The 144,179-nt window shown below is 40.3% G+C and overlaps 2 protein-coding genes, 1 long non-coding RNA gene and 2 pseudogenes across 3 annotated transcripts in view; all 5 read left to right on the plus strand.

Annotated features, from left to right (window-relative positions):
* The first annotated feature begins 2,054 nt into the window (after window positions 1-2,054).
* LOC118808669 lies at window positions 2,055-5,483 on the plus strand. Its single transcript, XR_005007296.1, has 3 exons — window positions 2,055-2,262; window positions 4,152-4,299; window positions 5,379-5,483. It is a non-coding gene; the product is annotated as an uncharacterized LOC118808669 (long non-coding RNA).
* Window positions 5,484-10,136: 4,653 nt separating this feature from the next.
* On the plus strand, window positions 10,137-37,152 carry LOC118807663 (annotated as a pseudogene).
* Window positions 37,153-42,329: 5,177 nt separating this feature from the next.
* Window positions 42,330-107,045, plus strand: LOC118807665 (choline transporter-like protein 2). Its single transcript, XM_036569696.1, is given in 24 exon segments — window positions 42,330-42,414; window positions 42,807-42,855; window positions 44,171-44,173; window positions 59,475-59,545; window positions 60,278-60,362; window positions 60,529-60,613; window positions 60,854-60,967; window positions 62,524-62,588; window positions 62,887-62,944; window positions 63,381-63,412; window positions 63,679-63,791; window positions 63,953-64,084; window positions 64,191-64,290; window positions 69,942-70,034; window positions 70,392-70,476; window positions 70,788-71,050; window positions 95,635-95,729; window positions 97,479-97,582; window positions 98,724-98,778; window positions 98,781-98,796; window positions 99,441-99,511; window positions 103,804-103,892; window positions 104,406-104,490; window positions 106,684-107,045. Coding segments are annotated over 24 exon segments (1,980 nt in total). The 5' UTR covers window positions 42,330-42,395; the 3' UTR covers window positions 106,782-107,045.
* Window positions 107,046-122,320: 15,275 nt separating this feature from the next.
* On the plus strand, window positions 122,321-125,088 carry LOC118807666 (annotated as a pseudogene).
* A 7,027-nt stretch (window positions 125,089-132,115) lies between these two features.
* The window catches only part of LOC118808667 (choline transporter-like protein 2), a 17,251-nt gene continuing 5,187 nt past the window's right edge, over window positions 132,116-144,179 (plus strand). Inside the window, exons 1-19 of the mRNA XM_036571520.1 lie at window positions 132,116-132,200; window positions 132,576-132,624; window positions 133,114-133,187; window positions 133,682-133,766; window positions 133,917-134,001; window positions 134,202-134,318; window positions 134,846-134,906; window positions 135,026-135,152; window positions 135,236-135,319; window positions 135,938-136,050; window positions 136,513-136,653; window positions 136,781-136,880; window positions 137,625-137,717; window positions 138,337-138,421; window positions 138,730-138,992; window positions 139,876-139,970; window positions 141,709-141,812; window positions 142,962-143,035; window positions 143,631-143,701. Coding sequence (XP_036427413.1) covers window positions 132,182-132,200; window positions 132,576-132,624; window positions 133,114-133,187; window positions 133,682-133,766; window positions 133,917-134,001; window positions 134,202-134,318; window positions 134,846-134,906; window positions 135,026-135,152; window positions 135,236-135,319; window positions 135,938-136,050; window positions 136,513-136,653; window positions 136,781-136,880; window positions 137,625-137,717; window positions 138,337-138,421; window positions 138,730-138,992; window positions 139,876-139,970; window positions 141,709-141,812; window positions 142,962-143,035; window positions 143,631-143,701 — 1,840 coding nt within the window. The 5' untranslated portion in view covers window positions 132,116-132,181. The remainder of the gene's footprint in view (window positions 132,201-132,575; window positions 132,625-133,113; window positions 133,188-133,681; window positions 133,767-133,916; window positions 134,002-134,201; window positions 134,319-134,845; window positions 134,907-135,025; window positions 135,153-135,235; window positions 135,320-135,937; window positions 136,051-136,512; window positions 136,654-136,780; window positions 136,881-137,624; window positions 137,718-138,336; window positions 138,422-138,729; window positions 138,993-139,875; window positions 139,971-141,708; window positions 141,813-142,961; window positions 143,036-143,630; window positions 143,702-144,179) is intronic.

The following is a 144,179-nucleotide window of genomic DNA, read 5'->3' on the forward strand; positions in this document are numbered from 1 at the left end:
CCTGGACCAGAAACCTGATCAATGCTACATCGCAGCTATGTGGCTGCCAGGGCTGGCTGCTTGGATGACACTGCACTGCAGATGTGGGACTGCCTGGACCGGTAGGGTTTGGCTGCATGAGCAGTGCTATTAATTCATAATAGATACTGAATGATTCATAGTAGACACTGAATAATTCATAGCAGATACTGTATAATTCATAGGGGATACTGTCCTGTTTATCTAAATTGTCAGAGGGAGAAATAAAGGAGAACGAGTTCAGCATTTCTGTTTCTTATCAATTCATACCATCAAGAATCTAGCAGAAGTTCAGAACCTTTTGGAACCAGTGGGCACAATTGTGTGAGGGAGATGGAGTTGGTGGTAAAGGTCAGCGTGAGTGCAGCGTCTGTTCAGTGGTGTTACTGGTACTTCAGTGAGGGACATATATATGTGCGGTGCATGCTGTTGTTATTCTGCCTAAACTAAACAATTAAATTGATGTGTTCTAGTTGTTTGCCACTGCAGCTGCCATGAAGAGGATGCCCACCCTACTGGTAACTTCTCAGCTGCTGCTACTGCTTGCTATGTTTATAAAGAATCTGCATAAATCAACAATAATCCTGTATTTCAGCATAATGGTACTATCCTTGCTGCAAGTGATTAACTCTTATTTGTTTTTGTTTTCAGGTGAGAAAAACAGCAAGCTGTATTGAATGCTAGATGGTCAGTCGTAAGGGACACATCACCTATAAGGGCATGCAGGCAACTTTATTGACGATTCTGTGTTTTACAGAAGCAGGATGCATGTGTGAGCTAGCAGTTTAATTGTTGTTCATGGAGAAAGTACACTGTAAAACAAAGTCCTAATTTTACAGGAAATAACCCTTAATTTTTTATTTTATTGTATACAAAATTCTGTAAAATGACAGACAACATCTGTAAATTAACAGCCCAACTGTTTTTTTAAGGATTCTGCCAATAATTACAAATTACAATTTTTTCTTGCTTTTTACAGAAAAATTACTGTATTATTTATAAGTATTTTTCTGTTGTTTTAAATACATGCAAATTTCTGGAAAATAACAACAATTATCTGTAATTAAATAAGTAGCACATTATATAAAGGTTTCTATAAATGTCCATACTAACAATTTAATGTTTTTTCTTCGTACTTTTACGGAATTTTATTAGTTTTAGATTTTGGTATAATTTAACATTCAAACTCTGTAATAGATACAAATTTAGCAGACATGTTTCATTACATCAAACATAATGCATAGTCTTTTTTTTAAAGAGTACAAAGCCACACTGTTTTCAAGGTTGCAACGTTCAGGCATGTCATGGTGAGTTTGAGCACATATATGCCAATCAATCTGACAAAAGTAAAATGAGTAATGCCAAAGTCAGAAAAACAAGGCAATGCAATAGTCCAGGCAGGAAGTAGTGGAAGCAGGAATGATAAGCCATAAGTGCTTCAGAGCAGCAACATGCTAAAAAGTTTCAACCACCAGACAGCAGTGAACTTTTTGACATATGTGATTTAGTGTGAACTTATTATCAGTTCCTGCTTGTTTACGGTAAAACTTGATTACCAGTGAGCACACTGCTGAAAAAACAGTGATCACTGCACAACAAAAGGCTAAGAGTGGGTTAATATTTATAAATTCTAATATATCTTAAAATTCATTCTATTCAATAATACTTTTGCTATTTTGCCTTAGTGAAGTTAAGTCGTCAACTTTACTTATATAGCACTTTAAACACAGTGCTTTACATGTTTTATTACTTTATATATGTATAAAGGTATTAATAAAACTTTAATAAAACTTTATCATACATTAATATTTTTTATTTATACACTGCAATGAAAATCTTATTTAAACAATTAGTTAAATATTAACGAAATACACACATTTCATTTCTTTATTTTTCTTTCTTTTCGAAGTCATATTTTCCTACTGTTGCTATGCTACCACGCTGTAACAATTGCTATTGGCTGTCTCACCGTGTTTCTTAGAGCATGATTGGCAAATCTGACTGTCATCCAGGAAACTGTCCAATCACAGCTGAGCGCGCCTTTCACCCGGTCAAATTTGAAAATCCGTCTGTTAGAGCAGGTGAGATGCTACCACTTCAGTCACTGGGTTACCTGGATTATTTTACATCTGCTTGTCAGATTCTGATGTTGAGCGAATTTGAGTTGTGGGATGTCAACAGAGAACCAAAAACTGGAATATGGACAGAGAAGAAGGTCAGACGGGATCTGTTTGGCAATATCAGGTAAGAAAACGTTCTCCCTGTTATTCTCCGTAACAGTCGAACGTAGCTAACGTTGGCTGTGTTTTGTGTTTATGCAGCCCAGTCTAAAAGTGAAGTTAGCCGGACAGCAGCTGCAGCTATGGCCTCTGTGTGGCATGAGCAAGACAGCTGGTGGTCTCTGTGACATTAAAAATATGGTCAAAATTAGTTTAATATCTACACCAACAGCCGAGGTCAGTGTCTGATGCTTATAACAGCTCATCTGTCCGCCTAACGGCTACGTGAATCACGAACGAGTGATGTTCATCGCCCCCAGGGTGCTGAACTTGAGGTCTGTTCGCATTTTCCGATATAAACAGCGTCTCTTTGGTTTTCGTTTAGTTCTCATCTGTTCAGTCTGTTGTTGTTGAGCGCAGGGTGAAAGCCATATACTGTTAATATTTGTCCTGAACCGAAAAGCGCCAGGTCACTTAGCTTGCGGCTAATTGAAGTAGTTAACCTACCTAGCTAACCTAGGTGTCTAGTCTAGTGCTGGATTCCTCAGAAGCAGATTCTCAACACGCCGAACCAGCACAGCACAGCACAGCACGGCGGATCGGAAAACTAACGAACATCCATCCCAAAACCACCGCAGCTTGGTCAGAGCACGGCAGTCTAAATCACGCTAACGCTACTCGTTTGAACCACAGCGATTCTACTGCTGTTTTTAATGTAATTTACGGTGAACAAACCCCTAAAACGCAGATGAACAGTAAAGTAGGTTAACTTCTGCAGATAAAGTGGAACTTACTGAATCAGGAACAAGCGTGAAAATGAAGCTTTTATGAAACCAATGAAAAGTAAAATTGACTAAAACATGCCAGTCTAGGCAACAGCATTGAGGTTGATTTACATCCGTCTAATTTCAATAAATTTCAATATTTAGTCTGCAAAAAGATTGACGTCAGGAGGGACTGCATCCTAAAAAGCCTGGTCATGTATTTGAACGAAGACCAGAACCTTTTTTTCAAGCAATATCTGGTCCATTTATTATAATACAATTTACATGTACGATTTGTCTCAAGATGTTAGGCATAACTAGATATTCAGGATATCTCAACATACCAGTGAAAATTACACCATGTGTTATTTACAGATTAGTGGTAAAATTGCTGCATGTCATGTAATTGGAGAGATAAATAATTTACCAAAAGATGCAATTTCACTAAATCTGTGAAATAACAGTGAAAGCGATGGTTTCATTAAGGTGGTGCTGTACAAACTTTAGAACTGACAAAATGATGTTATGATTCCAATCTAATGATTTAGCATTTATTCACTTATTGAGCTTTATTTATGGCCATGATTAGATATAACCAGGAGGAGTCTTTGATTTATTGATTTGATTCGACCCTGAATTTTGCAGGTAGAATACATGGTGTTGATACTGAAATAGCATCGCAAAGTTCATTCTTGGAAGAAAATCGATGTCTAGAGCCATAAATATGCATAAATATAAAAGTTTTCAGAGGGACTCAGACAAGGTTCCAGGACGTGATGAAAGTGTGCTTTAAAAATGATCATTTGATGGAGTGGCTGCATGTTCACCTTATTCCCATTGGAATTTGAGATGCTACTTCAACATCAGCAATATGCATTCTACCTGCAGTCGATTCAGAATGTAAATCTATCTAATGATGGATCACTTTAGGATCATTTTTGGCAATTATATCAGTAAGTTAGTACTTTAATATTCCTTTTATTATTGGTACAAAATGAAAAGCAGCTAACATTTGCTTTTGATTGAATTTGAGCTAATGATGGTGAATAGCTAAGCTAAAGTTGTGTTTTTCACAAGCCTTGAAAATGCAGACTTCTGCTTGTCCACTTCTCTGACCTGTCAGTGATTATGTGTTTGTATTTATGTTCAGGTCTGTCTTTGGTGATGCGGAGAAGGACATGTGAGTGAACAATGGGGGTTTACACAATTTGAAGAGATAGCAATGAGGATGATACTGAGCTATGGGACATATGGCCATTGTGATAGAGGTCAACAATCTTGGAAATGAACTCATCATGGTATTTGGACTCCTTTATGCCTTTGTTTTCAGCTTTCTGACAACTGAGTTTGTACAGAAGATCTTGATGAATTTTCACATGTGGTGGAAAGTAAGTTCCTTTGGATGGTCTGGCGTTACAGCTCAGGTTAAATGTTTACCAAAAAACTGCATTGAGTCTTTATGCTCATGTTGGTTTTTGAAACCCCTCAACATGATTGAGGTAGGACAGCGCCCACCATATTTATATTGCCTAATTTTCCTGTGTCATGTAGGGCTGAGAGCGCTTTGTTTTGGATTTGAGCTAATGGTGGAAAATAGCTAAGCTACTTACCACCATTAAGTTGTGTTTTTCAATAAAACTCAAAATTTTCTTGACACTAATTTTTATATAAACTGAATCTGTTGAATCAGTCAACAGTTAGTAAAATTTGCTTTCCTTGTCTTACATCATTAGAATGACAATTTAATATTTTGTCTGCTTAATTTGAATAATTGACAGGTTGTTCAAGTTGTGACTTGTGGTCCATTATGTCTTATGTACTTTTAAAGTGCTTTATTTATTTTTTGAGTGGGTAAAATAAATGTGAAACTTTGTCACTGCTTGAATGTTATTGTTGATGTCAATAAATGTAATCTCTACAGAACTTTTAGTACCTTTACTTTGTTGAAGGTGTTTGATCGCAGTAATTTAAACATCTGTTGAAGAACTTTTTTGTGGTATCACTTTATTGAATGTTTTTGATCACAATAATTTAGTAAACTGTAAAGTACAGTTTTTAACTGCATTCATTTTTGTGTTATCGCTTTAATGAAGGTGTTTTGATCATGATAATTTAGGAAAAATCTGTAAAATAACAGTTTTTTCTGCAAAACCTTTTGTGCTATCTTTATATTGGAGGTTTTTTTATCATAATAATATAGGAAAAATCTGTAAAATATTTTTTTTTCTGCAAATCCTTTATTGAAAATGTCCATAAAATTATTGTGTTTTGTACTTTTTTTTTTTTTAATAAGGATATTTTACTTTTTTTTTCGTTTGGCAGCCGCTGCTACCGGTCATTTGACCGTTTTTTTTACAATATTTTTTTTCTTTTACAGTGGATAGAAACCCTCCCAGTCAATAAGATATTGAAGGGAACCTCCCCTTCTTCTTGAGTCCAGCACCTGAAGGACAGCATACACAGGGCCACCCTCGGCCTCCAGAGGCGCAGGTGGGGCCCCGTCAGGCAAAGCCTCGTCCAGAGGACCCAGGACAACAGAGTTTGCTCCCATACCTCCTTACTCCGTTGCATCCATTCATCAACTGCGGGTATGTCAGAAGCTTGAGCAGTGCAGGGTGCAAGTGATGGCTGATCTCCTAAAATACACTGAAAAGGCGTTAAACCGGTAGAAGAACAAACCAAGGAATTCTGAACCAATTCTGCCCAAATGAGGTACTTGGACCAATCTGATGGGTTGTTTTGACAATACAATCTGAGAAATTTCCCCAAGTCTTGATTTATTTGTTCACACTGACCATTGGTCTGTAGGTAATAGCCAGAAGTCAGACTGACATTTACACCTATGTGTTCAAAGAAGCCCGACCAGACACGTGATGTAAATTGTGAGCCCCTGTCAGAAAGTATATCCTCAGGAATACCAAAATTTCTAAAGATGTGTGTGTGTATAGCTTCTGCTGTCTGAAAGGCAGTAGGGAGAGATTCGAAAGGTATGAATTTAACCCCTTTAGAGAAGCGATCTATGATCAGTTACAAAGCGATCTATAATCAGTTACAAAGTCGATAGTGATGTGTGACCATGGACGTTCAGGGACCAAAAGGGGCATCAGTTTACCAGCAGGTAATGTTTTAGGAGTCTTATTTTGTGCACATACTGAGCACGACGCTACAAATTTGTGTATATCCTGGCGAATGGTCTCCCACCAGTACCAGGTGGTTAGCAGTTGTTGAGTATGTGTCTCACCAGGGTGACCTGATGACAGAAAGGAATGAGCCCATGTGATAAGTTTATCGTGGAACTGGACAGGGACATAAGTCTTGGTAGTTGGACAATGTTGTGGTACCTGAATGTGTTCTAGTGCCTTTTCAATTTCTTCATCGACCTCCCAGCGTATGGTAGCTATGTTAACTGAAGGAGGAAGGATGGGTTTGGGCTCATATTCTCCCCTCTCTGCCTGCAACTCACCCTAAAGAAGTCTGGAAAGTGCGTCTGCCTTGGTGTTGCGGGAACCAGGTCGATAAGAGATAGTAAAACAAAAATGAAAGAAAAACAGTGACCATCATGCCTGTCTACGGTTTAAGCGTTTAGCGTTACGTACATATTCCAAATTCTTATGGTCTGTAAGCACGAGAAAAGAATGATTAGCACCCTCCAACCAATGTCTCCATTCTTCAAGAGCCAACTTAACTGCCAAAAGTTCCCTGTCACCGATGCCATAATTCTGTTCACTGGGTGTGAGCTTGTGTGAATAAAAAGCAATGGGAAATTGGACGGGTTTCCACTACGCTGTGACAGCGCCTACCCCAGTTTCATATGCCTCCACCTCTACCACGAATGGAAGAGATGGATCTGGATGCTTGAGTATGGGAGCTGTGGTGAATGCTAATTTGAGTTTTCGAAAGGCGTTTTCGCCGTTGGGATTCCAAACTAGCTTCTTAGCTGCACCCTTTAGGAGAGCAGTGAGAGGAGCAGCAATTCACAACTGCTTCCATCTTATGGTCATCCATGACTACCCTGGATTCGCTGATAACATAGCCTAAGAATGAGACCTTTCTCATGTGGAATTCGCATTTCTCTCCCTTCACATACAAGTGATTTTGGAGTAAACGTTGAAGTACCTGGCACACATGTAGGCGATAACAAATTTGCCTATCATGTCTCGGAGTACCTCGTTAATGAAAGACTGGAAGACTGAGAGGGCTATCGATAATCCGAAAGGCATAACAGTGTATTCATAGTGCCCCCTAGTGGTCAGGAATGCAGTCTTCCACTCATCTCCCTTTCTAACTCTGATCAAGTTATAAGCGCTTCTTAAATCTAGTTTGGTAAAAAACCTTGCACCACGCAATTGTTCCATGGCTACAGGAATTAAAGGCAGAGGATAAGGAAATTTCTTAGTTACCTCATTAAGCCCTCGATAATCAATACAGGGACGAAGACCCCCATCCTTCTTTTTCACGAAAAAGAACGCTGAAGCAACGGGAGAAGTAGAGTGCCTAATGAATCCCTGCTCTAAAGCCTCTTCTATGTAGTTTTCCATAGCCCTCTATTCTTCTTGTGTGAGTGGATAGATATGTGCTTTAGGGAGATTAGCTCCCTCTATCAGATCAATAGCACAATCACGACTGTAACTGAGTGGCCTTCTTCTTGCTAAAAACCTCAGCCAAGTCAGAGTATTCTGTGGGAATATGTACCTGGATATCATTTTTGGGGCTTTCAACGGATGTAGAACAAAGGCTAGTGGTAGGAAATTGAAGACAATGTGAATGACAGTAATCTGACCAAGATGTGATGCTCTTCTCTGACCAGGATATTTGTGGATTGTGTTTTTCTAACCACGGTAGCCCGAGAATGACAGAAAACTCCAAGAATCCAAGACAAAAAAACGGTATATGTTCAGAATGAATGGAACTAACATCTACTCTGACAGGTAGTGTAATGTGAGAAATAGTTCCAAGTCCAACAGGTTCCCCATCCAGTGTGGCGATCTTGAGTGGCTTGTCCAGGGGCTCGAGTGGAATCTGCAACTCCTGAACCAGCTCCGCATGGGTAAAGTTGCCCTCTGCTCCAGAATCAATTAACGCTGAAAAAACAGAAGAAATACCATGGCAGTATGTGGTTATAGGCATTACGAAAGACTTCTTAACCAACACCTCTGTGGAAGCACTCACCCACCACATTAGAACACATGAGAATCCTCCACACGCTTTCCCGGGGTCGGCGCCTGAAGTTTGTGCTGGCGAGCCCGAAAGTCACGTATAAAGTGACCAGCAGCGCCACAATACATGCACAAACTCCCTTTACGTCTTCGAAGTCTTTCCTCAGGAGACAGTCTGGAGAAATCGCACTGCATGGGTTCCGTAGAGTAATCGCTCCTTGGAGTTCTGGCTGGATCTCCAGAAGCGGGTGGGTTTTCTCGCTGATCAGGCATGCTGACCTGAGATGATGTTTTACGTGGATTTCGTTTTGTCAGGAGTTCGTTCAGACGTATGGCAAGTGTGATAAGCTTGTCTAAAGTCAGTTCGTCATCTCTGCATGCTAATTCTGTAACAATGTCTGAATTAAGTCCATTACGAAACGCTACAATGAGAGCTGGCTCTTTTCCAACCACTGCTGGCTGCAAGAGTCCAAAATTCTAATGCATAAGCTGCCGCTGAACGATTTTCCTGACGTATCTTGGCTAGAGACTCCCCACATGCTCTCCCCTCACGTGGATGGTCAAAAACAGTCCGGAATTCAATGCACAAAAACAAGGCTCGGTAATGCACAGGGATGTAACAATACTTCGCAAAGACAAAGCATGGTAAACCAACATTTATAGTCCTTGAAACGGGTGTAACAATCAATACTCAGGTGAGCGTAAACATTGGTAGGTGGATTGGTGAGAATTCCTGATCATGTGGCCTCCCACTGAATTCTGGGAGTTGGAGTGCTGGACGGAGTGCGGGATGTCGGTCTCCGCTACAGAAGGCATGACACATATACACAAAATATAGAGACAGGAGGGCCCTATGTAAGGGAAAAAAATCCTCTCTGCTATGTACAAATATATTTATATTAAACAAGAGATAATCTGTGAAGAATATATACATATTAAAGTGACTTAAGTGACTCAGTGTTATTGTTATTTAAAGTGTTATTGTCCATAGCAGTAATATGATATAATAATAATAATAATAATAATAATAATAATACTGACAAAGTGACTGAGTGAAATGATAGTTGGGGAAGGACCCACAGCTTCACAGCTTGTTCAGAAGCCTGACAGCCTGTGGGTAGAAACTGTTCATTAACCGGGTTGTTCTAGTCTGAATGCTGCGAAATCTCCTGCCTGATGGCAGGATAGTGAACATGCCGTGTGCTGTGTGATGCTGTCTGACCAGATCTTTTTGATTTTCCTGAGGCAGCGGGACTGATAGATGTCCTGTAAGGCTGGTAGTTTGTTGCCTATGATGGCTTCCACCGTCCTCACCACTCCTTTAAGGGCCATACGGTCACAAGCAGTGCAGCTGCTGTACCAGACAGTGATGCAGTGTGTTTACAACTCAGCATAGTGTGTATAACAAAACACAGTGTGTACAAATTAGCTGTGTACAACTCAGTAGAGTGTGTGTATACTGTGTGTAGAATTCAGCAGTGACTATTGATCTCAGCGCAGTTCCTATACTTCACTGTGTGTACGTGTGTGTGTGTGTGTGTGTGTGTGTGTGTATGTATGTAGGAGCTGCACTGATGTTTTCTGCTGTCTGCTCTTCATTCTGGCCCTCTATCTATCTATCTATCTATCTATCTATTTATCTCTTTAGTGTATTAGAGCTCTAAGCTACTGTGAGTGGGTGAAGAAGTGAATTGTGAAAGTGAATAAACAATACAATAATAAACACTAACTAGAAAAGTGCATTTCATGAAGAAAATGTAAAGTGACTCAAGCAGCTCCCAAGCGGTTGTTTCCAAATGGTTACTGTGGTTTTCCAAGTGGTTGCAAGGGTTCTGCTAAGTGGTTATAATAGTAGTGTTGTGCGTTGCTGTGCAATGAGCAATCACAAATTACGTATTTATATACCAATTTCTAATTATGGAGTATGTCATCCAATTATGCACAATTATATGTTCAGTACATAATTGCATTCATTATCAATAACAATTGCAATAATCAACGTGTCTATTTTACTCCCCTCTCCAGCCTGGACTCAGAGTAACTTGTGGAAGGTGATTTATCCCAAAGACAGTAGCGGGCAGCTCTGTGGTCAGATCGGGACCCCACTGGAGTGAGTGAAACACACTCACAGTCACTCACACACGATTTGATTGAGTGTGTGTGTAGATCTGTGTGGATAAATGTCCAGAGCGGTTGCTAGAGCTGGTGGAGGCTAAACGGGAGGCAAAGAGGACATGCAGTACTACTCACAGTTTTGTAAGGAGAAAGTGAACACTGCAAAGGTGAGTTAAACACACACACACTCTCACATATACATACTTTACTGAGAAAAAAGTACAGCAGGAGATATACCATTTAACACAGCTTACAGACAGGAAATGAGTGCAGTTGTGCAGGAGCAGAAAGTAGGATACAAATTCTCTTCTTTTGAAGTTCTTTTTCTTAGTGTAAGTGATTGTGGAACAAATAGGAATTCATTTTCACTAATTACAATCTATAGGCCACCAGGGTTGTATTCTAAGTTCTTATAGGAATTCTCAGACTTTCTATCAAGTTTAATAACATTTTCAAATAAAGTAATAATTGTCGGAGTTTTTAATACCCACTTTGACATACCTCAAGATACAAGTAAGGCATGTATATCTATCTTAGCCTCTGTAGGTTTCACTCAAAATATAAAGGAGCCCACTCATTATTGCAGTCACACTTTAGACTTAATTCTGACCTTTGGTATAATCATAGATAACTTAGCCATTCTCCCCAGAGCACAGCAGTCTCAAATCATTACCTAATCTTATATGAAATTCACTTTAGTGGTAATGTACGTTCATCACCATGTTATCGTGTTAAGCGGACTATAACTTCCTCCATAGCTGGTAGCTTTATCAGAAACATCCCACAATTATCAGCTTCTGTCAGCTGTCCATCTAATCCTACCGAATTAGATATTATGACCAGGTTCTTAGAGGATACTTTTTGATCTACTCTAGATAATGTGGCTCCATTAAAAAGTATAATAATAAGGCAGAAAAAGCTGCCCTATGGTATAAAGATCATACTCAAGCTTTAAAACAGACTGTCAGACAACTAGAGTGAAAATGGTGCCTGACTAAACTAGAAGCGCTCCAGTCCGCCTGGAGGGAGAGACTTATAGACTACAGAAGAGCACTTACTGCAGTACACTCAACATATCTCTCCTCTCTCATAGAAAACAATAAGAATAATCCTAGATTATTATTTAACAAAATTTCTAAAATAATTAAGAACCAAACAGTATGCCATTAGTCTATAGCAGAAATGAGTTTATTAATTTCTTTAGTGATAAAACTGAAAAAATCAGGCAGAAAATTCAGAATGCACAGTTAAACTCTACAAACTTGCTGCCTTATAATACCAGTCTAGATCTTGAGAATATTGTAACTACTGCAGAGAGGCTGGAATTGTTTACCTTACTTCAGCAAAATGAACTAGTTAAAATTGTTTCCTCCATGGAATCTTCTACTTGTATGTTAGATCCTATTCCTACAGGTTTACTTGAAGAAATTACCAAGCCTATTCTGTCAATAATAACATGCTTATGTTATATTGAGCTAATTGAGTTGTGTTGAGTTTCATTTAGTTGATAGTTATATTGAGTTACGTGGAGTTGTATTTATTTATTGAAATGTATAGAGCTGTGTTGAGTTGATTGAGTTCTGTTGTGTTTAGTTGACTGAGTTGTGTTTGATTGACCAAGTTGTGTTGTGTGTAGTTGACCGAGTTAAGTTGATTGAATTGTCTTTAGTTGATTGACTTGATTGAGTTGTGTTGAGTTGTTTGTGTTGTTTTTAGTTGACCAAGTTGTGATACTGAGGGGTATCCAAAATCAAGGTCAACCAGTCCAAAGTCAAAAGCCAGATCACAAAAAAGTAACCATGGGGGAAGTTTAAAAATACAAAAAAGAAGGACAAAACAGAAATCACAACAATACTGAGAGAGCAAGGCCAAAGGCAAGGATCGAAAACAAACAAGGCAGTGGTCATACACAGAAATGCAAACAAACAGACTGGAAGGTTTGGTAAGACTCTGTAAACAAAGGCAATACTTTGCAAAGGTCCTGTGCTAAAGCCCGGGCTTATATACTAAACAAACATGAAACAGGGAACAGGTGAGGTGAATCACTAATAAGGTGAAGCAAACTGGTGGAGAGTCACGTGAGAGAGATCTGAAGTCACGTGATCAGGTGAGGAGTTCTGGAAGATGGAGTCTGGAGACTAGGACCACTGGAATGGAGGAAAGCGTCACATAGTGTGTAATTGCTGAGAGTCTCACAGCAGGATTGTGTTGAGTTGAGTTTATTGTTCTGTCACACTGATGTTGTTGTTTGTTTTTTATTTACAGGTGGCTCCCGAAGTCCTGAAACGTGGAATGTGCCCGGAATGGATCATACCCAGCTGGCCATGTGAGTTATTCAGTTCTGCATCAGCGTCTGTGATCTGACCTGTTTATATGCCAGAGTCTGATGCTTTGTGCGTGCGTGCGTGCGTGCGTGTGTGTAGTTATACACAGGTGTGTGCCAGGCCTGAAAAAGAAGAAGGAGGGCGTAATTGTCATCGCTAACAAAACTACCTTCACTTCCGGAGATGTCAACTTGAATTCCACTGACCTGCTGGAAGCAACAAAGTCAGTGTTAAACTCTCAGCGAGAAGCTGAATAGTTTTTTTGTTTCTGCAGGAAGTCCGACATTGTTGTAGAAGCTCAGCCCAGCCATTACACACCAACTAACATCAGCCTCACACACTGCAAAACACTACATAACACTAAAAAAAACACTGCATACCACTGTACAACACTGCATGAAGCTCTAACACACTGTACAGCGTTGCACTGCAAAAAGTACATGGTACAATGCACCATTACACTGTACAACACTGCAAACACTGTATAAGAATTATACTTAGAAGTGTATGACACTATATAACACACTGTAGAACACTGTGTAACACTGCATAAAACTATATAATACACTGCAAAACACAATAAAGTGTTGTGTGGGGCTGCAGACAGATTCCTCCATCTACCTGCAGATCCAGCTGACCTGGCTGGCCTTCAGTGAGTTTGTTGCTAACAATAAATAGTAGGATAACTATTCATATTGTTTTTATTATGTATGGTGGTTAGCTTATCTTTCAATTTGTGTGTGTTTGTCTCTCAGTGATTATCCTGTGCATCGTTGAAGTGGTCATCTTCCTCCTCCTCATCTTCCTAAGGAAGAGAATCTTCATCGCCATCGCTCTCATTAAAGAGGCCAGTGAAGTATATTTTAAAAAGGACCCTTTGATAGAAGAAGGTAAAAACACTCTTTCAATAAGTTGAGGTGGTAGTATCTAGGAGTTCCCTGTGTGCTCTGTGTGTGCAGGGGTTAGGAATGTGAGTTGGGGGCCCTTGGTCTCTTAGGTTCAAATAGATGAGGTCATGTTAAAAAGAACCATATGCTCTGTCTCCTGTTTCAACAAGAACCATATATATATGCTGTTGGTCAGTCTGTTCGGGAGGGGACATTTAGAATTGGCACAGATCCTCTCTCAGGTACTCTATAGTGCTTGATATGATACTGTTTTACTATGTAATAAACCTTTTTACTGGCAACTCAGTGTCGGCGGAGTTTTTCTTCACAACATCTAACACCATCGCCACTAAATAAACAACAAGAATTTGGCGTCACGAACTTCGGAGGTGTTGTGGCTGGCTGCATCGCTGACAGCCTCAGTGCGCTGACTCCCGCTCCAGGCCGGCTATTCAGGTGAGCGCTGGGTTTTTTCGTTGAGGCTGTTGGATGTTTGCTGTCTAGCTGCACCGTAAAGACTGTGTGGGGGCGATGCTGTGTTGATGTTTGGAGTGCTTCTCCGTTCTAAATTGGGGTTTATTGCGTTGTGCACGCCGCACTAAAAGGGGGGAGTATAATAGTGAAAAGGAAAGCTGATGCAAAAGTGTAGAATAGCCTAATTAGTAACGATAAAGTGAGCTAATTAACACCATGCAAGATTAATGAAGGTTGGGCCCTTATCTTCTTAACGGTAAGACGTGTATATCGGTCACTGCGTGAAAGTTGGCTTAGAGAAATAGTCGGATCAGGTTAGAAAACAAAAAGGGGGAACGAGAAGTGAAAAGTAAAAGCCCAGGGCCCTGGGGAATTAGATTAAGGGGAAAATAGTTTACTGGGAAAAAAAAGAAGTTAAAGAAAATAGAGAAGAGATGTGAAGAGTTAAAAAGAATAGAAAGGATATGAGTGAAAAGAGGAATAAGAAAAGGGAAGAGAATAGAGATGATAAGAGTTAAAAGTGAAAAGGAGCCGCAGATTTGGACCAAAGCCCTCTGGGAGGCGGTTTTAGACGGGCCTAAAATCCTGGAAAATCACTAGGTGAATTTCTGGGTCAGTTCTAAGGAACTGGAGGTGTGGAAGGGGCTGCCCCTACCAGTGAGGAGTAAACTGGCAGAGGTGGTTGGTCTGAAATTGACCAACCATGGCCAGTGGAGGGGACCCTTAACCCAGATGTAATTAAAACAATGCAGGTGCTTGTGTCCACATATAAGGCAGATCAAAAGAAGGGTAAAAAGGGGGAAAAACGTAAAGAAAAGAGACAAATAGAGCTTGGTATTCTCCAGTTGTTTGAAAACGAGGGACAGAAAAGGATAAAAGCGGCCAAAGATAAGAGAGATAGAGGTGCAGAAGAAATAGGAGAAAATGTAAAGGAAAGAGAAAAATTAATGGCAGAAATTAAAGCACCTTTCTCACATATGGATCCAGTAAAGAGACCCCCACATTATGAGAAGGAGGTGAAGTTTAAGGAAATCTATCCCCAGCTCCCATTGATCAGCCAGGAAGGTGAATATCGCATCAGAGATGAGGATGACCGGATAATTGAAACAGGTCAAGCGGAAACAACTATAAAGATGTATCCAAGTTCCAAAAGTAAGAAGAAAATGACACGGTTGGAAACCAAGGGGGAACTGAGGATCAGGAGGATGGAATCGGGAGATGATGGCGATCAAAGTGACCTGGAAGGGATCATGGGTGGATATGACCCTGCAGTCAGGCGAATATTGATGAGAGCGGAACAGAGGGGAGATAAAACATGGAGGAAAGAGGACTTAGGAGATGATAGTTCTAACGAGAGCGAGGATGGAGACAGTGATGAAGACTCAGAGAGTGAGGGTCTTTTGTCTTCGAAAGGGTTTTTTCCAGCGGCATCTAGTACCAGAATAGGAGAGGATAAAAAGAGAGCTTTAAGAGAGGTTGAGAGAAGTATAGATCAATGCCTTTCGTACTTGGATAAATCCATTAAACCAGAAAGCCGAAAAGCACTGGAGAACCAATTAAAGGAGCTGCAAATTCAGAAGTAGAGCTGGGGCTACCGCTGTGCTACAGAGCACTGGTGGGAGTTTTTTTAATGTATGAGAAAGCATCGTCTGTCACAATGGGCTACCCAGTGACAATTCTTACCCATCTTAGTCTTAGAAATCTCTTGAATTATGGCAAATACACATTGACTATGTCTAGACTTAGAGACTATCATAGGCTCTTGGAGCAGGAAGATGTTACCCTAGCAAGGTGTGTCACAGTGAATCCAGCTGAGAATTTGCCAACTCCAGAGGATGGTGAACCACATGATTGTGTTCAAGAAGCAGAGAAATACTCAAAGCTTAGATCAGATTTGCAAGCCCTCCCATTGCGTGAGGCGGACTTGGAGTATTGGACTGATGGGTCCTGTTATCGTGTGGGAGATAAATTGAGTGCTGGTTATGCAGTAGTAAAAGCCCAAGGGACTGAATTTGTCATTGAGAAGGCTGGAGTAGTACCACAGCCTGCATCTGCACAGCTTGCTGAACTTGTGGGATTAACTGAAGCATGTTTATTAGCGGAAGGTAAGCGTGTGAATATATATTGTGAGTCCGCCTACGCTCAAAATGTGTGTCATTTATTTGGAGCGGTGTGGAAGAACCGAGGGTTTAAGAAAACGGATGGTTCTCCAATACAGCATCACCATCAGATAATGAAATTGTTGCAGGCTATGATGAAGCCTAAAGAAATAGCGATAGTTAAGTGTGCAGCACATAAAATGGATGTGTCGAAGGTCACACAAGGGAATAAAGCGGCTGATGAGGCTGCCAAAGCAGTTGCAGGAGCTGATAAAATGGGCAAAGTGTTTTTGGTCACTCATGAAGTAGACGTGGAAGACAAAATCACACTTAGGGATGTGATTTTAATGCAGGAAGCTGCTCCTGCAATGGATAAACAGTTGTGGCTAGACCGAGGTGCTACTCAAGATTCTACTGGTCTTTGGAGAAATCATGAGGGGCTGATAATAGCACCTCCAGACCTGTTAGGTCTGATGATTCAGGAGGCGCATGGGCTAGCTCATGTTGCAAGGGGGGAAGTCAGACGAAAGATTACAAAGGAGTATGGGTTTTGGGCACCATGCTTGCTTGAACAGATTGATTATGTTATAGGCAGATGTACTATCTGCTTGAAAAATAATGTGCGAAGGGGGGTGATGGTTCCTCCTGGTTACATTCCAACTCCGAGGGGTCCTATGCATGAGTTAGTTGTGGACTTTGTTGACATGATAAAACCAGTTGAAGGTAAGAGATACATGCTAGTTGTTGTGGACAGATTTTCGCGTTGGCCAGAAGCGTGCCCAACCAAGCGAAAAGACGTTCAGTCAGTTGCCAAGTTTCTGTGTAGAGAGGTCATAAGCAGGTGGGGACTTCCAGATCGGATATCCTCAGATAATGGGAAAGAGTTTGTGGATAAGACGATGAAATTGATTTTGCAAAAATTGGGAATTAAACAGCGTCTTGGTGCAGTCTATCATCCGCAAAGTCAAGGGATTTGTGAAAAAATGAATGGGGTTCTGAAAAATCGTATTGTTAAAATCTGCCAGCACACAGGTTTAAATTGGGTAGCGGCACTTCCGCTGGCGCTAATGGTGTGTCGCTCAAGTGAGCTGCGTGATTTGCATATGACACCTCATGAGTTGGTCACAGGAAGACGAATGCCAACGCCTTCTTTGCGTACAAGTGGAAAGGGTCCAAGCGTAGCCCTTTTGGAAGATGAAATGCGAGCGTACGTTAAATATATGGCTAATTTGCATAAAAGAATATATACGTACGTTTCTGACAGGCAAAGAAAAGAGGAAGCTCAGGAGAGGCTTGATGAGCAAAAGAGGAGCACAGTGCAACCTGGAGACAAGGTGTTCGTGAAGGTGTTTAGAAGGAAGTGGTATAACGAACGCCGTGAAGGACCATTTGAAGTTGTTCGCAGTACGGGAACGGCGGTCCAGGTTAAAGGGTCTCCAACGTGGTATCATTTATCGCATTGTGTTAAAGCGCCAAGGGAAGAGGCGCCACGCTTACAGGGAAGAGATGTTGAAGGCTCAAGAGAGCCAGGAGAAAATGGGGAAGAACATGCAGAAGAAGAAGAGATGCATACAGATCTCCAGAGTCAAAATCCAGAAGAGGAGGGTGTCCAGGTTGTTGACAACGTTGATGATTCTATGTACTTTTCTGATGATGCCAGAAATGACTCTGCAGTTAATGGACAGGAAAGAAGATTTGGTGACATTGATTTTCAACATGTCCCAGAAACAGCAGAGCCTATTTCAGTGGAGAGCGAAGCGCCAAAGGTTTCAAAGGACTGTGATTCCGCTGCAGGAGAAATCAGAGATTCAATTAGACGACGAAGTCCAAGACCAGTTCGGAAAAGGGTCAGACCAAAACGTTACGAGGACTAGGGCTGAAAAGACCTTAGGGAATTCTACTTTTTAGCATTGAAGGTTACTGAAGGTATAAATATGTCACAGTTACTCACGTTGGTGCCTCAAATGATTGCAACGACATCATCCCCTTTGAAGACAGTAGTCAGAACTAAGTTAGGAAGAGCGGTTTCTCTCCCCTGTAGATGTGGAAGATTTAATGTGGGTGGTAATAATCCTCCTATGTGGAAAAATAGTCGTGGTGAAGATGTGCTGTTAACAGGACCTGAAGTTGATATGGTGCCTCGTGATCAGAGGAAGTATCTGTTGTTTAATGACTGGAGGTGGTTAAAAGTTAGAGATGATTGTTCACTTTTAGTGCGTAATGTAACATGGGAAGATCAAGGGGAATACACATGTACTTATTTTGAGCCAGAGTTGAAATTTGTTCCATTTCAAAATGTGTGGAGAGAGGGTTATATAACGCGTAAGGTAGTGGTTGTGATAGAAGATTTGAGTTCTTCGGGAATTTTCAGGGTGGCTACAAGAGTCACCACAGCAACCACTCCAAGAGTGAATATTACATTGAGGAAGCTTACTACTTTAGCTCCGGAAACAACTAAGAATGTTAATACATCAATTCAGGCTGTTACTTTAGCTACGATTTTGAAGGGGATGAATGCTACTACAGAGAAGATGCCAATTTCTTCTTTTGTTACTGGGGGAAATAGTACAAGTGAGGTTGGGCTAAAGGCAACCTATGCTAATAAAACAGTGACAACATCTCTGTCACCTAGGAAAGTTGTAAATATAACACAGACACCTGGTATGACATTATTGAACTTTAAAGAAAGAGTAAATATAACTCAGAAACCTAAGCTAAAAATAGAGCTTAGTGCGAATAGTAGTAAGGAGATTTTGGAACCTAGAGAACAGAAGGTGAAAGAGTATGATGCAGATTCATCTGTGACAGCTCAGAGGACTATTTTAGACGAGGAAGAGGGGTTTTTTGATGTTGACTGGACACCAGAGGACATGACTAACCAGTATCGTGTATTACAGAAGAGAGAAACTAAGTGGAAGGCATATGGATTTGATTCTTCGGTGTTACAAATCGCAGACCCATGGGCAGGTAGGAACTTATGGTTCCAGCAGTTAACTCATTCTGTAAGATCGGTTAGGAAGCTGAATTGTCCATGTGTGGTGAAAGTTCCAACACCAGGCACATGGCCTTCAATTTTAGAGACGGTACCAGAACCATTAAGTGCTAAATGTCAATCATATGCATTATCGTGGCTGTTATATCAGCAGCAAGCAGCAGAAGATAAGGTGATGGCTCTGTCAGTGCATCTGTTTAGGCCTAAACATAATTGTTCTTGGTTGGGAGAGTTACCATATGTGAATTTACTTGATCAGCATGAAAATATGATAACAGCGGTCCCTGATCCGTTGGAAGTTAAATTTGTGGGGGCTAAAGACAGATGGTACTCATAAGGGGCCTGGAAAGTTTATGGGAATATCAGACTGTAACAACTATATTATGGACTTGGGTAAGCGTAAATATTAGGCTATGAATGACTTGTATAAAGTGACTTTTCAGGTACCACATCGCAAACTGAGTAGAATTTTGATGGTGCGGAACCAAAAGTTGCCAGGAAATGTAACTATAGGGAATTTTAAGGATATTTGGTGGGTTTGTGGTGATAAGGCATATATATTCCTACCGTATGGGTGGATAGGATGCTGTTATATGGCGATGTTGAAGCTGCCATATGAGGTTTTTACTGTCCAGAAGGGAAAAGTTTCTGATGAGGTTCAATCTGAGGCTATTTCAGGAAGTAGGAAGAAAAGGGAACTAGCACAATTTCATAATCTGGAGTCCTATCATTGGAGGATAAGCCTAGGAGAGAAGTGGGGTATAGGATTATTTCCATGGTATGGGGTGACATTTTTGGCAGATCACATTGATAATATTACCTACACCCTACAGGGTTTTGCAAATGAGACTATAAGAGGTTTTGAATACTTGTCAAATACTCAAAAGAGTCACAGACTGACATTGCTGAAACATGACATGGCTCTTGATTATCTTTTGGCCAAACAAGGGGGCCTATGTGTGGCTCTAAACTTAACTGGTGATGCTTGTTATACTTTGATTCCTGATAGTTCTGACAATATGACTAGTGTCATAGATGCATTGAAGCATATAAGGGATGCGTTTGGCCCATCGGAAGGAGCTGGATGGTCGGCAAATGCTTGGTTGCAGGAAAAATTAGGACCATTGGGAGCAGTGTTGGTTCAGATTATGGTAGCAGTTCTTATATCCTTGAGTGTGATGTTCTGTTGCTGTACATTGGTGTTAACTTTTGCGAAGGCAATGATATTGAGATGGGTTGGAGTTGTGATGCCTGAAGATCAGGTTCAGATGCCATTATTACATAGGACTGACACAGACGATGACGAAGAAGTGGTGATAGAAGGTGAACTGATGGAGAAATATCCATTTTGAATATCTATTCTTATTATAATCTTAACATTTATTTCTTTTACTATTTAGGGTATTTAGTAGTCTCTTACTATAGAGTGGGATGATAGCAGAGGGAAATGAAAAAGGGGATTTATAACTGAGAATAATGTGAAAGTATGATACTGTGCATTTCACATTTACTTATAAGGTGTTAACCCATATGTGATGTTTCAATTTGCATCTGTTGTTTTTGCAAAAGATACTGGTTGGTGGTTTTCTTTCTTTTCTTCAAGAACAATGCTGGGGGAAGACCACTGCAAGAGTGGCTGGATCTTTGGGGACCCTGATGTTCATGGACAATAAGATTGGACTGAAGGACTTTAAATAAGGACACAGTGATACGATGCCCAGAGTCAACACATCATTGACACTACACTGAGAGTCGACGCTGCTGAGGAGTTGTAGTGTGATACATTTTTATGTCTTCATATGTATTTGCATAGTATTGGATTTTGTTATGTCATATGGTAAGGGGTGATATTGATAGAGGACATTTATAAGAAAGTGATAATCATAGTAAGACATACTAGTTGGATTGAGTTGTTTATTGCATGAGTAGTCCTTAAATTTATAATAGGCTCTTTGTTTAATTGTTTGAAGACGGATGTTTTCTGTTATGGGGTAAGTACATTGGGACCTCAGATGTTTTTTTCTTTTTTCGGATGCTTAGGGATAGGGGTGTTAGGCAGGGAAAGGTCCATTGGAAGGTCCGATGGGTCGACCAGCCTGAATGTGGACATTGTTTTGATTTTATTTTCTGAGGTTTCCATATGTATTTGCTTAAGTCATATCCATATACAATTTGTCAGAATACCTCCTTTAAAGTGGTCTGGAATACTTTATGTGGTCGCCTAAGGCAGAGGGGCCGTGAGAGAATTTTTCCTGTCTAGATTGTTTGAGGGATATTTCAGGAATGATAAGCTGCCGGACAGGTTTTTTCGCTCTCACACTCCAGAAAGCTGTTGCATTGCTAAGGTTATGCTATAGGAAGAATTGTTATTTAGTTACAACTACAAATATGTATAAGCTACTTGTTTGTTTTTCGAGACTTTAAGGAAGTCTCGAAGGGGGGAAAATGAAGTATATTTTAAAAAGGACCCTTTGATAGAAGAAGGTAAAAACACTCTTTCAATAAGTTGAGGTGGTAGTATCTAGGAGTTCCCTGTGTGCTCTGTGTGTGCAGGGGTTAGGAATGTGAGTTGGGGGCCCTTGGTCTCTTAGGTTCAAATAGATGAGGTCATGTTAAAAAGAACCATATGCTCTGTCTCCTGTTTCAACAAGAACCATATATATATGCTGTTGGTCAGTCTGTTCGGGAGGGGACATTTAGAATTGGCACAGATCCTCTCTCAGGTACTCTATAGTGCTTGATATGATACTGTTTTACTATGTAATAAACCTTTTTACTGGCAACTCAGTGTCGGCGGAGTTTTTCTTCACAACATCTAACACCATCGCCACTAAATAAACAACACCAGCAAGTGAGCACAGAGCTTGTATCACCCCCTCACCCACACGCAGTGACAACAACAAAGTGTAGAAAATTATATCAGATTATGATATACTTGCGAAAGCTGCACACTGAGTGAGATTATAAAAAAGAGCTAATGTAACATTGCATGCTGGCTAACTCACCTAGCATGAACAGTAAAAACATAAAAGTGAACAAAATTATGTCAGATAATGATGTACATGAGAGTATAGTGCTACACACTGATCTATAGTGTTTAAGTGTATATAACTTCAACAGTGATAGTGGAGTGAACTGTGTAGCTTCAGTTAGCAGCGAGCTAACATTGCAGTTAGCAAGCTGGCTATTTTGCCTACTATAGTCGTAAAAACACAAGCGTTGAGATGATAATACAGTTTCAGGACTGACTGTGTATCATACAGTCTCTCATTATGTGTTTATTTATAGTCAGTGGTGATGAACTGCTTAAAGGTTTGTGCATAAACACAGCTAAAATAGCTTTTTCTCAGTTTTGGTGGTTCAGTCAGAGCCTGTGTCTGAAACTGGATCCCCTCGTCTCTAGTCAGTGCACTATTTTGGAGTTCCAGTATTTTTTTGGTGGTGTCTGAACACATGCAGAAGATCCAGTGCACTCAAACAGAGCACACAGTGCACCTCAATAAGTAGTGAACAACCGATGTGCCCTAGCAGATATGCGATACCCATAATGCACTGCATTGGTTGTTTTAAAGATTCACGAGCAACTTGCTAAACTTGGCTAAAACCAAACACTTCCTTTAGTTTTAGAAAGTATTTCACTCACAAAAAAACACACACAAAAATGACCTGTATGTTTCCTTTTTTCTACAGCAAACAGGTTTCAGGCAGTATGGACACTAACGTTACTGCTACTGAGCGCTGATTGGTTAGCATTACTGTACTGAGTGCTGATTGGTTGGCATTATTGCTACTAAGCATTGATTGGTTAGCATTACTGTACTGAGTGCTGATTGGTTGGCATTATTGCTACTAAGCATTGATTGGTTAGCATTACTGCTACTGGATGCTTATTAGTTAACATTACTGCTGCTGAGCACTTATTGGTTAGCATTACTGCTACTAAGTGCTGATTGGTTGCCATTACTGCATTCTGCTCAAAGGTCACTCCATTGAACTTCATTCATTGCGACAAATTCTATTGAAATTAATGTAATTTTGCTTGCAAAGTTCGCTGGCAAACACAAGTATGAGTGCACCTTAAACCCTATAATGTTCTCAACCATTTGGTAGAGCACATTTTGAGTCACTATACACGCCACAAAGTGCCATCTCAACCTTTTGGTAGACGTGAATATTTGAAAAAAAATTGTGGGGTCAAAAAACTAAAAAAAAACACCAATTGTTTTTATTCTTATCCAAACAAATAAAAATACAAAAATAAAACTCCATTGCTTTTTTCTTGGTGAGGACATTAAAGGGTTAAAGAGAATTTGGGTTTGAGAAAGATGTTAAATAAATTATTCTAATTATGTTTTATTATTTTTGTTTTATAAAAATGTATAAACTTGAACAACATGCAAATAACATTTTACGTGAAAGAGAACACACTGTACAGAATACACTGACAGATAATACATTTTTTTGCCAAAATCAGTGCACAATTCCTGTTTATTTGCTAAATGTAATTAGAAAAAAAGTATTTGCATAAGATTGCAAATAATGTTGCTGTCCAATGAAAAACATGTATCTCCATTTTTGGTGATTTTTACTGTTCTGCATCATTTGAGCTCAGCAGCTGTTCTTTACACTGTGGGAATTTCATTATGATTGGACCAACAGAAGCCCCAAAATTGCTTAGAATAAAAACTCTTTCCATCAAACTACATTGAAAGCAAAGAACATTTTGCCCTCTCCTGCAAAGTTACTATTTTGGAGATACTTGTTTTCCTTTAGACAGTGGCAATATGAATATTTTTTTTGTAAATTATAGTTGTGGTAGTTATACGCATGTTATAGTTGTGTTATTGTAATTATCACCCCATCTGTGTCATGTGATGTCATCGCTGTTCTACCCTCTGCTGACCTTTGCCCTTGTGTCTCTGGTGATCGTGTACTGGGCCGTCACCGCTGTGTATCTACATCAGAGCTACACACACTCTTATAGCACAACTGACTCACCACACAGATTCAATTTAACAATAAAAACAATAAAGGTTGGAGCGTGAGCCTGCTGCTGCTGCTGAAAAACATCCTGTAGGAAACCACTCAGGTGCCAGAATGTAACTGCTGCACCATTTAAGGTGGAACGAAAAATTTGTGGTTTCTGACACTGTGCATAGACCATAGAAACATTCAGCATAGCTAAAAACAGTAGCGGCAGCGCCTTGAAGCCTGAATTTCTGTTCTTTATTTTCATAATAATGTGATTAATGATGTCTCTCTCTCTCTCTCTCTCTCTCTCTCTCTCTTTCAGGTATCACACAGGACAAAATCAAACAGCTGATAAAAATAAATAAATAAAATATGTTGGGCTGCCATCCAGTCAGCTGCTTGTTGCAGTTATTTCAGTTATTATATGGTTGTTGTTATTTACAGGCTCTGTAATTTATCTAAATTTGTCTTTATTTTGATCCATGCAGTTCATAAAATATAATTGACCCCCGTGTTGTCTCTCTCTCCCAGTTGCTGAAAACAGAGTAGCTAAGTTCTTCCTGACCTGCCTGAAGTGCTGCTTCTGGTGTTTGGAGAAATGCATTAGGTTCCTTAACAGAAACGCCTACATCATGGTACGATTGTCTGTACTGACTGTTTGCGGTTCCTGTATTTTTTTTTTTCTTCTCTATCTGTACTTTTTGGATGACAGTACTTTTATGTTCACTTAAGTTCCTTTCTAATACATTTGCAACATAACTTTTTTATTTTTAAATAACCAATGGAGAGCAAAACGTTCTGCTTTTCACAACTTCCAAACCGAGGAAACTGTTAGCTTGCTAACTAAGCTAATCTTTTGGAATAACAAACACAACAGCTCTTTATTAATCCTAAATCTGTTGTTTATATCGCTGTTGTCGGACGAAAACCTTGTATTTCCAAAATGATAACTTTACAGGAGAAGGAAAAAACCTACTTTACTTTTAATGTAAGCCAATGGAACCAGACCTCTTCCAAGTCATTTTAGGTCATTTCTTTTAATCCATTCATCGTGATCTTAACATACAACGTAAAGGGTAATAACTGTTTTCAAATTATGTCAAAAACGTAAAAACATCCAAAATGGAGACACAAGGTTTTCTTCTGACAACATCGACATGTTTTACTTTAAGTGCTTGTTAGTTAGCTAATTTGGCCAGTGTCAGCTACCGTTCAAGCTAAGGTAATGGGGAACTCATTGATATCTTAGCATATTGGAACTTTAGCATAAAAATACTCAAGAACCTCAAAATAATTACCGTAGTTTTACTCCTATACTTCTCTTAAACCTATTTGTTCCTATTTATTCTTGAGTCATTTTCTTTATTAACACTTTTACTTTAAACACATTTATCACTAGGTAGCTTGATCTCACTATGATTTATCACTCCTTACAGACTGTTAGAAAGCTGTACATTATACTTTTACCATTAGAGAGTAAAAGTAAGTGTACTTGCACTTGCTATCTAAGCTAATGTTAGCCAGATAACTGTTGACCATTTAGAATAACAAGCAGAAAAGCTCTATTAAATCTAAATCTGAGGTTTGTTTTATTTTGAGTGCCTGTTAGCTAATTTAGCAAATGTCAGCTAATGTTCAAACTAGGCTAATGGGTTAGCTTATTATTACTGAAATCTTAGCATCTTAGTTAGAGCTTATTTGTGTGAGGAAAATGTTCCTTAAATAAGCTCACAGTGATTGTCAGAGTAGTTTTTACTCTTCTACTCTTTTTCTCTTAAATCTGTTTATTGTTCAGTCATTTATTAATAATTTTACTTGTATTGGAGTGAATGTATCAGTACAGTGGTGGCTAATCTTAGTTAAGTAGGATTTTTACAGTGCTCCTGTTTGAAAGCTGTGAAGTTAATTTTAGTATTGATGACTCTGCATCTCAGAATTAAAGGTTAATAATGATTTTTCACTCATTCTCTTTCCCAGATCGCCGTTTATGGTAAAAACTTCTGCACGTCTGCTAAGAATGCTTTCTTCCTCCTGATGAGGAACATTGTCCGGTGAGAGAAACTACACATCACACGGTGCTGTTACTCAGCCAGTATTAGACAGAGATAGTCGATTACAGAAGAATAATCAGCAGGAGTGATTGTACTTTGTTACCATACTGAATGTACTCTTACACAATTACACTTCTTAGAAAAAAATCAGACTTTTATACTCCGTACAAATTTGTTTAAACATTATAGACAAGCTTTAGTTTTTGCAAAATATACATATAATTTACAGGTTTAAGCAGATCCCTTAAACATTTCACATAAGATGAATACTTAAGATGGTTTTTGTAAGTGGCCATATTTTGCTAATGTATTATACCAGTTGAGTTACCACACAATTAATTTTCAAAAAGGTTAGTTAAGGTTAAAAAAATAAATCCTGCCTTACTTTTGACTAAAAAATTCAGCTTTTAATTGATTTTGAAACAGTATACACTTTTTCTCTACTTTAATTTATTTTAGTGTTTTTTGTGTTTAATTATCAGTAATTGAATAGTTACTGTAATAAAGTCAAAGTGAGCTTTATTGTCATTTTTTTGCTCATATCAGTTGTGTTGAGAAAGAAACTAAATTAAAATCTCCAGTACATGGTGCTACATTTAACACACAACAGCAGCAGACAGACAATAAATACAATAAACTCAAACTATTCAAACACTATACAATAAATTCTTCTCTAAATATTTACAAACTACAGCTATACAACTATACAGCCATTGAGCTCAGGACAATAGAGGAAACAGACCACAGTGTTGGTCCACAGCAACACTGACAGTTCTGTGTGTATATGTTTCTCAATGCACTGATAATTTGCAGTAGGTTTGCAACGCAATCACCAACATCAATAAAACTGCAGACAGTAAAGTGAGTGCAGAAGTGAAAGTGCAGCAGATAAAGTGAGTATTGGGGCTGAGGTAGCAGATCATTGCAACGTTTAAAGGTCCATCAGGTAGATCCGTTCAGCCGCCTGACCGCCTGCAGGAAGAAACTGTTTCTGAGTTTGGAGGACTTGCCCCGATGCTCCGTCGTCTTCTCCCAGATGGGAGTAATGTAAACAGTCCGTGTGATGGAAAGATCTTTTCCGTAATAAATTCCTGCTTTGTGTTTCAGGGTGGCCGTGCTGGACAAAGTGACAGACTTCCTGTTGTTTCTGGGAAAGCTGCTGATAGTGGGGATCGTGGGTGAGTGCCGAGAGCGGCTGAATAAAATATAGCAATAAAACTGAAAGCCGTTCCACACGAACTAAACCAAACCTCACAGAAAAGCAGGAATCTGCTGTTCACAAAACTGTTCACATAGTTTTTGTGTTGTCTCTGTTACACTTCACCTTTTTTTATACTTCAAATGTTTTTGCTTCATTGAAACACAACCAAAACAGTGAAATGCAGTGAACACACAAGACTGCATTTAAACATGCAGAAAATGAAACTAAGATTAATTACACTGATTTGACGTTGTTTAAAGTGCTGCACAGTGTAAAACAGTATAGCTGTAACTTTATTACACTGCAAGGTGGACTGTTTTGAATTCAAAATCTGTTGAAATGATGTCAGTACCTCAAAAAAAACGTGGGACAAGTGAGCAGACAAAAATACAGAAAAATGACAAAAAGAGGAAGAATAAAGTTGTAATGATTTCTGTTACGAGGAAAGGAACATGCTATTTCAGCACAAACCTTGGGTTTATTCACTGCTATGTGGCCACAGCTTGCCTTACATAAGGGATGTGATGCTAAGCTAAACCGTCAGCCCCCCTTGGACCCCACTTCTCTCCAGGAACTTAGCATAAACAGTCAGCTTAATTCCACCTTTACAGTAAAAGTCTATCCACTAAAAATAACCCAGAAAAAAACACTGTGGAAAACAAACCCAAATAACATGCACCCATTTTCTGAACTTGCTACAATATAAATCAGATAACAATAGTGTTGCGCATTGCAAAGCGCTGAAAAGCTGTGAGATGGGGATGCCAATTAGAATGGTACTAATTGCATGGCCAAATCATCACACCTGCCTTAAACGTGTTAGTGAAGTTGGCTTCCTGTTTAGCAGCTCCTTATTCAAATTTTCTGTTCCGCCCTGCTGCACCATTTAAGGGAGAGGGGAAAAAATGAAGAAGCTCATATGAGTTGACTCTCTTAAAGCTCAGAGTAGGGCGAGATGGTCAGCAACGTATCTGAACGAGTGGCCCAGGATGAGCTAGAAGAGACAGAAAGGTGAGGAGACATGTCAGCTGTCGAGTTCCTCTGTTTACAGTTTGTTATAAATTGTTTCTGCAGCTCTCACTGTGATCTCAGCGGTTCTCACCACATATTCACCCACAGTTTGGGTTTTCACTTCTGGCATGAGCATAAAAACAGCTTGTGCAGCTTGCAGGATGTTAATTAGTGTGATCTGATGATACATTTGCTGAAATAATTTAGAAAAGTAGTAACTTTGGATGTGTTTTCTCTCCTGTCAGGAATCTGTTCTTTCTTCTTCTTCACGGGGAAGATAAAGGCTGTGGAGGAAGCGACTCCGTCACTAAACTACTACTGGGTTCCCCTCCTGGTGAGATCAGACACTCACTGTTCACTAGCTTTAGCATTATACCACAATAATATAGGTTGCATTCAGATCAGCTTTCTATTATTATTATTATTATTATTATTATTATCAGATCTATGAAATTGTTTAGCATTAGTATTTATGACATACCACAATAATACAGACTAGTTTAGATCAGCTTTCCATTCTTATAATCTCATTATTATAAGCATTCAGATCAGGTTATTATTTGTAGTATTAAGAAAAGTGTGTCTCCATGTTGGTAGGTGAGCTGTAACTCTGTGCTCTCATAGGGCTTGTCTTATCACCATTACTGCAGATACAGCCCTGCAGGTGGATAAACACCAACAAAACAGACAAGAATGACCATGAAAAAAGATGAAAACAGGTGGACACTTTAGATACAGTGTCCAGCAAACACTATGAGGAGAAGATTAGCTTTATCTATGGACTGGATCCATATAATGTTAACCTCCATATCTCAAATATTCAGAGAATTCCAGTTCGTGAGATTTTACACAAACTACTTAACACTGACTTATGAGTACTCCAGAAAAAAACGTGTATTACTGCCTTTGCTGGGTCAATTATGGCTTTATTATCTCATAATAATCCATATCTGCCAAAAGTTTCCTGCCAAAATGGTGGCAGTGCGACTGCACAATGTCACTGGAATACTTTGAATTATGAGTATTAATGATATACCAAAATAATACAGGATTAGATCACTTCTCTGGGATTTTTTAGCATTAGCTTTATTGATATAGCCTAAGCTTAGTTCCTGCTGTGTTGTTGTGGTATACCAGGATATACTACTATGTTACTGAATCAGCTGTGTTTATCTTAGCGGGAGAAATATTAGCAGGTTGTTTCACTGCAGCGTGTGTTTGTCTCTCCAGACGGTGGTGTTTGGCACCTACCTCATCGCCCACGGCTTCTTCAGGGTCTGCGCTGTGTGTGGACACTCTGTTCCTGTGCTTCTGTGAGTGTTAAAGCTTTATTTATTCTGGAAGAGAAAACACAGCGCTCAGCTTGCAGAAATAAAAACTTCTGTCAGGAGAGATACAATATGCTAAAAACTGACCCAAACATTTAGGGACACCTCACCATCTTTTAAATGCTTTATCAGTGTTGACTGATTATTTAAGGTGAAAAAATTTAAAAATTAATGGTTAATGGAACTCTTGCCATTTCCACTGTCAGTGCCAGAACTTTCCATCACTGCTCCATAAAAAGCAGTGGAATATCCGGTTTGCCGTCGACTGCCAACATGCAAAGGTTCTAAAATAGGTGCAAATATTTAAATGTGTGATACTGTTTCCCTCTAAAGATCCCTGACTAGGCTTTAACTTGAGAATTTATTGTAAATCAGAAAAGAAAGCTTGACCATTTGGACTCAAAGCGCTTTGAAAAGCTACATGTGATGGGCATATGGTATATGACCGATAGAACACTGGAAGTGAATATATTCACAGCTGTGATACGGTCACAGTAAATCATCCCAGCTGTGATTTAATTCACTATAACTCACCTCATCCGGTATTCTGCTGCCTGTTTAACAACAGTTCCGTTGCCATTTTCCGAAAAAAAAGTAGTTTCAGCAGCTTTTAGTAAAATGACTATTGTAATTACTTTGCAGCTGGTGAAAGGTGCAGGTATGGTAAAGAAAAATGTGCTGATATCGGGTAGAACAACATTTAAAGCAGGAAGAACATTTTTCAACCAATCAGGTTGGGTGAGCGGAGCTAAGTATTAGGATTTGAACTGGTTTTATCCACCTTACTGTATGTGCTGATGCTTTATGCTTACTGTAACACTCCTGGCTGTTTTCTCCTCTTTTCACTTCCACGTTTCTGAAATGCTTGTAAGCTCTTTTCGACTGGCTTTGAGTCTAATCCTTTTCTGTTTCTCTCTTTTCTGCATCGTCTCGCTCTTCCCACCCTGCTGCGTCTCTGCCACCTCTCTGCTCTCACTATAAACCACTAACCCAATAACTGCACCAACCCAAACCCGCCGGACCGAAGGCGAGGACCTAGAGGAATGACGGCTCGTCTGAATGACCGTACTTCATGTCTCCTGAGCTGCATGAGATCCTGTCCACAAGCAAAGTAGAAGAGGTTGATTGTGCAGCGACGGAGCAGGAGAAGGTGGTGCTGCTGCTGGAGAACGGTGAAGTCCATCTGAAGCAGCAGGACGTTCTCAAACAGGAGAATGAAGAGGAGACGGCGCTGACGCAGGAACCACCGCAGGAGGAGGCCACAGCGCCTAATACCCTGGAAGTGCAGGAGGAGAAAGCTGAAGAACAGGAGGTACAGCAGGAAGCAGCGCTGCCGCTGGAGACTCCGCGAGAAATGGTGCATCAGAACGGCCCTCAGGAGGCTGAGGCGAAAGAGACGGAGGAACCAGAACAAGAACATCAGCAGCAGCAGGAGAAGCCACAGCCAGAGCTCCAGCAGCCAGCAGCTGAAGTGGAAGAAGCGAAGCCACAGGAGAACGGCCCTCAGGAGAGCGAGGCTCCACTAACACCTCAGGACTAACACTTATGCTAGCAGACTGCGCAGTCAGTCCAGTCTAGCAAAACAGAACCTCACAGCTAAAACCTGGTTTACTTCAAGTGATACTTTTGCAAAAAAATCTAGTTTACAACTAATGTAGTCAATCAGCCAAAATACATTTAGTTTTCCTTGAGGTTAGCACTGAAGCTACGAAGCTAACGTAGGTAACAAGTAATGGAACACCAGTTAGCATGGGTTGTCCAAATCATCATTTGTCCATTTTACAATACATCATACGTTTTCAGAAAGTCTTTTTGAAATGAACTCATGCTGTAAAAAAGCTCCACACAAGCCGTTATGCATCTGATCCTAGACCATGATGCATAGAAGTGCCTATACAGAATGAATCTATAGATTAGCTCAGTGTGAAATTGCTTAGTTTAATCAGAACTCAAAAAAGCAGACAATATGTAGAGAGAACTGCCTCTCAGTAATGTCTTTTGGGTCTGTCAGGCATTAGAGGGCGCCCCTGAGCAAGTCCAAAATGAATGGGTTTCTATGGAGCTTTTGTGCCAAATCACAGTTTTTAAATTCTTAATAATTTTTCATGTAGAAAAATGCACTAATCTGCTCAACACAGAACATCATACAGTCTTTCAGCACTGCTGCTATATTTTCAAATTCCACTTATAGGACTTTATGTACATTCATGATGTCAATGAGAGCAAACAGCTTCACTCAGCTTACCAACCAATCAGCACAAGTGGCAGTAACGCTAATCAATCAGTAGCATTAACGCTAACCAATTGGTAACTCTAACTAATCAGTAACATTAACGCTAACCAATCAGCAATCAGTAATATTAACACTAACCAATCAGTAACTCTAACCAATCAGCAATGAGTAGCAGTAATGCCAACCAATCAGCAATCTAACCAATCAGCACTCAGTAGCAGTAATGCCAACCAATAGCAGTCAGTAATGGCAACCAATCAGTAATGCTAACCAATCAGCAATCAGTAACCCTAACCAATCAGCACTCAGTAGTAGTAATGCTAACCAATCAGCACTCTGTAGCAGTAATGCTAAACAATCAGTGCTCAGTAGCAGTAATGCGAACCAATCAGCACTCAGTAGCAGTAATGTTAACCAATCAGCACTCAGTAGCAGTAATGCTAACCAGTCAGCACTCAGTAGCAGTAATGCTAACCGATCAGCGCTCAGTAGCAGTAACGCTAACCAATCAGCACTCAGTAGCAGTAATTCTATCCAGTTAGTACTCAGTAGCAGTAATTCTATCCAGTTAGTACTCAGTAGCAGTGATGTTAGCGTCCTGCTGCCCAAAACCTGTCGCCTGTAGAAAAACGGAAAGATACAGGTAAGTTTTCTATTAACTTTTTAGGACTGCCAACTCTTACGCATCTCACGCAGTTTGGTCTAATCTCACGTTCTCATGCCGCACTGCACATTTCTCACACATTTTTACAAAATGACCTGCAGATCTGGCAGCAACAGTTTACCTGAATGCAAATGAAAGAGATCGCTCTGACTAGTGAGTTACTGCTGGTCCATGTGTGTTGTAGATCAGTGGAGGCGGGGCTGGTTTCCATAGCAACGGGGAACCAGTGCGTGAACTGGCCGCAGAGCACTTGTGTTGGAGAACAGCGAAAACCTTCACTAAACACACACCAGACAGACGAGAACTGAAAGAATATAACCAACTGTACTGTAGGTGATGGACTCGTGCCTAATTATTATTGTGAATTATCGTCTAAGTCATTTCGGAGAATGCACTAATAAAGAGTTTAGTGTTGCGATGTTTACATTAAATAAAAACAGGCAAAAAAGAGAACCCTGGTTTACATGAGTACCAGCTATAGGGCCAAACCATGAAGTGAAATTATTTAATATAAAATGGTGAAAAATAAATCTAACAATGTGAGTAAAATTGATAGTTTTTATTTGCTATGTTAAAAATGGATCTTGCAGTACTACAGCAGGATTTATGAATGAATCTGAGAGTAATGAAAATAGTTGATGCCGTTGATGCACTTTAAGCTCACATGCGCAGAATTGTGTAGCGTCTTAATTTAGGAAAAAAGAAAGAGAGTTTCTGTGATCTGGCTGTGGTTGCTAGGCTAAACACGGAGATGCAACTATAGTAACGTGGAATGAGACACTTTTGAAATATGAGACTCTCTGGATGTTAATTTTGTTATAATATAATTACTTTATTAGAACTTCATTCTGGATATTTAATTATAATACTTAATTTTGTTAAAACTTAATTCTGGATGCTAATCTTAGTGTCAGATTTGAACAGACGTGTATCCAGCGAGAGCTTCACAGCTTCTGACAGCGTCCACTGTTTTGGTCTCACTGCTGTGTTTATGGTGAATATTCAGCCTTCTGTGTGATTTTGTGTGTGTGTGTGTGTGTTTCTGCAACTTTTTGATCGGCTGATGTGTTTCGTTGTTGCCTTCAGTCTGTTTCTACCTCTCTCTATCTCTCTCCTTTTTCTACCTTTGTATGTATGTCTCTCTCTCAGTGCTCAAATAAAACTTAGACTTACAGCCTGACAACACTGAGTCTCACTCTGAGCGACATTCAGCCCAGCGTTATTATAGGTCACTAAAACTAACAGTAAAAACAGTGAAAAATGTGCTCACAGAAACTAAATCAAAACTGTAACGTCCACTGCAAAACCTAAACTAAACAGAATTACTAATAATGAACTTTGTTTTTGTTTAGGAGTGTATATCTGTGTTTCATACTTTAGGAAAGCTGGAGTTCTGTCTACTGTTCATTTTTATTCTACTCTTATCAAATCCCTGCTATTTACATTTACATTTACAGCATTTAGCAGACGCTCTTATCCAGAGTGACTTCCAAAAAGTGCTTTGTCTATCCAGAGAAAGTATCTTTGCTAGTTACCAATAGGTTAGAGAGAAAGCCAGTCCTGAGCTCAGATACTGGTAGAATCAGGAAGTCATTATAGACACCTAGAGAAAAAGGAACAGAGTTAAACACAGAGCAGTGCAATACAATACATAAGTGCTGTACAATACATTACAATCAATACTTAATTCAGTGCTCATTTAAGTGCTGTATAAAGAGATGTGTCTTCAGTCTGCGTTTGAAGACAGCGAGAGACTCTGCTGTACAGACAGGCAGTGGGAGTTCGTTCCATCACCTGGGTGCCAGCACAGAGAACAGTCTTGATGCTTGCCTTCCACGCTCCTTGAAGGATTGCGGGTCAAGCCGAGCTGTACTCGAAGCTCGAAGGGCTCGTGGTACAGTTCGAGATTGTACCATTGCCATCGAGTGGGGAGGGGCTGGTCTATTTTTGGCTTTGTAGGCAAGCATTAGGGTTTTAAATATGATGCGTGCAGCTACAGGAAGCCAGTGAAGGGAGCGCAGCAGTGGAATGACGTGGCTGAACTTGGGGAGATTGAAGACGAGCCGTGCTGCTGCATTCTGGATGAGTTGCAGAGGCTTGATGGCCTGCATTGGAAGACCAGCCAAGAGCGAATTGGAGTAGTCAAGCCTTGAGATGACAAGAGACTGCACTAGCACCTGGGTGGCCTCTCGAGTGAGAAAGGGTCAGATCCTCCGGATGTTGTACAGGAGAAATCTGCATGACCGAGTTAGGTTCGCAATGTGAGTCGAGAACAATAACTGGCCATCCAGAACCACACCTAGACTTCTTGCCTCTACAGACGGGACAATCGGAGAGTTCTCAATTGAGATGGCAAGATCATGATGAGGACCTGTAGTTGCAGGGATGAATAGCAGCTCAGTCTTGCTAGGATTGAGCTTCAGGTGGTGAGCTGCCATCCATGAAGAGATGTCAGACAGACATTCCGAGATCCGACTGGAAACCTGTGTGTCAGAGGGCGAGAAAGAAAGCATTAGTTGAGTGTCATCAGCATAACAGTGATAAGAGATGTGATGATATTACATTGCCAAGAGAGCTAGTGTAAAGAGAAAAGAGAAGAGGACCTAGCACCAAGCCTTGTGGGACACCAGTGGAGAGCCTGCATGGAGAGGATGTGGACCCTCTCCATGTTACCTGATAAGAGCAACCCTCCAGATAGGACTTGAACCATTTCCACGCAGAGCCAGTGATTCCAAGGTTGGTGAGGACGTCCAGAAGGATTGTGTGGTTGATCGTCTTGAAAGCTGCTGAGAGGTCAAGAAGAATCAGGACAAATGACAGACTGGCTGATCTTGCTGACTGAAGCTTCTCGGTCACTGCTATAAGAGCAGTCTCTGTTGAGTGCGCCCGTTTGAAGCCAGACTGGTTGGGGTCCTGGAGCTGGTTCTGTGTGAGAAAGAAAGACAGTTGTTTATAGACTGCACGTTCAGGAATTTTTGAAAGGAAAGAAAGAAGTGATACCAGTCTGTAGTTGTTGACATCAGAGCTGTCAAGCGTGGGCTTCTTCAGGTTGGGAAGTACTCTTACAGTCTTCAAAGTTGATGGAATTTCACCTGATGACAAGGACGTGTTAATGAGAAAAGTGATGAAGGACAGTAGAACCTTGGAGATTGACTGGAACAATGCGGATGGAATGGAATCCAGTGGGCAGGTGGTTGGGTTACTGGATTTAATCAGTTGAAGGACAGCATCTGTGGAAAGAGAAGAAAAAAAGGTTAAGGGATTGAGAACGAGAGGAGGAGGTCTAGTGGAAGGAGTGGGGACAGAGGGAAAAGATTGGCGGATTCTATCAACCTTCTCCTCAAAGAATAATCACACCGTTCATTATAATACTGAAACTAAATATGAGCTAAACTACAATTATTACTACTAAAATTATTATTACTAAAATCGATTGACACTGAACTGAAAACAAAAACTAACTGAAAATAAAACTGAAACTAAACTGCAAACTAAAACTGAAACTAAACTGAAAACTAAAACTGAAAGTAAACTGCAAACTCAATCTGAAACTAAACTGAAAACTAAAATTAACTGAAACTAAACTGAAAACTAAAACTGAAAGTAAATTGAAAAAACTAAAACTGACAAACTAAACTAAAACGTAAAACTGAAACTAAACTGAAAACTAACTGAAAATAAACTGAAACTAAACTGAAAAACTAAAACTGACAAACTAACTAACTAACTGACATTTTATTTGGGAATGTCAGTTAGAATGTCAGAGTTTCATTCTGAATGTTCTACAGCTTTCTCAATCAGAATCTTCTTCAGTTCTCCTTATCGTTGTAACATTTCTACAGTTTTATTCACAGCTTCCCGCTGATGATCTGAAAGCTGTGAAGATGTTCAGGACGAGCAGATTATAGTCATTTATACATTAATGTAAATCCAGATTAAGTGTCTGTCTTAAAACATTCTGAACTGTAGTGTTTAATATAAAAGTGTGTGTTACTCTAAATGAGAGCAGTAGAAGAATTTATAATATAACAGATCAGCACTGATTCACAGAGAAGGTCCATTTCAGCAGGTTCTTCAATCAGGCTCTGATTAATCGTGAGAGCTCCTTTCGTAGTGAGTGAGTTAGAGGTTTACACTGTTACTTTTTACTGCTGAGCTGATTTTGGTTCTGATTTAATGGTTGTTCCCTCAGTGGAGGATCTAGAGCGCAACGATGGATCTGCAGAGAGGCCGTACTTCATGTCCCAGAACCTCCTCAACACGCTAAAGAAACCCAATGAGAAGGTCAAAACTGCCTGGACGACTGAATAAACCTCCAGAGAGAAGAGACAAAGGAGAAAAACAGGAGGAGAAAGTGGGAGAACTCAGCAATCAGAGATGGTTTTATTTGTATTAACAGTGTGGAATCCAGTCGGGTCACTTCACTGTTCATTCTGACCAGCCGTTTCAAACAGTGCAGAGTATAATGTGAGTTTTGGGCTGTTTCATTGTTACTGAGTGTTACATTTGTATTTTGAGGTTAAATTCTTTTGTGTATGTCTGTTCTGACTGTAAATTTGGTTTGTTTACCTTTTTCTCACATGTTGTTTGTGTTTTAATGTATGAAGTCCAGTCTTGAGTTTACCTTACAGCAGCCTCGCACCACTCAGTATTTCATATCAGTACGTATTGATAATCTATGTATATTGATAATCTGTAGGTTAGGAGTGATGGATCAGGCTGCTGAACTCAAGGTCAAATTAATAGAGAAACAGGAGATAATATTGACACTATTGATAAGTGCATAAAAGACAGCAGTTCTAAAAACATTGTAAACCTTTTTTTTAAATAATTAATGTTATTATTGTTGTAATTATTCTTTAAAATAAATAATGTTTGATTCGAGTGAAACGTGTGTTATTTCTGAAGCTGTTCGTTGATTGGCTGGTTTTGGGGAATGGGCGGTGCTTCGGTGCATCCACAAGGGAAGAGTTGCCAAGACAACAAACAAAAAAACACAGCAGTGAAGCCGGACTGCAGCTTAAAGATTATAAAGATCATGAAAAACCTAAAATATTTAATAATGCTGGCCACTTTCAGCTCGGATTCCTCCCTTCTTCAACCTGTCATCTTCTTCCCACCCCTCTTCTTTCATCCCCCTTTTTTCCTCCTCTCTTTATTTTCCTTTCTCTACATCCATCTTACTCTCTCTCCTTTTACTCCCTTTTTCATCCCCTCCATACCTGCCACCTCGATAAATCGTACCTCCTTGTTCCATGTTACCTACTTCACCAACCCAGTCCTTACCTGCTTCCTTTAACTATTCCTTTGCTAACGCTTGGCCCTCGATGCCTCCTACTATTTCTTCCAGCCTGCTCCCACGTCTCCTCTCGCCTCCACCTGTCAATCCTTAAGCTTCCAAGCTTGCCCTCTCTCCCATCTACTGGAACATAGTTTGACCTGCCTTCCCTTCTAGACAGCATCCATCAGTGCATTTTCTCAGCCTTCTGCCATGCACCTCCAACTATGGATGGGGAGGAATTGCACTTCTCTGCAGTAACCGCACGCCTACTTGCCGTGATGCTGTGACCATGTCCAGCGACTCATGGCAAACCTTAATGGCAGTCTGGCACACTTCATTTGTCGTGAAAGACAGTGGTCTGGTTGTCAAAATCATTCAGCCCTGCCTTCGGGCACAGATTGCCTCCACCCACTCTTACTGGCGCTACCAGAATCTGGAACCACATCCTTACCTCTTCAAGCATCATACACCCCCTCCTGCTACCCAGCGCTCTCATGTAGTCACCCGTTGTCTCTTCTTTCCAAACCTACAAGTGACCCCGTTGGTCACTCATAACACTGCAGCAGTGTACAGCCCACCAGTTCACCGGATGTCACCATGTCCTTGTATCACTTTGCATTCTACACTTCATCCATGGACCTGGACCCCCTTCATTATCTCTGTACCCCAATGCGCTAAACTTCAACTCCATCAGTCTCACTTTTAGTATTTTAACACAGCAGCTCTGTCTGATGCTTCACTATACTTCCGGATGCTGTTGCTTCTCAGGCCTCTCCTCTGCGACAGCTTGGCCAGGCATGACTGCCTCTCTTATTTCACTACTCCCACTCCCTCTCCACTGGGTCACCGTTGCATCATGCTGCAGAGGAAACCCCCCTCAATATGCTCCCCTTCCCTCTCAGACTGGTCCACCATCCATTTGTGAAGATGCTGTCTGTGTCCCTGGGACCCTGCTGCCCTTCCAGTCATTTCGGCCACACTTCCGCACACTGATTTGACTGCTCTCTCATCCCCAAGTTCTCAGTCCTTGGAATCTTGTCCATCCACCATCACTCTTTTTGAGGGCTTGAATTCCGAGCAGGTGACCCTCATCCACCGTCATAATTGAAATTGAAGCTTTAGCGCAAGTTCTACCAGGGAGACTCCAATGCCAGAACACACTTTAAGAAAATGCACATATCTAACTTTTCCATGTTTTCAAGAGAGTGCAAAGGGTCTAGAATATATTGATTATGTTAATTGTGACTAAACAGTGACCACCTTTCTGTGTGGAGTTTGCGTGTTCTCCCTGTATCTAAGTGATTTTCCTCTGGGTGCTCCTGTTTCCTCCCACAGTCCAAAGACATGCAGTCAGAACAACTAGAGATGCTAAAGTGGCCCTAGGTGTGAGTGTGTGTGTCTGTGTGCGTCTGCCCTGTGATGGACTGGTGGCCTGCCTTGTGGACTGTGTTTCCTGCTTTCTACCCAGTAAGCGCTGGGATAGGATGACGAGTGAGTCAATGAGTGACTAAACAGGTTATCCTAAATGTAACTAAACAACAAAGTCCTAAATTATATTCTTTGCAAATGAAATAGATGAAAAATAAAGTTATGGTCAAAGCTGGGTCTGTGTGTGTGTGTGTGTGTGTGTGCAGGCCGAGGTTCTTAAATGATGGCCTAGTGTCACTAAATAAATACAATTTATGCTTCTGGATGGGACTGAGCAGTGTTTCCCAAGCCTGGTTTAAACAGAGCGTAAGGCTTTCAGTTTTTCCTGTTTTCCAGCTTTCAGAAGCTGATAGAAGTGCTAAAAATGATCTCAACCCAGTGAATGCATTGTTAGCTCAGCCCTATCATAACAGCTATTGGCATTATCGCAGCAGATAAAAGTAAGGCTACTTAAAGTTTTTTTCATGAAACATTGCAATGAAAATGAACATCCCATGATTAAATAACAAAAATTAACCCCACATAGTCCAGTTAATGAAGAATTAGTTATTAAGTGTGAACATGCTGAACCAGTTACTGGCACATTCTGATTTTCTGCAGTTATCAGATTATTCAACACATGTAAACACACTCATTGTTCCTTTGTTTGCTTTAATTTTTTTTTTCATGATGCTTGACTCTCAAAAACAGTGCTGCTATGTGTCATTAGCAGTTACTGTTAGTAGAACTGACACAAATCTTTTTTCTTAGCCACAATAAATAAAAATGGACAAACAGACAGCAATTTAGCATCCCGATACTGGTTAGTGAGAAGCTATGGATGTGGCTTGTCCGCAGTTGCTACAGACGTGATTAAAGGGACTTAAAAGCATGTACATAGTTGTGACCTTTAGCTTTGAGCTGTGTATTTGTGCTTAATGGGTGATGATCTGCCTGCTGTGCCAGCTGATGGCACAAAAAGGCTCGTCAGCAAACCCCAGCTGGAAGATGGCAAGGTGAGGCTGGAGGCCAGAGTCAGTGTGGGAAGGCCTAGTGACAGAGTCGATGCAACAAGGCTTGACAGCAAGGCGTGTGCAGCGAGTCTAGAGACTAGAGGCAGTGTGCGTGACCAAGGGTGAGGTTCCAACAGACATGGGCAGCAGTCTTGGTGGTGCCTGTGGCATGGTGGGCGGTGGAGAAAGTGGAGAAGTATGCGCCACTGCTGTTGCCGCCACCCCCGGTAGCACGAGGAACGATGGCGCAAGCCTTGAGCAGAATCGGCATGCTGGGGAGGAGTATGCAGCGGTCAGTCTCTCTGCTCCGGTGCTTCTGGGAAAAAGGACGTGCCCCCAAGGGAGGACTGGCAGCACATGCAGCTGAGAGAGTGGACATTCTGTAACCCCGGTTGCACAGAGCCTGCGAGGGGGTGCATTGTGCTCCCACACACCTCAGGGACTCTACTCGCACTCTGGAGAGCAATGAAGTGGAGAGCAATGAAGTGTTCTACTACTGGCTGGCGTGAAGCCGTGGACATGTAGGAGGCCACACATACAGGCTTTTGGGAAGTGCCGCAGCCATGATAAGAGAGATTTAAAAACATGTAAATAGTTGTGACTTTTAGCTTGGAGCTGTGTAGATGCGTTTAATGGGCTATGTTGTGGTGGGCCGTGGGCTATTTAGTGAGGTAGTAGTGCCGTGCTGCTGCCTACTGCAGCTATTCAGCTATGGCTATTCAGCAAAATCTCCCATCTAAAGACACTAACACACTGAACCAGTTACAGGCACTATCTGATTTTCTGCAGTTGTCAGATTATTAAGTGTAAACATGCTTGAACCAGTTACTGAAACGATCTGATTTTCTGCAGTTGTCAGTTTATTAAGTATAAACACGCTGGCGGTTCTTACTGCTGCCGTGATTCAATACCCTTGCCTGAAGCGCTGTGTTTCCTGTGTCTTCTCACTCTACACTGACGCCACAGTACAAAATTACACATGTGGTTACTATAGGGGTGAAACTAAGCAGACAGGGCTGCCAGCTTTCACACATTCAGATCTCGTTCTCTCGCTCTCACACCACACTTGATAGTTCTCATGCATGTTTACATCTCTCCTCAAGACCTACCCACAGAGAGGATATAAGGAGCTGAGAGCTGCCATGTTGTAATGTTTCCAGGAATGCAGTCACATAGTTTAGTAATTGATTTCCTCTGTTTAAGATTAATTAAACACGATGTAAACTGGCCAGTCCTAATCTTGGGTAACACTTTCATAAGCATTCCCCTGACCAATCACAGGACTGACGTCTCTTGCCTCGCCCACACAGAACAGTTTCAGAGTCCGAGAAGCTTAGCGAGCTGAAGCCAACCCAGCAGAACCAAAAGCTACTGAGCTATGCCACCCGTCTGCCATGTCTGAATCTGATGTTTGTATGAACGCTGCCTGCTGAGGTTTCTGCCATTTTTTAAGGCAGTGTAGATCTATCTTTCATTGCCTTGTATATCCCATAATCCTCTGTGTTTGTGCAGATGAGTTTATAAAAAAAAAGGCAGAAAGCAACAGCACTGGCACAGTGGATACCACTGCCTTCTGAGGCACTGCGAGTGATTTAGTAGGTGTTAGATAGCCAGCTTGATGTTTATTTAATGAAAGTATGAAAATCGAGCACTATGATTACGTGATTGGTGACCATGTGAGAGAATTGAACTTTCTGATTATTATTGATTTACGAGATGGAAAAAAAATGACATAAATCCTTTTATGTTATTACAACACTTGTTAACTCTAAACCCAAATCTGAAGAAAGTTTTCTAAACTGATCAAAGTATGGACCTAAAAAAGGGGTTGGTTTATTTATTTATTTATTTATTTATTTATTTATTTAAATCAGTTGTTAAATTCAGTCTTTTTGTCATATGGGATTACTGATTTTCAACAAAACAATATAAAGTACAAATATGAGTGTAAATAAAACTGGAAACTTCATTTCAAATGATAGCCTTTCATACAAAATACAGCATTTCAGTGTACAAACGTTCTGTGTCATTTTTTTCTTTGTCAGACTAAATTTAGCTGTTGGACATGAAGTGTGTTCAACTTAAGCTTGAACACAAACATGCCATCACAAGCAGTTTCCTGTCAGATAGGAGGTGGTGAGGAAGTGTGTGAGTGTTCATGCAACAAGAAGAAATCAGTCCTCAGTGATGGCAAAGGAAAAATACGGTAAACAGCTTTAATTCATACTTTAACTCATTTTCCAAAAAGGTTAACTAAAACAGCCCATAATGCTAAAGCTGAGACTAGTGGAGACAACACAGTCATATTGATAAGGGAAGATGAATGTGGTGTTAATATCAGACATACAGGTCTGTATTGGATGTGTTGTTGTCTATATTGTCTCTATTGCAGTGAATTCAGTTCTGTGTATCTAGAACTGTTCACTCAGTGGGGTTCTACTCAATGATTTAAACAATCACTCAGTATCACTCAGACAGATCAGCTATCAGGCTGCATTAGAGCTCCCACTGCAATGTTTATACTGTATTGATCACTGTATTGATCAGATACTGACACATTAAGATGAATGAATTGAGGTTTGTTGTTTTTCTCTGCAGGAGACTCCCGGACATTTGACCCTAATTTTAAAGGGCCCATTCACAACAGGTGAGAGAGACTGTTATTCACTTCAATGACGCTGTTGTAACAGTTCATAATCTGTGCTTTAAGTCTACTGTAAGTGGTATTTTCCTGTTTGAACAACAGGATTTGTTGTCTGTTCAGTTTTAAGCTATTTCTATTTCAATTCCTATTCAAATCTAATTCTATATTAATTGAGTGAACTCTTTCTAATTCCATTGCTATTCAATTGCAGTTGTACTTTAATTCTAAGCTATTTCTAATTCAATTCTTATTCAATTTTAATTCTGTTTCAATTCTGTTCTAATTTAATTCTAAATCATTTGTAATTCAATTCTAATTCCATTGTAAAACAGCTCTAATTTGGTTATAATACTCCACCCTGAGCTCATGATGCTTTTAATTTAACACCAGCAACCACAGTTATTGGTTAGGATCCTCCAGATCAGCATTTCACACTAAAACAATGTTTACTGTTTTGTTTTTTTTTTTTATAAATGTTATTATACACCGACTGGCCACTGCAGTCAAGCTTGTATACAGGGAGGTAGACTTAATAAAGTGGCTGGTTGGTGTATTTTATTAACTGACTGATGTTTGAATGCTGTAAATTTAAACACTCTTGTGTTCAGTGCTGAGTTCAGCAGCTCATTTATTGTTAGGAATTTAAGTAGAGGCTCTTCTGAGTGACTGTGAAAATTAATGTTCAGTTAAAGAGAAGAACTGCACTGACCTTTATATGCTCACTCACACACACACACACACAAACTCAGTGTGAGCTGCAGGTCAGTTCCTCTCTCAGAGTCACAAAGACACACCAGCACCGTCACACCCAGTGCAGTGTGTACAGCTTAGCTCAATGTGTACAACTCAGGGTAGAGTATACAACTCAGTGCAGTGTGCATAACTCAGCGTAGTGTGTATAACTCAGCACAGTGTGTATAACTCATTGCATTGTGTATAACTGAGTGCAGTGTGTATAAGTAGTATATATCCTACACTGTTTTTCAAAGTGTGATTTATGACCCTGATTTATGACTCTGATTTACGACCCATATGATTTGTGGTTCTGTGATGGACAGATTGGACAGACATTTTAACAAGGGGCCCTCTCCCCACATCACCCATCCACCCCTCCCCATCACCTCCCTCATCACCCCCACCCCTCACCACACCTCACCCCAAAGATTTACGACTCCCTGTGCGACAGCCCGATTTATGACACCCCCTCTCTGTGACAGGTCAGTTTGAGGGACAGGTCTGTCATGGGTTGGGTGTTTTACGACACCCTCTCACCCCACACCCCCTACCACCAACATTTGTGTTGGGGGAGCATGGCGAGGGGGTTGGTGTGAGGTGTGAATGTTGAACCCTTTCATGTAGGTTTTCACTGTTTGTAGTTTGATTGTGGATTCTTAGCTATGTGTGTTGTGTATGTCTCCAGCGTGTTAAAAGCGCCAGAATGTCTAGACGGATTAAAAACAAAAGGGGGTTTTAGAGTAGCGTGTGGGGGGTTAAATCGTTGTTATCAGTGTCTCCAAAATGTGTTAAAAGTGTCAGAAAGTCTAGATCTTAAAAACACAATTCATTTTGAAACATTTATTTAGTTGTATTGAAACTATTTGCTTTGCTAGTTTTTTTCTTATTTTTCTTTTTGTTAATGATCGCTCTGGCCGTGTGTACAGTAATTCCTAGAAATAAGATTCCGGAGTGCGACCAGGTTGGTGTTTGTCCAAAGATCGTGTTGTCGGTTTTAACTATGAAAAAAAAAGCTGTTACACTATTTATTCTCACACCCGAAGAAATTGACTGGAAATATGAACGAGTGACTTTTTGGTCACACGACAATGTCCACACTGGGTAAAGATAGGAGAGTCACTCTTATGTGTATAGAATAAAATTCTAATTGTGCTTTTAAAGGCTACAATAAGGTTTTCAGTTACATACACAAGCAAACACAACAAACCACGCACAGAATCAACTGGAGATATTCTGAATTTTATTTTGGTTTTGTCAGTGGATGACGCTACAAGGTTTTTCCATAAGATTGATGATCTGTTCAGGGGTTTAGGTGCAATTAAAAAAGAAATACCCTTTTCGGAATTTAGCTTTGGAAACAAATATTAAGTTCCAGCAAGCCTGTGTGTGTGTGTGTGTGATAGAATTTTTTTTTTTACACTTTTAGACCTAATTGCAACTTTAAACTTTAAAAACTTCTAAGACCATATAGGTAAATAGTGTTTAACACACTTTTAGGCCTAATTTCAGCTTTAAAACATGTAAGACTGCATTGTGTTTGTGTGTGTCAGGTGGGCGGATCGGTTTGGGAGGGTGTGTCTCATATGACACCATCATTACGGCTACCCAACCAAACCAATCAAACACAAAGGTATTCAACAGGTCATAGTAAGGGGTGTGCCATGAGTAAATGGTGTATAAAAACGGCTCGCAAAGACCCTGCATTCACCCTAAATACCGTCAACGGCATTGTTGTGTGCGTGTGTGTTGTATTTCGGGAACAAGAAATGGACGCCAGTTTTCTTTGTAAGTATGTACCATGCTACAGACCTTTTGCCTAATTTTCCGTGTAAAGTAATAACTAAAAGACTGTTACAATTTGTATTTAACAGGAATGTTCTTGGTCTAGGTAACTCTGAGCTTGAAACAATCGAAGCCATCAGAAGTATTGAAGGTTTATCTCAACTGTTTGACGGTATGTCACTGTTTGTTTATAGCATTATTTACTTACTTATTTATTTATTTACAGCTCTTGATGTTCATTAAAAAATATTTCCTGCATTTCTACAGAACCTGATAGCGTATCGGCTTGTGAAAACCCCCTTGGTGAGGTAAAGTTTATGTTTTGATTTTTGATTTTGTAGCAAAATGATATGTTATACTAATTCAGACTATTTGTTTTCTGTAGTAGGTTTGAACCATTTGGTTGAGTCCGTTGGTCTCCTAACACCACCTGGATTCGACGCTGTACCCAACACCTCTGCGGCCTGCGATCCCCGCGCTTTGTTGACGTTTAAGCCTTGTTTAACAAGCAGTCCTGGGGGTCCGCCACAGAGTGGAAGGAGTCAAACAGCCGATGATAGCTCTGTTTCCCGCGAAAAACGTCCAAGGATATGTTTGAGCACTAACAACGGGTCAATTTCACGTGGGAAACGTCTTAGGCTTGATGATAGTTGCAAATCCATGGGTAAGAAAATACTAATTAAAGTGAACACTTTTTACAACGTTATTTTTAACATTAACAGTTGTGTGTAAATGTTTTTTCTTAAACTGTTTACAGATTTACGCACCGGTAACCATACTGCATGTGGTGATGTGGCGCGGACAGGAGCGGTTTCGGACGTTGACACTGTCGTCTGGACTGAGGAGCTTTTGAATACGTGGGACCAGAACAGTTTCACAGAAAAGCCGGATGAGGCCGAGGATACTGGACCAATTAATACTGGACTAAATCCAATATTGGAAGAAGTCAGAGACATTGATGGAGAGGGTTTAAAACCAAATCAGGAGCACGAACGTCGGGTAAGCGGCTCTTACCTTTCTAGCGGTGTTACTGAGTTTAAAACATTGCTGGGTCAGCTTTCTTTAAGAGATTACCAAAAATACAATTAAACAGCGTAGACAAGGTGCTATTGTACGTAGATTAAATAATATTGTTCAAAAACTAGCTGAAAATAATCGGGAATTAGTAAAAGAAAACTGTATACTGTTTGAACAGGTATCAAAGCACATACAGATTGTACAGGTTATGCATGAAGAACAAAATGCACATTTTAAATCTTTAACAGATGTAATATTTAAACTCAACAGGGTTTTACAGTTCAACAAAATTGTCTGTTGCAGGACCATCCAAGTAGTTATTGTGTGGCAATTGAAAATATTTTTGTTCTTTACACATACTTGTACCTATTAAACAAACCACATCATCAGCACGTCATAAATTATTGTTTAAATAATTATTAGTAAAAGAAAGAAACAAACAAAAATAATGGGATCTAAAAGGTGTCGGGAGTCAGACAACAATCCGCGTGTTAGCGACTTAAATGATGTTTGGGAGCAAATGTCTATTAGCGATCGATTGCAATGTTTAAATGATGAGTATGAGTCGGCTACTGGTATTAATCTGCAAAACACATACAATCAACACAACGCAAATGTTAATGATTATATCACACCTGATGATTTACAGACCACATTGGATAAATGGTTCTCAAATAAAAACGACGCAATACACAGCCCGCCAACAACATGCCGTAGATGCGACGATAATTATGGACATTCCATAGATTTTATGTGTAATACCGCCATAACCGATGCTTGGGAGCAGACATCTATTAGTGAACAACTGCTATGCTTAAATGATGAGTATGAGTCAGCTTTAATGTTCTTAGAAAACCCGGTACAAAATAATACACTACACCTAAACAGAGAACAGACAGGCACCGGTCTGCAGACACATAGTTTTCCTACATTCGATCCAACAGCTCCTAACTTTGGTTTATCTAGTAATGACATGGTTCAGTTGGTGAGAAATGGTGGTGAAATAAATGGATACGCTGTAGTGCCGAGAAATAGGTTTAATAGTGTTGTGCTACACAGAATGCTGAATTTACGCGATGCTCCATCCACAGACATGGCCTCATATACTGTCTATGTACACAATATGCTATCAGACATTGTGGCATTCTCCAGGGTGTTGGCTGGTGACGGTAGTGTAATCAACATAACCCTAAGAGGTGATAGTTTAACATCTGATGTAAATGCTTTGTTGTCTTCAAGAGATGGTTACAACGTTGACAGGTTTGCAGATGCAATTGAAAGGGTTATGCAGAGTAACAAGTACATTACAACAGACAATAGTTTGGTGTTGACAGTCTCCATGGCTATGAGTAAAAATGGCGGTGTTCGGCGTAAGGTGCGTGACCTTGCGCACAATCAGGTGATTGATAGGAACAGAATGAACCTCTTTTGTCCAACAAACATTTCAAATAATCTGTGTTTCGCGATCTGTCTTGCTCATTTTCTGAACCCACATGCGCCACATAACACGTTAGAAACTATAGCCGATCAGACACAGGCAAAGGCTGGTTACATGCGTGATCACAAGGTTGGGTTTAATGACATTGGTCATTTCGAATTCAAGTTTGGTGTTAAAATAGTTGTGTTCCACAAGAGCGGTTCGGGTGGTTTAGAGAAGTACCAAACGAAAGACAAACCACATGCCAGGACTGTGTTTCTGTATCTCCATGATGGCCATTATTACTTGGTAAAAAATTTGAAAGCGTTTATGGGCGTACCGTATGTTTGCAAGTTTTGTTATAAGGGGTACACTATCGCGCGGGATCATAGTTGTAAATATCATTGCGATGTGTGTCAGGACACAGAATGCAGCCAGAAACCCATACGTGTCAAATATTGTGATGACTGTTCACGCTATTGTAAATCTGACTATTGTTATGACCAACACAAGAAAAAGAAACAACAACTTATTGCCGGGGAGATGGCGTCCTCATGCGATTTGACCAAATACTGTAGATCATGCGGTCGACGTTATCATGTTAGTTTAACTAAACCAAAACCCCACAAGTGTATGTCAGGACGTTGTGTTCACTGCCGTGAAGAATTAATATCAGATACAACACATGAATGTTACATACAGCCGATCAAATTAAAAGAACCAAGCGAGTCTTACATCTTCTTTGACTTTGAGACACGGTTTGAAAATGGTAAGCATGAAGCTAACTTTGTCTGCGCAATCACATTTGACGGTAGAGAGTTCACAGCAGAGGGGTCTGACTGTGTAGAAAGACTCCTCAGAGAGTTTAGAACCCCCAAATATCATGGTTACAGATGGTTAGCACACAATGCAGCCGGTTTTGACAATTTCCTATTACTGGAATATTTTTCTAAAGCGGGCATTTCTGTCAAAATCACCATGATGGGGTGTAGACTCATCTCCATGTATGACGAATCGTACAAACAGCACTACATAGACTCATACTTGTTCATTCCAATGCGTTTGGCTAATACGGCATCAGCGTTAAATCTAACATGTTCAGAGAAGGGGTATTTTCCACACAAATTTAATTTGACACAAAATGAGAACTATGTGGGCCCATACCCCGACAAGAGTTTTTACGGCTATGACTCGATGAGTGACAAGGACAGAGAGCAGTTTGATGAGTGGTACAGCACAGTCTCTGGTGGTGTGTTTGATTTCAAAAAGTATGTTTATGGCAGGAATGATGTTGTTTTACTTCGTGAAGCATGCATTAAGTATCGTGACGAGTTCATTCAGTGTACAAAGCTAGACCCATTTAATTATACAACATTAGCATCATGTTGCATGGCTGTGTACAAGACACATTTTCTACCCAAAGACACACTAGCATTGACACACAACAACGCGTACATTAGCCAACACAAGACATTCTCAAATGTTTCAATTGAATGGCTTGAGTATGTTAAGAGTACCAGAGGTGTTGACGTGCACCACGCCCTAACTCATGGTGAAATGAAGTTTGGTGTGTATTATGTGGACGGGTATTATGAAAAGGGAGGTGTACGAAAAGCCTTAGAATTTATGCATCATGGTCATGAATGTCGTTACAGTCCAAACCAGCCTCATTCGATGTCAAAGGTGTTGTATGGCGAATTGCGAAAGCAGTTTAACACCAAGGTAGAGATCCTTGTTCGAGCATATGGGCTAGATGTGGAAGTAATGTGGGAATGTGAGTGGGCCAAAGCTAAGAGGGATGATTTGAGTGTAGCTGTGTTCATGTCTAACTACACACCACCTGAAAGATTGAAACCAAGAGATGCACTCTTTGGTGGCAGAACCAACGCATATAAGCTGTACTACAAAGCAAAGGAGGGTGAGAAAATCAGATATTTGGATTTCACTAGTTTGTACCCGTTCTGTCAGGCTAGAAAGAAATGCCCTGTAGGTCATCCTCAAATATTTTTCAAAAATTTTCGACCTCTGCAGGAGTACTATGGTTTAGTCAAGGCCACCGTACATCCACCAAGAAAACTCCTACACCCTGTATTACCATACCGCTGCAATGGTAAGTTAATGTTCCCACTCTGTCGTACTTGTGCCGAGCAGGAAAACCAGCTTCAAACTTGCACACATAGTGATGAAGATAGATCCATTACAGGGGCTTGGGTCAGTATTGAATTGATGAAGGCTATTGAGAAAGGGTATGTGGTGGCAAAAATCCATGAGGTTTGGCATTTTCCAGACAGTTCAGAGACGTTGTTCTGCGAGTATGTAAAGACTTTTTTACAGTACAAGCAGGAGGCCAGCGGTTATCCAGCACACACTGTCACAGAGGAAGAGAGGGCCGAGTACATCAGGGATTATTTTGCTGAATCCTGACAAGATAAGCCTTAACCAAGCATGTCGGTCTATTAACAAATTGTTGTTAAACAGCTTGTGGGGGCGTTTTTCAATGAGGGAAAACTTCCCAGTGTCCGAGTTGTTGAGCGATCCAGAACAGTTTTCACAGCACATATTTGGCGATGGATATGATGTTAAACACTTTTCATTTGTGTCTGATGCCACAGTTGATTCAGTGGTGCTATTCTGCTGGGGACAGCTGCCCAACACGTGACATTAATGTGTTTCTCGGCGCTTTTACAACAGCACACGCTCGTTTAGAACTGTTCGATCTAATGGATAAATTAGCTGACAGACTCTTGTACAGCGATACTGACAGTGTTATTTTTGTTTCTCGTGAAGGTGATTGGGAACCCCCTCTGGGACCCTACTTAGGTGATTTGACAGACGAAATTGGTGGTGATGATTTCATTACAGAGTTCTGCTCGGGAGGGCCCAAGACATACGGTTATCGCACAGCAACCGGTAAAACATGTATGAAAGCTAAAGGTATCACCCTAAACTCTGACAATTCAAAGGTCATTAGACTCGACACACTGATTGGTCTTGTCGACCATTATGTGGTAAATCACGACGGTAGTCGACACATACTGGCTCATGCAGACGGCACCGTAAGAAATAAAAAGAACCTCACGCTGAAAAACAAGTCAGTGGTGAAACGCTTTAAAGTCGTATACAACAAACGGGTCCTGTTGTCTGACTTTTCAACACTCCCTTATGGCTACTAAAGGTGTTCATCACTATCATGGGGTGCGCGATGTAGAAGGGTTTGATTTCAGATTACAACACCCTTTTTCTTGTGTAATAAGTGACCCATCAAATTCTGGAAAAACATTTTTTGTAAAACAGTTGATTGAACATGCTGATGTGTTGGTTTCAAAGAAAATAGAAAACATAGTATACATTTATGATTGTTAGCAACCCCTTTATGATGAAATGTTAAAAATAAGAAATATTAATTTTGTTCAAGGGATACCAACAACCCTAAATGATGACACACTTCTGCCACTTAACAGAAATAATTTGTTAATTATTGATGATGTTATGAAAGATGCTAGCAATAATGCTGAAGTGGAAAAGGTATTTACACAGTATGTACACCATTGAAATTTAAGTGCCATTTACCTAATACAGAATTTATTTTTTCAAGGAAAGTCTAGTAGAACTATTAGTTTGAACACAAACTACCTCATATTGTTTAAAAATCCTCGAGACAACAATCAGGTCGGTGTATTAGGTAGACAGATGTACCCTGGTAATACAAAGTTTTTCATGGAGTGCTTTCAAAATGCTGTAAGTAAACCATTCGGTCATCTTATGATTGATTATAAAGCAAAGACTCCTGAAGACGTTCGTCTCAGAACGGATCTGCTTTCAAACAGTCCTGTTGTTTACATTCAGAAAAAACACAGATAGATCAATATGTCTGACAGACTATATAGAAACCTGCCACTTCTTAAACTTTTATTTAAAGCTAAGCCTGCACAGAGACACGTTATTTTACAAGCTGCGTCTAATGAACTTATTTTAACTCTGTGTGAAGTGGCTCTTAACGTACTTAACGGTACCATACCTCTCACACCGACACAGTATCATGCGTTAAAGAAGAAGAAGTCTGAAATTAAATTTTTTGCTGATAAAAAGATTGGTGTTTCACGAAAAAGAAAGTAATTAATCAGAAAGGGGGCTTTCTTCTACCATTGTTAAGTATTGCTTTACCGTTTATAACAAGTTTGATAACAAAATAAATAAACTGAAGTGATGGAGTACGCTGAAAAAATGTTTTTGGTACCGCAACACCAGCTGGATAAGTTAAAGAGCGAGAACTCGCGGGGGACTATCAGACAAATTGTGGAAAATGACTTGGATGTGTCTATTAGAAATATTTTGGGTAGGAATGATCTTGACGCTCATGAGAAAGCCAAGCTTTATGTCGCTGTTTTGCAGAGATATTTAACCATTGTCAAACAGGGGGATATGGAGACCAACACTTTAACATTGTCATTACCACACGCAGATAATAATAATAAGGATGTAAATGTCATTGATCAGACTGATGACAAAAATGATGTAATCACTGATGTTCTTAGAAATGTACCCTCACGAAGCAGGAGGAATGTTCAGTATGTTTTAGATAAAATGTCTAAATCAAAAGATGTGTCTTCATGGAATGAATCAGGAGAATTTGTCTTGCATGGAAGTCCAGTCCCAGGGTCGCATATTCTGGACTTGGTAAAAAGTATAACAGCTCCTCACAAGGTTAGCGATGATCGTAGACCGCCGGGTTGGGATGAGTTTCTAGAGGCTTTTGCTGTTTTAAATATACCTCTTTCTACCATCCCAAACAAACATGTCAGACAAAAAGTTGTTTCGTTAAAAAACAAAAAGTCTGCTGGTTATGGTACGCCGACAAAAGACATTTCGCAACCAGTTAAGAGTGTTGAAACCCCAGCATTTATCTCCCCCATTCTAGACAGAAGTAAATGGTTAAGCTTCTAAAATGTTTTTTTGTTTGTTTGTTTGTTTATGTATTTCATTTATTTGTTTAACATATTGTTTTTAATCATGACTATGTAAATACATTTCAGAAAATACTGTGTTAAATCGATGTTTCACTGATGTGTTACATATTTGTAAATAAATGACACTGAGTTGAAATTCTTTGTTTTGTTTGTTTTTATTTATCAACCATTACATCACATAGGGACACAATTATACATTAAACATTTGTCCTGATTGAACATGCTGGACACATTTAAACAGCTTGTTCTTACAAATACATGGATAAAATTTCTTTACAAATGTTGAAACCATATTGTCATTTTTTACCAAATCTAAACAGTATTTAGACATCACATCTTCATAATTTAACCCTTTGGTGATGTAGTTTAAAAAAAACACACAGTGTTGGCCGCAAGTAGTTGAAGCAAAGTCTTGTACTTGTCTAGTTGAGTACCGCTGTGTTATGCATGATGTTTTAAGAAAGTCACTAATCATGTAAGGGAACCTCTCTGGTGGGTTTCCAAAACTGTCAAAAAAGCATCCAACATGATCTTCAGTTATGTAGACAGCAAGCCAGTGTTCACCCGGAAGGTCTGATATATGTGTATTTATAATAGCCATTGTTGGTAATTTCCTGATGACGTTTGTTGGCAAATGGTCGCAAGCTAACACCCCGAGAAAATGTGTGTTGACAGCTACTTTGTCCATGATGGCGTTTAACGCTAAAGTATTCATTAGTAAAAATCAACCAAAACTTGTCTTCGATTAGACACTTCAATGATACTGTCAAAAACAGCATATACAATCAAATTTATGGTGTGTGGAAGGGGTTGCCTGAAACGAGCTTCCAGTCTTATATTCCCAGATTTGACCAAAGACACATGTTGGCTACATTCTTCATCAGGTGTAAGATTAAATGCATACAGAGTGTAGCCCTGTAGGAAATCCGTTCTATCAAAAGACAACGCCTGGTTTTTCAGATGTCTACCAGATGCGAAAGCCAACTGATAAAATTCACACACAGCAGAACCAGACTGGAAATCGGGTTGATGTGGTTTAGCAGGATACTGTTGCCCATCTACATAGACAGCGAGAAACTCTAAATCATAATGTTTGAATGCAAATGGGTTTTTCTTGTATGCACCTGTGAAAGCGTCATTGTCAACCATTGCTATTATCATAGACTTTGGTAGTGTTCCCAAGAACAAATTCTCTTGATTCGAAACTCTCGTCCCTGCTGGTATAGAGAAATTTTTTAGACACGCTCTGTCAATCGGGTATTTAGCAGTTGTTGACAGCAACGCCTGCGCGTGACCCAGCCTTACAGCTGGTGATACAGACACTTTTTTGACAAATAAAGATGCTGAGAGAATGTTTACTTTGTAAGCTAACGCATCATGTCGCATTAGACAGAATTCATCCTTACTACGCATCATACGTATTTTATACCCACACCATTAAGCATCAATTTCTCCTGAAAAAATATGTCACTATGAATTGGTGCCAGCAGCTCCACCACATTACCAGCGTTTGTAAATGCAGCCCTCTTTCTCAAGCCTAGTTTCTAATGGGGTTTGCCTCATCCATATGTCCAGCTGTGTCCAGATAAAAGAGTCCAGCAGAAAAAACTGTTTCCAAGGTATCCCGGCCATAATTGGCAAGACATTCGATGATACTGCAGTATGGGTAGGTGCTGGAACTCTGTGATATTAGTCGATCACCTAGCGACACATCGACCTGTGAAAATATTGTGGCTCCTGGATAGTTTATCAACCCCACAGCAGCTCCGTCATCGATGTCACTTCCGTCAGGTTTTGTGATTTTAACACGAAGGTACAAGAGGATGTTATTCAGATCCGTATAATCTTCACCATGGCCTGCTATAAAAAATTCCAAAGGGGCTGTGTCCGATATTGCTGAAAGCGGTGGAATTTCTACATAAGTGTTTTTCTCGATAGATGTTTGTGTTAAAGGCACTGTGAACAAGTCTAGTTCCGACTTGATACATTCTTCAGACATGCGATGAAGTAGAGCCATGTTCAGGAAATAGTACTGACAGCCTTTCTTCGGGGTGTTCGTTTGGTCTGTTTCCCCTTTCTCTTCCTTTTTGAATCTATGCGTTTTTTCAACTCACGCTTGGTTTTCTTAGCAGGGCGACCACGCCTCTTTCCAGGGGGTCATTTCACAGATTTTCGTGCCATTACTAGCATGCCTGATCCGTCCTGTTGTTTCGCATTGCATGTGTCAAACCGTTGCTGACTATATCGCTTACAATGTTTTTAGCCGCGGTTTTTAGATGCGGTTTGGCTATACTAAACCCCCTCTTGAACAACGGTATAGCCATTCTGAATAAATTTCTAAAAATACCACCAAAGCCAGCTCCGTACATAGCTGGACTACCTGCATAACCAGGCATGATACCGCCCGCTTGATTTTGGTAGTAAGAAACATAGCGTTCAGGGTCCATAACGTGTGCATTGAATGCATCCATTTTAAAACCCTGTTGGTTGTTTTACAGGTCTAAAATGTAGTTTTGCAACCACTTTCCCGTATGAAAAATTGACGTGTTGGTTTTGATCAGTTTTCACCTCTTTTGCAATGTCACTAATGTGGGTCTTAGTTGCCGACACGTAGTGTGGCTTGTTGTATCTAACAGTGACAACATCGTGAATGTCCCCTGATATATGTACACATCTTAACAGAGGCACAAAGGCGTCTCCAACTGTTTGGTATTCGATGATGTCTGTGTAAACATACAGTGTGCAGAAACCCCCATAGATGTCGGCTGGGTGCGGCGCGTACTGTTTCTGAAAACCTTCTTGATCTCGAACCATTTTAGACGCAGATTCTAGCATCTCCCCCGTTTTAGACCTAAGATAATAGCTAGTTTTCCATCAAATACTAAACCTACGCCAGGTCTTGTCTTGATATAAACCTTGTGTCTTATTTGATCGTAACCAATAAATACTGAATGTGATGATATTTTAAAATTGATCTCATCAATCAACATGGATATGTCTTTATAATATCCGATAGGTAATTTTATTTTTGTTATTTTTGAAGCAATTTTATCGATCACCATAAATGTTGCGTCATCTTCATCAAATGTTTTCCACGTCCGTGGGTACTGAAACTCTAAAACACCCACTTCCCACCTTTTAAATCAATTGGTTTTGCCAGTTTTGTTCTGTAATTAGAAATTTGATTGTCGGGGTATACCGACATCGATGAGTTGCATGGCAAGGTAATGAAAAAACCATTGTCACCCATGTTTGTCATTTGTTGTAATGATTGCATTCACAAATGCCACTTTTAAGGCTTTTGTATATCTACCACATCCTTTTCAGGAATCCAACTGTTGAATTTGGGAGGCCATCCCAGCCATTTCACCAAAACCATATTTTTTTTACCCTGTTTTTTCTTCTCTAAAATCTTTTCAACTTTGAATGTTTTATCTCGAGGCACATTTATTTTTTGCAACTCTTCTTCATAGAAACAACCTTGTATAACATCACCATCATAATCTTTCAATCTATAACAGGTGGTTGACGAGGGACACACTCTAAAATTGTGAAAAATTCATGTGTATAGTTCTCCTCGTAACCCTTTGCAAACGGACCCCTGACTTTGGAAATTCTCACAACATCACCCACCTTGTACTTAAACACAGTTTCTTGCTTAGCCCGTCTCTCACACTATACAACGTTTTAAACACAATAGTTTCATTGTCTTTGGACACATCAGCTGGTTTCATTTTTATACTTCTGTGGTGACTGTTGTTGTAACCGCACACTATGTCTTGTAAAACATCAATGTACCTTTTGGAATTTATAGCCGTTAGATATCGCCACATACGACTTTTTAGAGTTCTATTAAAACGCTCTACGACACTAGCCTTTAGTTCACTACCTGTAGCAAAATGCGTAATTTTGTTTTTTGACATCAGGTTTTGAAAATGATTGTTAAAAAAACTCTTTACCCCGGTCAGACTGTAATTTTTGAGGCACTCTACCCTCGGCTAGTATGGACGCAAACGCGTTAGCGACTTCCAAACCCGACTTATTTTTTTACAACCGGACCCAGGCATATTTGCTAAATACATCAATACACGTCAATATATATTTATAACCTAAATATTTCCTTAGAATATGCGTTCATATCAACAAGATCGGCTTGGAATTGTGAGTCAATACTGTATACCACCACCCTGTTCCTTCTGTAATTATGCCGTATAGGTTTGTGAAGGATGTATGCATCTTCACCCGCTAACCAATCTGAAACCTGTTGATCAGACAGACGCACACCTTTATCCTCTAAAACAGCCTGTTTCAAACGGTTTTTACCACCTAATGAACCAGAATTTGAAGGTGTATAATAAGCTGCTCTCATAAGATCTGACATGTTCACAGACGCCATCACTGAAAATAATGACCCAAAATTTTGTTTGATTTACTGTTTTATTCACAACTCACAAGGCATCAATGAATTCAAGAAATTCCACACATACATCAACATTTTTCTCAACCAAGTATTCAACAAGTATTTCAACCACTTTACAAACATTAATTGGTTTATTTGCTGAAAGACTTAAGACACAAACATCTAATACATATGTACACAGACAAAGCACATGACTGATTTTCATTGTATTGTTGCTCTCTGGCATCAAAGACAATAACCTCCTGACAGTTACATGAGGCGGGTTGTCAGAATCTAGACATAACTGTGTAACGTTGCACCAATCATCTGACAATGATTTGACAATACTCATTTGATTCTTGAAATTTTGTAAACGTTTAGCTTCAACTTCATACACACTATTAAAGAGTCTAAAATTGACCACACAATCCTCAATACATTTATACAACAAATTGGTCATTTCGCAGTTTACACGGTGTTTCAACACATGGCCCGCCAGACCCTGGAATCCACAAACATTCCCCATTTGTCTTAAACAGCACTGCAGGTGTTTGAACCAGCTTTCCAACAATCAACAGCGTCAGCGACAAACTCCCCAGATATGTGATTAACCAGATTTTCTCTTATTTCATGCAACTTTTCCACAATGTGTGGCTCGCTCCGCAATTCACAGACAACTGTTTCAGCGCATCCTTGAATTTTTTGAAGAGGCAGATGTATTCCAAAACACTTTAGAAGCCCCGCGATAGCATGTTTCAATTCAGGCGTGAACAATGTCTGTGTTATATCGTCATAGTACTTTTCAAAGAAGAAGATATCCGGCTCAAACAGACACGAATGTCGAAGTTGACTGGGGTGGTCCACTTCACAACCAAGACACGTTTCCTTCAGTTTGTTGTTTATGATATGTTGTAAGATCACAACGACAGCAGACTTTATAAGTTTTAATCCTGTAGCACATACTCGGCCATCCACATCTTGGGTTGATGTGGGTATAGGCATGCATTCAGGAGCTTCGATGAGCGTTTCATCATCTTCCATGCATGCTGGCTCTGGTGAAAAAAACGGTGTATGCAGGAAAGTCATATTTGCATGTGCAAAATCTTCACACAAATGGTCTAACCAGTTGTTGTTGTTTGATGTGTTGGATAGTGTTGGCTGATTGCCGCCGCACGTTGTATAGCCATCTGTGTTGGTATCGTTGCTGAAATGGCCCGAGATGCTGTGGTCTGATGTCACGATGGCCGCTGCTGGTTCGTCATGGCTGTAGTTTACAGGACCGGTGGCAGTGTCGAGCGGTGCGTAATCAACGTCCGGCCCTTGATAATTTCTATACCACAGAGCCCCGTGGTTGTCGGGGTGGCCTGATGGATGAAAATCCTCAAACATGTTGGCTTGAGTGCTGAGAAACTGAAGCTGTATGCCTCGATATGGATGGGGGGACCCTTTAAACAGACATTGCGGAGGGCGGTGATTCTGTTTGACCATCCCCACAAACGTCATAAGCCAGAGAATCAAAGAGGTTAATCTTAACATCCCCAAAACGCTTGCGAGACCGGCAACGAAATGCATCGCGATACCGGCTCTTCCTCGGCGCAAACTCCAAATTGGTTTCACTACCACAAGAACTAACAGTCGGCGTTGCTGTAGAAACGCTAAGAACGGTCTGATTTAAACTTGCAGAAGACATTTTGCAGCAATAGTCATGCAATCCGCCTGTGAGAATAATGCTTAAATACAACATATGTAAGCCACACCCTGCTCCCCCAACACAAATGTTGGTGGTAGAGCGGGTGGGGTGAGGGGGGGTGTCGTAAAACACCCAACCCCAGGCAGACCTGTCCCTCAAACTGACCTGTCACAGAGAGGGGTGTCATAAATCGGGCTGTCGCACAGGGGGTCGTAAATCTTTGGGGTGAGGTGTGGTGAAGGGTGGGGGTGATGAGGGAGGTGATGGGGAGGGGTGGATGGGTAATGTGGGGAGAGGGCACCTTGTTAAAATGTCTGTCCAATCTGTCCATCACAGAACCACAAATCATATGGGTCATAAATCAGAGCCATAAATCAGGGTCATAAATCATAATTTGAAAAACAGTGTAGGCTATATACTACTTTTATAACTCAGCGCAGTGTGCATAACTCAGCACTGTGTGTATAACTCGGTGCAGTGTGTATAACTCAGCATAGTGTGTATAACTTGGTGCAGTGTGTATAACTCAGCACTGTGTGTATAACTCAGTGCAGTGTGAATAACTCAGTACGGTGTGAGTAACTCGTTGTGTGTGTGTGTGTGTGTGTGTATGAGCTATACTGATGTTCTTTGCTGTCTGCTTTTCACTCTGGCCATGCTGAGTTATTTGGCAGTCGGATATCTGGGTGAGTTTTTTATCTGTAAAATAAATAAACCTTGTCTATCTATCTATCTATCTCTATCTATCTATCTATCTATCTATCTATCTATCTCTTTAGTGTATTAGAGCTCTGAACTACTCTGAGTGGGTAAAGAAGTGAATTTTGAAAGTGAATAAACAATATAATTGCAATAAAATGCAGAGTGACTCTGCAGCTTAAGCAGCTCCCAAACGGTTGCTAGGGTGTTTCCAAATGGTTATTACGGCAATTTAGGTGGTTGCTATGGAATTCCAAGTGGTTGCAAGGGTGTTGCTAAGTGGTTGCTATGGTATCCCAGGTGGTGGCTAGGATTTTTCTAGGTGGTTGCAATTGTACCCACATGGGTAATATGGTGTTATAAATGAATTTGTGTCATCATGATATAAGTTGGGTGCACAAACTTTTGCACCCAATTCATTCTTCGTGGGAAAACAAATCGTAATTTAACAATGATTGTATGAAATCAAAAATCTGTATAAAAGCTCACCATTGACTAAAAATTCTGGAGTTGTCGATACCTCAAAAACTGCAGAATGAGTTAGTGGACAGAAAATCAGCAGAAAGATCATAGAAGGAAGAAGAATATTCCATCTGATAGCAATAGTGTTGCATGTTGCTTTGCAATGAGCAATCAGTAATCATATACCAATCAGTACATAATTACATTCATTATTAATGCCAACAGCATGTCCTCCCCCACTCCCTCCCACCCCCCAGCCTGGTCTCAGGGGGACCTGCGGAAGGTGATTTACCCCACAGACAGTAGGGGGCAGTTCTGTGGTCAAAAGGGAACCCCACTGGAGTGAGTGCACTAAAACACACTCACACTGACTCACTCACTCAATCTCTCTCTCTCTCTCTCTCACACACACACACACACACATAGTTTAATTCAGTGAAAACACTAGTTCTCCGGCGAGAGTCAATCCTCACTCTGTGTGTGTGTGTGTGTGTGTGTGTGTATGCAGGAAGAAGCCCTTGCTGTTTTATGTTAACAGTCTGAAGTGTGTCAGTATGCAGGTGTTGCTGGAGTTTCAGTGTCCCACCACACAGGTACTACCGCACTCCCCCCAAAAAAACTCTTTTACCCCACCACACAGGTAATACCCATTTACCCCAACATAAAACTCTCATTACCCCACTCTCTTACAATATTACCCCACCCTACCTGCTCTGTGATTACACTGTGTTGTGGTCAGCCTAACTACCATGTGCAGCAGCATTTTTGTTGTTATTGATGTAAGATATTGTGTGTGTGTGTGTGTGTGTGTGTGTGTGTGTGTGTGTGTGTAGATTTGTGTGGAGAAATGTCCAGAGCGGTCGCTGACGCTGTTGAATGCTAAACTGAGAGAAGAGGACATGCAGTACTACTCACAGTTCTGTAAGGAGGAAGTGAACACTAAACTGGTGAGTTAAACACTCACACACACACATACATACATACATACACACATACACATGCACACACACACACAATGTTACTGAGAGAATATCTCTTACACATCTTACAGAATTGAGTGCAGTTTACTTGAGTTATTCAGTTATTGAATTGATTAAATTGAGTAGAGGTGACTGAGTTTGTTGATTTGATTGAGTTGTGTTGTGTTGAGTTGATTATATTGAGTTCTGTTAAGTTGATTGAGTTGTGTTGTGTGTAGATGATTGAGTTGTGTTGAGTTGTGCTGATTTGATTGAGTTGTGTTGGTTGATTTGTTTTTAGTTGAATTGATTGAGTTGTGATGAGTTGTGTAGAGATAATTGAGTTGTATTTACTTCATTTGTAGATTGAGCTGTATTGAGATGATTGTGTTGAGTGGAAGTCACTGAGCTGTATTAAGTTATGTTTATTTGATTAGATATGTTAAGTTGTGATGATTTAATTGAGATGTTGAGTTGATTGAGTTGATTGTGTTGTTGTGTTTAGTTGAGTGAGTTGTGTTTACCGAGCTGTGTTATGTTTAGTTGATTGATTGTGTTTGGTTTTGTTGAGTTGACTAAGTTGTGTAGAGTATTATTTAGTTGACTGAGTTGTGTTGTGTTGAGTTGATTAAGTTGTATTGAGTTGTGTTGATTTGATTGAGTTGTGTTGACTTTAATGAGCTCTGTTCAGTTGTGTGTATTTGAATGAGTTGTGTTGAGTTGACTGAGTTATGTTGAGTTTAGTTGAGTGAGTTGTCTTCAGTTGTGTTTAGTTAGATGTGTTATATTCAGTTGTGTTATTTGATTGAGTTGTGTTGTGTTGGTTTGATTGAGATTTGTTGAGTTATATTATGTTAAGTTGATTGTGTTGTGTTTAGATGATTGAGTTGTGTTGATTTGATTGTGTTGAGTTGATTGAGTTTTGTTATATCGATTTGATAGAGTTGAGTTATATTTAGTTAATTAAGTGGTATTGGGTTGTGTTGTGTTGAGTTGTGCTTGATTGAGATTTGTGGAGTTATGTCTAGTTGATTGTGTTGTGTTTAGATGATTGAGTTGTGTTGAGTTGATTGAGTTCAGTTAAGTAGAGTTCACTGAGTTTTGTAGAGTTGTATCGAGTTAAATGAGCTGTATTGAATTGTGCTGTGTTTAAGTTGTGTTGTGTTGATTTGATTGAGATTTGTTGAGTTGATTGAATTGTGTTTATTTGAGATATTTGTGTTGGGTTGATTGAGTTGTATTGAGTTGGATTGAGATGTGTTGAGCTGTGTTTAGTTAATGTGATTGTCTTGTGTTGAGTTGACTGAGCTGTGTAAAGTAGTGTTCAGTTAATTGTGTTGAGCTGTTTAAGTTGAGTTGTGTAGATTTGATTGAGTTGTGTTTAGTTGTTTGATTTGTGTTGGGATGATTGAGTCTGGTAAATCTATTGAGATGTGTTGAGTTGTTTAAGTTTTTAGTTTTGTTGAGTTGTGTTGAGTTGAGCTGTGTTGAGTTTGTTGTTCGTTGACACTGATGTTGTTATTGTTGTTTGTTTTTGCTTACAGACGGCTCTTGAACTTGCAAAAGATGAAATGTGTCCGGTGGCGATCATTCGCAGCCAGCCGAATGAGTTATTCAGCTCTGCATCAGCATCTTTGATCTGACCTGTTCATATGTCTGATGGGGTGTGTGTGTGTGTGTGTGTGTGTGTGTGTGTGTGTGTGTGTGTGTGTGTGTGTAGTTATGCACAGGTGTCTCCCAACCCTGCATAAGACAGAAAGTGACGCAGTTGTCAATGGTGACAACACTACTGTCAACGTCAACTTAACTGCCACAAGCAAGTCAGTCAGTGTGTGTGTGTGTGTGTGTATATGAATGTCAGTGTTAAACTGTCAGTGAGAAGCTGAATAGTTTTTTTGTTTCTGCAGGAAGTCCGACATCATTGTAGAAGCTCAGGAGTTGGCCATGAGGATCTTTCAGGATGAAGTATATTTTAAAAAGGAACCTTTGATAGAAGAAGGTAAAAACACTCTTTCAGTAAGTTGAGGTGGTAGTATCTAGGAGTGCCCTATGTGCTCTGTGTGTGCAGGGGCTAGGAATGTGAATTGGGGGGCCCCTTGGTCCATTGGGAGAGGGCCTCTCACTTTCTCCCTTCTTCTCTTAGGTCCAAATAGATGAGATCATGTTAAAAAGAACCATATGCTCTGTCTCCTGTTTCAACAACAAGAACCATATATATATGCTGTTGGTCAGTCTGTTCGGGAGGGGACATTTAGAATTGGCACAGATCCTCTCTCAGGTACTCTATAGTGCTTGATATGATACTGTTTTACTATGTAATAAACTTTTTACTGGCAACTCAGTATCGGCGGAGTTTTTCTTCACAACGTCTAAACACCATCGCCACTAAATAAACAACAAGAATTACACAAAGTGCTGGCACTGGATCCTGCTGTGAGACTCTCAGCTATTACACACCAACCAACATCAGCACGACACACTCCAAAACACTGTATAACGCTGTAAAAAACACTCCATAAGACTGCATAACTCTGCATACCACTGAACACCAAACAACAAAGCATTGTGTGACAGTGTATCACACTAACACACTGTATAACACTGCATAACACTGCATAACACACTGTATAACAGTATAACACTGTATAATATGTCTGTCTCTCTGTCTGTCTGACTCTCTCTCTCTCTCTCTCTCTCAGTGGATTAGTGATTGGCATGGTGCTCAGCATGGTCTTCATTGTTCTTCTGCGTTTTCTGGCTGGGGTCATAATCTGGACGATAATCATCTCGGTCATCTTCGTTATTGGTTACGGTGAGGATGTAAGAAAACTTCTTATGATTTCCTTTAAATGAAACGTATCTACCAGTAAAATCAAACTGAAAATGAACTCAGTGCAACATTCAGTGGGGTATGATGATAATCACCCCCCCTCCCCATCTCTCTCTCTCTCTCTCTCTCTCTCTCTCTCTCAGGTACCTTCCACTGTTATATGCAGTACGTAGCTCTGAAAGGCCAAGCTGGATCAGATGTTACCATAAAGGATTTGGGGCTGCAGACAGATTTCTTCATCTACCTGCAGATCCAGCAGACCTGGCTGGCCTTCAGTGAGTTTATTACTATTATTATTATAAATATAAGTTTTACTATTATTAATATTATTATCACATATGGTGGTTAGCTTATCTTTCAGTCTGTGTGTTTCTCTCTCAGCAATTATCCTGGGTATCGTGGAGCTGGTGATCCTTCTCATCCTCATCTTCCTCAGAAAGAGAATCGTCATCGCCATCGCTCTCATTAAAGAGGCCAGCAGGCAAGTGAGCACAAACCACCCCCCCGTCGCTCCCCACGCACACATGCTGCTCCAGATAGACCAAAACTGTGACAGATCAAACACACAGATTTTACCTGCTCTGCTTACCTGCCCACGCTAGTAAGGTCTGAAACATTTCTTACGTCTGTTTTGAGCCACAGTCACAATCCTAGACATTGCAGTTTGCGTTGCCTTTTGAAACGGCCGTGACCAAGGCTGGACCAGAAGATTACGTGCAGTTATAAAGCAGCCAAGTCACTAGCTATAAACAGTGATTACACAAAAGTTAACAAAACTTTGTCAAATTATATACACACAACAGCACAATTCTGTACACTTATCTGCAGTAATAAAGTGTAGTTTGTAAGTTCAGACCATGCCTTCAACATGGTGGTGGTAGTATCTGAGCAGCTTCTGCCTGTAGCTAAAAGGCCAGACCTCCCTCATAGCTGTAGCAGGAATGATGTAGGACTGAGGAACAGGAAGGAGATGGGGTGGTGGGCAAGATTGCGAATGCTTCGTCACAGAAACAAAAGCAAAGCAAGCAAGCAATTAAAGTTTATTTATATAGCGCTTTTTACAACAGGTGTTGTCACAAAGCAGCTTTACAAGGAAAACAGCATTGCAGAAAGAAATCCGGGTCCAAGCCCCCATGAGCAAGCCAGAGGCGACAGTAGCAAGGAAAAACTCCCTAAGAGAAACAGGAAGAAACCTTGAGAGGAACCAAGAATTAGAAGGGCAACCCATCGTCCTCCGGTCGACACCGGATAGTAAAACACTGTTAGTATTATAGTACAAAAACAGGGAAAACAGGTGGAGCAAATGATTAATTTTATTAATTAATAAGTTCATGCAGCAGCAGCAGCATCAGTGGGGTCAGGTTGTGAGGATGAGGTTTGCACAGCAAGCAGTGGCACCCGATCAAGGCAGAAGAGGCAGCAGCATCAGACGCACAGGATGGGCAGCTGTTTAACTCGGCAAAGAAAAGAAAGAAAGGAAAAACACACAGAGAGTCAGTTCTGTAATGGGTCGCTGATTAATTTGATTAGTTTAAATGATTGATTAGTTCAAATAATTTAAAGTAATTTTGATTAGTTTAGTTCATGCGGCAACAGCAGCAGCATCAGTGGGGTCAGGTTGTGCGGATGGGGTTTGCACGGCGTTGTACAGCAGGAGGCTCAGTGGTGGTAAGCCGGTCCAGAGGGCTGGCGAGCAGTGGCACCCGATCAAGGCAGAAGAGGCAGCAGCATCAGACGCACAGGATGTGCAGCTGTTCAACTCGGCAAAGAAAAGAAAGGAAAAACACACAGAGAGTCAGTTCTGTAATGGGTGACTGATCACAAATTACAGTGTTAGCAGAGCAGCAGAGACTCTGGCAGGTATAGAACTGACAGGGAAAACTAATTACCAAAGGCTTGACTATACAAGTAAGTTTTCAGCTTAGATTTAAACACTGAGGCTGTGTCTGAGTCCCCAACATTAACAGGAAGATTATTCCAAAGCTGGGGGGCTTTGTATGAGAAGGCTCTCCCCCCTAACGTAACTTTATTAATTCTAGGTACTAATAGTAAGCCAGCACCTTGTGATCTAAGTAGGCGTGATGGTTCATAGTGGGAGAGAAGTTCACTCAGGTACTGAGGGGTGTAGCGGGACAAGGCCTCAAAAGCACCTAATTTCCCACTTACCGTAAGACACGGGTATTTTAATTAAATTCAAGTGAGGGCTTGACCATGGTCCAGGGAACAGAACCGAATTGAATTTTTTCATATGCACACCGTGACAGAGATGACTGTAATAAAGGGTTATTTATTGATAGAGGTATATAAACACAAAGCAATCGATTACAAAGGTACATAGGCACTAAATATTGGATTACTAGTTATAGAAAGAAACCAGAGATTGAATATACTGAACAAAAGTACTAAGATTAGCTGATTTTCCAAATTATGTGGCTTTTGAGCAGCAAGCAGAACAACCCTAACACTAGTGTAAAGCTGGCCTAAGTGTCAATAAAGAAAAGCAAAATCACAGTGAGACTGAGACCACAAAAGGGCAGTGCGAGTGAATCTACAACCTGGATGCCTCAGAGCTGCGGTGATGCGCGTGTCACGTTGAGGAAGAGAAGCCACTGCTCACACAGGCTAGGAAGGGTCTGCAGGTCAAAGGCAAGGCCGCTAGAGGTGCAAGCCCTTGGTCAACGCTTTGGACCGGACCCCACTGGCAAGGCAGGCTTCCGGCGACGCTTGGCGGCCTCTCTGGTGAGGAACGCAGATCTTCTTCTTGGCGATGCAGGCAGGCGGTGGTCGGAGCAGGCCCTTGATGTGGATTTCAGTCAGCACTGTTTTGCTTCTGTTTCTGTTCTAAAACTAGGTTCTGAGCGGCCTATCGTTGGCAATTAGACTTTTCAAAATAGATTGACGAAACTTGAAAAACAAACGCAGCTAGATGCAGCTCTTCAATAGTCTAACCTTACAGTTACAACACTTTAAGATTACTGAGTAAATGAAACAAAACGAATTAAGACACAAGACAAACAACTAACATTTAAGATCTGCAGAACTTAGCTAAGGTGCAAAACGAGGAGAACGGGCTTTTCTACTTAGAGTTTCATTAAGGTTACATGTTGGCTGTCTCGCTCCCTTCAGGGCCAACTTTCCCTGTCTTTCTGTTTCATCTTCTCGTTCTCCTAACTGTTTCTCTTTCTTGCTGGCTTTAAAGAAAGAACTTTGAGGGTGGAGCTAAGGCAGAGCTAAGGCGGGGAAAAGGTTTTGGTTGGTCTGTTAGGTTACATATAATGAATATGCAATTTCTTTGAATACTGCTCAAGTGTCACATAATCCTTTGGATATTCTGGGTGTGGTTACACTTAAGTAAAAGCAAATTAGAAGCATGTAGTTTCACATATATAACATTACTGTTTCCATAGTGACTATTAGAAATGACTATGGAGCTTACAGATTACTATCCCTTAACGTAGACCATAATATGGTTACATACAATTAGTTGAATCCTTAACCATTCTAGTCATATAAGAAGTAGGAACTACTTAGACAAAAGAATTAAATTGTTAAGACAATTTCGAGGTTATACGTCACAGTACTATTTCTAAACAATGCTTACACAAACGGTTACATAATAACTCAGAGTAAAATAAGTGAGTACATAATCATCAATAATTCTGTAGATATGTTGGCAGAAACTCTATGATCAAAGTATACATAGTCACATAAGCTACAAACTTTAGAATCCTGCTTCCAATAACACTACAAGAAGACTTGTTTCTCAAACAAAGGAAAAAGAAAAATTATATAATGTGTGAAACGAACATAGTTGTGAATAATCAAAGATCAATACAATAACCTAGATCAGTGAAAAAGGGTTACAATTCAAGAATCAAAATAACTACTAGAATATAAAAGAATATAGTGTAGAAAGTTTGGTTTTAATTCCCTTTGGTGGGGATTAATCAATTCACGTCTGACAATGCAACATGTTAACAGTAACAGAGGTGTTCTTCACAGTTTGATAAAGGAAAGGCATTTGATTGATACTTGATTAAAGATCACATTGTGAATAATTTGCCAGAAAGCAGGGCTCTCAGGAGCCTAGCCTCTGCACAGACCCCAAATTTATGATACTGAAGGAATGCACTTAAGAGTATCTGGCCACACGGAGGGGTCTGCTCAGGGATTCGTGAGGTCTCAACAGTCCCCTCACCCAGGGTTGATTGGTGGGACATCTTTGGCCTTTGTTTTAGGTAAGATGTCTCTCTTTGTGGGGGAAGGTGAGATGTATGGGTGTGAGAGAGAGGGAGAGGAATTTTCAAAAGTCACAATTTATTAGTATCCTAACAAAGCCACCCCCCTCCCCACGTCTGCACCAGGGTGCCAAAGGCGGGGAGGGGGGGGGTTGTGAGACGTGTCTTTAGCAGTCAGCCATAAATTTACTGTTTGTCCTTCTAAACATCCTGCTGCATGCAGATGCAGATCTCACTTTGCTCAAAAAGTTCTGATCAGTTTATGAATTAAAAACAGCAAAGCACGCTACAGCGGCAAGTCCATAAGTCAGTAAGAGAATTTTATAATCAATGCGAAATTTAACTGGTAACCAGTATAAGGTTGATAAAACTGGGCTGATATGGTCAAACTTTCTGGTTCTAGTAAGAACCCTGGCTGCGGCGTTCTGGACTAACTGAAGCTTGTTAAGGCTTTTGCTTTGACATCCAGACAGCAGGGCATTACAGTAATCTAGCCTTGAGGTAATAAATGCATGAACTAACTTTTCTGCATCCTGTAGAGATAATGCATTTCTTAATTTAGCAGTATTGCAGAGATGCAGGAAGGCTATTCTAGTAATATTCGTTATATGTGTATCGAAGGACAGATTAGGGTCTATAATGACACCAAGGTTTTTTACAGATGAGCTTGATGCAACTGAGAAATTGTTAAGTTTAAGTGTTAAATTAGACAGTCTGTTTCTAGCCGCTTTTGGACCAAGAAGTAGAACCTCTGTTTTATCCGAGTTTAGTAGGAGAAAGTTACTCGACATCCAGTCTTTTATGTCTTTTATACAGTCCTCAATCTTGCTAAGTTTAATTTTATCATCCGGTTCGCTTGCTAAATATAACTGAGTGTCATCGGCATAGCAGTGAAAATTTATGCCGTGTTTACTGATAATGGTGCCCAGTGGTAGCATATATAATGTGAATAATACAGGTCCTAAAACAGAGCCTTGTGGAACACCATACTTTACTTTTTTGAGGGCAGATGATTCCCTGTTTATATTAACAAACTGATAGCGATCAGTGAGGTAGGACCTGAACCAGGAAAGAGCTATTCCTGTTACCCCTACAAGGTTTTCTAGTCCATCTAGTAAGATAGCCCTAAAGTGTCAAATGCCGCACTAAGATCAAGGAGGACTAACAAGGACACATTTTCTTGGTCAGAGAATAATAATAGATCATTTACAATTTTTACTAGTGCTGTCTCTGTACTATGATGTGGCCTAAAGCCAAAAGGGGAGGATGTGAATTTATAGGGTGTTATACTGGAAGAAGGAGGGGTTTCAGCCATGTTCTTCCCCCATCTGACGTGGTTGGCTACAGTGGACTGTGTACAGCCACGGTTAGCCAATGAGCTAACATTAGTTAGGCTACTATTGTAAGATTAAAGCACAAAATCAACCATAATAATACAGTCTAGAGGCAGACTGTGTATCATACAGTCTCTCTTTATTTGACTGTTTATAGTGAGTGGTGATGAACTGTCTAAAGGTTTTTAATTAAATGCTGCTAAAATTAGCAATTCCTCTGTATTGGAGGTTCAGTGCTGCTATATGAAGCCCCACCCCTTTAAGGGTCAAATCAGCAGAGCTACTGGTCAAGGACGCAAATTTGCATTCATTGACTGGCTTTCAAAAATCTGCTGGCAAAAATGTGAGATGCCATGTTTTGTTTATTTTCTAAGTGAAAATAAGTTCATCCTGAACATCCTCTACAGAGAGCACATTTACATATGACATTTTTCTGCAAAATTCAATAATTAAGCATTAATATAATTATGAATTAATTGTAGTTATTATCATTATAGTTTTGAAACCTTTTGAAACGTTAAACTTGTGTTATTGTAGTTTTCATCCCATCTATTTTTCAGGGTGCTGACTCATATGATGTCACCGCTGTTCTACCCTCTGCTGACCTTTGCGCTCGTGTCTCTGGTGATCACGTACTGGGCCGTCACCTCTGCGTATCCACCTCAGAGCTACATTCACTCTCACAGCACAACTGACTCACCTCACAGACACAGCACCATCACTCTCAGTGACTTTCACCAACTAACAGACAGACAGACTGATTGTCAGACAGACAGATACATAGACCGATGGATAGACAGACAGAGACAAATGGATAGATGGACAGACAGACAGATAGATGGATAGACAGACAGAAACACAGATAGAAAGACAGACATAGTACTTATAAAAGCTGGATACAAAATTTAAGTTTATATTACAAAGTAATCAAATGATTCAAAGTAATCAAATGTAAATATAAAGTGCTCCTATAGAGGAACTTCCAGCTGATCCTTAACTGCCTCCTGCAGCTTCCTGTCCACCTCCAATCAACCGATCTATAAAGTTTTCAACACCACAGAGTGTGAATACTCTGGACAGACCTGCGACCCTCAGGTCAGTCTCCAGAAACAACTTTTAATAATATTAAGAATTGATAATAATAAAATGATTATAATAATTTCTACAGTACACATGTACACTACATTCTTCTTGTATTGTACTTTTTTCTATTGTAAAGTTTGTGTGAATTTATATACCATAATTAATTTCTACATGATCATTTTCCAAATCTCTTACAAATTAACAGACTGTTTTTGCTGCAGCTGTAGGCTGAATGGGTGGAGCTAAACTGCTGTAGGCTGAGTGGGCAGGGCTAAACTGCTGTAGTCTGAATGGGTGGGGCTAAACTATTTTTTTTTCCACAGAAGTTCAACAGCTCTAAAGTCTTCACGCAATGCCCAGATGCAGAATGTCTGTTTGCATTCTATGGCGGAGAGACGTTCCTCCATAAGTACCTGATCGTGTTCCAGTTCTATAACCTGTTCATGTTCTTCTGGTGTGTGAACTTTGTGACGGCGCTGGGTCAGGTGACCCTGGCCGGGGCCTTTGCCTACTACTACTGGGCCTTCAACAAACCGGCTGACATCCCGACATTCCCCATTTTCTCCTCACATGGACGGGCCCTCAGGTGCATTCACTATTCCTACTGCCCAACTCCGTTTCATAGCATCACAAAACTTGGTCCAATAGTTTACTAACAATTCAAATTTAGTCTTAATTCTGAACCTAGCAGAGCTGGCGAGCAGAAAGCCAACTACACTAACATGTTTGAGATGAGTGTGTTCAGAAGACCTGTCAAACCAAATCAGTTGACCAATAGAGTGCAGGTAAACGCCCTCTTCTAAGACCCGTCCCCTGTTAAAAAGTGCCAAAAGTCAGAAGCAAAAGAGCAATGCCAGAAGCAAAAAACATATCGGCAAAATCAGCAAACAGAAAAAAAGTAGAGCAAAAACTGGCAAAATAAGTAATACATTTATATCAGAATGAGAGAAAATAAGTAAACACTTCTTTGAAAGTTAAGCTTGAAGATTAAGCTTGAACTGTCATTATTTGTGCTTGCAGCATATTTTGGACATTTTGATACTTAAATTTTTTGCTGATGCTAACTGCATGCCTGATCATCACACACTCGCTTGTAACGTGTTAAGTTGGCTTCTTATCCAAATTTTTCGGCCCACCTTAAATGGCGCAGCAGTTACGAGCTACAATCATTTAAGGTGGAATGGAAAATTATACTAAGAAGCTGGCAAGCAAGAATAAACATGCTCGTGTGGTTTCTGGCACCGTACATAGACTATTAATACATTGCCACAGCTATAAACAGGAGCACAAAATTATGTGATTAGAGTGTGATTAATGATGTTCTCTCTCTCTCTCAGGTATCATACAGGCTCCTTGGCCTTCGGTTCTCTGATCCTCTCCATCATTCAGGTGATCAGGATGATCCTGGAGTATCTTGAGAAGAAACTGAAAAGTGAGCTGGAGCTTTTCTGCCTTTTCTGCCTCTCGTTTCACCTGTTTTTTTTTCTGTGTCTCCTGTTTTCTGTCTTACAACGAAATAACATGAGAAAGCCGCTCGTTTAAATGTGCCTTCAGAGGTGCTTCGTCACTCAAAGGAGACGCAGGAGGAGGCTAAACTAACCTGTTAGCTAATGTTAGCATATGTGTTTCGTGATTCTCTACGACAAATCAGCAGTCTGCAGCGTTTCTACGTCACCTTTTGATATGGGCTCAGCTCACTTGGAACCTCGACAGAGGTGGTACCAGAGACAGTACCTGGTACCAGGTTTGCGAGTAGAGTCGAATCGACTCGAGCCAGTACCATGAAGTGGAAAAGCATGTTAAATTCCCGAGAATTCCTGCTGCATTACTTCTGCTGCATCCCAAACTACACACTAGCTCAGTAAATAGTGTGTAAAAATGGTTCATATCCCATTAGAAGTGCACTCATTAGTGTAGTAGGTGAACTACAGAAGTGTGTGGTTTGGGACGCGGCGTTAAATCCGCCAGTGAAACACGTTCAACAGCTGCTCTGCTAAGCTGCTTGTTAGCTGCTCATTAAACACTTCCAAGACAAATTTTAAGGTGTTTCCTGATTAAAGAAACATTTATTGAGGTAAATTAATGCATTTATTAAGGTCACCTGATGTTGACGTATTCGCCAGCCATTTGTTCTACGTTTAAGTCACCTCAGTGTAACTGCAGCTCCATTTAAGGTGGAATGGAGAATGTAAATGAGAACCTGGTGAATAAGAAGCTTCAGCTTTATGTCTGTGTATTGGTTTATTATTTCAGAGCTTTGGCAGCTTTGATAGCCATTTTTCTAGTTTTATTGGAATTTATTGGAATTTTCTGGAGATATGCAGGTTACACAGATCCACCAACCCTCAGATAGCGAGCGTACATTGGTCCACTGGCTTGATAAGGACCCCGGCTGTCTGTTTGCCACTGCTGGTCCATCCTCGGACCACCCAGATTGTTGTCCTGCATACAAGGCCTAACTAGTTTTTAATCTCCTCAAACAGATTTTTCATTTGAGAAAATAAATTAAGACAAATATTTTCAAAAAACAGCGAGAAAAAAATGAATGACTAGGCCTCACACAAAATAATTTAGCTGAAAATGTTGTGGCTGACACTGTGCTAGATTGGCTACAGCTGAATATTTATTTATAATATTTATGTAAAATGTTACTAAATATTTATGTTAAAAGTTACTGAACTATGTCACAAAGGATACGAAATGAAAGAAATGGAAGAAAAATAAGTACATTGTGTCTGAGTGCAAAATAAGCAGGGAAAGTGGCATTTTGTCTAACATTCCACCTGCAGGACACCCAGAACACGCCAAGCAAAACGGCAGTGGACCACAACCTTTGCCACCAGCAGGCCAACAGTAGCCCACCATCCTCTTGTTATCTGGGTCTTGCTAATTGGAAACACTTAGCTCACCAACTAAGCTAATCTTAGCCAGCTAGCTGCTGTGTTACTTTATTCTTCTCATTTTGACCTTTTAGAATAAGAAACACAGCTCTATTAATCCTAAACTGCTTCTACTGTTTTATTTTGAGTGTCTGTTAGCTGGCTAATTTAGCTAATGTCAGATTACATTCAAGCTAAGCTAATGTGTTAGCTTACATTAAACTCAGCATATCTTAACATATTGGAGCTTCTTTCTGTGAGGAAAACATGTTGAAGAAACTCAAAGTAAGTATTTTTTTACTCCAACACTTCTCTAAAGCTTAGTCATTCTTTTTTTATTAATACTTTTACTTTAAGCAAATTTATCACAAGCAACAGCCTAATGTTACTATGCTTTATCAGTACTCTTTACACACTACTTAGAAAGCTGTAGCGTTACAGTTTATTTGGATGTAATTAAATGATGCTTTTATTTTTATTGTTACAGAGTAAAAGTAAGTGTGCTTCACAACTCAGCTTCAAAACTGAGGAAACCCGTAGCTTGCTAACTAAGCTAACTTTAGCTAGATATCGACTGTGTTCTTTTACTCGTTTCTTTTTCTAGATTAACAAGCACAGAAGCTCTTTATTAAACCTAAATCTGTTGTTTAAATGTTTTTGTGCTTGTTTGCTAGCTAAATTAGCTAATATCAGCAAATGTTCTAATGGGTTAGCTTATTCTCACTGAAATCTTAGTGTGTTGGAGCTTCTTTTTGTGAAGAAAATGTTCCTTAAAGAAGCTCAGAGTGATTCTTAGAGTAGTTTTTACTCTTATCCTCTTTTTCTCTTAAATCTGTTTATTCTTTGAGTCTTTTATTTATACTTGTATTGGAGTGAATGTATCACTACAGTGGTGGTGCACTAATCTTAGTAAAGTAGGATTTTTTGATTTCAGTATTGATGACTCTGCATCTCAGAATTCAAGGTTAATAATGATTTTTCACTCATTTTCTCTCCCAGGTCGCCATTTATGGTAAAAACTTCTGTACGTCTGCTAAGAATGCTTTCTTCCTCCTGATGAGGAACATTGGCCGGTGAGAGAAGCGACACATCACTCGGTGCTGTTATTCAGCTGGGATTAGACAGAGATAGTCGATTACAGACTATCTATATAATCAGCAGGAGTGGAATATACTCCAGTGATTGTACTTTATTACTGTACTTAAGCATTAAAGGTTCCAGTACTATTGAAAGTGAATGCTTGTACTTTTACTCAGTAAACAAAATAATTTTAAAAATACTCTTTACATTTTCATTAAGACATTTATTCACTTGTTATAAACATCAAAGGCATTTGCATAAAACATCATTAGTACATTTTGGCCTTTTTCACTTAAGTGAACTGTGTAAAATCTATTTAGGTAAATGTTTTGTGGATCCATAAATGTTTTGTAGCCTAAATATAAAATTCATCACATTAGTTTTTACCAAAAAAAAATATTTATTTTTACAAGTTTAAATTTGTCTCAACATTTAACTTAAGATGAATACTTAAGGAGGTTTTTTTCAAGTGGCCACATTCTCTGACCAGTTGAGTTCCGACACTTTTACTAAGATTTTGACACATAATCTATCGACTTTTTCTCTACTTTTAATGCTTTTAGGGTTTTGTTTATACGTATCAGTAACTAAAGTTCATAAAGATGTTTTTTCATAATAATTTCATGTTTTGTGTTTTAGAGTGTTCGTGCTGGACAAAGTGACAGACTTCCTGTTGTTTCTGGGAAAGCTGCTGATAGTGGGGATTGTGGGTAAGTGCCGAGAGGAGCTGAATAAAATATACTAATAAAACTGAGAGCCGTTCCACACAAACTAAACTAGACCTCACCGAAAAGCAGGAATCTGCACCTGTAGCGCAACTCAGAGCAACTTATTCAGTTAAACTGAGTCCGTCTCAGTAGAGCTGTTGTAGACGGATCTTCTGTTTGTTATTCATTTCCATCAGAGTGTAGCAGTAAATTAAAGCGACACTCAGATTTACACAGTTTACCTTTCTCTTACACCCAAAATACACTTCTGTGCAAAAATATTTAAAAAAAGGGCCAAACCCAAAATACACTGTAGAAAGTGTCTTGTCAGATCTACTTAAAAAATTACTTCATGTGGTAACAAGAAATTGAACTGGTTTGATTCAAAACTACATTGATTGAAAGAATTATTTAGGTTGTATAAAGTATTTATTTAGGTTGAATAAAGCAAGTTGATTTACTTGTTACCACATTAAGTCAATTTTTTAATTAGATCTGAAGAGACACTTTTTACAGTGTATGATTCACTGTCATCTATAAACATGGACTAAAGTACACACTAAGCGGGACTTTATATTTGTGGTTCGGTTCCCACAGCAGAAAATAAATATATATTTAATAATAGCAATAATGTCGCATTGGCATCAAGTCAGACCATGATTTAGTGAGGCCATGATTTTCCCACGATAAGTGCTCTTTTATTAAACACCAGCAGAAAAGGCAAATACATACTCACAAACTCGCAGGGGAGCTCAGCCACAGACAACATTAAACAACACAGTGCGTCTTCCATGATCCTTTGTGCATGGCTGCTCGCGTGGCCACACCTCCCGAGCTCGTCAGAGCCAGCTTCAGGTGGTAGCGTGTCGCGACAACAGTAATAATAATCATAATGATGATGATGATGATGATGATAATAATAACACTACATGAAACATATATAGTGCGTTTCAAGAACCCGAAGGCACTTATAACTGTAATAAAACACAGAACACCAGAAGACAAACAGAAAAACAAAGAAGAACACAGTGTAACATACTGAGAGAGGCGATTAGCTCGGTGGTAGTAAGTGAATCAGACTGCTGGACATGCGGAGGAAGAGAGTTCCAGAGATGAGGAGCAAATCTAGAAAATGCTTGGTTGCCAAAACTATAAAGGTTGGATGTGGGAAAGGTTAGCAAATCAGCTGAAGACGAGCAGAGAGTACAGGTGGGTTTATAATGAAGGAGAAGATCAGAAAGTTAGGAAGAGTGATGTTGTTAAGAACATTAAAGTGAAGGTGGTACGTTACAGGAAGCCAGTGGAGATCATAGAGAACAGGCTGAGTGAGTATGAGTGAGAAGGTGAGCAGCAGAGTTCTGGACCATCTGAAATTTGTGAAGGGGGAAGAACTGATACCTGCAAGGAGAGAGTTACAATTGTCTGAACGACTAGATGAAAGCACATATGAGAGATGCAGCAGCAGAAAGAGAGAAGAATGGCCACATTTTGGAGATTAAAAAACAAACTTTAATAAAAGAGCTGACATAGGCATCGAATGAGAGTCAGGTCGAAGATCCAGATTTCTGACCTGAGGGGACGGGGAGACTGCTATATCAAGATATATAAAGATAGTCCTGTCATGCCTTGTCCTTGTCTTTCTCTTTTTTAGCCTTGGTTTCCTTGTTTTCCTCTGTTATGTGCTTTTGTTTATGTCTGATGTGTGTCTTTGTTTTCTAGTTTATGTGCTTTTGCGTTGTTTTGTTAGCTTCTCCCCTGTTCTGCCATGTGTTCAGCCCACACCTGTTTCTTGTTCTTAGCTCCGCCCATCATTATTCTCAGCTGTCTCTAGTCTAGTGTTTGTATATATATACGCCCCTTGTTTCAGTCTTGTCTTTGCTTGGCAGTTGTAGCTCTGTTGTTATGTTGTTGCTTTGGTTCTGTTTCTTTTCTTGTTTATTTTACTCGTGTTCTTGTTTTTCCTGCTTATTGCTCCTGTTCCTGCCAAGGACTTCAAAAAAAGTCACACTTGCATCCTGCATTATCTCCTGATCACACAACGTTACAGAAAGTTGTGTTTCATCCAGAGCGTTTAAACTATAATATTATAGAATAATAACTAGAATATTTAAACTATCTGAGAGGTGAATTGCGTCCTGAGACATATCTGAGTGTCATCAGCATAGCAGTAAATGTCTAGTGTCATATGATCTTGAAGCATGTCATGCGCTACCCCAGGCACAAGGAGGATGCTGGAGGCAGGATTCACCATTGCAGCAGCTATTTTTCACCACAGATCTCTTCACTATGTAAGTGATGAATAGTAGTGGTCCGAAGACTGAACCCTGAGGGACCCCTTAAATGACAGTTGAAGTTGATGAAGTAAACCCAGTGAGAGAAATACACTCTTTCTATCTCCAGAGAGAAAGCATCTGCGGATATAAGAAGGTCATCAGTATCCTTAGTCATGGCATTTTCAGCACTGTGATATGGACAGAATCCAGACTGTAAAGGTTTGAAAAGATTATTGCTTAATAAGTAAGCTATAAACTTATTCAAGCATGTTCAACAGAAATGGGGGGTTAGAGATTTGGCGGAACTTATTGAAATTAGTTGAATCAAGGCCTTTTTTTTTAGAAACCTCGACAAAAAGCAGTGAATGAGTAACAATCATGAGATGAGGAGTCAGAGCGGGTAGACAGGTTAAAATAGTTCGTAGAGGATCGAGGGAGCAGGTGGGTAGAGGCTGTAACAATATCACCCTAAATTCAGACTTATAAAACTGATAATTCCGGTCCTAAAATCTGATTAGCTGAGCCGCATTCAAAACCTTTGTAAAATCTCACCTCACAACAATTGAATTATGTATTACTAAGCCACGGAACGAAAAAACCCTCGTTCTATTAATAGTCTTTGACACTCGTGCTGCTTGCATGGACCATCGGGTATATTGATGAAGTAAGAACCTGTTTTTTTTTTAACTGAGGGGCTGGCAACTTATGTTCTTAACTAGAACTAGTCTTGTTAGCAAGCTAACAGGCTAAAAAATAGCAAACATGCTAAATGACTCCATTATTAATATCACAGGCTTCAATTATAATACTTAAGAAAATATTTATGTATTAACTTGCTGTGGCCATTTGGTGACTAAAAGTGCTTATGAAGTGCCGTGTTATCAGATGTTCATTGATATGTGAGAAAAAGTTAAACAATTCATGAAATGGCCACAGTATACAGTGATGGGCGACCAAACGTTTTCCTCATTCTTCTCATTCATTACATTTCTTTATTAATAACTTGGGTATTTTAGCATATTTTATGTTGGCTGACATGATATAAAAGCAATAAGCCACTTGATGCCGTGCACTACAGTGATTTTATAATGGGGAGGAGGGTTTTAATTCCGCTTTACGTTGTGCCTAAGAACATCCTTCCCTGTGATAAAATCACAGTAATGCACAACCACTTGTGGCTTATTGCTTTATTCTACTTCTGTCTGTTTTTTTCAGCTGTGCAGTGCACATTTGTGATGTAGGTGTTGCACGATTAATTGGTATGAAATGATAGTTAATCTGCTGAAGTAGTTGAGAAAAGTGGCTTTAGCTGTTTTTTCTCTCTTTCCTGTCAGGAGTCTGCTCCTTCTTCTTCTTCTCAGGGAAGATAAAGGTTGTGGAGGAAGCGGCTCCGTCACTAAACTACTACTGGGTTCCCATTGTGGTGAGTTTAGACACAAGCATTAGCATTACTGATTTACTACAATAATACAGGCTACAGCTGAATTAAAAAACAGCTTTCCATTTTTGTTATTATCATTATTATTAGTAGTATTAGTAGTAGTAGTAGTAGTAGCATTCATATCAGATCTATGAAATTATTTAGCATTAGCATTATTGATAACAGAATATAGATTAGAATATTTAGATTAGTTCGCTGGAATTAACGTTAGCATTATTGATACTTCAATATAACAACTGCTGTATGCAGTTGTCTTGGATGATTAGCATTAGCATTATTGATATAACACAGTAATCCATAGTAATCCTTAGTTCCTGCTGTGTTGTTGTGGTATATCAGGATGCTAAATGTTACCGAATCAGCTGTGTTTATGCTACTGTGAGAAGTATTACCAGGCTGTTTCACTGCAGTGTGTATTTGTTCTAGACGGTGGTGTTTGGCGCCTACATCATCGCCCACGGCTTCTTCAGCGTCTACGGCATGTGTGTGGACACTCTGTTCCTGTGCTTCTGTGAGTGTTAAAGCTTGATATATTCTGGCAGAGAAAATGCAGCACTCAAAACCTTCTGTCAGAAAAACACTGTATGCTAAAAATATCAACCCACTGCAGGCCAAACATTTAGGGCCACCTCACCATCTTTTAAACTTTTATTTTACAGTACAGTAAGAAATTCCTGTAATAGTTTAGTAAATATAAATCGGTTCTATACTTATGCTTTGGATATGTTTGTCTTCAACTCTAATGCTGTGTTTACATAATGACGTTCAAAAATATCGTTTTGTGCCTGCATGACTCACACCACTGACAACAATGGAAATGTTGGCATTACCAACATTTGATTGATTATGTAAGGTGAAAAAGGCTTTTTTGCTATTTTGATGTTTTGTTATATAATTTAGTTTCTCAAAAAAATTAATGGTTTGCTGCAACTTCTGCTGGTGGCACTAATATAGGCGCAAATATTTAGGTGGGTGAGACTGTTTTCCTCTAAATATACCAGATTAGACTTCAATATAGTAACTTAATGTCAATCAGAAAGGAAAGCATGACCATCTGGTTTCAAAACACTTTGAAAAGCTACATATTGTAGCACTGGCAGAAGAAAAAACACAGAGGTGGCCATGATTCTGCAATAACAAGTTGGCAGCAGTATCCCTTCTTGAATGGTAACATGCATGGCAAAACATACAACCAGCACAAACAATCGCTGTTTACATAAGACGTTATCAATGACGAGACTGGCCACTGGTTAAAGTATGGATGGGAACGCTTGTAACGCTCAACTTTTCCTACTGCACTTGCATTTCACTGGCCTATTCATAACTTAAACTAACAGACAATGACATTAAACACCACAAACAAGTCCCTTTGTTGGAGGGCACGCACTACCATATGCCTTTGCTTGTGGTTATGTCTCTAGCCACACCTCTCAGTCTCAGGTGCCAGCACCAGCCAGCAGCAGATTACTGCAATATGATATAACCAATAGAACACTGGAAGGGAAAATGATCAGTGTATCATCCCAGCTGTAATTTTATCCAATATAACATGCCTCCTGCGCTGTTCTACTGCCTTTTTAACTGGTTTTATCCACTTTACTCTGTACGTGCTGAGGCTTTACACTCACTGTAACACTCCCCACTCTTATCTGCTCTTTTCACTGGTGAGCTCTTTTCGCCCGGCTTTGAGTGTAATCCTTTTCTTTGTCTCTATTTCTCTCCATCATCTCACTCTTCCCACACTACTGCCTCTCTGCCACCTCCCCGCTCTCATTATAAACACCAAAACACGGCTGCCCGAACTCACCGGGCCGAAGAACTTGGAGAGGAATGATGGCTTACTCGTCATTACTAAACGGCCACCAGGAAAGTGGAGGAGGTGACAGTAAACTGTTACCAAGCAACCGACCATACGCACACAGCTGAAACATAAACACGTAATAACAATAATGTTAAAAATGTAAGTTACAGCTGCCGTTGCTCATGGAAAAAAGGTCAAACAAAACTGAAGTGTAATAAACTGAATTGAGAATACTGTGAGAGCGCCCCCTGCTGTTTATCAGAACGTTGTTGCTCCCCAGTTTCAGTCTCCATTTCCCAAACGCTTAAGCTGAGCGCGCTAATGTTATTCCTCCTAATAAACAGACACGTTCAGCTCTGTCTCCTCATTATTCACCACCATCACTGTAATATTTTATCAACATTAACACACGAAGGTAGTAAGAGGGGACGGTGGGGGTCGAGTCTGCAGCATCTGACATTTTTAAAATGCAGAGTTAGAGAAGAAAAACATCTCAAAAGTGAAAGCAGCGTTTTACAGTATAAATAAATGTAGCATCATTATGCTGGTAGTGAACTAATAGCTGCCTACAAACAATAGAAACGATGCTTGAACAGAAGTTAGAATGCTGTTGAAGTTTGTCCTAAAGTATTTAGGTATTTAGCTCTAATCGTAGTGAGAGAGTGAGTTAGAGGTTTACACTGTTACTGTTCACTGCTGAGCTGATTTTGGTTCTGATTTAATGGTTGTTCCCTCAGTGGAGGATCTGGAGCGCAATGATGGATCTGCAGAGAGGCCGTACTTCATGCCCAAGAGTCTCCAGAAGATACTTAATAAAAAAAACAAGGTTATGAGCAAATAACCTCCAGAGAGAAGAGACAAAGGAGAAAAAACAGGAGGAGAAAGTGGGAGAACCCAGTGATCAGAGATGGTTTTATTCGTATTAACAGTGTGGACTCAGATCAGATCACTTTACTGTTCATTCTGACCAGCCGGTTCAAACAGTGCAGAGTGTAATATCGTGAGTTTTGAGCTGTTTCACTGTTAATGAGTGTTACATTCGCATTTTAGAGGTTAAATTCTTTAATATTCATCTGTTCTGACTGTATATTACAGATTGTTACTGATTGTTTACCTTTTCCCACATTGTTTTGTGTTTTAATGTATACCGTCCTGTATTGCTCATGTGCTGATATATTTTGCATCAGAAATCTTTCTTTTGCTTCTGACATTTGGCACTTTTTAACAGCGGGTCTTAGAAGAGAGCGCTCACCTGCACTTTCTATTGGTCAACTGATTTGAGTGACAGGTCTTCTGAACATGTAGGTGGGCTGCACAGCAAGTATAAAGCTGAACTCTGACTAAATCAAATGTATCTACTAATTCTGTAGCACCAAACGTTTAACCTAGTTAAAAATAATCAGGATTACATTTAAACCATCATTTTAATTCTGGATTACTTTTACAGTAAATCTAGATTCATTTAATTTTGTTGCACCGTATTTTAAACCAGGGGTGTCCAATCTTGTCCACAAAGGGTCGGTGTGGCTGCAAGTTTTCACTCCAACTTCTACTTTAATCAGATGGACATTGTCTTCATACATTTCATTAGGTGACCTCCTGCTTTGTTGTCGTGAAAACCTGGAGCCACACCAGTCCTCTGCGGATAAGACTGGACACCCCTGATTTAAACTTCATTCAGGGATAAAATTTAAAAACTTCTTATTTTGGTGGTTTAAATTTACAACTGTGTTACAACATTGAGTGTTCTCACAGAACAGAAAATCTCTCTGAGTAAAACTATATTAATATAAAGCAAAAAGCTTTATACTTTGTTGTAACTCACTGATGGTCCCAAAAGGGGGCGCTATTAGCGCTCTTGTAGCTTTTGTGTGAATCACTAAAATAGAAGGACATAAACACGGCAGCGGATCTAAATAATGCACGGTTTACAGTTTTAAACTACGTGTAAATGAAGTAAACAGCTGAAGACTGAATAAACTCAAGATACGAACGCGGCCTTGTTAAACTAGCTGATCCAGGATGAACAGCTTGGCAGATAGCTAGCTAGCATTAGCTAGCAGGCTAAAAGTTTACTTTACAATATTCTGTGTAAGAATTAAATAATAAGAGTTTTTACTGTGGCTTACAGAATAACATACAGAGCGTCTGTATTAAAAATTTTGATTCAAATTACAGACAGGTTTAGTGTACATTGTCAGCAGTCTTCTCAGTGCTGAATAAACAGCGCCCCCTGCTGACGCAGAGCCTCCGGGTCTGATAACGGATTTTTTAACGTCCGAATCGGCTCTTTGCCTGTGAGAGCTGTTTCTGATGTAGTTCTGAGCTAGTTTACTCTCAAAAATGGAAAAAAGTACCTTCTAATCACAGACAGTTGTGGATAGTACTGTTATCGTCAATCAAAATGTAGACTGCTTAAGGCACAGATAAGGCTTTAAGCACAGATTTGTTTATCCATGTTTAAAATTAAGTGGTCTGCAACACAATTTAAAACAAATCCTAGGGTTAACAAACCCTTCATTAGGTCTAAACTCTGTGTTAATTTATGTCTTGTTGGTGCAGCCCACCCATGGCTGCTCAGCATGAAACCGACCCCCACCATAACACGTCCTACTGAGTGGTGCTATGAGTGCAGCGCTGTACTGGCATATCTGGCGTTATGAACAATGTTTGTGATTTTCCTTGTAAGTTCTAATGTAATACACGTTTATAGGTCCGTGTGAACCTGTATGAAAGAATATAACTGTTGTTTTGGGTATTGATGAACATAAACTTAGTTGTTTATAAAAGAACAAAACTACCACCTTTCAGGTTGCAGAGAATTTTTTAGGAGATTTATTCTAGTTAGGATGTTTGTGTAATACTGTTTTTCTTATGTGGAGTTAATGATAAGATTATGAAGTTAGGAACTGTTATTCTGTAAGGCTACTGTCCTAGATTTCACATTGTTGTACACTCTGTTGACTCAATTATAAAATGCCATTTTAGAGTTGAATTTTTTCGTCTTTCATTTGTGTATTAAAATAGCATTATGCAAAATGTTAGCTAACAATAGCTGACTATCACTAGTCATCAATGCCCTGAGTTTGCTATTCACTAAATGTTTAGCCAATGGGAGCTATCCAAATCACAGAAAACTTTATAGCTTACTGATCGTGGCCTAGGAATTTTACCCAACTCACTGGTTTAGTTGTCTGTTGAGTCTCTCTATTCTTTTCTTTATCTGACAATATCAGGATCATGGTGGCACTGCTAGTGTCGCTGAGCTAAATAAACAGTTTATCTGGCCAGTTAGTTAGAAAATGACCTACTGAACAAAACCAATATTTAGTTTAGCTATCATTGATATGAATCACACACAGTGCTAACTTATTTATTGCCTCACTATCTAAGGTAGCAACCAGAAATGTACTGGTGTCTGACCTTATCAAAATGTCCAATGATTGGATTGCATATTTACAGGTAGAGCTCTACATAAAACTGTAGGTGTGATATTTGATAGCCTACATCACATGAAGCTGAAGTCAGCTTCTTGTTTGAATATTCCTAATTCATCTTAATTGGTGCAGCAGTTACATTCTGGTGACCCAGGCCACTGCCCACTCAGATACCATTTAAGGTGGAATAGGAAAATATGAACAGAAAATGCTACCAGTATTATAACCGATTATAACAGATTGGATGTGCTGATAGCTGATCACCCTTAAAAAAACACTACATTCAGATATGAAGTGGGTGCCACATAGACTTTCGCTGCCTTTGGGACCATCAGGACCCCATCTGTCCATTTGATGGCTGGGATCCATATTGGTAAAAGGATGTGATCCACTCGGGGTATTAAACATTCTCCAACATCTTCCCTGCAGTCAGTGGAGTTTACTGAACAGCAACTTCTCGTCTTTGCTGCCTAGCTGCACCACATCTCTATAATGATTTGCACAGAAAACCCCTCTATAAAACTCTCCTTGGTTTCTCCCCACCTTATTTGAAGCAGCATTATGTGAGAATTAGTATTTTTTGCTCTAGGGCCCTCCTCCCCTACAGTTGCAGAGAGTATTTCACCTTTACACCACTGTCATAAACCTTTACACCGCACTGTGTGCGCCCCCTCATGGACACCTGTACACATGCATGTGTTGTTTAAGCAATAGAACACGAGAGGGAGCGTGTTGTCGCGAAATAACATCACGGCCGTGATGTTATAGCGATAACACACAACCTTGAGTGTTCTTTTGCTTTTATCCAACAGTTAAAGAAATAAAGTAAGAAATTAATAAATTGGGCAGTGAAGGTGGCATTTAATATGTTTTAATGTTAGCAGTTCCTTCCGCCAAATTATAGTGCCTTAACAAGCAGCTTGTTGCTACGTCTACGTAGTACGAGCTCCGATCAACATCGCGCATGCTAGACAGCTGGCAGTTCATTCTCCAGCTCCACACAGACCAACTGAAAGGTGACAGTTGCGGAATTTAGTGTCGTCGCATCACTTCAGAGTCTGACCAAATCAGCTGTCCGTCAAATGTGATCTTAAAAGTATCCATTTTCTGTTTGTGGCAAAGTAAGAAGTAAAAACGTTCAGATGCCTTGAGCATCTCCTACAGCTGTCAAAATCGCTGCTTAGCAACGGTGTCTCAGCAGAGTGATACAGTGTTTGTGAAAAAACCCATGATGTTATGGTAAAATAACAGCACGGTTAGAACGCTTCTCAACCAATCAGCTTGCGTGGCCAGAACTAACTGTTGGTATAATACTATATAGACAATATATAATAGTACTCACGAAAAGAACATATATGATGAAAAATATAATCAGCCTATCCTTCACATAAACTGTATTACAATAATTAACAATATAAGTCGCAATCTATAATGACAAAAACAAAATGATAAAGGCTATTTTACACAGAATACAATATTTTTTATTGTATAAATAAAAAAGCAAAAAGATCTTTACACTATATATATATTACACTAATTGCACATGGAGTATTGATTATATTGCACACAGGAAATGGTGATGAATTTCACCAGCTTATGTGCTGTAGGTGTCTGAGGGTCTAATGGGGGTGGAGGAGTTCTACTGGGAGCAGGGCTGGCTGTACAGTCTAACAGCAGCAGGAAGGAAAGACCTGCGATGGCGCTCCTTTACACACTTTGAATGAAGCAGCCTGTCACTGAAGAGCTGCCCAGTGCTGTCAGATTCTCTAATGTATGGGTGGGAGCTGTTCTCCAGTATGATGCTAGTATGGCTACATCCTCCTGTCCCCCACCACCTGCACTGAGTCTAGGGGGCTTTCCAGAACAGAGCTAGTCTTCTTAATGTGTCTATCAAGTCTCTTCCTGTCCGCAGTTGAGATGCTGCTACCACAGAGACCGCTTCCATAAAAGATGGCTGATGCCACCACGGTGTCGAAAACGGTCCTCAGGAGACGCCCCCTGCCCCCACACACAAACAGCCTCAGTCTCCTAAGCGGGTAGAGTCTGCCTCTGGCCTTTCCTTAAAGTGCACTAATGTTATCTGACCAGTCCAGTCTAGTGTAGAGGTGAAATCCCATGTACTTATAAGAGTCCAGTCTCTCAGTGTCCATTCCCTGGATGTTCACTGGTGGAGGGAATGCACCTGCGGAAATATACCACCATCTCTTTGATCTTCCCCACATTGATCAGGAGGTGGTTCCTCAGACACTAATCCACAAAGTGCTGGGTCAGTTCTCTGTACTCTCTGTCGTCATCGTCTGTAATGAGTCAAAGGATTGCTGAGTCATCAGAGAACTTCTGTAGATGTAGTTTGGTGAGCTGTTCATGAAGTCTGCAGTGTACAGGGCTAGAAGAGCTACAGACCTACAAATAAACTATAGCCCACCGTGACGGGTGTCGAATCTGCAACATGGTAAGCATCTGATGCCCTATCAACTGTCGCCCATGTAGTGAACACACATGCAAGTACTGTGACCACAGAAAGCCACGAGAGCGGAGCTGAGACAACGTGAGGCGTAAAGGTTGAGGTGGCATGCGAGGCACCATACAAAGCTGTGCTGTACTACGAGAGATGGACAGCAATGAGTGGGCTGATCAACAAATGTGGGACCCAGACTTGCAGCCAGTGACACAGTCATTAAGGGCACAACAACGGCCTCACTGGGAGGTGGTGGCGATCCTGTCTCTATACACAAAGGGACTGTGGGCCAAATTGACACCCTTTGAGGTGGGATGTAGAGGACTTTTGCAGATGGTGTGACTTGTGTACTGCATGCATAGACCCCAGGGCGCATAAGTCCCGATCCCGAGACTGCAGTAGTTTCCAGTGAGCAAGCACATGCAATGGGTAGAGTCAACATATGTACGAGGGCCATTTCCACGCACTAGATTCTGTCACATGGCGTGAAAAGCGTGAGACACTGACTGTATTGTGTTGTCTGTCATGGGTTATTTCACCAAATGGCCAGAGGCCTATGCTGACTGTCATCAATGAGAAGCTTAGCGAGCTGAAGCTAACCCAGCATAACCAAAAGACGGTGAGCTATTCCACTCCGTCTGCCATGTCAGGCTGACTCTGATGTTTTTATGAACGCTGCCATGCTCGATGTTTCCTCCATTCTGCCTATTCTTTCATCTTTGTATTATATCTTTGTCCTACTAAATTTAGCTGTTGTACATGAAGTGTGCAACATGCTCATCCAATGCAGTTTCTCCTAGTCAGATAGTGAGGTGGTGACGAGGTGTGTGAGTGTTCATGCACGCAAGCAAGGGAGATCAGATCACCTCAGATGTTGGCAAGAGGAAAATACGATAAACAGCTTTAATCTTATACTTTAACTCATTTTCACTAAAGGCTTTTGTGTATAGTAACGCTGAACACAGCCATAATGCTAACACTAAGACTAGTGGAGATACCAGTACTACAGCAGATTTATACTCATAAGGAAGATGAATGTGGTGTCTAAGTATCGTCAGACAGGTCTGTGTTGTACGTGTGCTGAATATGTCTGTATTGTCTCTATTGCAGTGAATTTGGTTCACTGCAATAGAGACACTCTGAGCGGTTCTACTTAATGATTAAGCAATCACTCATATCTCACAGTCACTCTAGAACAGCTATCAGGCTGCAGTTAGAACAGCTTCCCACTGCAGTGTTTATCACTGTATGACTACACTGTATTGATCAGATACTGACACATTAAGATGAATCGAATTAGAGTTTGCTGTTTAGTTTCTCGTTGTGGGTGACATCCTCGAGGACATTTGACCACATACTTTGTAAAGCGGCCCATTCACAACGTCAGTAGTGTAATGGAGAGACATTTATGTCACTTCATTGACGACTGTTGTAGACAGTTTATATCTGTGCGTTAAGTCTGCTGTAAGAAGTATTTTCTGTTTCATTCTCATTTCTGTTGAATGTTTCTGCCTCATCTCTGGTGTTCTGGCAAATTGCGTTTGACAAACCATTGTCAAAATATCCTACCATAGTGCATATTTATAGTAGCACTCTACATACAAAGTGACACATGATTTTAACAGCCTAAATCAGTTGGAATTAATGTATTACAGCATTAAAAGAATCCTCAAGATATTTTGAGAGCCTATATCAGCTTATCATGGTGTAGAGGAATCTTAAGATCAATCTGTACTGAATTAACTAAAATTACACACAATAAAATGTTTGAAACATCAGTTACTACACTGCTCGGTAGGCCCACACCTTGTATAGACCACTGGTCACACCGCTGACCACATGGATGTAAAGGTACACTTTGAACAACAGTACTGTTGTCTCTGTTACAGTTATGCTAAGCTCGTTCTAATTCAATGGTTCTATTCGAAATCTAATTCGTAGATATTGAGTGAACTCTTACTATCTTTCTAATTCCACTGTTAATGGTAACTGCAGTTAGTACTGTACTTTATTTACTATAACTATTTTGCTAATTCATTCTTATATCCAGGGTTTTATTCGTGTTTCAGGAATTCTCGTTCTATTATTAATGTCTAAATCAGTTTTGTAATTCATTTCAGTAATTGCTCCATTGTAAAAGCAGCTCTACAAGATCAGTCATAATACTGCACTCCTGAGCCACACTGAACAATGATGCTTTGTCTCAGTATTAACAATGCTGATAACATTGCACCAGAGTTGCAACACTGGTATAGGATCCTCCAGAATCAGCATTTTACAATAAAACAATGTTTACTGTTTTGATGTTTATAAATGTTATTCTACACCGACTGGCCACTGCATTAAGTCCAGCTGTACACAGGTGAGGTGGCTTATAAGTGGCTGGATGGTGTTTTTATGGAAAGTACAGCTGACGGACATTGAAGGCTGTAAATTTAAACACTGTGTTGAGTTCAGCAGCTCATTTTTAGGAAATTTCAGCTAGAAGCTCTTTGATTGACTGTGAAGATTATTTATGTCCAGTTAAAGAGCAGAACAGTACCGACCTTTTCCTTTATATATGCTCACTCACACACACAAAACTCAGTGTTAGTGTAGCTGCAGGTCAGTTCACTTTCTCAGAGTCACAAAGGGACACCAGGCACCGTTACAGTCAGTGTGTACAATGAGCATAGTTATATAACGCCGGTTTTTGTGTTATATTCAGCGCAAATTGATAACGCCAGTGTAGGTGTATAACTGCAGCAGTGTGTATAACTCAGTCACTGTCTGTGTATAGCTTAGTGCCAGTGTGTATAACTCGCACTGTGTGTATAGGCAGTCAACTGTGTTATAACTCAGCACTGTGTGTATAGCTTAGTGCAAAGTTGTGTTATCACTCAGCACTGTGTGTTATAAACTCAGTGAAGTGTGGATAATCCAGGAAATTATTCTGGTAACTCCACTGTAGTAGGAGCTGTACTGATGTTCTTTGCTGTCTGCTCTTCACTCTGGGCATGCTGGGTTATGTGGGCATCGGATAGGTGGGTGGAAGTTTTGTCATCTTCTATCATATAATATATATATATTATATATATATATATATATATATATATATATATATATGTCTTGATGTTAACTCGAGCGCTGAGCTAATTTGCGTGGGTGAAGAAGTTAAATTGTGAAAGTGAATAAACAATATCATAATAACCACTACTAGAAAAGTGCCTTTCCTGACAGAAAAATGCAGAGTGATCTGCAGCTTTAAGCAACTCCCAAGCCGTTGCTAAGGTGTTCCAAAGATTATTATGGCAATTTAGGTGGTGCTATTGAATTCAGGTGGTTGCGAGGGTTTGCTATGTGGTTGCAGTTTTTGTACCCACATGGGTAATATGGTGTTCCAAATGAACTTGTGTCATAATTATGTATGCACAAACTTTTGCACCCCATTCTTCATGGGGAAACAAATCGTAATTTAATAATAAAAGTACAAAATCAAAAATCTGTATAAAAGCACACCATTAACACAAAATTCTGGATTTGTCGATACCTCAAAAAATGCAGGATGAGTTAGTGGACAGAAATCCAGCAGAATGATAATAGAAGGAAAACGAATAGCAATAGTGTTGCATGTTGCTTTGCAATGAAGCAATCAGTAATCATTACAATCAGTACATAATTCATTCGTTATTAATGCAGACAAACATGTCCCCCATCAACAGCCACCACCCCCCAAGCCTGGTTCAGGGTGGACCTGCGGAAAGTGATTTACCCCACAGGACAGCAGGGGGCAGTTTTCGTGGGTCAGAAGGGAACCCACTGGAGTAGTGCACTAAACACACTCACAATCACTCACTCACTCACTCACTCACTCACTCACACACATGCACACACACACAAAAAAAACCTGAGAGAATACCTCGTACACGTCTTACAGAATTGAATGCAGTTTACTTGAGTTATTCAGTTATTGAGTTGATTAAATGGAGTAGAGGTGATTGAGTTTGTTGATTTGATTGAGTTGTGTTGAGTTGATTATATTGAGTTCTGTTAAGTTGATTGAGTTGTGTTGCGTTGTGTTTATACTGTTGTGTTTATTTGATGGAGTTCTGTTGTTGTATTTAGTTGATTGAGCTGTGTTGAGTTGTGTTTAGTTGGTGTAATTGTCTCTTTTTGACTGCTAAGCTGTGTAGTGTTTTGCTTAATGGTAGAGTGTTTACGTTGAGTTGTATAGATTGATTTGAGTTGTGTTAGTTGTTTGATTGTGTTGGGAGATGTAGTTCTGTTAAGTTTATTGAGATGTGCTTTGAGTTGTTTAAAGTTTTTAGTTGTTGAGTTGTGTTTAAGCGAGCGGTGGTGAGTTGTTGTTTGGCTGACCACTGACGTTGTTATTGTTGGTTTTTATTTACAGCCGGATACTCAACTCGTGAAAGATGAAATGTGTCCAGTGGCGATCATTCGCAGCAAGCCGAGTGAGTTATTCAGCTCTGACCATCAGTATCTTTGGATCTGACTTTCATATGCTGAATCTGAGGGTTTGGTGTGGGTGTGTAGTTATGCAAAGGTGTCTCCCAATCCTGCCGAAGATAGAAAGTGATGCAGTTGTCATTGTTGATAACAGTACCATCAACTTCAGCTCAAATGCCACAAGCAAGTCAGTCTGTGTGTGTGTGTGTGTGTGTGTGCGTGTGTGTGTGTGGAATGTCAGTGTTAAACTGTCAGTGAGAAGCTGAATGGTTTTTTTGTTTCTGCAGGAAGTCCGACAGCACGGAAAAGCTCAGCAGGTTCCATGAGATTCTTTTCAGGTTACACAAAGTCCTGGGCGCTGGATCCTGCTGTGAGACTCTCAACCTCAGCACACCAATAACATCAGCCTCACACACTGCAAAACACTGTTATAAAACACTGTAAAAAACACTCATAGACTGCATAACTCTGCCATTACCACTAAAACACTGTACTGCAAAGCACTGTATGACAGTATAACACTGTATGTCTGTCTCTCTGTCTGTCTGTCTCTATCTCTCTCTCTCTCTCTCTCAGTGGATTAATAATTGCCATGGTGCTCAGCATGGTCTCATTGTTCTTCTGCGTTTTCTGGCTGGGGTCATACTTGGACGATTAATCATCTGGGTCATCCTCGTTATTGGTTACGGTAAGGAGGAAGTTTCCTCTGCACTGTAGGCAGGCTCGTGTTCCCCAGTAAGAAAACTTGGATTTCCTTTAAATGAAAACAGTCGTGCTACCAGATAAAATCCAAACTGAAAATGAAGCAACATTAGTGGGTATGATGATAGTGCTGGGGCACAAATCACCCCCTTCTCATCGTCTCTCTGTTCCGCTCTCTCCAGGTACCTTTCTACTGTTATATGACGTACGTAGCTCTGAAAGGCTTCTGAGCTGGATCAGATGTTACCTTAAAGGATTTTGGGTGCAGACAGATTCCTATCCATCTACCTGCAGATCCAGCGGGACTGGATGGCCTTCAGTGAGTTTGTATTATTATTATTCTAAATATTTAGTTTTACTATTATTAATATTATTATCACATATGGTGGTTAGCTAATCTTGTCAGTCTGTGTGTGTTTCTTTCCAGCAAATTATTCCTGGGTATCTGGAGCTGTGATCTTTCATCCTCATCTTCCTCAGAAACAGAATCGTCATTGCCATCACTCTCAATTAAAAGAGGCCAGCAAGCAGGTGAGTGCAAACCCCCCCGGCCCCCCCCCCCCCGTCCCCCCCCGTCCCCCCCCCCCGTCACCCCACGCACACACATGCTGCCTCCCGTAGACCAAAACTGTACTTGCTCGCTCCTAGCCCATGCTAGTCAGGTTCGAAACAGTTATTATGTCTGTTTTGAGTCACAGTCCCACTAGACTTTGTATTGCCTTTTAAAACGGGCGTGATCGAGGCTGGTCCAGCAGATTATGTGCAGTTATAAAGCACGCTAAGCTACAAACAGTGACTACACAAAAAACTTTATCAAAAATATATACACACAAGAGCACCAATTCTTTACACTTACTGCAGTATAAGTGTAGTTTATAAGTTCAGAAGCATGCCTTTCAACATGGTGGTGGGTAGTATCTGGGCAGGCTTCTGCTGGTAGCTAAACGCCAGGCCCCTCCATAGCTGTAGCAGGAAATGATGTAGGACGAAGGAACACGGAAGGAGATGGTGGGTGGGGCGAGAGGGACTGCAAACACTTTGCACAGGAACAAAAGGGGAGGATGGTGAATTTAATAGGGGTTATACTGAAAGAAGAAGGGCTTTCAGCATGTTCTTCCCCAATCTGATGTGGTTGGTACAGAGGACTGTGTACAGCGTGGTTAGCAATAAGCATTAACATTAGAGATAGGCTACTATGTAGATTAAAGCATAAAACAAAAATAATAGTACAGTCTAGAGGCAGACCGTGTATCACAGTCTCTCTTTTTGTGACTATTTATAGGGAGTGGTGATGAACTGCCTAAAAGGTTTTTGATAAATGCTGTTAAAAATTAGACATTTCCTCTGTTTTGGACGTTCAGTGTGCTATTATGAAGCACCAAAGGAGCCAAATTGGCGTGTCAAAAGTTATTGACTTTGGCTCAAAATCTACTGAACATAAAATGTGAGATGCAATGTTTTGTATTTCTAAGTATGAAAAATAAGTTCATCCTGACATCCTCTAACAGAGAGAACATTACATATGACATTTTTAGCAAAAGTAGAGCAAATTTATTTGTGATTTAACCAAAATTAAAGAATTAAAATAAAATTAATTCAGACAATAATATAATTATGATTAATTGTTATCATTTAGTTGTGTTATAGTTGTGTTCTTGTAGTTTCACCCATCTAGTTTTCAGGCCCTCTGACTTATCTGATGTCATCACTGTTCTACCCTCTACTGACCCTTGCCCTCTTGTCTGGTTGAATCGAGTATGGGCCGTCACCTCTGCGTATCCATCTCAGAGTACACACTATCTAGCACAACCTGATCAACTCACAGACACAGCACCATCACCATCATTCTGAGTCACTTTCACCAACCAACAGACAGACAGACAGACTGTCAGACAGACAGACAGATACATAGACAGATGGATAGACCAGGACAAAATGGATAGATGGGACAGCACAGACCAGGACAGATAGATGGATAGGACAGACAGAAACACAGGATAGAAAGACAGACATAGTACTTATAAAAAGCTGGGTACAAAGTTTTAAATTTCTATTACAAAATTATCAAAATGATTCAACATAAATCAAACTAATATAAAGGTATCCAGCTGATCCTAACCGCCCTGCCAGCTTCCTGTCCACCTCCAATCAGACGATCTATAAAGTTTCCAAAACACCACAGACGTGTAAATACTCCGGACAGACCTGCCGACACTCAGGTCAGTCCCAGAAACCCCTTCAATAATATGATTAAGAATTGATAATGATAAAATGAATTATAAATCATTCTACAGTTACACACGTACACTACATTCTTTCTGTTAGTGTAGTTTTTTTTCGTTTTTTTTTATATCTACATCTTAATATGCTACTTGATCATTTTCTTCAATCTATTACAAATAACACCGGTTTTTTCTGCAGCTGTATGGATGATGAGCAGGAGCCAAATGCTGCTAAGTGCTAAATGGGTGGGCTTAATGCTGTAGGCGATGGCGTGGGGCTTACTGCTGTAGCTGAATGGTGGAGCAGCTAAAACTGCTGATAGGCGAATAGGTGGAGCTAAAAACGCTTATAGGCTTAAATGGGTGGAGCTAAATTGCTGTAGCTGAAAGGGCGGAGCTAAATGCTGTAGGCAATGGGTGGAGATAAACTGCTGTAGCTGAAGGGGTGGAGGATAAACTGCTGTAGGCCTAAATGGGCGGGGCTAAAAACTGCCTGCAGGCTGAAATGGGTGGGCTAAATGCTGTAGGCTGAATGGGCGGGCTAAATGCTGTAGGCTTGAGTGGGTGAACTAAAATGCTGTAGGCTGAATGGGTGGAGCTAAACTGCTGTAGGATGAATAGGCAGTCATAATAAATGAGTGGGGGTGATGTGGATATGCAGATTTTCTTTTTTTTGGATTTCTTAACGCAGTTCAACAGCTCCAACCATCTCCGCACAGTTCGGATTGCGGAATGTCTGTTTGCGTTCTATGGCGAGAGGACGTTCCTCCATAAGTACCTGATCGTGTTCAGTTATAACATGTCATGTTCTTTGATGTGTGACTTTGTGAAGGCGCTGGGTCAGATGACCCTGGCCGGGGGCCTCACCTCCTACTCTGGGCTTCAACAAAACCAGATGAATCCCGCCGTTCCCCATTCTTATCCTCACTCGGACGAGCCCTCAGGTGCATCACTATCACTACTGCCCAACTCCGTTTCAGAGCATCACAAACTTGGGTCCAATAGTTGATAACTATTCAAATTTACAGTCTTAACCTGAACCTAGCAGAGCTGGCTGAGCAGAAAGCAAGCTACACTAACATATTTGAGGTGAGTGTGTTCAGAAGACCTGTCAAACCAAATCAGTTGACCAATAGAGTGCAGGTAAACACCCTCTTCTATGACCCGTCCCCTGTTAAAAAGTGCCAAAAGTCAGAAGCAAAAGAGCAATTCCAGAAGCAAAAAACATATGAGCAAAATGAGCAAATATAAAAAAAGTAGAGCAAAAACTGGCAAAATAAGTAATACATTTATATCAGAATGAGAGAAAATAAGTAAACATCTTTTTGAAAAGTTATGCTTGAAGATTAAGCTTGGACTGTCATTATTTGTGCTTGCAACATATTTTGGACATTTTGATACTTTTGATACATACATTTTGATAATTTTTTGCTGATGCTAACTGCATGCCTGATCATCACACATTCGCTTGTAACGTGTTAGTGAAGTTGGCTTCTTATTCAAATTTTTCGTCCCACCTTAAATGCCGCAGCAGTTACGATCTGGCGCCTGTGCATCATTTAAGGTGGAATGGAAAATTTTACTAAGAAGCTGGCAAGCAAGAATAAACATGCTCGTGTGGTTTCTGGCACCGTACATAGACTATTAATACATTGCCACAGCTAAAAACAGGAGCACAAAATCATGTGATTAGAGTGTGATTAATGATGTTCTCTCTCTCTCAGGTATCATACAGGCTCCTTGGCCTTCGGTTCTCTGATCCTCTCCATCATTCAGGTGATCAGGGTGATCCTGGAGTATCTTGAGAAGAAACTGAAATGTGAGCTGAAGCTTTTCTGCCTTTTCTGCCTCTCGTTTCTCCTGTCTGTGTCTCCTGTTTTCTGTCTTACCACGAAATAACATGAGAAAGCCGCTCGTTCAAATGTGCCTTCAGAGGTGCTCCGTCACTGCTCAAAGGAGACGCAGGAGGAAGCTACACTAACCTGTTAGCTAATGTTAGCATATGTGTTTAGTGATTCCCTACGACAAATCAGCAGTCTGCAGCGTTTTTACGCCACCTTTTGATATGGGCTCAGTTCACTTGGAACCTCGACAGAGGTGGTACTAGAAATAGTACCTGGTACCAGGTTTGCGAGTAGAGTCGAATCAAGTCGAGCCAGTACCATGAAGTGGAAAAGCGTGTTAAATTCCAGAGAATTCCTGCTGCATTACTTCTGCTGCATCCTAAACTACACACTAGCTCAGTAAATAGTGTGTAAAAATGGTTCATATCCCATTAGAAGTGCACTCATTAGTGTAGTAGGTGAAGTACAGAAGTGTGTGGTTTGGGACGCGGCGTTAAATCCGCCAGTGAGACGTGTTCAACAGCTGCTCTGCTAAGCTGCTCGTTAGCTGCTCATTAAACACTTCCAAGACAAAATTTAAGGTGTTTCCTGATTAAAGAAACATTTATTGAGGTAAATTAATGCATTTATTAAGGTCAGCTGATGTTGACTTTGCATTTGCCAGCTTCTTTTTTGAAATTCGTTCTACGTTTAAGTCACTTAAGTGTAACTGCAGCTCCATTTAAGGTGGAATGGAGAATTCAAATGAGAACCTGGTGAATAAGAAGCTGACTTCAGCTTTATGTCTGTGTATTGGTTTATTATTTCAGAGCTTTCGCAGCTTTGATAGACATTCTATTTTTATTGGAATTTGTTGGAATTTTCTGGAGATATGCAGGTTACACAGATCCACCAACCCTCAGATAGCGAGCGTACACTGGTCCACTGATAAGGACCCCCGCTGACTGTTTTCCACTGCTGGTCCATCCTGGACCACCCAGACTGTTGTCCTGCATATAAGGCCTAACTAGTTTTTAATCTTTTAATCAAACAGATTTTAAATGCACATAGTTGTTCATTTTAGAAAATAAACTAAGACAAATATTTACAAAAAAAACAGAAAGAAAAAAATGAATGACTAGGCCTAACAAAAAGTAATTTAGTTGAAAATCTTGAGGCTAACACTGTGCTAGATTGGCTACAGCTGTATAAGTGGCTTTATTCATAATATTTATGTTAGAATGATTTACTAAACTAAGTCACAGAGGATAAGAAAAGAAAGAAATGGAAGAAAAATAAGTACATTGTGTCTGAGTGCAAAATATGCAGGGAAAGTGGCATTTGTCTAACGTTCCAGAAGCAGCACCCAGAAAACGCTGATCAAAACACCAGTGGACCACAGGCTTTGCCATCAGCAGGCCAATAGTGGCCCACCATCCTCTTCTTATCTGGGTCTTGGTAATCTTCTTCTTGTAGTGTTTTCTGGAGACTGTCTAAAACGTCCTCATATCTTTTCATGTTTTCATGGTCATTCTTGTATGTTTTGTTGGTGTTTATCCACATGCAGGGCTGTATCTGCAGTAACAATGATGAGACGAGCTCCATTAGAGCACACAGTTACAGCTCACCTACCAACATGGAGACGCGCTCTTCCTAATGACGTAATACAATACCATGAATTGACCTCGTGATCTCTCTCTCTCTCTCTCTCTCTCTCTCTCTCTCTGTCTCTCTCTCTCTCTCAGTTGCTGAAAACAAAGCTGCTAGGTTCATCCTGAGGTGCCTGACGTGCTACTTCTGGTGTTTGGAGGAATGCTTCAAGTTCCTCAACAGAAACGCCTACATCATGGTACGACCGCTGTACTGAAATTTAATGTTAGCATCTCATGCAGTTCCTGTGTTTTTCCCTCTATCAGCGCAAATATAATGAAATTTTACTTTACTTGAGTTCCTTTCTAATAAATTATGCAACATGGCTATTTTTTATTTTAATTACAAATGGGGAGTAAGTGCCCTGATTCCTCAACATCCAAAACTGAGGAAACACTTAGCTCACCAACTAAGCTAATCTTAGCAGCTAGCTGCTGTGTGTACTTTATTCTTCTCATTTTGACCTTTTAGAATAAGAAACACAGCTCTATTAATCCTAAACTGCTTCTACTGTTTTATTTTGAGTGTCTGTTAGCTGGCTAATGTAGCTAATGCCAGATAACATTCAAGCTAAGCTAATGTGTTAGCTTACAATAACTCAGCATATCTTAACATATTGGAGCTCTTCATGAGGAAAACATGTTGAAGAAACTCAAAGTAAGTACGTTTTTACTCTACACCTCTCTCAAGCGTAGTCATTCTATTAATACTTTTACTTTAAGCAAATTTTCCCAAGCAACAGCCTAATATTACTCTGCTTTATCAGTACCTTCTCACACTACTTAGAAAGCTTTTGATACAGGGTTGTGGTTGATGTTGGTTATTGTTGTAATGAATTGATACTTTTATGTAAGTGCTGTATTGTTATCTAGAGTAAAAGTAAGTGTGTGCTTCACAACTCTGTTTACGCATGTCTTTTTCAGATTAACAAGCACAAAGCTCTTTATTAAACCTAAATCTGTGGTTTAAATGTGTTTTTGCTTGTTGCTAGCTAAATTAGCTAATATCAGCACATGTGTCTAAATGTTAGCTATATCACTGAAATCTTAGCAGTGTTGGAAGCTTCTTATTTTGTGAAGAAAACGTCCTTAAGAAACTCAGAGAGTGTATTGTTAGAGTAGTTTACTTCTTATCCTCTTTTTCTCTTAAATCTGTTTATTCCTTTATTATACTTGAGTATGGAGTCAATGTATCACTACAGTTGTGTGTGCACTAATCTTAGTAAAGTAGGATTATTACACTCCTCCTGTAGAAAGCTGTCAAAGTTGATTTCAGTATTGATGACTCTGCATCTCAGAATTCAAGGTTAATAATGATTTTTCACTCATTTTCTCTCCCAGGTCGCCATTTACGGTAAAACTTACTGCACGTCTGACTAAGACGCTTTCTTCCTCCTGAGAGGAACATTGTCCGGTGAGAGAAATCGACACATCACCACGGTTGCTGTACTCAGCTGGGATTAGACAGAGATAGACGATTATAGACTATCTAATAATCAGCAGGAGTGGAAAATACTCCAGTGATTGTACTTTATTACTGTACTTAAGCATTAAAGATTTGTATTTGACTCCAGTACTATTGAAATTGATTAGTAGTACATTTACTCAGTAGGAAAAAATACTCTTTACATTTCCATTAAGACATTTATTCACTTGTTACAAACATCAAAGTCATTTGCATAAAACATCATTAGTACATTTTGGCCTTTTATCCTAAGTGAACTGTGTAAAATCTATTTAGGGAATTGTTTTGTGGATCATAAAATGTTTTGTAGCCTAAATCTAAAATTCATCACATTAGTTTTGCAAAAAAAATATATTTATTTTTACAGTTTAAATTTGTCTCAAACATTAACTAAGATGAATACTTAAGGAGTTTTTTTCAAGTGGCCACATTCTCTGACCAGTTGAGTTCTGACACTTTTACTAAGATTTTGACACATAATCTATCTACTTTTTCTCTACTTTTAATGCTTTTAGGGTTTTGTTTATAAGTATCAGTAACTAAATCATTCATAAAGATGTTTTTTCATAATAAATTCATGTGTTGTGTTTTAGAGTGTTCATGCTGGACAAAGTGACAGACTTCCTGTTGTTTCTGGGAAAGCTGCTGATAGTGGGGATTGTGGGTAAGTGCCGAGAGGAGCTGAATAAAATATACTAATAAACTGAGAGCCGTTCCACACAAACTAAACCAAACCTCACCGAAAAGCAGGAATCTGCACCTGTAGCGCAACTCAAAGGAACTTATTCAGTTAAACTGAGTCCATCTCAGTAGAGCTGTTGTAGACGGATCTTCTGTTTGTTATTCATTAAATTAAAAATTGTAGCATTAAATTAAAGCGACACTCAGATTTACACCGTTTACCTTCCTCTTACACCCAATGTACTTCTGTGCAAAAATATTAAAAAAAGGGCCAAACCCAAAATACAGTGTAAAAAGTGTCTTGTCAGATCTACTTTTAAAGAATTACTTAATGTGGTAACAAGCAATTGAACTGGTTTGATTCAAAACTACATTGATTGAAAGAATTGGTCATTCAAAGTATTTATTTAGGTTGAATAAAACGAGTTGATTTACTTGTTACCACATCATTTTTTTAATTAGATCTGACGAGGCACTTTTTACAGTGTATGATTCACTGTTATCTATAAACAGGGACTAAAGTACAGACTAAGCGGGACTTTATATTTGTGGTTCGGTTCCCAAAGCAGAAAATTAATATATATTTAATAATAGCAATAATGTCGCATTGGCATCAAGTAAGATCGTGATTTAGTGAGGCCATGATTTTCCCACAAGAAGTGCTCTTTTATTAAACACCAGCAGAAAAGGCAAATACATACTCACAAACTCACAGGGGAGCTCAGCCACAGACAGCATTAAACAACACAGTGCGTCTTCCATGATCCTTTGTGCATGGCTGCTCACGTGGCCACACCTCCCGGCTCGTCAGAGCCAGCTTCAGGTGGTAGCAGGTCGCTACAACAATAATAATAATCATAATGATGATAATAATAATACTACATGAAACATATATTGTGCGTTTCAAGAACCCAAAGACACTTACAACTGTAATAAAACACAGAACACCAGAAGACAAACAGGAAAACAAAGAAGAACACAGTGTAACGTACTGAGAGAGGCGATTAGCTCGGTGGTAAGTAAGTGAATCAGACTGCTGGACATGCGGAGGAAGAGAGTTCGAGAGATGAGGAGCAAATCTAGAAAATGCTTGGTCGCCAAAATTATAAAGGTTGGATGTGGGAAAGGTTAGCAAATCAGCTGAAGATGAGCAGAGAGTACAGGTGGGTTTATAACGAAGGAGAAGATCAGAAAGTTAGGAAGAGTGATGTTGTTAAGAACATTAAAGTGAAGGTGGTACGTTACAGGAAGCCAGTGGAGATCATAGAGAACAGCTGCGAGTGAGTATGAGGTGAGAAGGTGAGCAGCAGAGTTCTGGACCATCTGAAATTTGTGAAGGGGGAAGAACTGATGCCTGCAAGGAGAGAGTTACAATTGTCTGAACGACTAGATGAAAGCGCATATGAGAGATGCAGCAGCAGAAATAGAGAAGAATGGCCACATTTTGAAGATCAAAAAACAAACTTTAATAAAAGAGCTGACATGGGCATTGAATGACAGAGTCAGGTCGAAGATGACACCCAGATTTCTGACCTGAGGGGACGGGGAGACTGCTGTATCGTCAAGTGAGATATAGTCCTGTCATGCCTTGTCCTTGTCTTTCTCTTTTTTAGCTTGGTTTCCTTGTTTTTCCTCTGTTATGTGCTTTTGTTTATGTCTGACGTGTGTCTTTATTTTCTAGTTTATGTGCTTTTGTGTTGTTTTGTTAGGTCCTCCCCTGTTCTGCCATGTGTTCAGCCCACACCTGTTTCTTGTTCTTAGCTCCGCCCATCATTGTTCTCAGCTGTCTCTAGTCTTGAGTGTTTGTATATATATATATATATATATACACCCCTTGTTTCAGTCTTGTCTTTGCTTGGCAGTTGTAGCTTTGTTGTTATGTTGTTGCTTTGGTTCTGTTTCTTTTCCTGTTTATTTTACTCGTGTTCTTGTTTTTTTTTGCTTATTGCTCCTGTTCCTGCCAAGGACTTCAAGAAAAGTCGCACTTGCATCCTGCATTACCTCCTGATCACACAACGTTACAGAAAGTTGTGTTTCATCCTGAGCGTTTCTCAGAAAAAACAATATTTAAACTATCTGAGAGGTGGATTGCATCCTGAGACATACCTGAGTGTCATCAGCATAGCAGTAAATGTCTAGTGTCATATGATCTTGAAGCATTTCATGCGCTACCCCAGGCACAAGGAGGATGCTGGAGGCAGGATTCACCATTGCAGCAGCTATTTTTCACCACAGATCTCTTCACTATGTAAGTGATTAAGAGCAGTGGTCCGAAGACTGAACCCTGAGGAACCCCTTAAATGACAGTTGAAGTTGATGAAGTAAACCCAGTGAGAGAAATACACTCTTTCTATCTCCAGAGAGAAAGCATCTGCGGATGTAAGGAGGTCGTCAGTATCCTTAGTCATGGCAGTTTCAGCACTGTGATACGGACAGAATCCAGACTGTAAAGGTTTGAAAAGATTATTGCTTAATAAGTAAGCTGTAAACTCATTCAAGCATGTTCAACAGAAATGGGAGGTTAGAGATTTGGTGGAACTCATTGAAATTAGCTGAATCAAGGCCTGAAAAAAAACGAGTAACAATCATTGAGATGAGGAGCCAGAGCAGGTAGACAGGTTAGAATGGTTGGTAGAGGATCGAGGGAGCAGGTGGGTAGAGGCTGTAACAATATCACCCTAAATTCAGACTTATAAAACTGATGATTCCGATCCTAAAATCTGATTAGCTGAGCCACGTTCAAAGCCATTGTAAAATCCTTGATGTACACACTGTGACCACCTCACAACAATTGAATTATGCATTACTAAGCCACGGAACGAAAAAACCCTTGTTCTATTAATAGTCTTTGACACTCGTGCTGCTCGCATGGACCATCGAGTATATTGATGAAGTAAGAACCTGATTTTTGTTTGAACTGAGGGTCTGGCAACTTATGTTCTTACCTAGAACTAGGCCTTGGGGGGGGGTGGTGTTGGGGTGTGGTGGGGTGGGGGTAGGGGTTGTGGTTAGTTGTGGGGGCTGTTGTGGGGGGGTTGTGATGGGTGGGGGGGTGTGTTTTCGGGTGGTCGGTGTGGGGGGTGGGTGGGTGGTGTTGGCGGGTGGCTTTGGTAGGATGGTGTGGTTGGGTGGGGGTGTGTTTGGGGGGTGTTGTGTAGGGGGTGGCGGGGGTTTTGGGTGTGGGTGGGGGGTGTTTGGGGTGGGGGGGGGGTGTGGGGGGTGTGGGGGGGGGTGGGGGCTTGGTTGTTTGGGTTTTTGTGTTGGGTAGGTGGTGTGTGTGGTGTTGGGGGGGGTGGGGGGTGGTGTTTGGTGTGTGGGGTGGGGTGGGTTGGGTGGCGGGGGTTGTGGTGTGGTGGTTTGGGTGTGTGGGTGTAGGTTTGTGGGGGGGGGGGTGTGTTGGGGAGTGGGTTGTTTTAGGGGGGTGTGGGAGGGGGTGAGGGCTTGGTGTTGGGGTGTGTGTGTGGGGTTTGGTTTTGGGGGTGGTGTTCGGGGCTGCTGTGTGTGGGGGTTGGGGGGTTGGTCGTTGGGTTCGGGTGGGTAGGTTTGGGGGTGGGTTGGTGTGGGGTGGTGTGGTGTTGGTCGTGGTGGGGGGGTGGGAGGTGTTGGGTGTGGGTGAGGGGGTTGGTGCCTTGGGTTTGGTTGTGGTGGTGGTTAAGCAGCTAACAGGCTAAAAATAGCAAACATGCTAAATGACTCCATTATTAATATTACAGGCTTCAATTAACGTACTTAAGAAAATATTTATGTACTAACTCGCTGTGGCCATTTGCTGACTAAAAGTGCTTATGAAATGACGGTTTTTGCATTAAACAGTGCCGTGTTATCAGATGTTCATTGATATGTGAGAAAAAGTTAAACAATTCATGAAACGGCCACAGTATACAGCGATGGGCGACCAAACGTTTTCCTCATTCTTCTCATTTATTACATTTCTTTATTAATAACTTGGGTATTTTAGCATATTTTATGTTGGCTGACATGATATAAAAGCAATAAGCCACTTGAGGCCATGAACTACAGTGATTTTATAATGGGGAGGAGGGTTTTAATTCCACTTCACGTTGTGCCTAAGAACACCCTTCCCTGTGATAAAATCACAGTAATGCACAACCGCTTATGGCTTATTGCTTCATTCTACTTCTGTCTGTTTTTTCAGCTGTGCAGTGTACATTTGTGATGTAGGTGTTGCACGATTAATTGGTATGAAATGATAGTTAATCTGCTGAAGTAGTTGAGAAAAGTGGCTTTAGCTGTTTTTTCTCTCTTTCCTGTCAGGAGTCTGCTCTTTCTTCTTCTTCTCAGGGAAGATAAAGGTTGTGGAGGAAGCGGCTCCGTCACTAAACTACTACTGGGTTCCCATTGTGGTGAGTTTAGACACGAGCATTAGCATTACTGATTTACTACATTAATACAGGCTACAGCTGAATAAGAAAAACAGCTTTCTATTTTTGTTATTATCGTTATTATTATTATTATTATTAGTAGTAGTAGTAGTAATAGCATTCATATCAGATCTATTAAATGCTTTAGCGTTAGCATTATTGATAACAGAATATAGCTACTGATGTATTTAGATTAGTTCGCTGGAATTAACGTTAGCATTATTGATACTGCAATCTAGCTACTGCTGTATTTAAATCACTTTTCTGGAATTAATTAGCATTAGCATTATTGATACTAGAATATAACAACTGCTGTGTGCAGTTCTCTTGGATTATTAGCATTAGCATTATTGATATAACACAGTAATCCATAGTAATCCTTAGATCCTGCTGTGTTGTTGTGGTATATCAGGATGCTAAATGTTACCGAATCAGCTGTGTTTATGCTACTGAAATATTACCAGGTTGTTTCACTGCAGTGTGTGTTTGTTCTAGACGGTGGTGTTTGGCACCTACATCATCGCCCACGGCTTCTTCAGCGTCTACGGCATGTGTGTGGACACTCTGTTCCTGTGCTTCTGTGAGTGTTAAAGCTCGATATATTCTGGCAGAGAAAATGCAGCACTCAAAACCTTCTGTCAGGAAAATACAGTATGCTAAAAATATCAACCCACTGCAGGCCAAACGTTTAGGGCCACCTCACCATCTTTTAAAATTTTACTTTACAGTAAAGTAAGAAATTCCAGTAATAGTTTAGTGATTATAAATCAGTTCTGTACTTATGCTTTGGATATGTTTGTCTTCAACTCTAATGCTGTGTTTACATAATGACGTTCAAAAATATCGTTTTGTGCCTGCATGACTGACACCACTGACAACAATGGAAATGTTGGCATCTCCAACATTTGATTGATTATTTAAGGTGAAAAAGGCTTCTTTGCTATTCTGATGTTTTGTTGTATAATTTTACTTTCTCAAAAAAAAATAATGGTTAATGGAACTCTTAAGAGAACGTTCTGTTGACTGCCGTGGTTCGCTGCCACTTCTGCTGGTGGCACTAATATAGGCGCAAATATTTAGGTGGGTGAGACTGTTTGTTCCTCTAAATATACCAGATTAGACTTCAATATAGTAACTTGATGTTAATCAGAAAGGAAAGCATGACCATTTGGTTTCAAAACACTTTGAAAAGCTACATATTGTAGCATTGGCAGAAGAAAAAACACAGGGGTGGCCATGATTAGCCAAGTTGGCAGCAGTATCCCTTCTTGAATGGTAACATGCATGGCAAAACATACAACCAGCACAAACAATCGCTGTTTACATCAGACGTTATCAATGACGAGACTGGCCACTGGTTGAAATATGAATGGGAACGCTTGTAACGCTCAACTTTTCCTACTGCACTTGCATTTAACTGGCCTATTCAGCAGAACAAACAAGACCAGCGCACTAGAGGGGGAAGGTCACCTCTAGCCACCGGCTTTACTCTGACGGTGACCCCCAACGCGCACAAAACCCACAACCCCAACACTAAATAACACAAACAATATGGACACATAACTTAAACTAACAGACAATGACATTAAACAACACAAACAAGTCCCTTTGTTGGAGGGCACGCACTACCATATGCCTTTGCTTGTGGTTATCTCTCTAGCCACACCTCCAGAGTCTCAGGTGCCAGCACCAGCCAGCAGCAGATCACTGCAATATGATATAACCAATGGAACACTGGAAGTGAAAATGATCAGTGTATCATCCCAGCTGTAATTTTATCCAATATAACATGCCTCCTGCGCTGTTCTACTGCCTTTTTAACTGGTTTTATCCACTTTACTCTGTACGTGCTGAAGCTTTGCACTCACTGTAACACTCCCCTCTCTTATCTGCTCTTTTCACTTGTGAGCTCTTTTCGCCTGGCTTTGAGGGTAATCCTTTTCTCTTTCTCTCTTTCTCTCCATCATCTCACTCTTCCCACACTACTGCCTCTCGGCCACCTCTCCGCTCTCATTATAAACCACTAACCCAAAAACCACGGCTGCCCGAACTCACCGGGCCGAAGGACTCGGAGAGGAATGACGGCTTACTCAAACAGCCACCAGGAAAGTGGAGGAGGTGACAGTAAACTGTTACCAAGCAACCGACCATACGCTCACAGCTGAAACATAAACACGTAATCACAATAATGTTAAAAATGTAAGTTACAGCTGCCGTTGCTCATGGAAAAAAGGTCAAACTAAACTAAAGTGTAATAAACTGAATTGAGAATACTGTGAGAGCGCCCCCTGCTGTGTATCAGAACATTGTTGCTCCCCAGTTTCAGTCTCCATTTCCCAAACACTTTAGCTGAGCGCGCTAACGTTATTCCTCCTAATAGTCTCCCTATTAGTCTCCTCATTATTCACCACCATCACTGTAATATTTTATCATCAACATTAACACATGAAGGTAGTAAGAGGGGACAGTGGAGGTCGAGTCTGCAGCATCTGAGATTTTTAAAATGCAGAGTTAGAGAAGAAAAACATCTCAAAAGTGAAAGCAGCGTTTTACAGTATAAATAAATGTAGCGTCATTATGCTGGTAGTGAACTACTAGCTGTCTAAAAACAATAGAAACTATGCTTGAACAGAAGTTAGGATCCTGTTGGGGTTTGTCCTAAAGTGTTTAGGTATTTAGCTCTAATCGTAGTGAGAGAGTGAGTTAGAGGTTTACACCATTACTGTTCACTGCTGAGCTGATCTTGGTTCTGATTTAATGGTTGTTCCCTCAGTGGAGGATCTGGAGCGCAATGATGGATCTGCAGAGAGGCCGTACTTCATGTCCACGAGTCTCCAGAAGACACTTAATAAAAAAAAAACAAGGTTATGAGCAAATAAACCTCCAGAGAGAAGAGACAAAGGAGAAAAAAACAGGAGGAGAAAGTGGGAGAACCCAGTGATCAGAGATGGTTTTATTCGTATTAACAAGGTGGACTTCAGTCAGATCACTTTACTGTTCATTCTGACCAGCCGGTTCAAACAGTGCAGAGTGTAATATTGTGAGTTTTGAGCTGTTTCACTGTTACTGAGTGTTACATTCGCATTTTAGAGGTTAAATTCTTTAATATTCATCTGTTCTGACTGTATATTTACAGTTTATTACTGTTTGTTTACTTTTTTTCCCCCACATTGTTTGTTGTTTTAATGTATACCGTCCTGTCTGAGTTTTCTTTGCTGATTTTGCTGATATATTTTTGCATCAGAAATGTTTCTTTTGTTTCTGACTTTTGGCACTTTTTAACAGGGGGCAGGTCTTAGAAGAGGGCGCTCACCTGCACTTTCTATTGGTCAACTGATTTGAGTGGCAGGTCTTCTGAACATGTAGGTGGGCTGCACCAGCAAGTATAAAGCTGAAACTCTGACTAAATCAAAATTTATCTACTAATTCTGTAGCACCAAACGTTAAACCTAGTTTAAAAATAATCAGGATTACATTTAAACCATCATTTTAATTCTGGATTATTTTATAGTAAATCTAGATTAAATTTAATTTTGTTGCACCGTTATTTTAAACCAGGGGTGTCCAAACTTGTCCACAAAGGGCCGGTGTGGCTGCAGGTTTTCACTCCAAACAAGCTGCAGCTCATCTGATTCTACTTTAATCAGATAGTCTTTATCTTCATACATTTCATTAGGTGACCTCCTGCTTTGTTGGAGTGAAAACCTGCAGCCACACCGGCCCTCTGCAGATAAGATTGGACACCCCTGATTTAAACTTCATTCAGGGATTAAATTGAAAAACCTTTTATTTTGGTGGTTTAAATTTACAACTGTGTTAAAAAATTGAGTGTTCTCACAGAACAGAAAATCTCTCTGAGTAAAACTATATTAATATAAAGCAAAAAAACTTACAAGGACTTTGTTGTAACTCACTGATGGTCCCAAAAGGGGGCGCTATTAGCACTCTTGTAGCTTTTGTGTGAATCACTAAAATAGAAGGACATAAACACAGCAGCGGATCTAAATAATGCACGTTTTACAGTTATATACTACGTGTAAATGAAGTAAAGCTGAAGACTGAATAAACTCAAGATACGAACGCGATCTTGTTGAACTAGCTGATGCAGAATGGGCAGCTTGGCAGATAACTAGCTAGCGTTAGCTAGCAGGCTAAAAGTTTACTTTAACAATATTCTGTGTAAGAATTAAATAATAATAGAGTTTTTACTGTGGCTTACAGAATAAGATTCAGAGCGTCTGTATTTAAAATATTTTGATTCAAATTACAGACAGATTTAGTGTACATTGTCAGCAGTCTTCTCAGTGCTGAATAAACAGCGCCCCCTGCTGACGCAGAGCCTCTGGGTCTGATAACGGATTGTCTGAATCGGCTCTTTGCCTGTGAGAGCTGTTTCTGATGTAGTTCTGAGCTAATTAACTCTCAAAAATGGAAAAAAGTACCTTCTAATCACAGACAGTGTGGACAGTAATGTTATCGTCAATCAAAATGAAGGCTGCTTAAGGCACAGATTAAGGCTTTAAGCACAGATTTGTTTACCCATGTTTAAAATTAAGAGGTGCAACACAATTTAAAACAAATCCTAGGTTAACAAACCCTTCATTAGGTCTAAACGCTGTTTAACTTATTTCTTGTTGGTGCAGCCCACCCATGGCTGCTCAGCATGAATTGCCCCCAGCATAACACGTCCTACTGAGTGGTGCTATGAGTGCAGCGCTGTACCGGCATATCTGATGTTATGAACAATGTTTGTGATTTTCCTTGTAAGTTCTTAATGTAATACACGTTTATAGGTCCTGTGTCAACCTGTAAGAAAGAATATAACTGTTGTTTTGGGTATTGATGAACATAAACTTAGTTGTTTATAAAAGAACAAAACTACCACCTTTCAGGTTTGCAGAGATTTTTTAGGAGATTTATTCTAGTTAAGATATTTGTGTAATACTGTTTTCTTACCTGGAGTTAATGATAAGATTATGAAGTTAGGAACTGTTATTCTGTAAAGGCTACTGTCCTAGATTTCTCATTGTTTGCAAATTCTTGTTGCCTCAATTATAAAATGCCATTTTAGAGTTTAATTTTTTCATCTTTCATTTGTGTATTAAAATAGCATTATGCAAAATGTTAGCTAAAAATAGCTGACTATCAGTAGTCATCAATGCCCCGAGTTTGCTATTCACTAAATGTTTAGCTAATGGGAGCTATCCAAATCACAGAAAACTTTATAGCTAACTGACGTGGCCTAGGAATTTTACCCAACTTACCTGGTTTAGTTGTCTGTTGAGTCTGTCTATTCTTTTCTTTATCTGACAATATCAGGATCATGGTGGCACTGCTAGTGTCGCTAAACTAAATAAACAGTTTATCTGGCCAGTTAGTTAGAAAATGACCTACTGAACAAAACCAATATTATTTAGTTTAGCTTTCATTGATATGAATCACACACAGTGCTAACTTATTTATTGCCTCACTATCTAAGGTTAGCAAACAGAAATGTACTGCTGTGCTGACAAATTGTGTGACCTCATCGAAATGTCCAATGATAGCACATATTTACAGGTAGAGCTCTACATAACACTGTAGGTGTGATACTTTGATAGCCTACATCACATGAAGCTGAAGTCAGCTTTTTGTTTGAATATTCCCATTTCATCTTAAATGGTGCAGCAGTTACATTCTGGTGCCTCAGGCCACTGCCCACTCAGACACCACTTAAGGTGGAATAGGAAAATATGAACAAGAAGCATGTGAATAAGAAGCCGACTTTAGCCTTGTCAGAAAATGCTACCAGTATTATAACCACAGTTTGGATGTGCTGATAGCTAATCACCCTTAAAAAAACACTACATTCAGATATGAAGTGGGTGCCGCATAGACTTTCGCTGCCTTTGGGACCATCAGGACCCCAGTCTGTCCATTTGATGGCCGGGATCCATATTTGGTAAAAGGATGTGATCCACTCAGGGTATTAAACATTCTCCAACCATCTTCCCTGCAGTCGGTGGAGTTTACTGAACAGCAACTTCTCGTCTTTGCTGCCTAGCTGCGCACACATCTCTTGGATGACTTCGCACAGAAACCCCTCTATAAAACTCTCCTTGGTTTCTCCCCACCTTATGTAAAGCAGCATTATGTGAGAATTAGTATTTTTTGCTCTAGGGCCCTCCCCCCCTACAGTTGCAGAGAGTATTTCACCTTTACACCACTGTCATAAACTTTACACTGCACTGTGAGCGCCCCCTCATGGACACCTGTACACATGCATGTATTGTTTAAGCAATAGAACACGAGAGGGAGCGTGTTATCGCGAAATAACATCACGGCCGTGATGTTATAGCGATAACACACAACCTCAAGTGTTCTTTTGCTTTTATCCAACAGTTAAAGAAATAAAGTAAGAAATTAATAAATTGGGCCGTGAAGGTGGCATTTAATATGTTTTAATGTTAGCAATTCCTTCCGCCAAATTATAGTTCCTTAACAAGCAGCTTGTTGCTACGTCAAAGTAACGAGCTCCGATCACTCGCTGCATAGTCGGCAGTTCGTTCTCCAGCTCCACACAGACCAACTGACAGTTTGGGAATTTAGTGTAGTCTCATCTTCAGAGTCTGACCAAATCGCCTGTCCGTCAAATGTGATCTTAAAAGTATCCATTTTCTGTTTGTGGCAAAGTAAGAAGTAAAAACGTTCAGATGGCTTGAGTGTCTCCTACAGCTGTCAAAATCGTTGCTTAGCAACGGCGCCTCAGCGGAGTGATACAGTGTTTGTGAAAAAACCCATGATGTTATGGTGAAATAACAGCATGGTTAGAACGCTTCTCAACCAATCAGCTTGCGTGGCCAGAACTAACTGTTGTATAATACTATATAGACAATATATATAGTACTAAAGATAAAAAATATATGATGAAAAATATAAAGCCTATCCTTCACATAAACTCTATTTACAATAATTAACAATATAAACAATTATAAATGAAAAAACAAACAAACAAACAAAATATATATATATATATATATATATATATATATCTATATATATATATATATATATATATATATATATATATATATATTACACTAATTGCAGATGGAGTATTGATTATATTGCACACAGGAAATGGTGATGAATTTCACAGCTTATGTACGGTAGGTATGTGAGGTCTAATGGGGGTGGAGGAGGTTCTACTGGGAGCAGGGCTGATTGTACAGTCTAACAGCAGCAGGAAGGAAAGACCTGCGATGGCGCTCCTTTACACACTTTGAGTGAAGCAGCCTGTCACTGAAGGAGCTGCCCAGTGCTGTCAGATTCTCATGTATGGGGTGGGAGCTGTTCTCCAGTATGGATGCTAGTTTGGCTAACATCCTCCTGTCCCCCACCACCTGCACTGGGTCTAGGGGGCTTTCCAGGACAGAGCTAGCCTTCTTAATGAGTCTATCAAGTCTCTTTCTATCTGCAGTTCAGATGCTGCTACCCCAGCAGACCACTCCATAAAAGATGGCTGATGCCACCACGGTGTCGAAAACAGTCCTCAGGAGCGCCCCCTGCCCCCACACACAAACAGCCTCAGTCTCCTAAGCAGGTGGAGTCTGCTCTGGCCTTTCCTTTAAAGTGCACTAATGTTATCTGACCAGTCCAGTCTAGTGTAGAGGTGAAATCCCATGTTCTTATAAGAGTCCAGTCTCTCAGTGTCCATTCCCTGGATGTTCACTGGTGGAGGGAATGCACCACCAGTGCCATATACCATATACCAGGACTGTTCCTCAGGAGCATAAGCTGTATGGTGTTAAAAACACTGGAGAAATCAAAGAACATGATTCTCACACTACTCCCAGGCTTTGCTTCCTTGCAGTGGCTGATGACCTTTTGCAAGCCTTAGGGGCAGGTGGTCCATAGGCTAGAAGAGCTACAGACCTACGAATTCACTATAGCCCACTGTGTGGGTGAACAGCATGGTAACACTAATGCCCTATCCTGTCGCCCATGTAGTGAACACACATGCAAGTACTGTGAGCACCAAGAAGCCAGAGAGCAGGAGCTGAGACAAGGTGAGGGCATACAGGTTGAGGCGGCATGCGAGGCATGCGAGGCATACAAAGCTGTGCTGTACTACGAGAGATGGACAGCAATGAGTGGGCTGATCAACAAATGCGGGACCCAGACTTGCAGCCAGTGACACAGTTGTTAAGGGCACAAAAACAGCCCCACTGGGAGGTGGTGGCGATCCTGTCTCTATACACAAAGGGACTGTGGGCCAAATTTGACACCCTTTGCTTAGAGGGTGGTGTTCTAAAGTGGACCTGGACTGAGCCAGTGACTGGGGAGAAGAGATGGCAGATAGTCATGCCTCGAGGGCTGCAGGAGGAAGTTTCAAAAGTCAGGCATGGCTCAGCAGTGTCTGGTCACTTTCGAGTCACGAAAACACTTCACCCTCTTCAAGAGTTTTTACTGAGGATAACTGAGGCGGGATGTAGAGGACTTTTGCAGATGGTGTGACTTGTGTACTGCATGCAAAGGACCCCAAGGGCAGCCTCAAGCCCAGCTGCAGTACTTTCCAGTGAGCAAGCACATGCAATGGGTTGGAGTCAACATAGTAGGGCCATTTCCATGCACTGCTGGGAGACATTGACTGTATTGTGTTTGTCTGTCATGAATTATTTCACCAAATGGCCAGAGGCCTATGCTGACTGTCATCAGTGCCTTGGTTGAGGGGATGTTCAGTAGGTATGGGTTTCCTCAGTCCATCCATAGTGACTAAAGGTGCAAATTCAAATCCAGGGTGTTTACTGCCATGTGTGAGTGGCTGGGTCTTGGCAGACCTGCACCACGTCACCCCAGCCCCATAGTGATGGGTTGGTGAAAAGGTTCAGCTGCATTCTGGAAGAGCAGCTAGCTATTCTTACATCCAAGCAGCCTGGTGAGGAAAATCAGGACCCCTGCTAAACTAGCTTTAGGTCACCCCCACCCTACCAGAACCAGCAGGCCCAGAGTACACCCGGCAGGTCCAAGATCGCATAGACATAGCACGTGCATGTGCTACGTTCTGCCAGAAAAGGAACTGTGACCGAAAAGGAACTATGACCTGCACACTCATGGGAGGCACTTCGCAGTAGGGGAGCCCGTATGGGTCTACAGCCCAAAGAGAAAGAAGGGCAGGTGCTCTAAAGTGGACAGCTACTGGGTAGGGCCATGCTGGGTCCTAGAAAGGTTAGGAGAAGTTGTGTACCGGGTGCAGCTCCTACCCCACGGGCGCAGAGCGGCACTACACCATGACAGGCTGGCCCCTTACAGAGGTTGCACCAGAGCACAGGGAGACAACGTTGGGGAAGAGCTATCTGAGGCTTGGTTCCTATTTCAATGCTTTCCCTTAACCCCATTCAGTGCAGACTACTCCTCAGCTTGGGTCGGTTCCCCACCCTAGCACACCCCAAAAGAATGGTGCGGCGTCCAGCTTGGTTTAAGTACTCTGTTATTACTCAGGGATGAAGACTTTTGTAAGGCGGGAGGGACAGTTGGGGGGTAGTGTAGTGTGTTTGGGAAATGTTTTTTCTTATAAGTTTTGGGGTAGTTGTTTTACAGCATTTATTCAGTTTTTTCTCTACAGCGACTCTTATTGTACAGTGAGGCTAGCCCGTACAGTTGTGGAAGAGCTGTGCGTTCCGTAGCAGTGGAATGCTACAGTATGTATAGTGACAATAACGTTTAACTGAATTGAATTCATCAAAAATAACTTTGCGAGGTTTAAAGGTAATATTGCTGTGTGTGAGTACTGCTGTGTCTCCAGCTTTATAATTAAAATTCAAATGAATCACCTGCCCCATCCAAGCACATTAAGACAGTGAGCTTCTTTTCATCTCAGGTGTGTTTCCTGAAGGAAGGCAATTCCTGCAATTTAATTGCTGCAAATGTGAGACAACTAAACTGGTTTTGTCACGACTCCCTTCAGCTCTGAACTCTCTTTGGACTCAATCTCCCAGAATCCCCTGGGAGATCACGTGACTCCAGCCTCACTCTCACGCTCCAACCAGCGCTCCAGTTCCCCAGAGTCCTGATCACTAACACCTGTTCTTCCTTGATTAGTTTAGTTTAAAGCCCGGGCTTATAGATTCATTGCGAGGTATTGCTTCTTTTCACAGAAATACTGAGTGTTATTTCTGACTGTTTATTCCTGTTCTGACCCATTTTGTCTTGTTTTTTGACCTGCCTTTTGCCTGATCCCTTTTGGACTCTTTTGCCTGGTTATGTTTGTGTTTTTGTGTATAGTGTCTTTTCTGGATTTGACCATTGCCTGTGACCTGACTACGATTGTGGATTCTGTTTGTACTAGTAAAGCCTTGCATTCACCTTTTATCTGCGAGCGTCTGCGTCATTCTGTCGCGTTACAGGTTTATTTACTTCTTTAAAGTTCCATGATGTAAACAGGATGTATCTGAACTTAGGGCAATTAGTAATCAAGCTAAAAATGACAGGACAAATATGATATGGTGGTCAACACAGGAAACAAGCGTGTCAAAAAAAAAAATAGACAGAGAGTGAGAGAGAAGAATATACCTATATATACTGAGTTCCTGGAACAACCGCACATTTACTTGAAGCAGGTTTCTATTCAAATGTTTTGCAAATGTTTATGCATTTACAAAATTTCAGCAGAAAAAATGCAAATTAAGTCATGTTTCCATCCACTGCGGTTTTGTGAAGAATTTTTAGATGACATAGGCAAACTTGATTAGGGGCTTCACTGAAACGAGCCAGATGGAGAGATTTAGCTCAGTTTTAACAGTTTTTACTGCAGCTCAGAGACGCCGGGCAGGATGAGCAGTGGCCACCTAATGAGGGCTGAAATCTCTGTGCCACCCTGTTGATGTCCACCTCACATCTGGGAACACAAACACGCCAGACAGTTCTGGAGCTCATTGTGCAGAGACATTTCAAACCAGCTTTTCAGAATGTCGAAAGTAGCCTTTGAAAGCTCTGCGCCATGATCGACCGTCTTTAAGAATCACAGAATCATGTGGCTTGCGGCGTGACACGTCTCTCCACCGCCCTTTACCATCTTGTCTTGGCATAAAAACCTCTTTTTGTGATATTTGGGTGTTTTTTGCATTTCTGCCTTCTCCATTATTCAATTAAATTAATTTCTAATTTTTTGCATATGTTCTTAAATGTGCCTTCAAAGGCACTTACATACAACATGGTACCCATATATTATATATCAAAATGTTCAGAACAATCTCAGCTCTCTCTGTAATACGACCTTTTGACCTGGACCACTGTGTACAGAGATAATTCAGCCTTAAAGCTGAAAAATTGAAGTCCAGTTTTAGAACTTCTTAATATCTGTTGTGAAGAGCTTTACTGTTGTGGACAAATTGTTTTTGGTGCTTCAAATGTGTTTACCAAAGACTTAGGATCACAAAAGTAGTGGAATGTATGAATAACATAGTAGGTAAATGTTATCTTCATCACTACTTTCCAAAACCGCTGCAGCAACTTTAGCAGCTGTAAACTCTCTGCACGCCATTTCATATGTGTCTCCGATGTGGACTGAATGAAGAATGAAGTGTTTCTGGCGTGATGTTCAGTCCTTAGTGATTTCCTGAGTGTCCATTGGTCAGTTTCACACAGAATGTATACAGACACACGACTTCAACTTGTCTTCATAGCCTCATAACTACAGATGTGAAAAACGTTCGATCTCGCGATGAGCTTTTCAAAGGTTACTATCGACATTCTGAAATGCCTGATCCAAAGCTGGTTTGAAACATGTCTCTGCACAGTGAGCTCCAGAACTGACTGGTTGGCATTACTGCTACTGAGTACTGACTGGTTAACATTACTGCTACCAACTGCTGATTGGTTCACATTACTGCTACTGAGTGCTGACTGGTTAGCATTACGGCTACTGAGTACTGATTGGTTAGCATTACTGCTACTGAGTGCTGATTGGTTGGCATTACTGCTACCAACTGCTGATTGGTTCACATTACTGCTACTGAGTGCTGACTGGTTAACATTACTGCTACTGAGCACTGATTGATTAGTATTACTGTATTACTGTAGTATTACTGTTATTACTGTTTAATTTTGCACTCACTCAATCCGACAAACCCAAAAGACATTTTGAAATGCGACTTCAGTCAGATTTTTGCAGATGTGTCTCAGGCTGGACGCTCCGGACCATGAGAGCTTCACATGAGATAAGGCAGAAAGTCCAAAACCACAATCCAGATATCAATAACATACTCCAGGAGCCAGGGGTCAAAACCAGAGAATACATATAAGGAATATACTGCTCAGAATCGCTAGGAAAACCTTAACAAGACTTTGCACGGAGCTTAGCTCAGGATACAACTTAAGTAGCCCACTAAAGGGCTTCTGATTACAGACAGGTGTCGGCATGAATCAGTACTCAGGTGAGTGAGACCTCTGTTGGCGTGGAGGGGAACAAGCAACAGATGTGACATTATGTGACAGAAAATGAGAAAGTTTAAGAAAACTCATGAAATGACATCAGTTCTTATCCAGATTCAGCACTCTGTGGTTGTTTGGCAACAATAACATACATTAAACAACCTACATTTCTTAGTGAAACCGTTGTTTATTGTGATTCTTATTAATTATAAGCGCTGTACTTGACACAGTGAGCTATGAGAAGTCCTGCATTGCTCAAGAAGAGCTGTTGCAGTAAGGATGGACCCCTGAGCCTCCCCCAAAATTGAGCTGTGGGATATATACTTAACCTGGTAGTAGGGGTGTAAAAAAAAAACAGTTTGAATCAGTAAAACAGTCTAGCGGTGTCCGATACAGTTTCATTGATTTATAAGCCTCGACTCAATTCAAATAAAAAATGAAAATGGCTAAAAATGGTACAATTGTCAGGAAATTGATTTACCAGACAGTCTGCTTCCTGGTGTGAACACGTGTGTGGGTGTGTGTGTCTGTGTGTGTGTAAAAGAGGGGGAGAGAGAGAGCGAGAGAGAGAGAGAGAGAGAGAGCTCCACCACTGATTCCGCTTTGTTTACATACACACATTTTGGGATGCATCACCAAGTCAAAGGTTAAAAGTGTGAAAATACTTTGGATTCAGCAAAAGTACTGCTGTCAAAAAACTTCCATAAAGTACACTGACAAACCTTGCTGTGCACTTACAGAGGCAGCACGGTGTGATACTAACCAAGGGGGAGTCTGCAGCTAAACATGCAACAGGTAAAGCTAGCAATAGTGTTTCTTTCAGAGCTCACTATCAGTCAATTCTAGCCGAAAAATCAACAAAATCATTGTTACTTGCTAAACTGAAACAGGGACAAATCGTTGAATTTAACTTAACCATGTAGGACCAGATCTGAACCAAATCGTATCAATGTTGAACCAAATCATATCAATGCTGAACCAAATTGTATCAATGCTGAACTGAATCGTATAAATGCTGAACTGAATCGTACTAATACTGAACTGAATCATATAAATGCTGAGCCAAATCCTGTCAGTACTGAATTGAATTGTATCAATGCTGAACCGAATCGTGTCAGTACTGAACTGAATCATGTCAATGCTGAACTGAATCATAACAATGCTGAAGCAAATCGTATCAATGCTGAACCGAATCATATCAATGCTGAAGCAAATCGTATCAATGCTGAACCGAATCATATCAATGCTGAAGCAAATCGTATAAATGCTGAACCGAATCATATCAATGCTGAAGCAAATCGTATCAATGCTGAACCGAATCGCATCAATGCTGAAGCAAATCGTATAAATGCTGAACCGAATCATATCAATGCTGTACCAAGTCGTATCGGCTCTGTAATTAATTAAAGTGTATTGAGTCATTACCTGTTTAACTGTGTCATTTTGGATCATATCATAAACTGTGTATCGAGATGCGTATCACATCATCTGAAAGATCCAGATTCAGACCCCTACCCAGTAGTGTTCTGTATAGTGATGTTCCAGAAAGGATCAAGTTTAACGCATGTGTGAACTTTGGGACAGGCCAGGAGACTGGTCATTCAGCTATATGGAGTAATAATTTGAGCAGTAGAATTGTGTAGTTATTGTGTGTGTGTGTGTGTGTGTGTGTATGTGTGTATGTGTGTGTGCAGTAGAGCAGTGTAGTTCATTATAGTGAACGTTTTCCTTCTCTCCCAGAATAACTGCAGGCTGCTCTCTTATCATCTAGCATCAGGACTGAAACCACATCATAACACCTCCCACCCACCCATTTCTCGGATCTTAATTATACCATCCAACTGGCACATCATCCACCATCCTCTCTTCAATTTTGTTTTAATGGTTATGCTGCAAAATAAGCATTTACCAGTTTTATTCAAGAAATATATCACTGCTGTTGAAACAAAACCTTGTCATTTTTCAATTTTTGACATAATTTGATGTAGCCTTTACATTCTTTGTAAATTTCATGACGAATGGACCACAGCCCAAATTACTTGGACAAAAGTCTGGTTCCATTGAGTCAAGCTTTTATTGTCATTCCATCTGTGTACAATTACACAGTGGAGTGACATTACATTCTTCCAGGAACAACATGGTGCAACATGGAACAAAACAGACGGTACAAAGTGCAACGTGCAGTATGGGAGGCAAATCTGGCCAAAAAAGAAATTAAAATGAAAACAATAAAATGTAAATACAAACCTCTTTTTGCTATTTCTTTTTCCAAACACAAATTGTCACAAATGACTCGTGCTTACGTGAAAAATGAAATTGCAGATGTAGATATTTCATTTCATTTACAATTTTGGCAGGATATTTGCACAGATGTTTGGAAAAAGAAATGGCAAAAAGAGGTTTGCATTTACATTTTATTGTTTTAATTGAATTTTTTTTTTTACTGGATTTACAACCCATATGTGCAGATGTAAGTGTGCAAAACATTAAACTAGAGACAATACAATAAATATGATAATTTAAACAGACATTAGACACAGTAAACAGACAGGACAGTGCAGCACCGACACAGCACTTGTTTCTGAGCATGAGGTAGTGGAATAAGGTGCAGAGATATTTAACATGCTGTGATATGAGTTACGCAGTCAGATAACATACATGAGCATAGCGGTTACTGAGGTAGAAATACACAGTACTTGAGTTAAACACAGTGTTAGCAGTAATGTTACAGATAGTGCAAGTAGAGCATCAAAAGAGGAGTTTGTGTGTGTGTGTGTGTGTGTGTGTGTGTGTGTGTATGTGTGTCTGTGTGTGTGTGTGTGTGTGTGTGAGTGTAGAGTATGTGTGTGAGAGGGTTTTCAGTTCAGACGTTGTGAGTTTAAAAACCTGATCACTTGCTGAACAAAGCTGTTGCAGAGTCTGGCAGTGATGGCACAGATGCTCTGATACTTCTGGCAGCACTGAAAAAGTGTGAGGGATGAATGGGGTCGTCCACAATGCTAGTGGCTTTGTGGAAGCAGCCTCGCACTCTTTGGAAGTCAACAACCATCTCCTTAGTTTTGTCCACATTCAGACACAGGTTGTTGGTTCTGCACCAGTCCGTTAGCCACTGCACCTTCTCTCTGTATGTTGACCCAATGTTCTTGCTGATCAGACCCACCACAGTCGTGTCATGAGCTGTACTTTGCAGTACAGTCGTGAGTCAGTAGAGTGAACAGCAGTAGACTGAGCACACAGCCCTGAGGTGCACCGGTGCTCAGTACGGTGGTGCTGGAGATGATATTACCAATCCTAACTAGTTGAGGTCTCTCAGTCAGGAAATCCAGGAACAAGTTACAGAGGGAGGTGTTCAGGCCCAGCAAGGTCAGTTTTCCAATCAACTGCTGAGGGATGATGGTGTTGAATGCTGAACTGACGTCTATGAACAGCATTCTGACATAGGTGTCTTTTTTGTCCAGGTGGGTGAGAGCCAGGTGGAGTGTGGTGGAGATGGCGTCATCTGTTGAGCGGTTGGGGCGATACGCAAACTACAGTGGATCCAGTGAAGGGGGAGCTGGTCTTTGATGTGCCTCATGACAAGCCTCTCGAAGCACTTCATGATGATGGGAGTGAGTGCAACGGGACGGTAGTCATTGAGGCAGGACACTGGAGACTTCTTCGGCACAGGGATGATGGTGGTGGACTTGAAGAACCTTGGAATGACTGCAGTGCTTAGAGAGATGTTGAATATGTCCGTGAGAACATCTGCCCGGTACGCCTTTAGATCCTGGTTCTTTTTGTGGGTTGACTCTGTGTAGGGTTCTCCGTACATCAGCAGTGGACAGACATAGTAACTGTTCATTTGGAGGAGGTGTGGTCTTCCTCGCTGTCGTGCCGTTCTGTGCTTCAAACCGGGCATAGAAGTTATTAAGTGCATCTGGAAGGGAGGCATCACTGTCACAAGCAGGTGGAGGTGTCTTGTAGTTGGTGATGGCCTGGATGCCCTGCCACATGCGCCGTGTGTCAGCATTGTCTAGAAAATGTTCATGGATTTTCTTTGCGTAGGCGCGCTTTGCCTCTCTGATGGCACGGGACATCTTGGCTCTTGGTATTCTGAGGCCTGCCTTATCCCCTGACTTGAAGGCCTTATCAAGGTTCTCAGCAGCATGAGCACCTCTGCAGTCCTCCATGGCTTCTGGTTGGGGTTTGTTGTGTTGAGTTTGGAGACAGTAACATCATCAATGCACTTGCTGATGTAGCCAGTCACTGATTCTGTATACTCCTCCAGGTTGATGGAGTCACCAGAAGTTGCTGCTTCTCTGAACATCTCCCAATCAGTGTGCTCAAAACAGTCCTGAAGAGCAAAGATAGCTCCTGGCGGGCAGGTTCTCACTTTCTTCTGGTCCGGTTTGGCACGTCTGATGAGCGGTCTGTATGCTGGAGTGAGCATCACAGAGATGAGGTCTGAGTAGCCGTGGTGGGGGCGGGGCTTAGCCCTGTACTGATATTTCTGGAACAGCGTTAATTAGAATGTTACCAGTGCCTTGAGCTGTGGGATATATACTTAACCCAGTAGTAGGGGTGTAAAGAAAAAACAGTTTGAATCGGTAAAACAGTCCAGTGGTGTCCGATACAGTTTCCTTGATTTATAAGCCTCGACTCAATTCAAATCAAAAATGAAAACGGCTAAAAATTGGTACAATTGTCAGGAAATCAATTTACCAGACAGTCTGCTTCCTGGTGTGAACGTATAAATGCTGAACCGAATCATATCAATGCTGAACCAAGTCGTATCGGCTCTGTAATTAATTAAAGTGTATTGAGTCATTACCTGTTTAACTGTGTCATTTTGGATCATATCATAAACTGTGTATCAAGATGCGTATCACATCGTCTGAAAGAGACAGATTCCGACCCCTACCCAGTAGTGTTCTGTGTAGTGATGTTCAAGAAAGGGTCAAGTTTAATGCATGCGTGGGACAGGCTGGGAGACTGGGCGTTAAGCTATATAGAATAATAATTTGAGCAGTAGAGTTGTGTATTGTGTGTGTGTGTGTGTGTGTGTGTATGTGTGTGTGTGCAGTAGAGCAGTGTAGTTCATTATAGTGTATGTTTTCCTTCTCTCCCAGAATAACTGCAGGCTGCTCTCTTATCATCCAGCATCAGAACTGAAACCACATCATAACACCTCCCACCCTCCCATTTCTAATTATACCAGCCAACATGCACATCATCCACCATCCTCCTTTCAATTTTGTTTTAATGGTTATACTGCAAAATAAATGAATATATGAATTAAAAAAATATATCGCTGCTGTTGAAACAAAACCTCATTTTTCGCTTTGTTCACTCATTTTTCGTCTGTTGAAAGACCTCTAGTTATAGGTGATTCTATTTTACGGCATGTCAAAATAGCTTCTCCCTTAGGGGCGCCAGTAGCAGTTAACTGTATACCAGGAGCCAGGGCACCGGACATTAGAGGGAACCTGAGGCTGCTAGCTAACCATAGATATTCAAGGACAGTCATTCAAGTAGGTACTAATGACATTTATTACGTGGCAGTCAGAAATAACCAAAGATAACATTAAAGAGGTGTGTAAATTAGCCCAGACAATGTCCGATGCCGTAATATGCTCTGGCCCCATCCCAGCGTCGAAATCTACAGCAGGTTATGGTCGCTGAACTGCTGGTTGTCCAAGTGGTGCTCAGAAAACAATGTGGGATTTGTAGATAATTGGTCTACTTTTGAGGGCAAGCCTGGTTTTTTGAGGCAGGATGGTATCCACCCCTCGCGGGAGGGTGCTGCTCTCATTTCATGTAGCATAGCTCATAGTCTCTCAGATAGCCATCAGTGTAGGATAGTTAGTCGCTGACAAACCAGGGCCGAGGCCAGGCAGCAGACAAACAGGCTAACCCGACCGTCTGCGAGCTGCCTTGAGACGCCACCCAGTAACTTGATTAATATCAGACCAATTATACCAGTTTGCAGTGACAGCACCTTTGGTCTAAAACTGGGACTGCTTAACATAAGATCTCTTACATCTAAAGCCGTCGATGTAAATGAAACTATTACCTATCATGATTTTGATGCTCTGTGCCTCACAGAAACGTGGATTAGACCCAGATGAATACTTCAGTCTAAATGAAGCCACCGCCACAGGCTACAGTTATGCGCATAGCCCTTGTTTAAGCGGCCGGGTATAGCAACCATCCATACTAAAGCTTTAGGCATGAGCCTGAAAGTAGGATACAAATTCTCTTCTTTTGAAGTTCTTTGTCTTAGTATAAGTGATCGAAGAATTCCTTTTCACTAATTACAATCTATAGGCCACCAGGGCCGTATGCTCAGTTCTTACAGAAATTCTCAGACTTTCTATCAAGTTTAATAATGTTTTCAAATAAAGTAATAATTGTCAGAGATTTTAATACCCACTTTAACAAACCTCAAGATGCTCTAAGTAAGGCATGTATATCTATCTTAGACTCTGTAGGTTTCACTCAAAATATAAAGGAGCCCACTCATTATTGCAGCCGCACTTTAGACCTTTGGTGTAAACATAGATAACTTAGCCATTCTCCCCCAGAGCACAGCAGTCTCAGATCATTACCTAATCTCATATGAAATTCACTTTAGTGGTAATGTGCGTTCATCACCATGTTATCGTGTTAAGCGGACTGTAACTTCCTCCACAGCTGGAAGCTTTATCAGAAACATCCCACAGTTATCAGCTTCTCTCAGCTGTCCATCTAATCCTACCAAATTAGATATTATGACCAAGTTCTTAGAGGATACTTTTCGATCTACTCTAGATAATGTGGCTCCATTAAAAAGTATAATAATAAGGCAGAAAAATCTGCCCCATGGTATAATGATCATACTCAAGGTTTAAAACAGACTGTCTGGACAACTAGAGCGAAAATGGCGCCTGATTAAATTAGAAGTGTTCCAGTCCACCTGGAAGGAGAGACTTATAGACTATAGAAGAAATAAAATAACAAATTCTAGAAGAAATAAAAACAATTCTAGATTACTATTTAGCACAATTTCTAAAATAACTAAGAACCAAACAGTTACTGAACCCCAGATGCCATTAGCCTATAGCAGCAATGATTTTATGAATTTCTTTAGTGATAAAATAAAAAAAATCAGGCAGAAAATTCAGAATGCACAGTTAAACTCTACAAACTTGCTGGCTTATAATACCAGTCTAGATATTGAGAATACTGTAACTACTGCAGAGAGGCTGGAATCGTTTACCTTACTTCAACAAAATGAACTAGTTTAAATTGTTTCCTCCTCAAAATCTTCTACTTGTATGTTAGATCCGATTCCTACAGGTTTACTTAAAGAAATTTTGCCAGAAATAACCAAGCCTGTTCTGTCAATAATAAACTCCTCTCTTAGCCTTGGCTATATCCCAAAAACTCTTAAACTAGCAGTAATTAGACCTCTGATTAAGAAAGCTAACCTTGATCCCTGCGAACTATCAAATTATAGACCTCTCTTGAATCTCCCCTTTATATCAAAGATCTTGGAAAAAGTTGTGGCAAAACAATTAAGTTGCTATTTGCATAGGAATCGTATACATTAAAATTTCAGTCTGGTTTTAGGCCACATCATAGTACAGAGACAGCACTAGTAAAAAATTGTAAATGATCTTTTATTATTCTCTGACCAAGGAAATGTGTCTTTGCTAGTCCTCCTTCATCTTAGTACAGCATTTGACATGATAGACCACTCTATATTACTAGATAGACTAGAAAACCTTGTAGGGGTAACAGGAATAGCTCTTTCCTGCTTCAGATCTTACCTCACTGATCGCTATCAGTTTGTTAACATAAACAGTGAATCATCTGTCCTCGCAAAAGTAAAGTATGGTGTACCACAAGGCTCTATTTTAGGACCTATATTATTCACATATATGCTACCACTGGGCACCATTATCAGTAAACACAGCATCAATTTCCACTGCTATGCTGATGACACACAGTTATATATATATCAAGCAAACCAGATGATAAAATTCAACTTAGCAAGATTGAGGACTGTATAAAATACATAAAAGACTAGATGTCGATTAACTTTCTCCTACTTAACTCAGATACAGAAACAGAAGTTCTGCTTCTTGGTCAAAAGCTGCTTGAAACAAACTGTCTAATTTAACTTTTAAACTTAATAGTTTCTCAGTTGCGTCAGGTTCATCTGTAAAAACCTTGGTCTCACGATAGATCCTGATCTGTCCTTCGACGCACATATAACTAATATTAGTAGAACAGCCTTCCTGCCTCTCCACAATATTGCTAAATTAAGAAATACATTATCTCTACAGGATGCAGAAAAGTTAGTTCATGCATTTATTACCTCAAGGCTAGATTACTGTAATGCCCTGCTGTCTGGATGTTCCAGCAAAAGCCTTAACAAGCTTCAGTTAGTCCAGAACGCTGCAGCCAGAGTCTCACAAGAACCAGAAAGTTTGACCGCATCAGCCCAGTTTTATCAAACCACTGGTTGCCAGTTAAATTTTGCATCGATTACAAAATTCTTTTACTGACCTATAAAGTTCTAAACAGACTCGCCCTTCAGTACCGGAGTGAACTTCTCTCCTACTATGAACCATCACGGCTTACTATTAGTACCTAGAATTAATAAAGCTACATCAGGGGGAGAGCCTTCTCATACAAAGCCCCCCAGCTTTGGAATAAACTTCCAGTCAGTGTTTAGGACTCAGACACAGTCTTTAAGTCTAGGCTAAAAACCTACTTGTTTAGTCGAGCCTTTGGTAATTAGTTTTAGATAAAGGCCTATCAGATAAAAAGTGCAGATCTGGGGGTTCATGGTCATAGAGTATTATGGTAAACTGGGAGTTTTGGTGCTGTCGTCCCGCTGCTCTCACGCGTTCACTCAGGCTTGTTGACGGTGGAGTGGAGGGGCGCCGACAGCTCAGGGAGCCTCATGTCCCTGTTACCATTCTGGTTTCTCCCTTTTAGTTAGGCTGTAATAACTAGACCTGCCGGAGTCTTTGCTGCTCTGTTAATACTGTAATCTGTGATCAGTCACTCTTTACAGAACTAACTCTCTGTGTGTTTTCCTTTCTTTGCCGTGTTGAACAGCTGCCCATCCTATGTGGTCTGATGCTGCTGCTTCTTCTGCCTTGATCGTGTGCCCACTGCTCGCCAGCCTTCTGGACCGGCGTGACCACCACTGAGCTTCATGCTGTACAATGCTGTGCAAACCTCACCTTCATGAACTGACCCTCCCGATGATGCTGCTGCTGCTGCATAAACTAAAACTAATCTAATTAGCCATTAAAACTAATCTATTAATTAACCATTGCTCCACCTGTTTTCCCCGCTTTGAATCATATCTTATACTAATGCTGTTTGCTATCCGGTGTCAACCAGAGGAGGATTTCTTCCTCTTGCTCTTAGGGAGTTTTTCCTTGCCACTGTCACCTTTGGCTTGCTCATGGGGCTTGGAGCCAGATTTTTCTGTAAAGCTGCTTTGTGACAACACCTGCTGTAAAAAGCGCTATATAAATAAACTTTGACTTTGACTTTGTCCTGCTCATCGAGCATGCGCATATCATTACTACAGCATAGTAACTTCTGTTTTTCATGTTAATTTAGGTTTACTTCAAGTCTATTTTACAGACTAAGCTTAATATTGCTAGATAGTCCCTAAAAAGCTGATTCAGGCTGTCAAAATATCCTATTATTCTTTTCATGCTAGTAATGTGTTCTAATAAGAGGCTTTAGGTTATTAAACTATCCTACCTGATACAGTGATTTTAGCTATCAAAAGCTACTCCAGTGAGCTACCCAGGGAGGTGGTAAGGTTTTTTAGGATGGGGTGCTGAAATTTTAAGCAGCATATATGTGACATGACTGATGACGTCATGCAAAATAAGTTGCCTTTTTTCGTTCGATTTTTTTTTTTTTTGTTAAAAATTTACATCAAACAGAATGTGTCCCACAGTGGAATGATGAGCCGAGAGAGGACAATATACATATACTAACTGACACATCAAACCACTGACGTACATCCTTGTTCTGCTTTCTCATTTTGGACAGCTAGCCCCAACTCTCAGTCTTTTTCAAGTAATAAAGTACCCCTCAGAGCAGCTAGTCCTGAGTCTGGGACTGTTTAGAGTGATAAGGTTCCCCTCAGAGCAGCTAGTCCTGAGTCTGGGACCGTTTAGAGTGATAAGGTTCCCCTCAGAGCAGCTAGTCCTGAGTCTGGGACCGTTTAGAGTGATAAGGTTCCCCTCAGAGCAGCTAGCCCTGACTCTGAGACCATTTAGAGTAATAAAGTTCCCCTCAGAGCAGCTAGCCCCGACTCTGAGACTGTTTAGAGTAATAAAGTTCCCTCAGAGCAGCATTTGGAAAATCACAGAAGATGAAACGAAGCACTGCCTCCAGAGTGTTACATCTCCTCCAAGATCCCCCCAGAGGTTGATAAATACAAGGCTTTCAAAATGTCTTTTCAACAAACTTCACATGAAAAATCAGGGGATGCCCGCTGGCTCCTTTCGCTGCTCAGTTTAAGCAATTCCAAACCATTTGAACTAATGATCCACATGTTGTCCCTTTTGAGCGACCATTTACCATGTTTTCTTTTTGCAGGTTTTTCTGCAAACACTGCCTGGAGATGTTCATGTGGCTTTGTCGAGCTCACTCCTTAAAGACTACCGCGCGCTGACTAGAGAGACAGACAAAATATTTTCAGTCAATAGCAATGTCGGGCACTGTGGTGTGCAGCCCCATCTCAATGTGCTACAGCTCTCTGCTTCTATCATATATGCTTCAGAGCCAAAGCCAAGAAATGCCACACACCCTGCAGCTTCAAGTGGCTGTGAAATGAAGTGGGCCATTCCACCAGCTGCTCTTCCTCACGGACACAGACTCCAGGTATCATTTTCTATGACACAGGTACCCGGGTGATTGTCTTGCCCAGTTCAGACTTAGATGTGATGTCTCCTCAAGGCTGCCAATGGAAGCTACGCTCCTATGTATGGGCAGCAATTAGTGCCATTGTGCTTCAGTGGGCAGTGGTTCAAGTGGCAGTTTGTGCTAGCAAAGGTATCCACCCGCTCCTAGATGCTGATTTCTTATGTGCCAGCAACCTACTGGTTGATGTTAAGAACAGACACCTCGTCAATCCAGAAACATTCACCTCACTCCTGTGCTCATTCAGCCACTCCGATTTCTCAAGACCATTCTCCATTCTCATTTGCTGACATAGCTGTACACATGATGTCGAACACCACATCACCACTGCCAGCCTGCCCGTCCATGCTTGCCCAAATCCTCATGTACATGATTTTTCTGACCGCTTGGCTGGGAGGCTTATCTTTTCCAAAGTGGACCTGGTCTGCGATTATCACCAGATCCCTTTGCAACCTGTTTGTCCTTTTCAAGTTCCCTTTGGGCTTAAGAATGCCACCCAGATGTTCCAACACCTCATGGACAGTGTCCCATGTGACCTGCTGTTCCTCTTCGTCTACCTGGATGACATACTGGTTGCCAGCATCTTCAGGATGAAACACCTGCAAAATCTCAGAATCCTGTTTTAGCGCCTCAGTCAGCATGAACTGATCATCAACTTAGTGAAGTGCCAGTTCAGGCAGCACACCAATAACTTCCTTGGCCGTTGCATCACCAGTGCCAGGGCTACTCTGCTTTTTGCCAAGGTGAGGCTATCCAGTGTTTCGCCCACCCTCTCACAGTAAAAGGTCTGCAGGAGTTCTTTTATCATTGTTTTCTCCATCAGGTGGCCAGCCTGATATATCTCTTCTACAAGGTGCTTAAAAGCAAAACTGCCAAAAACACCATGGTGGACTGGACTAGAGAAGGGCTCCTGAGGTTCAACACTGAATGCGCTCTGGCAGATGCTACCATCCTGGCACACCCCTCAGCTATCACCAAGGACACATCAGACTAAGCAGTGGGGGTGGTACAAGAACAATGGGTCAGTGGTACCTGGCAACCTTTTGCATTCTTCAGCCGCCAATGCCATTTCAATGAACAAAAATACAGCATCTTTAACCGTGAGCTACTTGCCCTTTACTTAGCCATTTGATACTACTTTTTCTGTCTGGAGGGCCATCCATTTTTGATGTTGGGAACCACAAACCACTGCTGTTCACTATGGCCAAGACCTCTGAGCCATGGTCCGCTCCCCAGCAATGCCAATTGGCCTTCATCTAGCATGTTGCCAGGAAAAACAACCCTGTGGCTGACTGGCTGTCTCACTCAGCCGTGGCTGCTGTACACCTAGGCATCGACTACTCACAGATGGCAGTGGACAAGGTGTCTGACCTGGAGGCCCGGTCCTACAGGACAGTGATCACAAGACAGTGATCAGCCAAGGCCCATTGTTCCAACTCGCTGACGCAGACAAGTTTTTGATGCTTTACACAACCTCTCTCACCCCAGCCGGAAGTAAGTTCAGAGGCAGCTAAGTTCATCTGGCAGGGCCTGAAAAAGGACATTCATGTCTGGGCTAAGGCATGTGTGGACTGTTAGAGTGCTAAGGTGCATTGGCATGACAAGCCAACCCTGTGGAGTTTCTTTCCTGTGCCCAAGTAAGGCTTCAATCACATGTATGTGGATTTGGTGGGACTATTCCTGCCATCCCGTGGGGTTCACTGACCTCCTCATTACTCACTGACAGGACTACAAGGTGGCAAGAGGCTATTCCACTTTTGTTGACGACATCATCTAAAATAACCTGGGTGTTCAATGGCATGTGGTTTGCATGTTTTTGGTGTTCTGAGACCACGGCCCTGAGTTCATCTCTGATCTCTAAACCAGTGTGGTTAGGGGTCTCAGGGTGCACCTTCACCACACAACCACCTACCACCCCCGGGCCAACAGGCTGTGTGACCGGTTCCGTTGCTTTCTGTGATGAGAGCTGAATGGAGAGGCTCCCTTGTGTCATACTTGGCCTTAGATTGGCCCCCAAGGAAGACCTCCAGGCCTCCTTGGCCAGACTGGTCCATGTCCACCACCGTCATCAGCAGTCTGCTTTTCATGAGTTTTTAAGGTCCTTTTTCCCCATGCCCACATCTCATCATGTGCTACAGCAGTCCTATGTTATGCCTACTCTGCACAATGCAGATTATGTGTTTGTATGGCATGATGCACACCAGGGCTCCCTCCATTCTGTCTTTGATGGCCTGTTACAGGTTCTGGAACCCAGAGACAAATTCTTTAAGGTAGATATTGGAGGCATTCCTGACAGCATCCCCACAAACCTTCTGAAGCGGGCCCACTTGGACTTGGGCAGGCCTGTGGTGGTGGCACAGTCAGCAAGACAGCCCTCTGCTGCTGTTCCCACTGTCCCTGCCAGGCAGCCAGACTGCCCTTGGGCTCAGGTCCAGAAAAAAAAATGTTGCTGTTCTGGTTGTGTGAGCAGCTGGATATGTCTGTCTTTGTGAATTCAATGCTAATTTACTTCTGATTTGTTCCATGGAAATGGAACAAATCAGAAGTAAATTAAAGCATTGCAGAAATGTTCCTCTGGACTCTTCTGTTGTGAAAAATGCTTGTTACTGTTTAGAGCGGGACACAAACTCAGAATGGTGATGGAATATTCACTGTGCAAGGAAAAATGAGAGATTTGTGAAACAGATCAGTCTTTTTAGGCTTGCTGAGATGTGTTTCTCCTGAATGTGAGGCTCTGCAGTGAACAGAGAGAAGCTCTGCTGTAGACTGCAGACTGTGTTTGTGAATGCTCAATGTTACGTATAAAAAAGAATGAAGAGGAAATGGTTCATTTGGATGTTTATTAAAGTAGACAGTCAAAAAGAACTTAATGCACACACATACACACACACATAATTAGTAGTTGTTACTTTGTCGTCTTATATTAGATACTTTATAACTTTTAGTCTTCACCAAAAAATCAGTGTAAATACTGAATAATACATAGTAGATACTGAGTCATCCACAGTATTTACTAAATAATTTATAATAGATACTGAATGATTCATAGCAGATACTAAAAAAATAAAATCACAATGAATACTGAATAATTCATAGTAGTTACTGAACAATTCATAGTGGATACTGAATAATTTATAATAGATACTAAATGATTTTTAATTTATATTTATATTTATTTATGCTTGTGCTCCGTTGTAAGTATGTTGATGCAATATGGCTGCCACTTTACTTTGTTTTGTATTATTTGTATGTATGTTTTGATGTTTTCCTGCTGGCTGAGGAGTTTGCCATCATATCCTCCGAGATAGCAGCTGAGAGTGACTTTCCAACTGTAGCTCAGAGGCTTCTTGGGCTGGTCGTTTTGGTGACGCTACATCACAGCTATGATGCAGCCTGGACCTGCCACTTGAGTGATACTGTATTGCGGCTATGAGGCTGCCTGGACCAGAAACCTGATCAGAGCTACATCGCAGCTATGTGGCTGCTTGGATGACGCTGCACTGCAGATGTGGGACTGCCTGGACCGGTAGTGTTTGGCTGCATAGTTGCAGAGTGACACTTTCCCCATGGCTAAGGACTCTTTCCGGGCTAGCTAAGTGACTGTATACTGTTGTCATTATAATCTCCCCCGCTAGCTGTGGTAATTTGTGGAGTTGTGTATGTGTGTGTGTGTGTGTTTGTGTTCTCTGTTGTTTTATTTATTGTTGATTATGTATTTTGTTATTTTCTGATCTCTTTGTAAAGCATCCTTGGGTTTGTTAAAGGTGCTATATAATTTGAACTTTATTATTATTATTATTATTATTATTATTATAGTAGATACTAAAAAGTAGTAGATACCAAATTAATTTATAGTAGTTACTAAATAATTCATAGTAGGTAATGAATAATTCATAGTGGATACTGTATAATTCATAGTAGATACTTATTTATCTAAATTGTCAGAGGGAGAAATAAAGGATAACGAGTTCAGCATTTCTGTCTCTTATCAGCTCACACCATCAGGAATCTAGCAGACGTTCAGAACCTTTTGGAACCAGTGGGCACTATTGTGTGAGGGAGATGGAGTTGGTGGTAAAGGTCAGTCTGAGTGCTGTGTCTGTTTCTGCTCTGATTCTGACACTGAGGCTGACAGAACTCAAACACACTGCACAATTTCCACATTTAAAGTAATAAAGTATAAATCGCTCAGCTGTTACTTGAAGGCAGTGTAAATGTGTCTTTCACTGCCTTACATATCTAGTCCTCTGTGTTTGTGTAGATGAGTTTATAAAAAAAGGCAGAAAACACCAGCACTGGCACAGTGGACACCACTGCCTTCTGAGCCACTGCGAGCGATTTAGCAGGTGTTAGATAGCCGGCTTGATGTTTATTTAATGCACTGTGATCACCTGATTGGTGGTTGTGCGAGAGAACTAAACTTGATTATTACTGATTCTGAATGAGACGGAAAAAACACTGACATAAATGCTTTAATGTCATTACAACACTTGCTAACTCTAAGCCCAAATCTGGAGAAAGTTTTCTAAACTGATCAAAGCATGGACCTAAAAGAGGGTTTTTATTTATTTATTTATGTATGTATTTCATTTTATTAGTCATTAAATTCAGTCTTCTGGTCACATGGGATTTTGTCTGATTTTAAACAAAACAATAGACATACAAAATATTTACACTCAAATACAAATTTAAGTGTAAGTAAAACTGGATATTTAATTTCAAATGATAGCCTTTCATGCAAAATACAAAATATTTAGTATATAAACGTTCTGTGTCATTTTTTTCTTTGTCATACTAAATTTAGCTGTTGACATGAAGTGTGTTCATATCAAGCTTAAACACAAACATGCCATCACAAGCAGTTTCCTGTCAGATAGGAGGAGGTGAGGAGGTGTGTGAGTGTTCATGCAACAAGAAGAAATCAGTCCTCAGTGATGGCAAAGGAAAAATATGGTAAACAGCTTTTATACTTTATTTATACTTTAACTCATTTTCAAAGAGGGTCATCATAGTAACTGAAACAGCCCATAATGATAAAGCTGAGACTAGTGGAGATAACAGCAGTTATATTGATAAGGGAAGATGAATGTGGTGTTTATATCAGACATACATGTCTGTATTGGATGTATTGTTGTCTATTGTTTCTGTTGCAGTGAATTTGGTTCTGTGTATCTAATCATTTAAGCAATCACTCAATATCACTCACAGACTGGCTATCAGTCTGCATTAAAGCTCCCACTGCAGTGTTTATACTGTATTGATCACTGTATTGATCAGATACTGACACATTAAGATGAATGAATTAAAGTTTGTTGTTTTTCTCTGTAGGTGACTCCCGGACGTTTGAGCCTAATTTTAAAGGGCCCATTCACAACAGGTGAGAGAGACTGTTATTCACTTCATTGACGCTGTTGTAACAGTTTATAATCTGTGCTTGAAGTCTGCTGTAAGAGGTATTTTCTTGTTTCGATTCTCATTTCTGTTAAATGTTTCCACCTCATTTCTGGTGCTTTGGCAAATTGTGTTACCTTGTCAAAATATTCTACCATAGTGGATATTTATAGATAGTGCTCTACAGAAAAGTGCACATATAAGATTTTAATAGCCTAAATCACCTTATTAAAAATGGTTACCAGCATTAGAACAATAATTAGAATATATTAACACACTGTGCACCACTGAGTGCAGTGTGTTTACAACTCAGCGTAGTGTATATAACTCAACACAGTGTGTACAAATTAGCACCGTGTGTACAACTCAGCAGAGTGTGTGTATACTGTGTGTAAAACTCAGCAGTGATTGTTGATCTCAGTGCAGTTCGTATACTTCACTGTGTGTGTGTGTGTGTGTGTGTGTGTGTGTGTAGGAGCTGCACTGATGTTTTCTGCTGTCTGCTCTTCATTCTGGCCCTGCTGGGTTATATTGCAGTCACTGCTCTTGGTGAGTTTATACATAAAAATAAATAAACATCATCTATCTATCTATCTATCTATCTATCTATCTATCTATCTATCTATCTATCTCTTTAGTGGATTAGAGATCTGAGCTACTCTGAGTGGGTGAAGAAGTGAATTGTGAAAGTGAGTAAACAATACAATAATAAACACTAACTAGAAAAGTGCATTTCATGAAGAAAATGCAAAGTGACTCTGCAGCTTAAACAGCTCCCAAGGAATTATTACCAAATGATTACTGTGGTTTCCCAGGTGGTTGCAAGGGTCTTGCTAAGTGGTTATAACAGTAGTGTTGTGCGTTGCTGTACAATGAGCAATCACAAATTATGTATTTATATACCAATTTCTAATTATGGAGTATATTATCCAATTATGCACAATTATATGTTGAGTACATAATTGCATTCATTATAATGATATAATGATATTAATACCAATTGCAATAATCAAGATCTGTGTCTATTTTACTCCCCTCTCCAGCCTGGTCTCAGGGTGACCCACAGAAGGCGATTTATCCCAAAGACAGTAGGGGGCAGTTGTGTGGTCAGAAGGGAACCCCACTGGAGTGAGTGAAACACACTCACAGTCACTCACACACAGTTTGATTGAGCGAAACCATGAGAACTCAGATGAGCTCAGTTGATTCTCACTTAGTGTGTGTGTGCACGTGTGTGTGTGTGTGTGTGTGTGTGTGTGTGTGTGTGTGTGTGTGTAGGAAGAAGCCTCTGCTGTTTTATTTTAACATCATGGAGTGTGCCAGGACAAAAGTGCTGCAGGATTTGCAGTGTCTCACCACACAGGTAATACCCCATTTACCCCAACATAGAACTCATTGTCATTGTCAGTCTCTGTGATTACACTGTGTTGTGGTCAGCCTAACTACCATGTGCAGCAGCAGTTTAAGTTATATTGTTATTGATATCAGATATTGTGTGTGTGTGTGTGTGTGTATGCATGCGTGTGTGTGTGTGTGTGTGTGTGTGTGTGTGTGTGTGTGTAGATCTGTGTGGAGAAATGTCCAGGTAGGTTCCTGACACGGAAGGAGGTTAAACGGACATATACGGAACACATACCGTACTACTCACAGTTCTGTAAGGAGGGAGTGAACACTACACTGGTGAGTTAAACACACACACTCTCTCATACACATACATACACAAACAAACACACACATACATACACACAAACACACACACACAATCATCTGTGTAGACATGATTGAGTTGTGTTGAGCTGATTGAGTTGTGCTGAGTGGACTGAATGGTGTTGAGTTGATTGAGTTGTTGAGTTGTGTAGAAATGATTGATTTGTGTTTTGAGGTGATTGAGTTGTCGTGAGTTGTGTAGAGATGATTGAGTGGGGTTGAGTTGTATAGATGCTTACATTGTATTGAGCTGATTGAGTTGAGTGGATTGAGTTGTGTTGAGTTGCGCTTAGTTGATTGAGTTGTGTTGAGTAGTGTTTAGTTGACTGAGTTGTGTTTGACTGGGAGATGGAATCCGGAGGCTAGGAAGAAGTAACCGCTGGAACGGAGGGAGTGTGACATAGTTAGTGTGTAAGTGCTGAGAGTCTCACAGCAGGATTGTGTTGAGTTGAGTTTATTGTTCTGTCACACTGATGTTGTTGTTTGTTCTTTATTTGCAGGTGACTCCCGAAGTCCTGAAACATGGAAAGTGTCCGGAATGGATCATAAACAGCAAGCCGTGTGAGTTATTCAGTTCTGCATCAACGTCTGTGTTCTCACCTGTTTATGCACCAGAATCTGATGCTTTATGCATGTGTGTGTGTGTGTGTGTGTGTGTGTGTGTGTGTGTGTGTGTGTAGTTATGCACAGGTGTTTGCCGGACCTGAAGAAGATGGAGAACGAGGGTGTAATTGTCATCGCTAACAAAACTACCTTCACTTCCGGAGACGTCAACTTGAATGTCACCGACCTGCTGGAAGCAACAAAGTCTGTGTGTGTGTGTGTGTGTGAGTGTGAATGTCAGTGTTAAACTGTCAGTGAGAAGCTGAATAGTTTTTGTGTTTGTGCAGGAAGTCCAACATCATTGTAGAAGCTCAGGAGGTGGCCATGAGGATCTTTGAGGATTACATTAAGTCGTGGCACTGGATCCTGCTGTGAGACTCTCAGCCATTACACACCAACTAACATAAGCCTCACACACTGCAAAACACTACACTGTACAACATTGCATAGCACTGTTGCACAGCATTGCATAGCACTGAAAAATACTGTATAACCATGTATAAATCTGCATAAAACACTGTATAACACTGCACAACACTGCATGAAGCTGTGAACACACTGTACAGCGTTGCACTGCAAAAAGTACATGGTACAATGCACCATTACACTGTATAACACTGCAAAACACTGTATAAGAACTGTACTTAGAGTGTATATAGTGTTATACTTAGGTGTATAACACTATATAACACACCTTATAACACACTGTGTAACACTGCATAAAACTATATAACTTTTACACTGCATAACACTGTAAAACACTGCAAAACTGTATGAGAGTGTATTACGCACTGTATTACACAGCATGACATATGGCATAACACACTGTGTAACAAACTGCATAAAATTGCATAACACACTTCATCACACTGCATACACTGCATAACACAACACACTATAACATACTGTAACACTGCATAACACACTGTATAACAGTAGAACATTGTATAATATGTCTCTCTCTCTCTCTCTCTCTCTCTCTCTCTCAGTGGATTAGTAATTGCCATGGTGCTCAGTCTGCTCTTCATCTTTCTTCTGCGTTTTCTGGCTGGGGTCATAATCTGGGTGATAATCATCTCGGTCATCCTTGTTATTGGTTATGGTGAGGACGTTTCTTCTGCTGTAGGTCAGGCTGTTTTCCTGCTCCAGTAAATAGTCAGCTGAACTGCGTTTATGTGGAAAACAAACTGTGTGTGGGGTTCATGTTTCACACAAAAAAATAAAAAGCAGAGGACCTACTGAATATCTGTGTGCTAGTAATACAAAACCATGCATGCAGTATATTTACTCTGTCTGTAGGTAGTTAGCATTCTTCGTCTGTTAGTTTACTCCATCTGTTAGCTTACTCCATCTGTTAGCTTACTCCATCTTTTAGTTTACTGTCTGTTAGCTTACTCACTGTCTGTAGCTAGTTAGTTTACTATTTAGCTAGTTAGCATACACTTATGTTTAGTATGTTTAATATTTAGTACTTTATTTAATTTAATTAAAACAGTATTTAATAATATAATCAAATTGAAAATGAACATTTAATTTAATCACCCCCCCCCCACCTCTGTCTCAGGTACCTTCCAATGTTATATGCAGTGCGTGAAAGGCCAGGCTGAATCAGGCCAGGCTGAATCAGATCTTATCATAAAGGATCTGGGGCTCCAGGAAGGTTTCTCCATCTACCTGCAGATCCCGCAGACCTGGCTGGCCTTCAGTGAGTTTGTTACTATTATTATTATTATTATTAGTAGTAGTAGTAGTAGTAGTAGTAGTATGATTATTTTTAATTTTATTATTATGTGTGGTGGTTATCTTTCAGTCTGTGTGTGTTTCTTTCTCAGCAATTATCCTGGGTATTGTGGAGCTGGTGATCATCCTTCTCCTCATCTTCCTTAGGAAGAGAATCATCGTCGCCATCGCTCTCATTAAAGAGGCCAGCAGGTGAGCCCCCCACCTGGCCCCCCCATGCACACATGCTGCTTCAACTAGACTGAGACTTCAAATACACAGGTGTTATAAAGATGTTACCTGCCCTTCTCACCTGCCCATGCTAGTCCGGTCTGAAACAATTCTTCTGTTTTAAGCCACGGTCACAGTCAACAGAAACATTTGCAGTTTGCCTCACCGATGCTGGACAGAAGTTTAGGTGCAGTTGTAAAGCAGCTAAGTCGCTAACTGTAAACAGTGATGATGCAAAAAAGTGAAAAAAAAAATCAGATAATTATACTAATTAATTAAATAATTATACACACAAAAGCATAGTTCTGTACACTAGTCTGCAGTAATAACATGTATAAATCTGATGTGGTTGGCTACAGTGAACTGTGTACAGCTGCGGTTAGCCAAAAAGCTAACATCACAGCTAGCAAGCTGGCTATTTCTCTCTTTAAGTCTCTCTTTATGTGACTGTTTATAGTGAGTGGTGATGAACTGCTTAAAGGTTTGTGATTAAATGCTGCTAAAATTAGCAATTCCTCCGTTTTGGAAGTTCAGTGCTGCTATATGAAGCCCCATCCCTTTAGGTGTCAACACAGCCAAATCAGCAGCGCTTCTGGTCAAGGATGCAAATTTGAGTGTCAAATTCCATGTTTTGTTTATTTTCTAAGTGAAAATTGATTGTAGTTATTAGCATTATAATTTTGTTATAGTTGTGTAATTGTAATTTTCACATCATTTATTTTTTAGGGTGCTGACTCATATGATGTCATCGCTGTTCTACCCTCTGCTGACCTTTGCCCTCGTGTCTCTGGCGATTGCATACTGGGCCGTCACCGCTGTGTATCCATCTCAGAGTTACACACACTCTTATAGCACAACTGACTCACCTTACAGACACACCACCATCACTCTCAGTCACTTTCACTCAACTAACAGACAGACAGACATACAGATACATAGACAGATAGATGGATGGATAAATGGATAGATGGACAGACAGACAGACAGACAGACAGTCAGACAGACAGATAGATAGATAGATAGATAGATAGATAGATCGATAGATAGATAGATAGATAGACATTGTACTTAGAAAAGCTGAGGGCACTTCAAAGTAATATAGATGTAAATTTATATTACAAATCTACGGAGCCCTGCTGGTGACATCCCATATATATATATATATATATATATATATATATATATATATATATATATATATATATATATATATATGATGTGTGGTCACGCTTTTTTAATGCGTGGAAACGAGAACCTAATGCGTGGCAATGAGAAGTAAGGCATGGGAATGAGATCATGCCTTACTAAGTTGTGGCCATGCATTAGGATCTCATTCCCATGCCTTACTAAGTCGTGGCCATGACTTAATTATCTTGTTCCCATCCCTTACTAAGTCATGGCCATGCACGTCCAGCTGATCCTTAACCGCCTCCTGCAGCTATCTATCCACTTCCAATGAGCCAGTCTATAAAGTTTTCAACATCACAGAGTGTGAATACTCCAGACAGACCTGCAAACCTGAGGTCAGTCTCCAGAAACACCTTTTAATAATATTATTAATAGTCGATAATAATAAATTGATAGTCATTCTTTAAAAGAGTTTGATTTTATATTTTATTTTGTTCCTCTTATGAAATTTGTGTGTATTTATGTACCATAATTCATTTCTGCATGACCGTTTACTTCTTTTTATACCTTACAATGACACAGGCTGTGGTAGACTGAATGGGTGGGGCTAAACTGCTGTAGGCTGAATAGGAAGTCACATATAAAGGAGTTCATGGTGGTGATGTGATATATGCAGATTCTTAATTTTCTTTTTTTCCCACAGACGTTCAACAGCTCTAAAGTCCTCACGCAGTGCCCAGATGCGGAATGTCTGTTTGCATTCTATGGTGGAGAGACGTACTTCCATAAGTACCTGATCGTATTCCAGTTGTATAACATGTGGATGTTCTCCTGGTGTGTGAACTTTGTGACGGCGCTGGGTCAGGTGACCCTGGCCGGGGCCTTCGCCTCCTACTACTGGGCCTTCAACAAACCGGATGACATCCCGACGTTCCCTGTCTTCTCCTCACTCGGACGGGCCCTCAGGTGTATTCACTATTCTTACTGCCCAACTCCGTTTCATAGCATCACAAAACTTGGTCCAATAGTTTGCTAACAATTCAAATTTACAGTCTTAATCCTGAACCTAGCAGAGCCGGCAAGCAGAAAGACAACTTCCTTAATATGTCTGAAGAGAGTGTGTGATGATTTAGTCATGCAGTCAGTACCATGCTAATTGGAGGTGTATAAGCTTCCATTACCTGTGAGTACATTAGCCTCACAGCTCCAGAGCTAAAACTGAAGAAGAAAACTTCAGACACCACACATGACTACCTTTGGGGTTCTGGACGAGGGCTGTGTAAATTTTATTTTTGCCTTTCACTTTAATATACTGCTTACCATTCCAATGGGAACTGGCTTAATGGTTACCATTAAAAATCACTAGTTTCCTGTGGGACACCTATAGATTCCATTAAGAAACCATCAGATTAATCTGGAGTCAGTCCCAGAACATCATTAAACCATTAGAATCCTTTACACGAGTCCGTCAGGAAAACACACAATACCATAAGTTACCGTTGGACACCGCGAAGAACCAACAGACACTTTTAATGGTTTCTATGATTTCTTTCAGCAAGGTGGAGCTACCACGCTAATTTAGATAAGAAGTAATGGAAGCTTGTACCTCACCAATTAGCAAGATGCTAACTGCATGTCTAAATCATCACACACTCACTCGAAATATGTTAGTGAAGTTGGCTTCTTATTCAAATTTCCGTCCCACCTTAAATGATGCAGTTACATTCTGGTGCCTGCCTACCATTTACGGCAAAACAACAGACATGCTAATATGGTTTCTAACACTGTTCTTGGACTATAAATGCATTAAAACAGTAAAAACAGTTGCGTAATACTGTCTCTCTCTCAGGTATCATACAGGCTCGTTGGCCTTTGGTTCTCTGGTCCTCTCCATCAATCAGGTGATCATCATGATCCTGGAGTATCTTGAGAAGAAGCTGAAAGGTGAGCTGGAGCTTTTGTTCCTTTTCTGCCTCTCGTTTCTCCTGTTTTTTTCTGTTTATTTTGTTTTTGGTCTCACAGCAGAAAACTATGAGAAAGCTGTCTGTCTAAATCTGACTTCAGAGGTGTTCCGTCATGTGCACGTCGCCATTGGCAACAGTAAAGTCATTTTATTTTTTTACCCATGTAGAACCAGAGTCAAGTAAAATTGATTTATATAGCGCTTTTTGCAACAACTGGTGTCACAAAGCAGCTTTACAGAAAAATCTGGGTCCGAGCCCCCATGAAAAGCTGAGAGCAACCAAGACTCAAAAGGGGAGCCCATCCTCCTCTGGTCCACAGTGGAGAGCAAAACTATAACACAAGAGCAAAATGAACAGAGAATAAGGTTTTAACAATAATACAAAATATTAAAATTACAGGAAAGGGGAGAAATCAGCCTGTGATTGGACAGAAGTGTTTAGATTAATCAGCGATAACTGATGACTGTTAGAGGCCGATCAGGGTAACACTGAGAAACAGATCTGTGAGAATCAGTCAGTGTTATCTGTGAAAACTATGAACATCAGTGACTTACAGAAGCCAGTAATGCGATCTGTGAGCTGCTGTGTTTGCTATCACTGTATAAAAGATGCATGAGGCTCCTTTATTGTTGGATGCACCATGTTTTTTCAGAGTGAGTTGGCATGAGCTCGTTCAGAGCCCGGTTCTGATCAAGAAAAGCTTATTATTGATTTGTTTGTTTATTGACTGCTGAGTGACGATTTCTTGAAAATTTCAAAAATGGGAGTTTGTGGCAGAAACTGAAAAAAATAAGGGTTTGTAGCTTTGTTAGGTCGCAGTCTTTACATATCAAATAAATGCAACAACAGCATTCAGAAATTGAGTTATTACTAGAAAAAGTTTAAGTGACAGAAATAGACACTTTTTGTGTTGAAAAGTTGCAAAACTTTTGTGATACACAATGTATAACATATGCAAACATTTAATATTTAATATAAACTATTTAAGAAGAAATAAGTCAAACATTTGGCTTAAATAATTAAATAAAACAACTCAGCTGCTTGTTACTATGCAGTTTATGCAGTCACTACATGGTTGTTGTTTATAGTCTTTAATATGATCCATGCAGGTGTTGTAGTTCTGATGATTATTAAACAAACATTTGATAAAACATTAATGCTAAAATATCATCATATTGATAGTATTCCGATGACAGAATTGTGCTTTTTTGGTATGCAACTTCAAGTTCATTCAGCAGTGCTGTGGCTGTTTGTAATGAGATAAAGCGATAAGTGATCAAGTGAAAGGCAGTAAATCATGTTTTCTGAAATACTTTTTTAAATCTCATTTTAAAATATATTAATATTTGATTTGATTTGTTGCTGTAGTGATGACAACTAAAAGCTGAAATCTAAACGGCAGAGATTTCCCGCTGCGTTACTTCTGCTACATCCCAAACCACATACTAGCACACTAAGTAGCGCATATCCCATTAGAAGTGCACTCATTAGTGTAGTATGTGAAGTACAAAATTGTGTGGTTTGGGACGCAGCGTTAAATCAGCCAGTGAGACGCATTCAACAGCTGCTCTGCTGTGCTGCTTGCTAGCTGCTCATTAAACACCTCCAAGCCAAACTAAGCATGGTCTTCTTAATGAGACAATACTATAAATTGACCCCTGTATTCTCTCTCTCTCTCTCTCTCTCTCTCTCTCTCTCTCTCTCTCTCTGTCTATTAGTTGCTACAAACAGAGTTGCTAAGTTCATCATGAGGTGCCTGAAGTGCTGCTTCTGGTGTTTGGAGAATAGCATCAAGTTCCTTAACAGTAACGCCTACATCACGGTATGACTGTTGTACTGAAATTTAATGTTAGCAACTCTGTACAGTTCCTGTATTTTTCCCTCTAAGTATGCAAATACAGTTAAACTATACTTTCACTTTTACTTGAGTTCCTTTCTAATAAATTATGCAACATTGCTATTTTTATTTTTAACGACAAATGATTTTCTCAACTTCCAAACTGAGCAAACACTTAGCTTGCTAACTAAGCTACTCTTAACCAGATAAATAGCTACTCTTCTTTTCTTTTCTAGAATAACAAATGCAAAAGATATTTATTAATCCTAAACTGCTTCTATTGTTTTCTTTTGATAGCCTGTTAGCTATCTTATTTAGCTAATGCCACATGACATTCGAGCTAAGCTAATGTTTTAGCTTACAATAAACTCAGCATATCCTGACATATTGGAGCTTCTTTCTGTGAGGAAAAAATGTTAAAGAAATTCAAAGTGCTTTATTTACTCCTACACTTCTCTAAAACCTACTCATGCTTCTTTATTCTTCATTTTCTTTATTAATACTTTTACTTTAAGCAAATTTATGGTAGCCAAATCTTACAATGATTTATCAGTACTCTTTACAGACTTTTAGAAAGCTGTGTAGTTTACTTGGATGCAACTAAACAATACTTTAATTTTTTACCATTAAACTGACAACTTCCAAACCGAGGAAACACGTAGCTTGCTAACTAAGCTAATTTTAGCTAGATAGCTAATTTGTTCTTTTACTCATTCTTTTCATTTAGAATAACAAGCACAACAGCCCTTTATAAAACCTAAATCTGTTGTTTGTGTTTTTGTCCTTGTTTGCTATCTAAATTAGCTAATACCAGCGAATATTCTAATAGGTTAGCTTATTATCACTGAGATCTTAGTGTGTTCGAGCTTCTTTCTGTGAGAAAAATGTTCCTTAAAGAAACTCTTTTTACTCTTGTACTCTTTAACTCTTACATCTATTTACTGTCTAGTCATTTATCAATACATTTTTTGTATTGAAGTGAATGCATCAAGACAGTGGTGGTGCGTTAATCCTAGTTAGGTAGGATTTTTACAGTCCTCCTGTTGGAAAGCTGTAAAGTTGATTTTAGTATTGATGACTCTGCATCTCAGAATTAAAGGTTAATAATGATTTTTCACTCATTCTCTCTCCCAGATCGCCATTTATGGTAAAAACTTCTGCACGTCTACTAAGGACGCTTCCTGCCTCCTGATGAGGAACATTGTCCGGTGAGAGAAACTACACATCACACAGTGCGGTTACTCAGCCGGTATCAGACAGAGCTAATCGATTACGGAAAAAATAATCAGCAGAGTGGAAAATACTTCAGTGATTGTACTTTGTTACTGTACTTAAGCATTAAAGATGCGTATTTTACTGAAGTATTATTGAAACTGAATGCTTGTACTTTTACTCAATTACATTTCTAACAGAAAAAAACAGACATTTATACTCTTTATGTTTTAATTGAGACATTCAGAGTACTTGTTACAAAGTCTTGTGGTCATTTGTATAAAACATCAATAGTCTTGGCCTTTTATTTCAACATCAACATCAACATCACCAACATCATGGCCTTTTATTTTAAGTGAGCTGTAGAAAATCTCTCCATGGGAATGTTTTAAGGGGATGTAAAATATAAACTTGAAATTTAAGCTTCATCACCTCATTTTTTCAAAAAAAAAAAAAAGTTTTAAATTTGTAGGTTTGAGTTGATCCCTAAGGCATTTAAGATAAATACGTTTTTTTAAAATAAGTATCAGTAACTGAATGGTTACTGTAATAAAGATCTTTTCTGTACTGAATTCCTGATTTATGTTTCAGGGTGGCCAAACTGGACAAAGTGACGGACTTCCTGTTGTTTCTGGGAAAGGAGCTGATAGTGGGGATTGTGGGTGAGTGCTGAGAGCGGCTCATTAAAATATACTTCTAAATCTGATGGCTGTTCCCCACAAACTAGAACAAACCTCACAGTAAAGCAAGAATATTTGCTCTCAAACACAAGCTCAGGAATGTTTTTTCAGCTTTTTGAAGCCATCTGTGCTGAGTGGATCAATACTGACTCTTCTTTCTGTAAAAGACTGTCTGCAATTTTACCCAAAAGATTTTAACATTTAAAGAAATCATAGCCCTCCCATATTAAGATACTTTTTGTAATAATATGTTGTTAAGACCTTCAAAAGCTTCATATTTTGCCATTGTGGGTCTGGCCCATTTTTTAGCACAGGAGTGCAGTCGATCAAACATGTTTGGTGTCTGAAGCTTGCTTCTTTAGTTTTAGTCTCTAGTAGACTTGATTCAGTGGTTTCTGACACTGTATGGCCTTGCTTCCACTGCAGGGCCGAATGGTTCTGAGCACAGAGGGTAACCGTT

This window comes from Colossoma macropomum, unplaced genomic scaffold, assembly GCF_904425465.1.
Source record: "Colossoma macropomum unplaced genomic scaffold, Colossoma_macropomum, whole genome shotgun sequence".
In the NCBI taxonomy this organism is placed as follows: Eukaryota; Metazoa; Chordata; class Actinopteri; order Characiformes; family Serrasalmidae; genus Colossoma; species Colossoma macropomum.